Source organism: Sander lucioperca, chromosome 4 (assembly GCF_008315115.2).
Source record: "Sander lucioperca isolate FBNREF2018 chromosome 4, SLUC_FBN_1.2, whole genome shotgun sequence".
NCBI classification, from domain to species: domain Eukaryota; kingdom Metazoa; phylum Chordata; class Actinopteri; order Perciformes; family Percidae; genus Sander; species Sander lucioperca.
Window position 1 is genome coordinate 13,245,963 of NC_050176.1, and position 143,324 is coordinate 13,389,286.

Below are 143,324 nucleotides of genomic sequence, written 5' to 3' on the forward strand. Positions count from 1 at the left end.
AGCCTGAAGACTGGAAATAGGGCGAAACAACTAGCTTGGCTCTGTCCAAAAGTATTTTTTTTTTTCAATAAGCCTACCAGCATCTATTTTTGTTTATACTACAAAAACTGAAGTGAAAAGTCTCACCTACTTAGTTTTGTACTGATTAAGGCAAAACATTTTGTGCATGTAAAGCATGGCTCACACATGATATTGATTGGAATAAGTGTACATCAGTGATGTGACCACAAAAACCACACATGGCCCTTGTTAGCCAGGAGGTTGAAATCACAAAGGAAAGTCAATTACACCAAATTGAGCATCTGCGTACTTGACTACTCTTATTCCCACACACACTTTCTGGCCAAACCTACACATGAGATTGCCATAAGTGCACACTTATGGCAATCTAGAGCAATCATAAAGCTAAGTCACTACACTGACACATCCCAGCAAGCATAACGCTGTCCAACACAAACAAATCAACTAATAGAGATAGTGCACAGTGTGGCTGGTAGAGTAAGTACAGAGTGGCAACAATAGGATTAGAAAGCCTAAAACTGAGCAGTTATAAAACTGAGAATCTATTTGAGCAGTACCCATGGGGATGGTATGGATTGTCACCAATTGCTCATTTTTTTATTATATCCCACCATTTGGAGGAGTGTGAGGAATTTTAAAACCAGGACGGTGATCTCACCACAGAGTGGACTGATGGTGATGATGCATGAGGGACATTACGTTCAGCTCCAAAACTCCAGCTCCTCTTTCTTATTTTTCAGAAGCTGAGGCTGAAATACATTATGCTAGAGATGAGAAATTTGACCATTAGTCTTTGTTTCATGCTGCCTTTAATGTGCAAAGCCCAAAACCTGAGTCATTATTGTATCAGTGCTGCTGCACAAATATAATTGGTTGTGTTTTATACTGAGATGAAATTTTAAATGGATTCATAAAACAATAAGACAATTAATACAATGTATATTACGGATATGCATTTGGATGCTAATTATTTAAAAAAACGTGAATGCTTTGTCAATGGTGCAGCAGAGGGAGAAAAAAATCGGAAGCTACATATCGGTTCAATGTTTTCTTTAAAAGAGTATACCACAAATTTAGCATTGCACTATTATATCAGTGTTGGACGATGAATAGAAAATGTGTAAAAATTCGCACTCCTCTTTCTTGTCAAAAACTGGCATTGATGCGTTGTGCTAGTAGCGGCTAGCCTTAAGTTGCTAGCCTCAACCAGAAATGACGAACGGGCTACAGAGGCCTGGTAACTTCACTTGTTTCTAACTCCACACCCACAGATTTCTTTTAGATTTCATCCCCAATGTCACTTGAGGCAATTAATCGTCTTTGTGCAGCTCCCTCTGGAGCCACAGAAGGCTATATAACTCAATAGCTAAGAACCGATCGTATCAAACAACAAACCAAGCGTTTAATGGTTGGCCACTTCGTTGAGTCTCACCGCTCTTAGCCACCATATAAAAAACAGTATGTAGTACATGGTCAAACAGGTAGGATGCAATGCAGTAAACTACAGTAGTACCTGGTGGAGAAAGTCAAGCATCTTGCTATTAGCAAGGAAGCTAAAAGGGCAGATGTTTTTTCTCAGGAGTTGATGGAGACCACGTGTTTTCAGACAGACAGGCAAAGTTTAGAGCCGGTGCGATTGCATACAAAGTCAATAGAAAGACATGAGTGAGCACAATGAGATGGAAATTTGCCCGGGGCAGCATGAACTGAGACAAAGCTGTTTCAGCATGAATTTACTTGATAAATGTACAGAGATGAGAGGGAAAGGGAAATAGGATGGAGGAAAGAAACACTGAAATAAACTGACAGTGGTGAATACAGGTCCCAAAGCAGCAAGTTTGCAAGATTTATTGTTTTTAATTGCTGAATGAGTTATAATTAAAATGTTTTCCCATTATATTTGAAGGGTAAAAATGCAGACAAGTAATGAATTCCCTTTGTTGTATGTCTTCTGAGTTAAAGCTGTACAGATGTATGTTGTATAATATGCTGCACTGATGGAGTATGATGCTGATTAATATCTCAAACTCTTTGAAATTTTACTAATAAATCTGTGAAGTGTTCAATTTGTAGATGGAAATCTTGCAGAGCCACAGTCAATCCAAACATATTAGGATGACATAAAATAGAAAATAATTAATCATGAAATAAGTAAATAGAAAGGCAAAAGGCCTACACTTTTTTTTCTTCATGTTTGTCATGTTATTATGAAACTGTAAACGTTTGATTTCATGAATTCAATCTCTCACAGTTGAGTTGAGTTGCTCCTGGCCTTTTTTCAGTCCAGGGTTGACCTGACGCCCAAGATTTCTTCCTGCATCTCAATTTGTTTTCAGGCAATTTGGCGCTTCAGTGGTGAAAGGGAGCATGGGAAATCTGTTGCAGGAGATGTGTAACAGAGATGCCAATCTAAAGCGGAGTTGTTTCAGCTTTGAAGGAGACAAGTTGTAACTGCAAGAAAACAGAAGTACAGACTGAGAAAATGTTGTGGGATAATGAGCAAGCAACAGAGAGATAAAGAAAAAGAGAGGAGGATAAAAGTAGAGAGAAAGAGGGAAGGAGAAAAAGAGCAAGAGAGAGGCATGAGGAGGTATGATTCCCAGAGGACCATTGAATTTCCTTTCTTTCTTCCCTGCGTTTTCCAGGTCTACACAGCTGTTTCAGGGCCGGGGGCTTCTTTCTCCAGAGCCCAGATGAAAGAGCCGCCCTAAGCAGCCCTGCAGGTAGGTCTGGTAAAGCTATTGCTCTGGCTGTCCACTGCCCAACGCATGAAATAAATAAAAAAAGACAGAACGAGAAAGAGAAAGAGGGGAGGGAGCAGTGTAGAAGAGGGTAAGAGGGGAAAAGAGGATGATATGAAAACATGGGTAAAGAGAAACTCAAAGAAGAGGGAGAGAAGGAACAGAGGACAGATGACAGACAAGGAGAAAAGACGGAGATGGAGAGATGGAGGAGTGAGGGGGGAGGGAGGGGAGGATACCTGCCACAGACCTCCTCCTCTTCCTCCCCCTCACCACCCCCTGATACCAGGAATGATGTCTGCTTTTATTGACTTTGTTAAACCATTTTCAATGCTACTTCCTATGTGTTTACAAGACAGTAAATCACGCTCCATTCAGGGTGTGTGTGTGTGGGGGGGGGGTTATGGGGTGAAATACGGGGGAAACATCCAAGTCGCTGGGAAGGAAGACCACTTTGAAGGGGCCAACGACAACTTTGCAGCTTTCTACCTCACTGCCAGCCCTTCACGCCACACACACACACACCTTTCCTCACAGGGAATTGAAGGGATGCCCGATGTGGGCCCCTTTGTCTTCATCACTTTCAGTTTCATCTGTTGTGACAAGAGCAAATGAGTCATTTCAAGACTTACTGAATGATACAATTGTTGTTGAGATAATTAAAAACAAGCCTACCAAGAGAAATAGCAACATAGAACTGCTACACAGTTGTTAAAAGCTTCAACAGAGAGCTTTTTTTAATACCACCAGGAACACCGCTCAAAGTCGTTACGCAAACACATTTAGGTTATGGCAAAATTGGGTCCCCTTAATCACTTCTACACACCGGGGTCATTCCCAGACAGACGTTTCATCCAGTTAAAAAGCAATTCAAGCTCTCTGCTCCGCTCAAACCCATGTAAGTACTTCAGACGTCATTCGGTGGCGAGAACTTTGACTTGATTTTCCAAATTTTCTCACCGTAACAATTTTCTCAGGCGCTGGCACTGTGATACCACCACATACACACTCACTTAGACACACGGCACACTCACCAAATCATCATCACTGTGTGACTGAGTGACTAAAAGGTAGACAGCCCTCCCACCCCACCCTGCTTACCTCATTTTAGTGTCCATCTCATGCTGGTTTTCCATCACTCCAAATTCATTTCATAGATGACAACAAAAAATAAGAACCTAGAAGGTATAGGATGGGCAACGTCTTCTTGTCTACCTTCATTTGAATGAAAACAAAATGGGTACTTATGGGCATCCTAGAAATATGTTGCCTCATATGCAAGTTCTAATTCGCTGAGTCAAGAACATGTCTACATAACTTGTTACTTCAGAAAGAAACTTTATCGTCACCACATTCTAATAAGTCACCCTTTATAAGGGGTTTATATGTTTTAAATAATGCTATTTAATCATTTATTTATACTTTACAGAATTATAACACATTAATGACATTAACTTTTGGGTTGCCAGATAGTAAGAAATGTCTCTGGCTACTGAATCATTAATATAGTCAAGTGATTAATAAAGTCGTTAATAAAGGGTCAAGAGTTTCTTACTTTTTAATAAACCATCATGTCTGCTGTTATAAATGTTAGTATGTCAGTCAGTATGTAGGGTTAATATGTAGTATGTAGGGTTAATAAGCCATTAATAACAGGTACATTTTGTAAAAAGCCTACAGCCAAAGTGAATAGGTCATCTATAAGTTGAAATGGTAATACATCTTTAACAAAGGGGTTTCTGCAATAAACCAAGTCAGCAGTTGTAAATTCTAATAAGTTGTTAATAAGTAAATGTTGGTCCAGGTGCAGCACTATTTTCCAGAAGGTCAGAGGTCAAATGGTCAGTTGGAAGATTGTTTATGATAAGATCCCATGCAAAGAAGACAATGCAAGTAATGGAGCAGGACAATCCCCTGCCAACCCAAAAGTTGTTCTTATTATACAGCGTTAGTTAATCCTTGATTATCATTAATAAATCCATTAGTGCTGTCAAACGATTAAAATATTTAATCGCGATTAATCACATTAATGTCTTAGTTAACTCGCAATTAATCGCAATTAATCACACATTTTTATCTATTCTAAATGTCCCTAGATTTCTTTTTGTCCAATTCTTTTTTTCTTATTTTAATGCTCTTATCAACATGGAAAAGTGGATCGGCTTGCTTTGTGCTTTTGTTGCCTGGCTTTGACGAGGGGGCGGAGAATTCGCATCAGCTGTGTGCTTGGCCATCAGCTGTGTGCTTGGCCATCAAGTGGTATTTCAGACTGGACATGCTGCGATGATAGCTCAGTTCATAACGACAAAACACACAGATCACTGTGGTCTTGTCAATGGAACCATTTGGCAACTTTTTAAAAGTAAACTTTCCATTCAGAATCTTATTGGCATCCATTTTGGCGTCTCACGCTCGCCATCCACTCAAAACGTAACGTTAGCCTACTACTCTTTGGCCGGCTCGTAAGCCCAAACAGGCTCGTGCCTGTTGTTTTGTTTCCGGTCTAGCTAGATCCGGTGTGGTGTTGTAGTTTTTCTAACGTTACTAGTTGTTGCAACAGCATGTGAAAAAAACTACAAAGTTTGCTATGCCAAAAAGAACGTTAATCTCACGATAAAAAAAATGACTCCGTTAAAATGGGTTTGCGTTAACGCCATTAATAACGCGTTTAACTGACGGCACTAGTTATCACTTATAAGGCTTATTAAGGGGTGGTCCATTTTCCTATCAACTGTCATTGTCAGTAACATTTTCAAAATGTCATCAAAGAATTTAAGTGTTTTGAATCCATTAGCACAACGTATGCCGTTAATCCTCCATGTCATCCTGCAGCCGTACCAGGAACAAACTGTCAGCACACTCTCAAAGTCAGTTCAAGGTAAGTGTGGGGAAGTGGTTACCGCCACATTATGCGGTTCACGTTGTTGCAACAAAGCAGCAGTGCATAATTACAACAGGTGTTTGAAGAGTTTTTTTTCTTCTAAAAAGCCGCTGAGGTTTAGGCGGTGAGAGACACTGCTACCAGATGACACTGGGAATCACAACATCCCACATTTTCTTTCCACACTCGTACACACTCTCTCTCATATTCTGTCCGTCTTCCTCTCTGGCTCTGTTTTTTTCTCTTCCTCTATGGTGTCTACCTTTCCACTGGCTCTGCCTTATGCAAGAGTGTGTATTTTTATGTCTCACATTAGCTAGGGGGAATAATACCTCTCAGTGAATGGTAGTCTGCTCTTGGGCCTTTTCAGACATTCAGTCACTCTTCTTCTAAGAATAACCAATGTGCATCTTTGCCAAAATGTTCCTCTTTTTTTCACAGCGTTCTGTGATTGCTGTTTTTGTGCCTCATTCGCTGATACCAGGGCTTTGTACTAGTTAGCAAACTGTGATCCAAATGAGAAAAGCAGCATTGGGAGACTAGGGAGAGAAAAGGCAAAAGGAGTCGGGATCTGGGGCAAAACTTGGACCTGCGTCAACTCTTCTCAATCTCATTAAGAGGCCAGAAAAGCTGGTCACTAGAGAATCTCAGGAGTGAGGCAGCAGCCAGTTAGGTATGTAAAAAAAACTAGAATAAAAAATGATAGCTTTAGATCATGTTTCAGAGAAACTTTTCATGTGCAGTCTGGATAATTTTAGCCAAACCTGTCTGACAGGTCACCTTAACCAAATGCCATTTACGTTTGCAGAGACGGAATTGTTTCTAAATTGTAAGTGGCTGTTGTAGACTGTAGTGAAGTCAAAGCGGCGAATCGACTGCACAGTACTGAACCAAATGTTCTCACTCAAGTTTTTCTTAAAAGCAATAGACTGTGGGGAAGATACTGCATGTAAGAATAACTAAAGATGTTGTGTGTAATTAAAAGAAACAGTTTGGGGAAATACACTTGTTTGCTTTCTTGCCGAGAATTAGACGAGAAGATTGCTACACTCTTGTTACTGAACACTAAACACGAAGCTACATGCCAGCAGTCGGTTTGCTTAGCTTAGCATAAAGACTGGAAACAGCTAGCCTGGCTCTGTCCGAAGGTAGGCCTATTATTGGCCTTTATAATTGGCATTGCAACTAGTGTAGACTTATGTTGAGTGTAGAGATATTGGGATCAATCTTCTCAACTACAGTAACTCTCAGCAAGAAAGCAAATAAGTGTTTGGCCTAAATATCGAAAAATGGGTCAGGTAAGAATCAGTAAAGGTACCAATGTGGATTTTCTGTTGCAGTACAGGTGACAGACAATAGACAGCTTTCCTAGCGATCAGAACAAAGGACTGTCATTGTCTGGTCTTGGCTGAACCAAGGCCAACGCGAGAGTAGACAAGGAAGCAAGCTGGCAAGTATCTTGGAGAGAGTAAACGCTGTTTTGCAATGAAATAGTGTCATGCTTTCCGGCATATGAGGCTCAGCTGCCTGTTGGAAGAGGGAATGTCGACAGATATGAATATCTGCATATTTTGATTGAAACCAGTCGCTCGAATTTGCTTCAGAGAAAAAAAAGAAAGGGTTCTGCTTTATAATAAAGTGTTTGACTTTCCCCTTAAATAATAAAGTTAAGTTTGAGTTATGTACAGTAGACTGTTACAGTGGGTTTTACTTATACAGAGTCCCACCATCTCCTCAGGATTCCTCTTCCTAATCAAATTTCCTTTAAATGACTCGTAACAGAGCTAATCTGTGGGTTCAGACAGTCAAACATGCACTTTTGATGAGCCATTGTGTGGTCTTCATAAAACTCAATCTCTTTAATTATCAAGCATGTGGATTTCAGATTTAGGATGTGCGATCATTGCTTCATAGGGGTCAAAATATGGAAGAACAAAGAGCTGAATTGTTCCAGGTGGCAAAATCACTTGTTACAGTGTCCCGCTGGAACTAATAAGGCAGGTCCATTTTCACCCTCTAAATCCCCTGCATTGGCTGAAATGACTGATTTACAGCTAAGACATTGACCAAACTCACACAATTATATATATATATATATATATATATAATATGTGTTATACTTTACTTTACTCTTGTACAGCTGCGCTGTGTGAAAAGTTTCCCATACTGTTCATACAAAGAAAATGGGCCTGCTTTTGTGAACAATCACAGGTAAGAGTCGATGTCCAAAATTTGTCTTTGGCTCATTCGGACAGTAATAGCTTTGAGGCTTGAAGATTAGCACTTCTATTTGGATTTAAAGCGTGCAGACAGTATAGATGCTGATGTCACCTAAAGTTCATCTTTGGCTTATACAGTCACAGTTTTTCACAATTTGTGATTGACATGCTAAATGTTTATTTCATAAGTAGACAGGGGGGAGTGGGGTTCAATGTAACATTTATTTAACATTTCCATCCATATCTCCTCACAAGGTAAATTAACTTTTAAAATTTGGTGCAAATATCATATAGTTATTTTATCTCAAGGTCAGGAAAGAAATGTAACACTTGAACACAGGTGGAGTAGCATGTTACATCTTTGGGTTAAGCATAATCTGGATTAAAGTTATACTACCTGTATTTCAAAGTGTCTGGCCGTTTTTTTTAACTTAATTTCGAGAGAAAAAAACTACTTCAAAATCTTTATTCACAGCCATTCTTATCTTGTGTCTGATATAAAAAAAAAAAAAAAAGAGTCTACACAATTGATCAAGTTTAAAGTTTGTTCCTGACAGTTCAGTTCAAAGTATCCCACGTTACAACCGCCCACTTTCTATCTCCCTTTTAATCAGAAAAGTGTGTAACAGACAGTCATGTTCCCTGGAAGGAAACCCTTCCGCTTTGTTGTCACAAAGAATAATTACAATATAATTGCATGATGTAGTGCATGGACATGAAGCCATGCTGTGAAAGTAGCAGACCAGGCCCGGGACACACTTTTGGAAATCAAACCAGGTTTTTGAAAAGTTATGGAAGAATGACTGTGAGCGAGAGAGCATTTGTATCCAAGGCAAAAGCATCAGATGTTATGTGAAAACCATTCTGTGTCATGTGTTCACATGGAATACATATTACTTACATATGTAGGATGAAAAAGTACATCAAGGTGTGCCCTGAGGGACCACCAAACAACCTCTAACCTGCCGTCAGGGAATAAGTTAATGTAACTGTAGATTTTCTTAAGTATATGCCAGAGAATTTTCTGTGTGGACATTTCTGCTTATAGAAAACCAAGTTCACTGTGATTTTACATGGATGAAGATAGTGATATCATGACGTGTGCATGAATAGGATTAATGTGTATGGTTGTGAAAACATGCTTAGATAAAAGCATTTTGGAAGACATGCTGATATTAGATTTCTTTGTGGATCTAACTCACAAATAAGAATCATGATAGACTTTAGCAGTGGTGGAAGAAGTATTCAGATCCCTTACTTAAGTAAAAGTACTATTACCACACTGTAGCTCTGTTACAAGTAAAAGTCCTGCATGGAAAATGTCACTTAAGTAAAAGCATGTATCATCAGGAAAATGTACTTACAGTTCTGTCAATCAACTAAGTGTTTAATGGTCTAATCATTTCAGCTGTACTTGTAGGACTATATATTGTTGGGTAGTTTAATTCATAATAAAACATTGTATTTGATAAAGTATGTGTGTTTTGTGTGCAAAAATCCTAATTTGTAAAATAACTAGTAACTAAAGCTGTCAGATTAATGTAGTGGAGTAAAAAGTACAATCTTTCTCTCTGAAATGTAGTAGGAGTAGAAGTAGAAAGTGGCATGCAAAGAAAAGACTCAAGTAAAATATAAGTACCTCAAATTTGTACTTGTACAGTACTTGAGTACATGTACATTCCACCACTGGACTGTACTTTATATTTTGATCTTGTTTAATTATATACACTAACTTATTGATGGATTCTGTGCTTGTGGATTTGTGAGCAAAATAAGTGCAGGCAAAGTGTTTGAATAAGTATTCAGTTTCAAATTGGCTCCAGCTCGAACGCTCCGCCTGCTTTCGCCGAGGATATTGACTTTCCCGCAAGTTAAAGTATTTAAATGTAGAGGGAGACAGATGCTATATGTGGACTGGAGGCGACCACAAGAAATACACGTGTGGGAGGAAGGTTGACGTTGGAGTTTTACTATCGTTGCATCTTATAGAGGGACAGCTGTAGCATCACTGCTTAAACTGCACATCAGCAGATCAATATAGCCGTGTTGATACTTGTGGAATTCATTCAACATTTCTTTTCTTTAATCACTTTTTTGTTTTGTTTTTTTAGTTTTTAGGAAATTCACAGCGCGCATCTGCCCGCTGATGCGTAAAGATCCGTGCGTAAATAATCGCCACTGCTCTGTCATAGAATGTCAGAGAGGATTTATTTCGACTTGAAACCTCAATCAAGAGCTTCATTACATGACCGAGTGATTGACACGGAGAGGATTTGATGGAGGTGGTTTGGTGACAAGGGCTTTTTTCTTTTTTTTCTTCCGGACTTTCAGTTTGGATTGGCACCGCAGCGCCTTTAAACCTTCTGGACTTTTTAATATTTCAGTAGAGAGGAGAGTGGATTCTGTATCTGCATGGGACCCTGACAGTTTGGGATCTCTTGATTGTCACGGCTATCACCTTCTATGTGTCACAAGAGGGGGATTAAACTGAGCTGAAATCCCCATCAGGAAGAACTTTATTTCCGAGAGCTTCCAGCAGTGAATCAGTGGAGTATTCATGAAGCAATATTTGAACTATTACAAGATGAGGCTGAGAACATCGAGGTTAGGTTATCTGTAAGTAAAGAGCTGTCAAGATAATATAGTTGCTTATGTAACTCGTTGAATTCGAACAACATGTTTAATTTCGTCTCTGTTTTCCCTTAGGTTACTTCAGTTCACGGCGCTTTGCTTTTACGCACAGGTAACTCACATTTTCACTTCAATAATAAAAAAAAACATTAATGTTGCGTTAAGTTCTATAATTAAGTAGGTAAAACTTAACAGCGGCTTAAAGTTCAGCGTCTCTACGTCTGCAATAGGCTGCAATAACAATGAAAACATTTTATTATGAGTGCTATGGCAATTGGCTACAATTCAAACATCTTGAAAAGAGGTAAGCTCCAGCCTCAAAAGTAACTGTTTAAACACATGTCGATGGAGATGGCTGAAATGAGAAAAGAAGAAGAAGTCAAGAAGGGGTGAAAGATCATCGGTGGTAAAAACAATATCAGAGGGAAATGTCACCCCCGAGGGTTGAAAGCATCTCCAAAAATACAGTACTGTAGGCTACATGTACACATAAATGAAAGAAGAAAAAGCAGGACGTATTTAAATGTGATGAAAGACATGATGAACTGTGGGCCTGGGCCTCGGCTGTTTGACTGGCAAGTTTTAGTCTCCTCACTCACGGTTGGCGTTTTTTTTTTTTTTTTTTTTTAAAAGACTTTCCTGAGTTGCAAAGTAAAAAACCTGCAAAATGTATTTCATATTTGGTGACATGTGTTTTATATTGTCCGACAGAACACTGTGCAGTCCCCTCCTAACTTCAAGCACCATGTCACCGAGCAGAGCCGGCTGTCGGACCGGATGAGCCGCAGGTTGACACGAACCTACCAGCTGTACAGCCGCACCAGCGGCAAACACGTCCAGGTCCTGGCCAACAAGAGGGTCAACGCCAACGGAGACGACGGAGCGGTTCACGGTAAGACAAAAACAGAAAGGGACGCATATTAGAAATTATTTAAAGAGCTAATAACACCACTTAAAATTACAAAAACACACACAATTCAGTGTCTATTTCACTACTATATCTTAGTAAGCGACAGGACGTGGACAGTTGAATTTATGAGAAATATTCAAAATATTCAAAATGTCACGATAATACGCTATGCAATTAGCTTTTGAACGTTATGCTATAAACTCTTAGGCCTACCTGAGGTGCCGTATAATCACATATTTAAACGTAGTTATATTATAAATAGCTGAACAAATGTCCACATATGTTAATGTATTCAGGGAGGGCACTTTTTATTGTCTCTGAAATGATGGAGAGACTTCACTTGAAGCCCGGTGTGTTATAGCCAGATCAACCTCAGGAAAACACTAAAATAGGAAACATGTTCACGTTACAAACACGGGAACTGTTTAAATGCAATAGCCGAAAAGCAGTAGCCTACAAATTATTTCTTTTTTGGCAGCCTGTAGGAAAAAATGTTTGAGCCAGGAGAAACAATTGTAAACATCATTAGTGGCATCAGTGTTGCCATCTTTTATGGCCTTATGAAGATGATTTATTTCTTTAGTGTGTTGGTAGTCTAGAAAGTCTTTGACACCTGTTATGATGGACTTCAGGGAGAGAATCTTTGCTTCTACCAGGAAAAAAAACTTAGACAAGCCTTAAACTTAAAGGGAGCAAAACTCCTGTCACCAAATGATTTTGGTGTGTCTCGCCATCTTTCCACCACAGCCACCACCATCTATCCCCTTCTCAATGCCTGCTGCATGCTTTATGGAGGCTCATTTTATGAGGAATTTTCATTGCTTTACAACTCAATGTATGACTCAATTTATAAGGAGCGGTGAAGTCAGCATCTTCACTTTATACCTTTTCCTCTCCTTGCCTCTCCTGTGTGCTCTTTTGTCTTTTAAATTTCTCGGCCTACACACACACACACACACGCAGAGGGAGAGAGTCAGCCATGCACACATTGGCTACACATCCTAAGTGGGTGTCACTCTTGTAACAGGCCCAAACCCAAATCTGACCGCTGCTCTGTGCTTGTGGCTGTGAATCTGACCGCAGTATTCTCACTCTCCTTCATCCCCAGTCTGAGCTGCATCACAGCACAACATTTACAGACATTCAACAACAATCGCACCATGCAAAATCACTATCATTTGGTGCTATTTTGGAAGGCTTGCAGGCTTTGTTAAAGGCAGCTACTGGACCATAAAAGGGTTAAGAAGGAATTTATTTGTCATCTTTATGATTCTGGTTCGCTGCTCATGATCGTTTCAAAACCATTTAGTGACATTTAATAATGACATGATGTAATTCCAGTTTATTACACAGTCTCCACCATACATGAAGAATTCATTTGTCTCACACACTGTAACATCATAATCTGCATGCCTGCATCGTGTCAAAACTGTGTCATCTCATTATGTATGATCTGTTTTGTCTGCGCAGCTAAACTGGAGGTGGAGACGGACTCTTTTGGAAGTCGTATTCGCATTAAAGGGGTGAAGACAGGATACTACATATGTATGAACAAGAGGGGGAAGCTGATCGGCAAGGTAATCTGGAATTCATAGTTTTGTGGCTGCATGACTACAGCAACATCTTAAAGTTTGTTTGTTTCTTGGAAATGTTATTCCATATTTGCAGCTTATGGCGACACATTGTTGAGACACATTCGAAGCCAGAACAAATTTGATTTTGAGTTTGTCTGAGCAAGCCCTCTCAAGGTTTCAAAGGGTATTTGATTGTCTGGAAATAAAGACGATGTTTCTGCTTCCTGGAAATTGGCCAACATACCTCAACTCCCCCCTCCCCCCCCTTTTTTTTTTCCTTTCCCAGCGGAAAGGACGAGGCAAAGACTGCATCTTCACCGAGATTGTTCTGGAAAACAACTACACGGCGCTGCAGAACGCCAAGTACGAGGGCTGGTACATGGCTTTCACACGCAAGGGCCGTCCGAGGAAGGCCTCCAAGACCAAGCAGCACCAGAGGGAGGCCCACTTCATGAAGCGTCTACCCAGGGGGCACTTGCTGGGCGAAAGGAGACCGTTTGATGTCCTTCCTCTCCGTGTCCCCGCGCACCCTTTGAGCAAGCGGACTAAACATTCCCATCACCAGCGCTCAGGGGGCCGCTGAGGACTGAAACCACTGAGGGAGAACTGTGGACGAACCAGCACAGAGAAACCACTACAAGGAGAAACAAGTGCTCTCAGAGAAATTAACTTTTACAGTCAAGTGCCCATACACTTTTTGCCTCATTTTGTGGACTTTGTGTAATTCTTTGTAACCATTGACTATCTAATCTGCTAGTTATTTCCAATTCAGACAGACTTTAGGACAGATTTTTACTTGCGTGCAGAAGAGTACAGAAGAGCTCAACAATATTGTCATGAATGAAAACCTCTGGTTAGAACAAGCTCAGCAACATAGACTGTATAATATTAATGGACAGAGCATGTGTGACGTCACCCATTGGTTTGGGGAGATCTGCTATGAGTCGCCGAGTTTGCCGTTACAGGCACAGCCATCCTGGTTGCGGATGTGACGAGTTTAGACGAGAGGGAGGAATGAGGGAGGAGCCATAGACTGCTGCTTACACTCTACGTTACGTTACACACTTTCACTGGCAATCACATCATAGCCACGCCCTAAAACACCCCCTGCTTTATCGACGATTTTAAAATCAACGAGACCATAATTCAAAAAATGAACATCATTCTGTGTTGCAGAAGACTTAAAACTAGCGATTGAGACCATAAACTCATTATGAAAATGTTTACAGAGGTAATAAATCAAGTGAGAAGTTGGTCACTTTCTCATAGACTTCTACAGAAACCGACCTCCTTTTGCAACAGCATGTGTCGCCCCCTGCTGGAATTCAGACAGAATGCAGGTTTACGGCACTTCCGCATTTGCAGCACCGGACGCTTTGTCCGTTAATATTTTACAGTCTATGCTCAGCAACAAAGAATGCTTAAAAGGGAAATAAGTTCAATGAAGCTAGACACGGCAGCTATCTGTGGATTTTCTTGTGGTTACAGCATCTGAGTCTCAGTTGATATGCTATCCTGCCTTTAGGAGGCCATTCTGGAGAATTTTTAACCTGTTTTTTTTCTACATATATGAATATATTTTTACTGTAAAAATGTAAATGACGTCAAATGATGGAAATATTTATTGTAGAGTGTATATTAAAACCACTAAAGAATCAGTTCACAAGCTGCTCGGCTTTTCTCTCGTGTGGTTGTTTTGGGATGGAAAGCTAGCATACTTTGTTGGTTGCCCCCAACTTCTTCTTCTTCAAGCTGGAGACCCAGATAACTGAGGGGCAATATCTGTGACAGGCTACTGAATTCAATGTGCTCAGCAAGTGAGACTTGGGCCTGAATGGCCCGAGCTATGCATTAAAAGCGATGAGGTCAGCCCACCATTTTGGCCCAAACAAAGGTTACCACCATGTAGTTGCATTTCTCACGATCGCACACCGTAACCCTCTGATCAAATGGGCCCTTTGTGAAACCTCATATAAAAGGGCATGTTATACAATAGTGGGTTCGAATAATAACACGAGGAGGGGTCAGTTATCAAAAAGAAGCCAGTCACACAGGGAGGGGTAAGGGGTTGGAGGGGGTTTGCAGAGAGGGAGTTGAAGGGTTGCAGAAAAAGCATCGGGGCCTGTGTGGCAAAATGTGGCATCGGCTGAAAGAGGGGGAATGGCTGGGAAGAGGCATTCGGGAATGAAAGGGAGGCAGAAAAGAAACCCTCTTCCCAGAAGCAGTTGAGCATGACCATCAGAGGCCAAACGACAGGGGAGGAAGAAGACCCTGAACAGAGGGACTCGGCTGCTCTCACAGTGCATGAGCTGGATGTCCAATTTGTTAGTTGGTGTTTGCTGCTGCGGGAGTTTGTTTTGACAGCGGCCGGAGCTCTGAAGATTGTAAAGCTCTAAACTAACTAATGGAAATTAAGACCTCAGAACGAATGCTTGGTTATTTAGGAAATCTGGTCAACAGCATATACTTCTTACAATATATATTTAAGTAGTATTAACACAGCACCTCTTTAGAACCACACAGGCAAACTCTACCTAATCAAGTATGTATGAATGCATTTTTTTGTCACAAAAAGTCCCTCGCAACAACAGGACAGACTGGGTTCAAAATGTTTTCTTGTATTCCTGTTCTTTCCATCTGGAAGAAGACAAAGTACAATAGTGAGAGAGACCTGTGGTTTTGTCTCTGCTTTTTGCACTTGCTCTCTGGGTTTGGACAAGTGGTAAAAAATGCAAGGAATCACAAGGTTGAAAAACACGCTATATTTAAATGCCATTGTCTCTTTTAAACAGCACTGTTATTTTTTTTTATCCACTGTCTAAGTATTTCTGACAGGACAGTTTCTTGGTGAAAAAGTAGACAAATATCCCATTTTAAAGCATGGATCTGTACTATTATGTTTTCTTCTGTACATGTCATATATACACAGAATTAAAAAAACTCACAAAGCACAGAAATACCGTTTTTATATTTGTCCTTGTTAGACAATAATATCCAATCCGTTTGGAACAAAGCCTGGCACCAGCTGCACCTATTTCTAACTTGTGTGCATGTAGTTTGAGCTGGAGACCACAGAGTCATAGTGACCCTCTGTTGTAAAGGGGAAGCGTAACACTAGCTTGCTCGGTGACCAGAGTTTCAGTAATGGCTTTCAGGGTGGCCCACTACATGCAAGGAACATGAGGGTATTCAGTTAACACAAATGGGATGTGCTCGTAACAGTGTCCCCGGAACGGACAGGGATGAGGCATTGTGTGTTTTGAGTGTTTTACAAGGACATCAATGAAAGGAGGGTGGTAGGTTATGTGACCCCCATCAAAATTGCTCCCTAGTAGGTTTGGTAACAAGAAGCAAAAAGACATTTTTTTTTTTTAAATGCAAATATTTAAATGATATTTCTGTAAATGAAATAATTTGGAAAAACGCTCATGGTTCAGCTACAAAGTTAATACATCTGATTGTGAGACTTCAAAAAAATGTAATATAGTTCACTGAATGTCTGTATCAAATATAAATGGTAGGACAAATTTCAACACTAACAATTCTAATAAACCTACCCCAATTAGTAAACACAATTAGAAGCTTTACACCATTGAGAAGGCACTGTGCAAAGGTCTTCTTAATAAAGGGATCCACGAAAGAAAAATAAATGAGGGCTCACATGTGACTGGAAAATGACGCAGTGAGGTTCTGCTTTAAATGCAACGCAGAAGTATCCTCTTCCTCCCACAGCCCGAATTCACTGAGTTTTGCAGTCAACATCCCCTTCGCCGGACCCCTTCAGTTTCTTCAGCTCCTTCAGTAGCTCCTGTTCAAGGGTTAAGGTCTCCTTGGGTTTCTTGTACTGGACAAGAGAGAGAAAAAAATAATTACTCTAACATTCTCCCCGTCTCCCTCCTGCAAATCATTCACCGTTATTGTGTGGAAAGAGCATGCAAACTTTAAAGCAAATATCACAAAAAGAGCAATTGTTGGAGGCAAAACGTATTTTTGTAATCTCAAACATTTAGGAGTAAGTGAAAGGTGCACAGAGGGAAATGTGTACTACAAAATCTAAGCAAAAAACACCTGTATCTAATCCTCATGATTTGCATAAAATGCTTTAATAAACAAAATCAAAATTTTTTTTGCAGATACTTTTGCGATTATTCAGATTGCTGAGATTATGCTGTTTGGGTCCCTGCACTCAACAGTTTACGTTAGAACACATATCTAGAATCAACCTTTAATGCTTATATCTTTATATTTAAAGCATTGGGTATAATATTAGCGGTAAAGATTTATTTATTTTTCAGTGTTGTGTAGGACTTACGCTGACAATTAAAGTGTTGTTGGCGTGAGTGAAGCTGAGGGCGGAGTTGTCCAATGGCAACTGACTGCGATCTAAATCAGTAATACTGAACTTCTTATAATACCTGGGAAGACATGGAGAGGATGTTATAGGCACCACTGTACTGTATAGACAAATGTATTGTAAACAGTGCCATCTATAGGAAGGACACAAGGATTACATGCAACAAGTGTATAACACAGAAATGAAAAGATGGCCAGGGAAAACCAGTGTTCTCATGCATATTTACTTTTTGTTTGAGGTTTTTATGATGATGCATCTGTCAGATGGCTCTACAGAAACACTGAAGACATCTTTGGGGTAGGGAAGGTTGCGGATTCTCCACTGAAAGCTGGTCTTTGTGTCTTTACGCATGAACACAGGCTGTGGTAACGGAAACATTCAAATCCATTATAAAAGGCATGACATTTACTCATTTTTTTTGTAAAAGGAATCAAAGTGAGCTTAAACAAACAAAAATGCCCATTAGAAAATGAAGTGTTTCAACTTAAATTGTAAAGTCATAGAGACCATAAATGAAAACCCACATTGGAGCAGTTCTCCTTGATCACCTCCGAATCCGAAGAATTGACAGGGCCTGCAAGTGGCTCCCCCACCTCTACCTCCCACTGGCCATGAGCTCCAAGTGTGCTTTTATGACGCCACTTCCGTACTGAAAAGTACCAAACGTTTTCATAAGATATATAAACGTATGCCATTGAAATTCAGAACACCAGCAGCTAAACACTATTGTGTGGAACTGGAGACCTGTTGCTTACCTATGAGCTCATCGGTTTTCAAGTCATACTCTTCTGACATTTCTTTTCCATCTGTAAAGAGGTAGTGGATCTTCCTTTTCCCTGGAGGTGGAAATTGAAAATATTTTTCATACAAACTAGGAAAAAAAAACAGCAAAAAACAAAAAACGTGAACGTAAAACGTAATAGTAAACGTTTCCAGTTTGGCACAAACAAACCAACTAGTGTCAGTATTAACACAGCACATCATTCTTAGGATAGTTAGCTTCATATTAAACATGTCTTTCATTTTGAAAACTGCAATAGGCTACCAATGCATTTGTGGTCAAATAAAAGCAGATGTAATTGCTGTAAACAGAAACCAGCATGGACGGATAAAGGGTAACGTTACTGTTTCAGTGTTTAGTGTAAAGTAAGCAGCGATGCAAACAGGAAGGTAGACAATGATTAGAGATCTCACAATTAGCTAGATGCTTAAATGAGATGCTTAACTAGTCTGTAAAGACACCCAGAGAGCCGCAAGTCACATTCTTGTACATCTTTTTTAGGGCACAACTTTTTCAGAAATAGTGCAATACTGACGACGGACTGTTGATAAATTATTAATACGTCTTTTATGTGTTTTACCGTCTATTAAAGTTAAAACAAATGTGCTAGCGTTACAGGTCCAGTTGTGCCACCTGATTGTTGCCTAGTGACATCATGTTAGCTGGAAAGCTAGCTAGCTAGCTAACAGTCTGAGTTAACTTAATTAAAAAATGACGTCAGGCAAAAGGCTAGTAATGCTAAAGCAAATCTTTCTATTTTAATAACTTGTTTTTGTTCTTTTTAAGGTACTTACCGTCATGTATCAACGCTGTTTTCTTTGAAGATTTTAGGATATCAATCCAGTTTTGCACAGCCATGTTTCTAAAGATGTTTCTGTAACACAGGGCCACTTCCGGAATCAACCCGTAACCAAAGCAACCGAGGTCAACAGTCTATGGTCAATACACAGACTAAACAGGAAAATATGTATAGAATTAATAAACAGGTATCATCGTGAAAGTTATTACATACAAACACGATGTAATTTGTAGATTTTACGTATAGTTTAGATATCATTTTAAACAAAACTAAACCAATTTTTTTTTGTTTTGTTTTCTAGCTTGTAATTGACCCGGAAGGGAAATATTTAAACAAAATGTTGTCCGGTTGTCTGTAACGTTACGTATGGTTCCATCTGAACAGGGGTAAGAGCCAAAATATTACAGTTTATGAATGTTCTGCTTCAAATGTGGATTCATATTTAGATATGTTAAGATGAATTAAATCGTAATTTAAACATTGAGTAAAAACGATAATTGAAATAGTTTATGATAAAGACTGTTTGCTGTTTCTAACGTTAGCACAAGCTAAAGGGAGGTAGCTAACACTGTATTGCGATATCATAGATTGATTTCTTCAGTCTGTTTTACGAAGCAGGATAAACTGCTGTGTCAGATAGCTGGATATTTGTGTACAAGCCGAAACAGGTCCCACTGTTTCCTGTGTTCAAATTTAATTCTAACGTTATATAAGTTACCGATACTATGAAGTATAAATTGACTAACGTTACAGTATACACAACAATGTTTTTGTAACGTTAACGTTAACTGTAGCTAACAGTTACGATGAATGTAGCTAGTCCTACTTTTAACTAACGTTAACGTTAACTGTAAGTTATGCTGATACCAGGCGTCAATCAAATTGCAGTGGTGGGATGGCCCAACATACATTTACTTCAGTACTCAAAGGTTAATACTAAAATGCAGTCAATCATTCAGTGTGAACCCATTACATACTAGGGCTGGGCGATAGGGAGAAAATCAGATATCACGATATTCTTGACCAAATACCTCAATATCGATATTGCGGCGATATTCTAGGGTTGACAATTGTTGCTTTAACAAAATATCTTCACACTTAGATTTTAGATAAGTAATCATCAGAATTGTGGACATAATGTCTAAGTGGGGGAAAGGCAAATAATAGAACAGCTAGAACAGTCTGGTAAGTTCAGAAAAGTACAATACTTTACTGTAACGCAGCCTTTAAAACCAGGAAAAGACGACACTTATGTCATATCACGATATTACGATATCCAAAATCTAAGACGATATCTAGTCTCATATCACGATATTGATATAATATTGATATATTGCCCAGCCCTATTACATACTCCAACACTGTATTGGTGCACGATTAGTAGTACACCGCTTATGTTCCAGAGTTGTGGGTGGGTTTTACTTTACAAAGTTACATATCTTGATATTTCTGCTTCATGTCACAGGCCACTGGTGCCCCCCCTTCAAGACACAAGATGGAGCCTCGTCATGGGATTATGAAAGCCTTTCCCAAAGTTAAAAGAGCCAAAGTGTTACCGGGAAAGGATGCACCTCCAGTAAAGAAGAAACTTGAAGAATGTGATGTCTCAGGTTGTGTGTGTGTGTGTGTGTGTGTGTGTGTGTTGTGTGTGTGAATTAAGAGAAAAAACATAAAAAAAGAAACCAGAAAATGCAACATAGTCACTCATTGTAACATGTTCCTCTCTTCTTCTGTCCCAGGAAGCATTTTTAATGGTGTTACAGTGTACATCCTGCCTGCTGGAATAGGAACTGCCAGATGCCAGATCTTTCAAAGACAAATTCAGCAGAATGGAGGACAGACGGAGAGTTCACTGTGTCCCAGTGTCACTCATGTTGTTGTGGATGACAACATGAACAGGGACAGGGCTCTGCGCTTACTGAAAGTGGATTGTATGCCCTCTGGAGTCCAACTGGTGAAATGCATTTGGTTGAGCTTATGTATCAGTGAGAAACAACTGCTGGATGTTGACAGCTACAGCCTTATTTCACCCAAGAGGTTAATCACCTAATAGTACTTTTTTTTGAATGCTAACTTGTATCTGTATCTCATGATGTTTCCAGTTTATCACATACATAGTATTGCGCTTGTCGATACACTACAGTGAAGCAAGCCATGGTGAATGTGTATCTACTTTTCACTTGTATGTCACATTTACTGCTTAAAATTGAAGCATTTACAATACTGTGTTGACATGGAGACAGCAGATAGTCGTCAGTCAGTTGTCAGTCTTATAACTTAAGTCTTTTATTGTTCTCCCCACACAGGGAATCTGAAACCAAACATGACAATATTAAAGAAGAGTTATCGAATGTAAAGCCTGCTGAAGAAGCTATTGCAGAACCAGTGTCTGATCAGACCAGGCAAGAGGAGACTATAGACATGGTAGGTTTCCAAGTGATGTGTACAGGTTTTTGCAGTCTTTCAGTCAGTTACCGGTTGGTTAGTCCCCCTTTGCCAGATCTATCTCCAAAGTGCTGTGGAGTGAGGTCTGGCTACACCACAGATACCTTCTAGTATAGGAGAAAAAAACCTTGGGGTTGTTTGCTAGCTCGAAGTTTGTTGTTGTTTCCCTTAGCGAAAGGATTTTGAGAACGGCAACACACAGAGAGCGGAAGGTGAGGGGCAAAGCTTTATCTTGGAAATGTACTTAGTTTGATCTAGACTACGATTTGGTACGATAGGGAACAAAAGGTAAACCTTGAACACATATTAACAACAAGTCTGTGTGTGTTATAGTTTAAAATTACATTTTACTCTCAGACAGTCTCAGACACTAAAGAGGAAGTGCGAGGAGACAAAGACGGGGTCTCACAGAGTGACCTGGAAGCTCTCATCACTGGCCAGCACCCCAAAGAGGAGACTCCTGGCCCCAGCCTAGACACTGGTTCAGACTCTGCTGCTCAGAAGATGGTCTCAGGGAAGTGGGTCTGTGCCCAGTCCTCTCAGTCCAAAAGTAATAACTTCAACAAACACATCACAGACAAACTAGAAGTGCTGGCCAAGGCCTACACACACCAGGGGGACAGGTGGAGGGCGCTGGGCTACTCCAAGGCTGTCAACGCGCTGAAGAGTTACCACAAGCCTATTACATCATATCAGGTAACCTAATGCAGTTGCTTTTGTTGTTGCTAGTGTCCGTAATGTGTATAGTTGTTAAATATACTGTAGCAAGTACTTTTTATCGGATGACAGGAAAGCACACCGATTATTTTTATTGCACAATAAAGGGATTATTTTGCGTTTATTCCTTCTTGAATCAAAATCTTTTTTCCATTTGTTTTAGGAAGCTTGTCAGATCCCAGGAATTGGAAAACGCATGGCTGACAAAATTGATGAGATCATGGAGAGCGGTCACCTGCGGAAGCTAGACCACCTCGGGGAGGCTGTGCCAGTGTTGGAGCTTTTCACTAACATCTGGGGTGCAGGAGCTAAAACTGCACAGCTGTGGTACCAACAGGTAGAGACACACATCGAATCAAAATATTAAAGGCATATCTGCATTGAATTTGACTTGCACTTCAACACTGTGACAAGATATCTTTTTATACTATCAGATATGTCACATAATGTAATTACAATCCAGAGTGAAACTCTGGATTATAGCCTTCTATCATTATCTGATTTTGTCTGTGGATCCCAATTAATTAGGAGCTTCTTCATCGGAGGCTTTTATGAATAATAGTTCAGCTGCGGGCTATAGAATCTAATTTTAATAAAGTTGATACCTAAGGCAAGAAGGACACAGGAGGGACATATCTAATATGTAACATACAGTCAAGTTTTTATAGAAATTATATTTGTCTTTTAGGGATTTCGCACATTGGAGGACATCCGCACAAAAGCCCACCTGAGCAACACTCAGAAAATAGGACTCAAGCACTACGATGACTTTCTAGACCGAATGCCCAGAGAAGAAGCAGCAGCCATCGAGAAAGTGGTAATGCATCTTCATTTGTCTCAATATCTACATGTATCATTCTGTGATGATGACTGAAATATGTTTGCATCTTTCACCACATGAATGTGTTTATTCAAGTGCATAGAGGTGAGACATCTCTGAAAAAGTTCCTCGCTCTAACCCTCAGTAATTTGGAAGCAGAAGGCTTGGAAGTAGGAAACGGTTTGTGTCAGCTTTCCTTGACTGCTTGATAATGGGAAAACCAGACTGTGTGGAGCATCCCAAAGGGAAAAACTAACTCTTGAAACTTGTGGCATCTTAAGTTAGCCAGATACCTGTTCACTCCAGAGCGTTGAGTACAACGCTTGTTGTTTTCATATTGTATTACTTGGATTTTATTTTTCCTCCAAAGCTGCCAGATATAAAGTACACATTAGATAGATGACAAAAGCATGTGTACTCCCTCAGACTTGTCAAAATAATATGTGATGCTTCAGCAAGCCTACCTCCCAGCATTTGGCTGGAAACAGAAAAGCACACTGGAAAATAAGTACACTTTTACTTATTATTGAGAAGCCAAAGATCCCAAAAAATAAAATAAAAAAAGATCCCTCACTCTAGGATGGATAATAGCCTATGTTTTGACTCTTCTTTTTTGGGTGTATGTACAGGTGAGGGATGCTGTCCAGGCCATAGACCCAGGCCTGGTGGCGATGGCATGTGGCTCCTACCGTCGGGGAAAGGCCACATGTGGAGATGTGGACATACTTATATCTCATCCTGATGGCAAGTCCCACAAGGGGGTTTTCAGCAAAGTTTTACAGAGCCTTCATGACAGTGGTAAGCTCCATCTTCGTTTATGTTTAAGGATTGTCTCATGTCATATTCATTTGTTTTCCGTCAGAGAAAGCTTAAAAACCGACTGTTTATTTCGAAGGGTTTTTGACAGACGACCTGGTGAGTCACGAGGAAAACGGAGAGCAGAAGAAATACATGGGTGTGTGCCATTTGCCAGGACCCGGCCACCGCCACCGCAGGCTTGACATCATCGTAGTGCCCTACAATGAGTTTGCCTGTGCTCTCATGTATTTCACCGGGTCGGCACACTTTAACCGCTCAATGAGAGCCCTGGCAAAGACAAAAAAAATGAGCTTATCGGAGCACTCGCTAAACAAAGATGTGGTGCGTCAGGGTAGCTTGAAGGTGTATAGTGGCACTTCATTTGCTACACCGACAGAGAAGGATGTCTTTAGTTTTTTAGGCATACCATACAGACAACCTCATGAAAGGGACTGGTGAAGATTTGCCAATCACCAAGCCAGTCACAATGCCTTGTTAGGTTTTATATAAAAATCATGATAATGAATGATGAATGATAACAATGGTAACTGCAATTGTGCTCAATCAATTTTAAGGATGTTTTACTGCTCTACAGATCATTCAAGAGCCCTGTGTGACTTGAATGCTAATTTAATTCTACAGATTAAAGGGTTGAGTTCACTCAAATCTCCAAAACAACATATTTTTTTAAATTAAGTGGTATGTGCTGAGGTTTTGAGATGTCCACCTCTGAAACTCCTGCTGCCACCCCAATACAACACAATGAATGGGATTTTGTTATAGGGTCCAGAGCCTTTGAGAGTTACAATGTTTATTTTGAAGGGATAGTTTCCGTTTCTTCAACAGACGGCAGTTGGATTAAGATTAGTAATGAAGAACATTGTTAAAAGATAAATTGCTCGTTATACAAGGCTGGCAGCAAAAAGTTTCAAGGGAGAATATTTTAACACCGTAACAGGTTAATCCAAAACTATGTACAGGGCTGGATGCCACTAGAGGTAAATGGAAATATATGTGATTTTGAAAGTTGAGTGAACTGGCCCTTTAAAGAAATTTTAAGATGGGTGATGATGCTTGATGCTGTATATTTTATGAAAGATGAGTAAATAGTAATAAAACATATCAAAGGGTAATAGCAGATCTCTTTCTAGTTCTTCATTTTTTCAGAACTGCACAATAGTTTACCTAGGACTGTATTAGGTTTACAAGCCTCAGTCTGAAATAGGGAAGACCGTTCTAGTTTCAGTATAAACTGGCCCGTACACATAATGGGTATTAATTTGATATTTGCCTTGTGTACAATTTAAATCTTCTTTCCAATCACTTGTATCACTTTTTACATTTAATACGGTATAATACGGGGGAGGGGGATAACATGGTTAAAGGGTCACGAGGAAAGAGATGATTTTAAACGTGTGCTCCCATAAACTCGAGAAGAGATGAGTGTTTTGTACATGTGTCCCCATAAACTTCAGAAGGGGAACCCAGGAAGATAACAAGGCCATGCACTAGAGACGCACCGATCAGTGATTGGTCAGTCCTTTCCCAGCTGGCCCGAGCTGTCCAATCACGGGTCAGTCCGCAAAACTAGTGGCGATCCACGCAACTGAACGCCCATCACGTTGCGCACATGGATCGGGTAGAGGTGACCACGCCACACCCAGCAGACCAAGGCAGAGTGCTTTTGCTGGAGGAACGGCTTGTGTAACAGCTGTATCAGTGGCACCGACAGCAACCAGTTGCGCCAGCACCGTGCCTAGTTGAAATGTCGAGTACGCAGAGGAGGCGGCGCATGCAGCGGCCTCTCAGAGCGATAGGGCCCGCGAAATAGTTGAGGATATTCGGACACAGTTTGTGAACAACAGTGTTTGCATGCGTATGTTTTTGCCGAAGCTGTAACGTTATCTGCTTTTTGGAGGAATGAGAGGCGTATGTTCGGCTATTAAAATGGGATTGTTTTTGCACGCTGTTGGCTCTGTCAACCCCACCGAGTCCGCAGCAGACAGGGTAAGGCTGAGCAGTCAAAAACAAGGCTCTCTCTCACAGGACTGTTAGCTAGCTAGTTACCCGGCTAAGTTAGCAAACTTATTGCATTATTGCAGCACAGCATATATGTTGTAATTAGTGGCTTGCTTTAACTTACTATGCTGTCAAGAAAGATGTTAGCATGCTGACTGAGTTCAGTTGCTAACTGCGATAGCTAACGTACCTAGCATTGTTGAAGTAAAGGGACACTTATGAGCCAGGGCCTTGCTCTGTTGTGTTTATGGTAAAGGATTGACATTTTAGCCAGAAGTGAGTTGCATAAACAATGAAAGCAGTTATTCAGGTATGAATGCTGCCACACAGGTAGACATAACAGCTAGCACTTATTGGTATTAATCTTTGCCAGCAAAACTGAAAATGGTTATATTAGTTAATGAACCTAATAGCTATTCTGTCAAGATAATGTTCGATTTTATTGTCAGTGTGTTGACAATGACATTGTTATAATCGCAGCAGTCTTACCCTTTTGACGCTACATGTTTTCGAGACATGCTGTGGTGGCAATATTATATATTGTTGTGCTTCTTATGGGTACACTAATGATGCATAATTTGAATGATGTATTGATTAGTCAGCATCCAGTACTGGTCCTTCTCCACAATTAACATAGGGTATAGCCTAGGCTATATTTAGTCAGTAATCATTCTTGGTCATATGACTGTTCAGTGAAAACTTCTAAGTGTGCACAACATGAGTATGAAACCACAAAATTGCAAACTACTAAGTAAGACTAATTTATAAATGTGTGTGGAAACGCAGCAGATTTCGCATTATGTTGTTGCAAGCATGTTCGACTTACAGTAGCATGAGTAAATAGATGCAGTAACAACATTCTGCATTCATGGTTCTGCATTTTTGCTGATAAGAGACTCAAGGATACATCACAACTACTTCATAAGCGAGACTAAATCAATTTTAATGATAATCTAGATTAAGGCCGTAATAGGCATCCCTGTCACATAATTCCCTAATAATTTGCAGTTACTGTAAATGTGAGCTATTTGTCAATCCATTTGTTGTAAAAAAAAAAAAAAAAAGGTTGGAGAGAACCTCTCAGTAATTACCCATACCAGGACGTAATCAGTCCTTTCATACAAGATAGCCCTGTCTTTGTTTTATCAGTAGCTATTGTGCTCAAATATCTCTGAACTGGGCATCCTTTCTAAATCTTATCTACAGCCTGATTATATGCATTTCTTCTAGTTTAACCAGTTTATCCACAAGACCTGTATTGTTTCAGTTTCCCGATTTGTCAAAAATCACTTCCTGGTGATATGAGCTTTCTCATCGTGATGTATTCAGTGGCTGTTGTTTATCAATCCAAATACTTTATTGATCTCTGGATTGGGAGGGGATTGGGTTTGTTACATATGCTCCATTCTCGATAGGGCTACACGATATGAGGAAAATATGCAAAATGCGATAACGTTGAATGGCGATAACGATATTGCTTGCGATAAACAGATATTGAAGTATACTCAGTTCTGCATTTCACACAACAAATTGCATGTTGAATTTAAAACAAATGAAAGGAAATCATTTCAAACTTTCTTTTATTGAACAAATTAAACATTGAATAAAAAGAGTGACATTTACCCTACCTAACATTATAAAGTGCAGTTTTCAACTAACAGAACAAATCTCTGAGTGTCTTTCGCAATGTGTCGCAGCCTTTGGCGATGTGTATATTGCACCAGTTAATGTCGCAATGACAATAAAAAAAACATATATTGTGCAGCCCTAATTCTCAAGTAGAAATATATAAATAAATAAAGAACAAATAGAAATAAGAAAGAAAATAGAATAGGAAATATTGAAACAAATTAAAAGTAAGAAATATTTATGTGAAAATAAAAATATGTGCATTATATATATATTATATTTTATATATTATAAAAATGTGCATTATTTAGGTAGCTCACCTGGTTGAGCTTGCGCTCCATGCAATAAGGCTCAGTCCTTACAGCAGCGGCCTGGGTTGGATTCCGACCCGTGGCCCTTTGCTGCACGTCATCCCCCTCTCTCTGCCCTCTTTCCTGTCCTCAGCTGTCCTATCCAATGAGGGCCAAAAGCCCAAAAAATGATCTTTAAAAAAAATAGAGATATGAGTACTACAATATATACAACAGTGTAAATAATATTAGTGCTGAAAATTGGGTCTATTGTGGAACCAACAGTTCTATGTCTAAGCTTTATTGTAGTCATTTAAAGGTCCCATATTGTAAAAATTAAGATTTACATGTCATTTTTTCATTTTAAAGTTGAGGTGCTATATAAATACTGTGCCTTTAAATGAGCCGTCAGGACTTTGTGTGGTCGTGATGTCACAACTATACCATATACTATATATACTGTAGGTAGCATTCCCGGCAGCAATGACAAGATCTGGAAACGCTGGACCAACCAGAGTAGAATGGGTTTTTTTGGGAGGGGGGCTTAAAGAGACAGGTGCTAAAATTAAGCATCTAAAACAGAGGGTAAATACAGGTATATTCAGACAGACAGAGTATGAGTTAGTGTATTTCGATCATTTAAGTGTGTAAACATGTTAGAAACCCAAAATACAAGTAGGAATGAAACTTTAGAAATAACAGCTAGAGTTTGTCTAAATCTTATATCTAAAAGTGCTGGCAAACATACCATATGTTCTAACTTTTAGATATGAGGCAACTTGTGCTTGTTGAACTGACCTCCTCAGCTGTTAAAGTTTGTTCTTTGGGGGGAGTGTATGGCATTAACGGTTGCTAGTAACGCATCAGTGGTGTTTTATTATGCATAACCTTGATGACTATGAAAGAGCACCTTTCTTTGTTGCAGGACGGAATGATAAATAAGGGGTCAGCGAGGTCTTGCATCAGCTAACTTGCCAAGTCCTACAGGCCGGTGCTAAGTGGATCAACTCTGACTGTGCAGTCAGAATGAACTAAGAACTGTAGCCACTTATCTCCAGGAACAGTATTTGATAGTCACCAGGGAATTTGTGAACTGTTCTCATTGTCTGCTCATTTCATCAGCTGCTCATTACTAAGGTTTATTATTTTCAAACGCAGCAATCATTTCTGGAATGGTAACCAAATCTGCCTTTAATCTGGTAGAGTATTGCATGAGAGAGGTGGATAGTTTCATTGTTGCCTGTTTGGATCGGAGACAGGTAGAATCTAGTCTGTCCGTATTCTTTGCTGTCTGTCTTTTAAGGTAAAAGTTATTTAGGAATGCTCTCCTTACATGACTTACATGTTTTTTAGGTTCAGCTATATGATCAGACTGATCTCAATAAGTGCCGTATGTATGACACGCCAATTCGTATGCCATTTGGGCGTGTTGTCAAGACGCATAATCGCTTTTTAGTGTGTTTATCAACGCCGTTTGGCCTCCATTGACTTACATTACCTTGCAATTGTGTGTCAATTTACGCCGTAGCGAGTAGTATGAAAGCCCGAAAATCCGCATAGGGAGGTTGGTTGGGGTGTTGGATGGGTCAAACAACACAGGACTTTCACCCAGGAGACCGGGGATCGTGTCCCACGTGTCACGTTTCCTAAACCCAACCCTGTTATGGTTTTCCTAAACCCAACCGTCCGAAAAGCGATTATGCGTCTTGATAACATGCCAAAATGGCATACGAATTGGCGTGTCATACATACGCCGCTTATTGAGATCAGTCTGCAACCCGTCCGCTATATACGGCGTAGACATACACGCGGATAGCTCAAAATGTGTACAGATAAAACAAACAAACAAAAAAGAAAAGAAAAAAAGGGTATGAAGGGTAAGGGGTTATTGGGATTATAATGGGGCAGGAGTACCTTATTGCAAATCTTGGGCTAGATTGAGATAATATTTTATTTTACAGATTCTATCTTATTCCATTTGCATATGTGATCTCTGATTGTAAAATAATTTTTTTTTTCCATTTACAAAATGTGTTCTATTGTTAATAGCCACGCATTTAGTTTTGGTGGATTTGGCTGTTTCCATGTCCTTGTCACCTGCTTTCTGGCCGTCACACGCAATGTGTTTAAAAGATGCATGTCCACCAATTTTATCTTTCCTAGTAGCAAATAACAAAAATATTTTCTAGCTCCATCAGAGGTTCTTTTAAGTCAATAATATACTTTGGGGTTTTCTCAATCTCTTTCTGAAAGGACATAAATGTGGACATAAGAATTGTGTAAGAAATGTGTGTGTATAGTTTGCTACATGTTCCCCACATCCTCTCCAGCAACTATTTCCTGCTAAGGGGTGACATTTCCCATGCTTATAAGGTGTAATCAAATATATTTCATTCTTATTTTCCAAGCAAATTTCATCCAGTATTTATTAATTTATTAATTAATGTCTTAAAGGCGCATGAACTGATAAAATCTAAAAAGATTGCTGGGCTAGGAAAGGGCTAGTAATATCTCTCTCAAAAACATTTGTTTAAGTATTTACAGGTGAGAAGTTATATTATGAAACATCTTGAAGAGGATAAATCAAAAAATGCCTTAATACATGACATGATTGAAAGAAAAGTTTTCAAATATCTACAAAATATTGCAAAAGCTCACCATTGTAGATAATATAATGTCAAGTAGAAATGGGAAAAAGAATTAAATAAAAATAAAAACATCAGCAGAAGATTGGAAAGAGTCCATAACTGGAAACTGTCACCTAATTTTTTAAAGATTACATGGAGCACTATTTCTTCACGAAGGCCTATTTATGAAACCCTGAGCCCCTTCAGTACTCGGCTGTCTTTATGCAGCGCAGGCTAAAGACCCAAACAATCTAGATGGTTATCTGTATCGAATTGCAAGAAGGACTCAGCCTGCCAAGTATGGTACTCCACATGGTGGAGGGTAGTAAGTGAGTCAGTGAAAACAGCTGAAGTAATCAGAGACAAAGTGGAGAAACAGAGCATCATGTGTTTAAACATGTTAAATCCTGTTGTTAAATGTTGGGGCTGTTCTTTTTTGTAAATGACATGTTAATAAGGTTGAAACAGCTGTTGAGAAATGACTAATCTTTCGGGTTTGAGGTTGTGGACACATTTGTAAGCAGCTCAGCAGCTTGGTTTCTGCTGATCTGGTGTGTGACGAATCATTCCTGTGTTACTGCTCTGTGTCTGGCTTTTTCAGTGCTTTTCTTGCCATTCTCTCCAGGCCTCACACACCTCTCACCACCCTGTATGCCTTACAGTATCATCATGCAGCGGCCCAGCTAGGAGCTCGCTCTCTGCTGCTGCTTGGAAATTTCCGTAGAGCAATCTCTCTCTCTCTGTGTGTGTGTGTGTGTGTGTGTGTGGGGACATAGAAAAAAAAGGGAGGGAGAGAGGGAGGCAGGGAGAGGGAGTGAGAGTATGTTTGAGAGCTGTTTGACTTCTTTTGTGGGATAATGACCGAGGAGGTTGGAGGGACTTGTCTGGGATTTTTTTGGACCCTGGATCATCATGCCTCACAATCTGGGACCTGTGCTGGTAATCTTTAGAGAGCAAAACTATCTTTCTATAAGGACTTTGTCTAGCTAATCATTAAGCTAATCTAGAAGAAAACGTGAGGGATCTTCCTGGAAAAATCCACAGACTTTTCTCATGAGAGGATTTTGATTACAGTGCTCCTTGTCTTTTGGCACTATGCAGATCTATCTGATCTAATTATGGTCTTGCCTGTGTCCCTGTCCATGAATATGGCAGGTATTATAAGTCAGGTTTACTTTTTAATCAGGCATGGTTGCTATTTTGCTATATTGACGGTTAAAACAGACTTTTGTAGTGGAGTCAAATGCCTAATTGATTTTTGATGAAAGAGGACTGTCGAGTCAAACACATTCTGAAATTTTGAAGCTCTGATTAGGCCTCAGCTAAACCTTTGAGTTGAAATTGTGTATTAGAGCTGCGGCAACATACTGAGTTGTTTTGCTGGTTGCCGTTCAGAAATTTGCACTTGATATGGGGCTTAAACACCTTTCCACCACAAGTGGCTAAGTTGTTTACTTCAGAGCTAAGTATAAATGTTGGCTACAACTTAGATATCTGCAGTGTTATTATTATTATTCTAAATCAAAGATCAGGGCTAGGCATGTAAAAATTGCTCAGTTCCAATCCTATACTACATACTAACTGTGCAAAGGATGCACTATATACTAATCTTTATAGTATACAGTTTTTTTTTTTTTTGGTAAGTATATCAACTTTTACTGTATAATAATGTTTTTGCAGCTTTGAGTATTCCTCCCTTTTATTTTGTGAATTGCATTGTGGGACAGTAATGTACATCAACAGCACTCTCAAAAAACTCTAAGTATGCATACTGACTTTCTTTGAGAATACTGTTTTGTCATTTTTTCAGTGTGTAAAAACTACACACCATACATAGAGGATGGTACCTGTATACTACTTAAAACCTGTTTAGAAATATGTATTTAATGTATGGAACTAGGACACTGTGAAGAAAAAGCCCCTGGAAAAATAAGAAATGTGTCAGGAGAAGTCACGAAGCCACAGGCTTATATAACGGACCTCCTCTCAACTTAAGGAGAAAAAAAAAGAATAAAGAAAAAAAAACTTCTAAACTGAAGAAAAGGAGGACACAATTAACTAGCTCAATAACAATTAATATCAGAAATAGGCATTTTTTACAGTAGACATGTCACAGTAGGAAAAGCAAAGGTGTAAATAGTAAGATTAGAGCTGGTTCAGTGTCAGGGTCCTGGTATTGCGCATGCCGGCTCACTAGGACACTTGAATAGAACAGAGATATTGTCAGTGTTACCTGTCAGGTCACCTGTGCTCTTTGTACTATGTAACAAAATGCAGGCAAAAGAGGGGACACTCTAAAAATGACTCAAGAAACTACCATCAGTTGTAAGATTTTTTTTGGGACAAAAAGTAGTAGCAGTTTTTGCCCTGCTAGTAAGAACTAGAGGATGGAGACCCGACCCGGGACCCAAAGGGCCGGGTTCGGACAGATATTTAGAAATGATGTTCGGGTTCGGGTCGGGCTCGGTCACATCAGCGCGATAAGGCATTTGTTGTAAAATGGTGCTTCGGCTCCTTTAAGAGAGCTCTGTGTGTGTGTGTGTGTGTGTGTGTGTGTGTGTGTGTGTGTGTGTGGAAAGTGGGCAGAAGAGAGATAGAGGAAGCAGACGTGTAGATGCGACCGGAGCCGAGTTGGTGGAAGAAGTTTAAGTAAAACATTTCCGAATGCCTTCCTACAGTTGCTTAATAAAAGCGGGCTTTCCATACAAACAAACGTACATGCCTCATTAGTATGAGAAAAAAACAAGATTTTAACTGTGTCGGGCTCAGACATAAATATCTTAATGCCTGTCGGGCTCGGATCGGGTTCGGTTACTGCTGTGTTGGACGCGGGCAGGGCTCGGACAGAAAAATGCGGCCCGATCCGCACTCTAGTAAGAACATAGTGCTCTCACGATGACAGTTAGTTGGTCAGGTCAAACCACTTTGGTTGTCTGGGCTAAGAAGCAACAAGGATTTTAGTACTTAACCATGAAATTAAAATTGAAAGACCTAAAATGAGAAGGTTCCACCAGGAAAAGAACTGAAACCAAATAAAATTGAATTAAACATAAAAATTCAGAACAATAGGACAAATTGCCAATGTTCATAATTCTGATTAGCTTCTGGAGTGACATCCAATGCAAGACAGGTGCTCTGCCTCAGAGTCCTCTGCTAAAGTGACAATAGCTCATGAACAGGATCAGCAGCACTCCCAAAAACACAAAAATGTTATGGCCTTGGTTAACCAATTTATTTTTCATCATTACCCAGCTGGGTAAACACTCGACTGGGCTGTGTAGTTAGAGGGTAGAAGTACATAATGTAATAATAATGTGCTGTATTTAACCCCAAATCCCTTGCCAGTACTTTATTACGCTCTGGTAATCTCAATTGAACTTGTTCTACAGCTCCTAAAAGCAGTTGACATTGGCAAATATTTCCCAAACCATTTTTGTTCTACTTTTTAGTTGGACTTAATGGAGATCAATTTAGAGATTTCTTTTTACTTTGGCAATGAACCGTGTTTTGTTGATCAGTGTAAAACACAGAACAAACGTAATTTCACCCTGAGTCAAAAAATAAAATCAGGGTGAGAGGCATATTTTATAGGGATGTCCAGATCTGATCACGTGATCGGAAATCGGGCCCGATCACGTGGTTTCAGACTCGATCGGAATCGGACGTTACCTCCCGATCAGGACTCGGATATATATGTATATATATTCTCATTATTTTTTTAACACATCTATAGTTATGCAGTGGCACAGAGTTAGACCCTTTTGACTCCAATAGAAACAGCAACGCGTGCGGCATGACATCACTTTGTTGCAGAGACGCTATTGGTTAAATGCCGGCAAAGTAGAACACGGAAGCAGCTTGAAGCGGAAAGCGCGAGTATGTCTGCGGTCTGGAGGTATTATAAAGTTGAATTATTATAGAAGTATCGGATCGGGACTCTGTATCGGTAGATACTCAAAATCAAATGACTCAGACTCAAGGGCAAAAAAACCTGATCGGGACATCCCTAATATTTTATTGGCACTGCAAACCGTAACCGGATGCCTTGAGATGGCGTTGCATTTTTTTTTTTTAAGTTGAGGTGTTGATCATACTTTCCTTTTTTTAAAGTGACACTGCTTCTCTCTTTCAGAGCCTACTGTACTGTGAAGGCATTAACAACCAGAGCTACGTCTGTGAGTCCGGACACTGCTGTGGGAAGTCTCAGTGCTGCAGCTACTACTATGAGCTCTGGTGTAAGTATCTTGTTTTCCTTTTTGTTCTTCTTCTAACCCCTATTTTCCACCGGGCGTGTCTGCACTGTGTTCTGGACCCCCGCGAGCGATCACGGGCATTCAAATCAATGCTTGATAATCCACCAGCCGCGCCGCGTCCCAGAAGCGTGCGTGAAGCGGCGCTCCTCTCCGCTAAAGATACGCGCCAGGTCTTTTTTCACCCGAGTCCGTCTGAATAGACCTGTATTCATCCTCTGTCTGAAACGCTCTGATTTAGCACCTATCTCTTTAAGCCCCTCTCCCTAAAAAGCCCAGTCTGCTCTGATTGGTTAGTGCTACCAGGTCTTCCACAATCCGCATCTGCAATCACGGCCTCTCTACACCATCGTTGCAGCCGGGGAACTGTAACGGAACTGTAGTGGCATTTTCTACCTATATGTAGTATAGTTCTGACATCACAACCGTACTGAAGTCCTGACGGCTCGTTTAAAGGCACCGTTTCGAAATACCGGGTGCGTGCATTTCTCTGTGGATTGAGTGTTTTGTGTTTTTCATACTTTCACAGTATTTATATAGCACCTTGACCTACTTTATAATCCAAAAAGACAGTCTCACTTTTTACAATATGGGACCTTTAAATACTACTTCAGAGGCTTTTTTACTACATTTCTACAGTAAATTATCTACAGCTCTTTACTTGTTGTTAAATATTGTATTGTAAATGTATGTATCAGCTGTATTTCATTCCAGTTTTTCAAAATGTTAAAACATTTGCAATGAACTATATATTCAGGTATGTTGTGTATTAGTTGTAACATGATGAACTGTGGGAACATGTGTAAGTGCAGTATTAAATGTCTTACTTTACTTACTTTACGTGTTTGGAAAGTGTTCTTTAAAAGTCTGTGACAACGTAGGCTAAATTTCTTCACAAGGCAGCAATGAAATAAGATCTTTGGCATGCTCTTTGACATTATGTCTATCCATGCTCCAGCAGTGTTGCTGAACTGACCCCTTAAGCTTTTGAAATCGCCTTGTCCAAATCTACCATGACATAGTTCTTCCTCAGTTTCATTAAGGTCATTAGGATTTGGTCAACAACAGGCATTGGTTTTGGGGTCGGGGCAGGATTCATGGTTTTAAACTCAAGTAATGGAATCCTTGTATACAAGAGGGAGTATGTTTCCAAAATGCTCTCCGCGACAGGGTGTGAGAATGGTGCAGTAATCGTGCTACACGTGCTGACGGGCTCTTAGGCCAGCGACAGACTGGATGCGTGGCGTGAGCGTGTCAGCTGCGTGGCGTGTCTGTTTTTATTTTGGCTCCCATGTTAACAGGTTAGAGCTTGCAAACTGCCTGCGTGACACGCACGTCTCACGCGCCGATAACGCGTGCCTGTTAGAAATAGAACCAACACCTATTTTTCGCGCGACACGCAAGCGTGTTGGAAGCGTTTCCAGGCAAAATAGAATACGAAAAGATGTTTATAGTCATTTTGACACAAATACATATTAATAAATGACATGTTGATGTTTGAAAGTATCTAGGTTTTGATATAAATGTAATTTAAAAAAAAAAAAAAATCGATTTTCTAATATTGCACCTGTCAATACAGAATGAAATATTCTGTAGCCTATTTTGCCGTCAATACTGCTGACGTTGTCTTTGCTGTAATCAAATCAGTATATATTTATGTTTAACATGGTATTTCATTTTATCAATGGGAAACATACATGTGTACAGACAAGGCTAGCAGCAGCAGCACCGCGTCAGACACGTTTCTGGTGTGTAAAGACATAGAAAAATCCACGCAGCTGACACGCAACAAAAATGCCACGCTCAGGCCACACATCCAGTCTGTTGCCGGCCTAAGGAGTAGCTGTGGTCCTCGCTTCCAGGCTCCAACCATGATGTTTTAGCAGCACCAGGTTGTGATGTGGAGCAGAACTACTCGCTTATATTAATAGCATCAAGCTCACCAGATGGCAACACATACAGTTAATATTACAGCATAAATTATATTATCACAGCTTTGATCTTGAATTCTTGGACTGCAACATTATGTAGTTTTAATGACATATTTTTCTTTATTTTTTCTACATGCAGACCTTACACTATATGTTACCCTAAGTTATTAGGTAACACTTTATAATAAGGGTACAAAACGCAGGTGTAAGAAATGCATAACTTGTGATGATTTAATGCAGGAAGTAATGCAGGATGTATCATGAATTCCTGTTGCTCAAAAATAGTCATTATGAGTTGATGTGATTAGTTATGTTAGCCCACATTTACTGCATACATGTATTTACATGCCACCAAACGAGTTTGAACCCAGTTACATAGAAAAGGACATTTCAGTCTCATGCATTTCATTGTTGCCTGTTCTCAGAGAAAAATGAACATTTATATGTTACTGCATGATTTAAAAAAAAGCCTCATATTTCTTTGGAACCAGGTATTCTACTTTTAGAGTCTGATCAAATGCAGGGGTCTAAAATGTCCGTTTCTATGTACAGTAACTGGATTTCAGCTCATTTGGTGGCATATATATTCATGTATATGTTTTTATATGTGCCCTTTGAGGCAAGTTATGTTCTATTGTGCGCTATTAAGATATCTAAAACCATACTCATACTTTGTCACAATTTAGGCCTCTTTAAGTTATGTAGTTTTATTATGCCTCCATGCTGGCAACAGTCGTGGCTTGCATAATGTTTTTGGGTTGTCCGTCTGTCCCATTCATGAAAACGCATACCTCAGGAAGCCATGGAGGGAATTTCTTCACATTTGGCACAAACATCCACTTGGCCTCAAGGATGAACGGATTAGATTTTGGTGGCCGAAGGTCAAGGTCTCTGTGACCTTACGTCTGTCCCTTTCTGGTGAACGCGATATCTCAGGAACTCCTTGAGTGAATGTCTTCACATTTGGCACTAGCATCCTTCTGGACTGTTCACAATGGTCACAAAACAAGTTTTTGGCCATTACTTAAGAATTCCTACGCTAATTCTGACAACATTTCACACAAATGTCTTAATAGGATAAAATTATGAAGCGATGGCATTTTATATCCAAAAGGTCAAAGGTTAACTTCACTGTGACATCATAATATTCTGCAAACACACTTCTCTGGCCATTATTCAACACCATAACTCAGGAACAGAAGGGCAGATTGTGACAATATTTCTCATTTCGTCAGATACTGAATTGGTGACACTAATCTTAAACTGTGGTGATTGCATAGATCTTCTCTGCTGCCAGGTTGAAGGTGTGTGTGTGAAGCATTCATGTTTTGCCAATTTACTACATATGAGTCTAGACATACATGGATGTAAACTGCAACTTGGTTGGCAGAGACATAAACATGTTTTTGAAGCCAAGTTTTTGCTTTCTACTGCTGTTTAGACTGGATTCTAGATAGTACAGTTCCACAAATAATGCCTTTGTAGAAAATTAGGACTTCATATCATACAGAAAAAGCACAGATTGTTCTTAAACAATCACATTATGCTGGTGTAATAATATGGTTTTACATATTGGGTTGCTTCATAGAGGAACCTCTCAGCCCCTTGTTCTAGAAATAAAAACTGTACTTGGACCTCTCAGTGATGATTGAAGTTATGTCATCAAATTTGAAATGCAATACATATAGTGTACAAGCATGTGAATGTTTCACTAGAACCAGATGTTGGCATTATTTGATCTGCAGTGTTATGTTTGTGTTAGCAGCATGCCCTTTATGTACAGTAGAGTTCTACATTTCCATTATCGTATAGCACAATCTTTCCTGTTTGGACCTATTCATCACCCTGTGAGTTTATTTTATCGATCACATTTACTTTTGATCTATTTTGCTGGAGTTCCATTTTAAACATAACATGACAGTGTTGATCTTCCTCTCCCCTCAGGGTTTTGGTTGGTATGGGCGATCATCTTCATTTTGAGCTGCTGCTGTGTGTGTCACCATCGGCGCACCAAACACCGGCTGCAGCAGCAACAACGGCAGCATGAGATTAACCTCATCGCTTACCGCGAAGCACACAACTACCCCTCTGTGCCCTTCTACTTCAGTAAGAGCTACCACTCCAACACACACAACATGATGATATGTAACTATTTTATTTTTTTGATTATTTTTTGGGCATTTTTAGGCCTTTATTTACAGGACAGCTGAAGAAATGAAAGGGGAGAGAGAGGGGGGAATGACATGCAGCAAAGGGCCTGCTCATCAAAAAAACAACACACACAAAGTTTGCCACTAGTGAACATAGTGGAGCGTTTAGCAGCTAAAGAGACAGACATTTTTTCTCCAGAGTTGGCGGAGAGCAAAACGGAGCCAAAAGTAGAGAGAAAATTGGACTTAATTTTGCCAGGTGGACAGAAACGCGACTCCAAATGAATGCTAATGTTGCTCTGTGTCTGCAATATGAGTAAGGAGTCAACTGTTTGCTAACAAGTTTGCTACAGCAACTTTATACGGTGATATCAATGTTGTTTACAGCTGGGTGGCGCTCCCCTCCCAAAAAAAAACAACACACAACTTTAGCTACTTAAAGGGGAACACCACGTTAAATGAAGAATTCCACTAGTTTTTTTCCATGGCCGAGGAACGTTCAATCAATATTTGTGAACATGAGCTACTCTCTCTCAAAGCCAGAAACCAGAGATGTAAGTCTAAAACTTGTGATGCCATCAAGTATAAAGTCTGGAGCTGGAGCTCCTGAAACAGAAAATGTACAGATATTCTCAGAACATTCCCCTGGGTGCTCTCAGTGACATCTATAACATCTTTCCCAATTCATTGCCCATAGAGCAGTTCAATGGCATCACACATTCTAGTTTTAGCACTGTAGTTTTTGGATTTGAAAATATTTTTGGACTGTCTTAGACCATAGAATTTAGTTCCCCTTTAAAATACATGAATACTACTCCGTGAACGTCAACTAGTGTGAACTTTGTTATCACAGAAACAATTTTGTTTTATAAACTTAAAGTAATGTGTAGTTACCACCAGTCAAACAAAATAAAATTGATAATGATAAGGAACTAGAAACTGAGCAGAGCTGAGAGTGTCATTTTTGTCGACATTGACATCGTTGACATATTTTTTTAATGTTGGTTTGCTTATCATTGTCAAGTCAGCTTGAGGGACTAAATAAGGCTTCCTGGTCAGAATACCAGGTTTACACCTAAAGGCTGTTTTATGCTTCTACGTCAATTCCACGCCGTAGCTACGCCGTCGCTCCTACGCCATCGCTCCTACGCCGTCGTGACCCTTTCGGAGTTCTGCGTCGGGGTTGAACGTGTTTCTTTGCATCACGGTGCATTTCACCGCCAGAATGCTAGGGGGTGTGTGGTCTTTACAAACGGATAACCCCGTCATTGTAACCACAATATGTCTGAGTTTATTTGCGAAGCTTATGTCAATGAACTAGCATGTTGCTACTCCCCACAGTAGGCACAGGACGAGTTGACCAATCACAGTCCTTGCGGTCTGCGTCGCCTCGACGTGAGGTTACAAGTTTTGGAGGTGTGCGTCAAGCTACGGCGGAGGGCTCGGAGAGGGGTTCGCATCGACGCAGAGGGGTCTGCGGGGTTATGCCGTCGATTCGACGCAGAAGCATAAAACAGCCTTAAGTTGATGACAAGTATTTATGGTTGGTTGAGGCAGGTCCTAAACCTCTCTCCCCCAAACATCTTAGCTTGGAAGAGCTGTCAGTTCTTTTCAATGGGACAAAGAATCGCCACACTGAACTCATTAATCTTCCCTTTGTAAAAAATAAAATAAAAAGTTCTGTTGTACAGAAGCACTTTTTGGTACCCAGAAGTGCACACAGTATATACATTGTTTGATCATTAAATCTGTTTGTATACATTTGTATTACTTGACCCCATTACTAAGCCTACCAGCTGTGTATGACTCACAGTACATCTGTGTCAGGTCTGCTGAGGTGACGATGTCATGTAGTCCACCCACTTCCTTCATTGTTTCTTGGAAAGAAAAACTTGGGGCTGAACTGAATAACTTTTTTCAAGAATATTAATTTCTAATCAGTAGTCTCCTCGTTACATCAAACTAAGGAATTTAAAACTAGTGACAAACAAAGCAGTGGTCCCTGGCTCAAATGTAATGTTTGCACTGACATGTATCCCTGGTTTCACACAGCGTCAGAACCTTCCCTGTTTGCATGCCCCAGTTTTCAGGAAACGGTCAGCATTGCTGTTTTGGTACCTCGCCAGTGTTACGACACCATCTCGCACAGTGCTGCAACAATCTTCAGCACAGAATTGACCCAGAAATTAGCTTGTTTTGTCACATTTTTCCCTCTATTGCTCTATGAATGTTTGAATAGTGGTCCAGAAAGTTCAGTGAGGTCATACTGAAATATTTAGGAATCAGGCAGTGGTGTTTACATAAAATAAAACATTAGTTTCAGGGCATATTCAAATGTATGCTTTTTCTCTTCAGGGTTTCTGCCAAACTACCTCCTGCCTGACTACGAAGAGGTGGTCAACCGGCCACCGACTCCTCCCCCTCCCTACAGTGCCTTACACACAGGCCCATCATCAGTGGCTTCTAGCCCACTGGGTCCTGAGCAGCAGGAGAGACACTGTCCAACCATCCAGCCCACTCCGGTGCCCCCGGTCTCTGACAGTCTGTGTTGCAGACCCAGCATAGAGGAACCACAAACCCCCACCTTAGACTTGAGGCCAAAGCCTGACAACAAGCCCATGCAGACAGCACAAGATTCAGGCATGATACTGCTGTCAGATGGGCTCAATAGGGAGGGACTAACCAGCCAGGAGAAAAGAAGTGAAAGTGGGGACGACTCCTGCAAGGACCATCTGCTAAAGGACCCGTCAGAGGGTTCTGCTGAGGACAAAGACCGACTCCCCAATGGTAGGAGGAGGCGATTCACAGGTGACTCTGGGATTGAGGTGTGTGTGTGCGGCACACGTGGGAGCAGCGGTTTTAGTGGAGCTGTAGGGACAGGCCAGGAAGGCAAGGAGTTGAGGGAGCTAGAGAGCCTGCTGGGGCACGAGGGAGATGACAAAGAGGAGGAAGAAGAGGAGGGGGAGGAGGCGGGCGACTTCTGCGACAGCTGTGGCCATCGAGCCTCCTTCAGTGGGGAGGAGGAGCAGGCGCTGGGCGGGCTGGAGAGGCGGGTCGCACGTGGGCCGTCAGGATCTCCTCAACCGGCTCACCAGATAGGCAGCGCCTCGCTCCACCCTCCAGTGTGCCTCCTCCTCCACACCATCAACGAGCAGGAGGGACCGCACCACAGCACCAGCACTGAGCCGCAGGGCTGAAACACAGTCAGCACACCTTTGTTTCATTGAGGGAAGGAGAGAGCACTTGAGACAGAGCATGGAGGCATATGCTTTTGTATTTGAGCAAATGTTTTATGACTAAATACTTTCTGAGCGAGTATTTTTATGAATGTGTGCATCTTAGATAAAACAGGGGTGGGAGCAGGCGGGGGAATGTCAACTAAATATGATTAAAATGCAAAGGTTGAGAAAGCCTTCTCCTCCCCACACTGGAACAGTGGCCTTAACCTGTGTATTATGAGTTATGTTTGGGCAGTTGAAGCCCTTTAACAGCCTGTGTCAATTGAGACTACACACACACACACACACACACACACACACACACAGTGTCTTTCAGTTGTCCTTCTCATGCAACGGAAGCTACTGACACACTGTCTGAAGCTGTGACGTCAGGACAGGACGTTAGGTGCCCAGGATGAATGCAGCCTTCCTCACCGCCAGGTGCTTGCAACAGTTCTGCAAAGCAGTTCTCTGCAGGCAGGAAACTACAGTACGTAGTGACAAAAAAACACAGCAGGAACATTTTGGATGAGTGCAATGTGGATTTACCACAGTGTGTGCGTATGCAAACTGATCCTGTACAGGGACACTATAACAAGACTGTGTGGGACGTCCCGTACATACTTCTAAAGTGCTTTTCAGCGTTTAGAAAACGCTCTGCCTTGTCTGTTTTTGTTGCGCTCTATCTGCCCTGCTAGTGATAGAGAAGTGTAAGTGCATTTACAAATCTTGATGTGAGCAGTTCCTATTTTGCACAAAGTGTATTTATCTTTATGAATGAGCTTTTAGCTAAACAAATCAAAACAGAAAATGCTTTCATTACTTCAGTCTTAAATCGCAGTACATGATTTAGTGTCTTAGGGTTTTGTTACATCTGTAAGAAATGGACCTCTGTGGATTGTTATGGAATGCAACCGATTCACTTTGTACACAATCATTTTTAAATTAATGAATCTTTGTAGTATGACTACCCAGAAAAATGCAGAACTTTGATGAACAATGATACTTTTCTTAGAGATTACAACTGAGATGGGCAACGTCAGACCTCAAACTTTGGTGTGAGTCACTTAAATAGTTTACCGCCTAAACCCACTATACAGTATAAAATGCTCCTCCTCCAGTTGAGTGGAAAAATACGCGTTTGGGGACTTAAGTTTTAGTTAATTCAGTTTGGATTAAAAAAAACAAAAAAAAAACAGAAAAAAGCATAGATTCAGATAAGGTAATAAAATAATAGTTTGATAGTTGTCCTTGGCTTTTCTTAATATCCAAATATCTATAAATAAGAGTTTTGCACAAGAGGATTTTTTTTTTATGGACAAACAATACAATAAGTTAACAAGCAATATTTATAATGATATATACCAAATAGTTCTGTTAATGTATCTTCTTTGGAAGACTTAGTTTGAAACGCCTTTAAGAGCTTAAATGTTTTAAATCCAACCTTAATCCAAATCTTACAGCGGCTGTTATAGATTAGATGTTGATTCATGATGAATGGGCCATGGAAAATGCTATGAGCGTGCTGTGTGAAACTTACAAATTAAGTGAAATTTTAGTTTTCCCACTCTCTGAAATTAATTGGAACTTGGTGATGCTACATTTCATCATCATCCACGTGTTCTTTTTTTTTTCCAATTTCCTCGTAGCACCCTAAAAATTCAAAGCACAAATGTTTCAGTCATTGGTCTCACAGATTTCTATATATACCCTAAAACAATCTAACTGAAGAGGTCTCTCAAAACTTCTAGCACAAGTTGAAAATGTAACGTGTACTTTATGTATTAGCAGTAAGATGATTGAATCTTACACATCAATGTCTGAACACACTCTAAAATTCTTTATATGTTAATTCTTTATGTGAGCTAGAAAGTGATATTGTGTGATTGTGGTACATGTAACCAAGACAAGCTATTTTCATATCAGCTGAATCCTTTAAAAAATTGGATTCTGTATAACTGTATAAAATTTTAGAACCACTTTATATTTGAAAATGTGTTCTGTCACGTTTGTGAACCAAATAGTTGCTTTCATATTTTTTATGAAATCATTAGCTTTATTGTTACGGTCGGATTTTTTTCTCATTATGGGTATTATTTTTCCTGTTAGAATAAGATTTAACTTTTTTTTTTTTTTTTTTTTTAAATAACTTATCCTTAAGTTGTGTGAAGGGTACGTCTGACTAGTAGATAACTTGTTAAGAAGATCAGGGGCATCTTGCCAAAGACACGTTTTCTTTCTTCACCAGTGTGTGTAAGGTGGTTTTGCACATATCCTTTGAATGTTCTGACCATTAACATAAGCCATTTATTACAGCAACCAATATGGATGTATTTTCAATAAACATGCCCTTTTAAATTCATTAATTTGTATGGATTAAAAATGTATCTTTGAACTTTGACTGTAACGTTATGTTACCAGGGTCCAGCAGTGATTTAATTAAGTGAAAGACAGGGTGTGCTATTAAGCAAGAAGTCAACTGTACACTGTTCATTTTGTTCAGAGAGCAAACCACTGCTGAAAGCTTTCATCTAACGTTAACAGGTACAAATTGTGGACTTTTTAAAACTCAATGCAATGGCTGAAGAAAATCGGTAAGAACAATCTCAAAACATGCCTCGTAACTTTATTTATCGTATAGTATGTTTATGGAACTTAGCATTGGAGCGAGTGGCGTGTGTCAGATTTGAACCTTAACGTGAGACCCTAACTGTTTTTATAGCAACGTTAGTTAGCTACATTAATGACGTACTAGCTACATAATAACTTGTAACTGTGAACTTGTGGAATGAAGTTAAGTTGTTACTTTTTTGCTGTAACTAGCCAGCAGTGTGGGTTAGCAGTTAGCGTTACAGCTAACAGTAACTAACTAACGTTACATGCCATTTTACTTTCTTTTTTTAAGTGCGTGTGCAAAAGGCTTCGTTGATAGCGCCGTTCACGTGGACGTCAAGGTAATAACGTGCATCACTTACTGTACACGTTAGTTGGTCGCTAGCCTAGCTCAAGTGCTTTACTTAGCTAAAACACAGGCAATATTATTTTAAACAATGTTACTTAGTTCAGCACTGTTCTTCAGTAATGCTTGTCTCGAGGTGAATTCACCGACCAAAGTACAGATTTGAAGTAGCCTATGATGAGTCAACGGTCAAATTAACATTAACTGATAAGAACCTTTTGTATGACGAGGAGCAACTATATAACTAGCTAGCCTTTCTGCACTCAAACAGGAGTATTATGGCAAGGTGCTGAAGAACACCGCAGACCTGAAGAGTAATGCCTGTGTAGCGCCAGCCAAGCCCATCCCTGCCTTCATCCGCCACGCTCTGAAGAAAGTACACCCTGACGTCACTGCCAGGTCACTGGACTGTTACACTGTTGCTTCCGAGTTGTTTACACTGCAACAATCGCTGATCCACAGGTGGTTACAGTGGGTGTCCTCCTCCCTCAGGTACTATGGCTGTGGGCTGGTGGTGCCAGAGTGCTTGGAGGGCTGCAGGATACTGGACTTGGGAAGTGGAAGTGGGAGGGACTGCTACATGCTAAGTCAGCTTGTGGGCGGGAAGGGCCATGTCACTGGGATTGACATGACTGAGGACCAGGTACTCTACATCAGCATCACAGTATGGCTATGGTGCACAGTGAACTGTCATTGATGTATACAAAAAAGTAAAATAAAATGTGTGAAGGCTAACTGTCTTGTGAACAATAGCTTTCCTATTCTGGATTTAAAAAGACAAAATTCTGCTCCCCGGTATGTATGTACTTTGGAATTATGTATGCAATTCAAATTCAGATTCAAATGCAACAGCTTGTTCTCTTCTAGCTTGACATTGCCAGGACATATGTGGACTATCACATGAAAGAGTTTGGCTACAAAAAGCCCAATGTCAGTTTTGTCCAGGGCTACATTGAGGCCCTAACAGAAGCGGGTCTGGAAAAGAGCTCATTTGATATCATTATGTACGTATTTCTTGTCTCTTTTTCTCTGTTTCTTTTTTGTATTTTAATGCTGTGTAATTCTAGAATTGTGTTGAAATGTTGATTTTCTGCCATAGTTCCAACTGTGTGGTGAATCTCTCTCCAGACAAGAAGCGAGTACTGGCGGAAGCCTACAGTGTGCTCAAGGTACACTGCTTTAGAGTTGAGCTTTGGCCTCATTAATTAAATTAAATCTCACAAAACACAACAAGAATGCTTTGAAAAAAGGCACACAAAAAAGTAGGAATCATGAACCATTGAACCTATTAGTCTATTTAGTTTGCATATTAACTACATACACTGTTTGACTGTTGATCTTTAGGATGGTGGTGAGCTGTACTTCAGTGACGTCTACAGCAGTGGAAGACTAACAGAGGAAATTAAAAACCACAAAGTGCTGTGGGGTGCGTCAAATTAATATCCTTCTGCCATAAAATCTCACAGACACGTGCCAGAATTTTACAATGAAATTTATCTTGGCAGGTGAGTGTCTTGGTGGAGCACTCTGGTGGAAGGATCTGCTGCAATTGGCTGAAGAAGTGGGCTTCAGCCCACCACGGCTGGTTACAGCCAGCATCATCACTGTCGACAACAAAGAGCTACAGGAAGCTCTGGGTTTGATACTATTTTGTTCTTTATATGTTACTTATTCACTTATTTTTGTGTATTACATTGTTTGCTTGTTTCTAAAAAAAATATCTCAGGCTGGGTTACATAAAAAAACATTCATTTTCAAACTAAGTTAAATTGTCGTTGCACCAACATTACAATTTATTTTAAGACGTAACCTGAATTTAAACTCTCTTTAGGACCCTCTCGAAAATGAGATGACACATCTCAAGAGGTATTCCTCGTACAGTAAATAAATATCAATAAACAACAATTGCTTTTTTACTTATGTATTTATGCTTTTTTTAAGCCAAGATTTATCCAAAACTACATTTATTTGGAAGGCCTTGCACACCCATACAGGTGTTTCCACTTATTCTTGCTAATTAGACTTCTGCTCCCTGACGGGTGCAATAAAGCTTACAGAAGAGTTATGGAGATGTCACACGCCCACACAGAGGTCTAATTAGTTTTAATGAGTGAAAACACCTGTGTGGGTGGACCTTGGGTGTATAGGGCCTTTACGGTTTATGCAGGTGTTAATTGACAGGTCATATTTAACTTTATAAGTTACTACACATCTACTCTTAAGTCCTGTGGACCCAGTAAAATGTTTGAAAGCAGTGTTTTCTGGTCACCAAATATCTACGGGCCCACAAGTTGTACTGCAGTTCAGTTTCAGAGGTTTACCTGGAGCCCACATTTGCAATTCTTAAAGATCACAAGCCTGTGACCAGCTCCAACATTTCCATTGTTTGTTGCATCGTAGAAAGTGTTGTACGTGAACACCGGATGCAATTTTAATATCCATTCTATTTGTTTTTTTAAATATATATTTATATATAAATATATTTCATATTGTGATTTTTCCAGTGAGTTATGTAAATGCTAAGATCATGCTAGTCTTGTTGCTATCTTTCTCTTTTTTTATAATCTCGGTTTAGATAGTCAGGTTTTCATAATTTACGTTTACAAAACTAGGGTGTACTTGGGTTTAATTTGTGCTGCACAGCTCTGGTTAATGTTTAACGCCTGTTAATCTGAGTTATACTTAACTGTTATCACTAACTTCTAATTGTGTTGGTGCAACTTCAAGAGAAAGTTCACCCCAAAATCAAAAATACATCTTTTTTTTTTTTTTCTCTTACCTGTAGTGCTATTTATCAGTCTAGGTTGTTTTGGTGTGAGCTGCCTAGTGTTGGAGACTTTCTTTCGGCTAAACCCCACCTGCCAACCGCATCACCGCCCAGAAGGAAGCCTCCTCATGGACTCATGGGTAGAAGGAAAATAGTTCCTACATTAAAACTGGTCTGTGTATTATTTTGAGTAAGAGGTAAGATATTGCTGTTGAGTTTTTAAAATGTATTTCTTGGCGCTTTGAGCACCACAAGCCAAGTGCCATCTAATGTCATTATATTCAAGAGAAGACAGACATCTTTACGACTGATACACCAGCACTGGGCAACTCACTAACAAAAAAATCTAGATTGGTAATAGCACTACAGGCAAGAGGAAATTTGCATTTCGGGGTGAACTGGCCCTTTTTTGTCAGTTAATTGTTCAACAAATATATCACAGAAAACATTATAGATTTTTGTTGAGGTTGATTAGTGCATATATTGACTCTCTCTTACCCATTCTGGCAATACAGGCGACTATAAGTTTGTCTCTGCCACATACCGCCTGTTCAAGGTCCCTAAAGGCAACATTAAGCCCTGTCAGGTCATATATAACGGGGGCATTACAGGAGTAGAGGACAACTTCCAGTTTGACAGTCAGAACACATTCAAGGTCTGTACATGCAGTACAAGAACATCTCGATGTCTTCTGCTCATGCAAGAATGTGCAAATGATATCAGATGTGGGTGTATTTCACAGGTGGATGAAGTGGTGGAAGTTGATGGAGAGGTGGCCACCATCTTGACCCATTCCAGATTTACGGAGGACTTCACTTTCCAGCCACCGGGAGGTCCCCGTGAGTCCTGTGGAGTCAAACCTAAGGTCAGTGTTCCAACTAAATTCCTGGATGTGGAAATGTCTTTGTGTGATTTGTCTTTGAGCACTAGAGGTCAGTGTGTTTGTCGTATCAGTTCCAAGTGTGTGACACACCCAGAGAGCCCCACGGTCTACACTGTGCACATAGTCACACGCGCATGTGTGCACCAGAAATGCATGCTGCAAGTTCTTAAACACACACATACACACACACACACACACACACATACCCACTCAAACATACATACGCACACATCCACACGCACAAGGTCAAGCAGCTGTCTTGGAGTCATAACCAGACTGTGGAGTCATGCTGGGGAACCTTGAACAGGAAGGAATGTTCTCTTCTCAGCTAATGGAATACCATCTTATCAGCGCTCATGGTGATTCTCTGCAGACACACACACATCTACAAACACCACTATATATACTGTATACTACCCTCATCTTTTAATCACTCATGACATTTTATTCTGCTATTAAGGGATTTCCATTTTGTTTTTTGTGTTGCAAAGAAGTCAATTGAAAAAAGTGATTTATCTAAATTTGTCACTGGGTTTAACCTTTGGACTCTGAAGTGAAATCAGGTCTGCAATACTTGTCTCAGAAACACGTCCAGTTGGTGATTATAGTAATAAAAAGCCTTTGGTCTTGTTATTGAAAGTACAGCTACTGTGAAATGCTGATTTAATGAACAACCAGTGTTTCATAAAAGAGACACTGGTACCAGGTGTAAAGATGCACCGGAGTGCTCCGTGTGCAACAACTTTTTATTCTGTTGTTATATAGAATGTTCAGTATATTACATGGTTTTTAATGCTAAAAAAAATCAGAAAAAGTGAGAATTCACTTTTTAAACTTTTCTACATTCCTTACAATTGTCTTGGGCGAAACACACTTATTATGTATGTAATACTTACATAGAACTTTATGTAGGTAAGGTTATGTAAACTCCCTCTGATTTCTACCTTGTTGAACTGTTGATACAGGCAGGCATTATGGATCCTTTCGAGCTGGTCCATCAGCTGGAGAAACAAAGTCCAGGTTCAGCCACAGGGGGATGCTGCAGCACACAGTCTGCTGCCTGCTGCAAATGATGGTGGGAAGAGCACTGAGAAATACCGGCCCAGCATCATACTGTGTATGCATAATAACAGTAGTTTAAATCTACTGACTTAATTATGCATTAGGCAATGTCATCATACATTTGAAATGAGATTTGAGCAATTGAAATGAATCACACATAAACATGTCTTATTGATGTTCTGTGCACACTTCCCTGTCAATCTTCTTCAACTTGAAAAACTGAAAAGATGAACTTAATTTATTAATAATAATGTTGCATAAATAAAATTACTTTGGCTCCGTACTAAGGCAAGATCCAAATACCCACAAATTCAAAACCTGTACATAATCTTGAACAGTTTTGGTGACTTCTTCTTATGAGGCTATTTTTTCACATTTGTCTACAATCTTAGACATCTGAATTTCTTATTCTTCACATTCACACCATCAGGACTTTTTCCCCATTTGCCTTAATTAATTACACTACTTCTGATGTAATACCTCTATTAATTTAATTGATTTGTTAGGCAGTAGGTAGGACAGGTTTTGCATTAGTGTTAGCTTCGCAGGCATTCTAACTAAAATCAGCATTGTTGTGTTCATTATTGTGTGTAATTTCTGTTATAAGACAATAAATATTGTCAGTCAATTAACTAGTACTGGTCACTGATTAATACACACTTACTATGAAACTATATACTGTAGGCAATGGTTCCCAACCTGGATGCCACGACACCCCATGGAGTCTGAAGATAAATCTGAGGGATCAAAGGAGAAAGAAGAAGAAGAAAAAAAATTATATATATATATATATATATATTTCTGCTTCACAAAAAATCACATTATTTTTTACAACTTTTCTCTTGTATGTATATACAGTAATGCAATGCAAATATATAAGTAGGCATACCTTAAACATTACCATGTAGGGATAGTTGAATGAACACCTCTGACAGTCGCAATATAAATGTAACATTATAAAGTAGTATTTATTTATCATAATGTATTGCGTTATATTGGTAATCATGTTACTGTGTCCATCTTTATTGATGTCTTTTTTTTAACAAATACATTTTAATCATTTACATTTGTTATCTCCTGTAGTAGGATACATGTTAAACAAGTCACGAGTAGAGTCCTGCTTGTCTCTTAACATGAGGTGCACTTGTTTTGGAATTTGATTCGCCAAACAGGCTGCGGACGCCCCGCCCCGTGGCCAACGGCCCCTCCTTATTGGTCGCCTCTGTCGCCTGTCTCGGGGACATCAGGGGAGGCACGAGTTGGCCCATAAGCCTGCGTTCGCGAGTCATCAGTGTCGGACACGTAGTGGGAACGAGCAGGTCCCGATGCACAAGTCACGGCAACCCTCGGCGGAGATGAAGGCGGACTCCGACTGGCTCTGATTTTTAAAAGCCCTTTTCATTCAGGAGGTTGGTTGCCAGTGGTTGTCAATATGGCAGAGCCGTCATCCCAAGCACCCACCGCTGCAAAAATGGCGTCACTTAACCGGGTCCGAGCTTTGGCGATGATTTTCTTAACTGTCACTGGCTGTTGTGTCACCCCGACAAGTGGCAAGGAAGGGTCCGAGGAGACCGTCATCATAGGGCTCCGACTGGAGGACACGGACGACATTTCCTTCATGGATAGGGGCTACCTGCGGGTGAGTGAGCGGTCTCGGGTAAAATTAAGGGTGTACGGGCAGAACATCAACAACGAGACCTGGTCCAAAATTTCTTTCACGGAACATGAGCGCAGCCGGACGGTAGGGAGCTTTGACAGCTCCTCGGGGGATAACCAGAGCCAAGAGGACTGGTCCGGCTTGCATCCCTGCGGTATTAGGACTTCGGATATAATTATATTGCCCAACATCATTCTGAATCGAAAGACGTCCGGAATAGTTGAAATTGAGGTCAAACCTCTGCGAAAGACAGAGAGGAGTAAAGCCTATTACCTTTGCATCGCTACCGCAACACCGGCCGTAGCCGGGATGCACGACCTGTGGACGGAGAACACCTGGATCTACCACGATGGGGATGACACCAAAGTGATAGTGGTGGAGGAAAAAAAGTTTCTGCTGCCTTTCTGGCTCCAGGTCATCTTCATCTCCATGTTGCTTTGCCTCTCGGGTATGTTCAGCGGGTTGAACCTAGGGCTCATGGCTCTGGACCCCATGGAGCTCCAGATAGTCCAGAACTGTGGCACGGAAAAGGAAAAGAATTACGCCAAAAAAATAGAGCCGGTCAGGAGCCAAGGGAATTACTTGCTTTGCTCGCTTCTGCTTGGGAACGTGTTGGTGAACACCACGCTGACCATCCTGCTGGATGATATCGCCGGTTCGGGGTTGATTGCGGTGGTCATGTCCACCATTGGAATAGTCATTTTTGGAGAAATCGTGCCCCAGGCCATCTGCTCCAGACACGGCCTCGCTGTCGGGGCCAACACCATATTCCTCACTAAGTTCTTCATGCTGCTCACCTTCCCTGCTTCTTACCCGGTGAGCAAGCTGCTTGACTACCTTCTGGGACAGGAGATAGGAACCGTGTACAACCGGGAGAAGCTTCTGGAGATGCTGCGCGTCACGGACCCTTACAACGACCTGGTCAAGGAGGAGCTGAACATCATCCAGGGCGCGCTGGAGCTCAGGACTAAGACCGTGGAGGACGTGATGACGCCGCTGAGAGATTGCTTCATGATCCCCGGGGATGGCACCCTCGACTTTAACACCATGTCCGACCTCATGAAGAGCGGCTACACGCGCATCCCAGTCTATGAGGGCGAGAGGTCAAACATAGTGGATCTGCTCTTTGTCAAGGACCTGGCGTTTGTGGACCCGGATGATTGCACCCCTCTCAAAACCATCACAAAGTTTTACAGCCACCCGTTACATTTTGTGTTCAATGACACCAAGTTGGATGCAATGCTGGAGGAGTTTAAAAAAGGTGAGACAACTAGATAGAGTGCACATATTCTCTCGTTTATGAACTTTATTATTTATTATTTTGATGCCAAATGAAAAGCCCACTAGATAAAGGTGTCAGAGAGCCTCCACATTTTCAGTTTATTCTCTCTTGACCCTCAAGTGACCCTGGATGATGGGTAGACCGGTGAATTACTTCAGGTAGTATAATACAAGAAGTCACAGCTTAACCCTTAAATCTGCACTGAATGCCTGTGCTTCACTGTCCATCAAAAGGTCATGATGTGTGAGTGAATCCTAAATGTTTAAAACCTAATCTTCAGGAATAAAAGGCGGAGGAGAATATGTGCCCCCTTAACGATTTCACAAAAAAAATTCCCAGGTAGTGAAGGGAAACAGAGTTGTTTTGGCATTTCTTATCCGGCCTGCCTCAGAAATCACTGAAGCAGCCACATCAGAAGTGAGGTGCACTTGCCACAGCCTCACTGGTCACTTCCTGTAAAGGGGAGGAGGAGGTGTTGTTATCTTTCTCCATCGCTTCCATTCAGTGTTAATGTTCACACAGTTTCTTTCTTTCTCCCTCTCCTCTTGCTTTCCTCCTCTTACATTGCCTTCTCATTCAGTCTTTTTTTTTCTTCTTCTCCCTCTTCCCCCTCTCTCTCTTTCTCTGATTTGTGAATACATTAGGACATGTGGGAATGGTGCAACGGCAGTGCTAAGGTTATCAGGTGGGGGCATCTTGATTGAGAACCTGCTTAAATCCCACTCTACCTCTCTTGTGCTCACATCTGAATGATGGTGGCGATAACTCCTCTTGTCCAGCCCTGGAATGCAGTCGTGTGGATAATGAATAACAGCCTTTATCACTCTCAGCCCCCCCATGTGTTGTGTGTACGCGCATGGTGTTTGAGAAACATGTTTACCTCACCAACGGTTTACCTAATAGTTTTGCATAGCCACCCTCCCTCTCTGTTGTTGCCTAGCTGTTCCTGGCAGTGTGTGTAGATTTGGAGCTAGTCTGTTCTTTATTTATGACCAGATACACAGCTATAGAGGTACCAAGGGTTGGAAATTAGCACCAGCCACGAGCCAAATGTTGGTAAAATAGGCAAGGGGCTACTAGATTTGATTCACTCACCAGCCAAAAACACAATGGTAAGCTGTGAAGTGGTTGGGAGATTTTGGAAAAAAAAGTTGTGTGTGTGTGAGTAACCCAGTGATACGTGGGCACACCTGTTCAGCAACTTTTTATTTATCAATACTTAAAATGTGAAGAAAAAAGCATGATTGATGCATTGCATGCTCATTAGAATATTCACTTTACTTTAAGAGGATTAATTGGGAGGAAAATAGAGCAAATCATTGAGCTCCATTACCAGAAATTAGGTGTAGTTCTCCTTGCCAAATTAGCATTAATGATTATGTAATAATCTAGTTAGGGGGGTTTGTTTGTTTTCATCACAGTTGACTATTTACAGACATGCACTAGCAGCAAGAAAACATCAATTCCATTGACCTTGTTGATCATGTGTTACAGAACAGCATTGTGCCATGTTCCGCTACATTATTACAATAACATTATTACCAAATGTGAGCCTTGCTCTCGCCTCACTTATTACTCTAATCCAACATCTGTTAACATCTGATGGCCGACATGTTCTTTTTTAAGCATTATGACACATTAAGTGTTTTTGACCTGTGAGTCATACACACAGACACACAGAACGCAACATCATATTGAATTCAGTGACACATACAAATACAATTACATACGTTTTAGTTCTCACATAAACCTGTGATAGGTGATTGGTAGCAGTGAGATCTCTGATTGTGGATGCTAAAGCTGCTGCGCTGATGCAGGATGAGTGACTAATCACAGTTGACTACATGTTTGTCGTTTGTTTTGAACACATTCTGATTCTAGTATCATGTTCAGAAAAACGGCAGTATGAAGTATGAAATATCAATATTAAAGTTCCACTTCATTACTCTTAAAGTAGGTTCCACGATACACGGTTCTGTTATCTAAATTAATAATGCTAAGCTTTTACTAAATTAACTATGAAACTAATTGGAGCAAGGAAGGTAGTGTGAAATAATATTTAAAAATAGTCTTATAGCCTGTATGGTAGACGTGTAGCCTAGAAATCTAGACGCACCCTAGCGGCAGCAAATGTAATTTGCTGCCAGGGTCAGTCTAGCAACTCTCCGTTGGCTTGCGAGCTGGAAAAACCAAACTTTAGTCAGGCCAATCACATCGTCTATAGAGTCGGTGGGCGGGCTTAACATAATGACGGCAGAGTTGCGACGGTTCCGCGTGAATTCCCTGCTACTTGAAAACAAAGAAGATGGCTGCTGCTGCTGGCGAACAGCGGTCTTTCGAATCGGCTTTGGCCGCAACTCTGGAAGACTTGGAGTTAAGCTTTTCTTTGAGAAAAGAACAAAGAACGGCGCTGAAGTCATTCTTAAAAAAAGAAGATGTGTTCAGAGTTTTGCCGACCGGATACGGCAAGAGTTTAATCTATCAAATAACGTTGCTCTGGTTGGTTGTAGCGTTATCCTATTGCAGAGGGAATTTGAAAGACAACCGTTTATCCCGCCCCTCGGATTGAGCCCTGCCAATGGTGAGTTCCCAGACCCAACATCTTGATGTGGGTCTGGCTTGTCACGCTGGTAGACTTGAGCTTCATTCACAAAATCAGTTTTTAGACACTCATCAGTTTGCATCCAGGTTGTTTTGGTTTGGAACATGTGTGTGCCCCTTCTGCCCTCACCACGGGCCCTGGTTATCAGGTCCCATCCCCTCTTGCTAGAGCTACAGTACATATCCCACATTAATATTTACTTTTGTTGGGTCCAGGCACAGAACTTAATTCTAATGTAGACATGTGTTACATGTTTACATTGGAGTTAATGTTGTCAGTCTTCCAGCTTTGTGCACACTTGTGTTTGAAATCCTTTACAGTGAACTTGGGCATAAATGTGGGGTTCTGTAGCTATGTGTATAATGCAATCAAGGTGTTTACCTGTACCAGATATACAGCATATTGTTATATAATGATATCAAAACTTTTAGTCATGATTTTCATCATACCAGTTTAGTCAGTTTTCGGTCATTTGGCTCTAATGCTATTCTGACACTTGTTGAATAATAGCCTGAATTGTTAATCTGCATAGTTATAGTTCATATAAAACCCATACAGAGTGTAAAACTGTCTTTAAGTTCAAATCAACTGACACCTGAAATACTTAAAATGTTGGCAACAGCTTCCATTGTGGGCTCAGGTGTATCTGTTTACTAAAAAAAGACAAAACACAGCATGTTCACATTATGTTGCCAACAGAGTTCATCATATAGGTCCAGTCCAGGTGTGTAGTGGCTGAGGCAGAGTGTTTCTGCAGCTGGCCCTGCGCCAGAGGGAATTCGCCTCCAGCCTCTCATGGAAGTCATAAGCAACTGTTGTAGGGAGGGCTGCGGGATCAAAGTTTCCCGTCAATCTGGCTCTGTTCGCAGCGCACACTCAGTTCAAAGTGCTTTGTATTGTAAGTCATTGTTAATTAATTTGATGCCGCTTGCGGAGCTGCATAGTCGTCTGTTACAAAAAAGAAGAAAAAAAAAAAAACCGCAAGACGCTCATATTAGAGACCTTGTTGCAGCATTGCATAGAAACTTTCTGGCGGGGTGTTTTCTCTTTTGCAGCAACAATACATAATTCACTGTATTACCATTTTTTTCCCTACTCATTAAGGTGTTCATACATTCTGCTCAGAAATCACATTGAATTTATATTTCCCTAAAACAAAAAGGAAAATATGAATTGGTCAACAGTAAGGATGGTAAAGCGAGAGCTTTAAATATTGAATTTGCTTAACATTTTCTATGTCGTGAAAAGAAAGTGCTGATCCCAACTGTGCGCACAGGTTTAGGTCCTAGGTTAGGGGTTACAGTCAGATTCATGCACGAGCTTTTTAATTCAGGCAGACACCCCTGTGGAAACTTCTGACCCTTTCATTAATTGCTCTCCGTCTGCGATTGCAACAATTACTGTCATCCAGGAGCTGCTTGTCAAGCTGCAGGTTTACCGGTTAATGAGTGGGTCAGTGTGTGCCGTTTTGGGACCAAACCAAGCAGTTGAGTCAGAAACAGGAATTCAGCTGCCCTTCTGACTTTGAGTTATATTCCTGAAAGTGAAAGTTATTCACTCACTCACTCACTCACATGCAGTGTAACCAGCCTTGTGAGATTAGGAAGAATCTGCTGTATGGATGATTGGAGAGATCAAATCAGGTTATGTGTGCTTTTTCCCCCTGGGGAAGCAAGGCCACTTGCGTACCTTGAATATGGGAGTCTTGATGAGGGACTGTCTTGTACTTAACAACAGAGGCAAGGAAAACCTTTCCCCCCCAATTGTCTCCCTGCTTTGCTTATAACGGACACACAGACACAAACTCTAAGATCTTCTTGTCTCTAACTTGTAAACTTGGTGTCTAAATTGACGTAGTTACACTGCTTATTCCATTTAAAGCTACCAATTTAAGTTATGTTTTTATGTATGTTAACAATACTCCCGCCTCATAGTAAATGACCAAAATGTTAGCCTACTGTCTGTTTTGTTATCCGATCAGCTAGTGTCTCATAGCCCAGGGTATACATGCTCCACTGTTTGAGAGTAAAGTCCCCAGTGTAAAAGAGCCTACATGAGGCCTCGCACGTCTTAAACTAGTTCTCCGATCGCTGCAATATAGGCCAATCTATGCTTAATTCAGATTCAACAGCCTTCGCGGTCTCTTTGCTCAGTACTTTGTCTTAAAGTGAAACTCTTTACTCTGTTGGGCTTGTTGAAATACTGACAGGAGTTTTGTGGTTTGCTTCAAATGCTGTTCTTCTTTCTGGGTGTTTGTGCGGAGCGTATCATAGCAAATGTCTAGAAATTGTGTGTGTGTGCCTGGTAACCCTTGGTGCTAATGCTGCAACAAGTGTTGGGAGTAAATGGCATCATGTTGGTAAGAACACTTAATGTTTCCTGATGAGGGACACCCCTTTGAACTCAGCAAGACTTCTCCTGCCAGCCGCTCACTTTATCAGAACTAATTACCTCGAATGAAAAATTGTCTGCATTTCACTATAATTTGTGTTACAGGAGATGGCTTTAGTAGTATTTTCTTGTATGGAATGTAATTTAAGTTTGTGTTACAAGCAGCATAATTAACACATTAACACGTGCTGTCAAAACGCATATATTTTTTTCATCTAAATACTGTACTTTTTAAAATCACTTCTGCTTCCTGCTCATTTGTCCATTCACCTGTTCTGTCTTTTGTTCATGAAAACTTTGTTGTTGTTGAGCTTTTTTTCTTCTCTATAATAAGCACGTGCGTATCATTTAAGTAAGTGTTTGAGTTTTCATGTAAGCCCTTAACACTTTTTGAGAGAAGGCAAAAACAGGTTTCTACAACAGAGAAACCTGTTGCATGGTAACTTTTCCTCTATTGGACTCTTGACTTACAATTTAAAGGACCACAAGCTGTTTCGCATGTTTTAGCCCATTATACCACAACTCATGAATACTTTATATTACTGCCAACAGTTTTTTTCAAAGCATAGTTTTGCGAGACTTGAAACCTTCTGGAAGCAGAGTAGGTGATCCATCACAGTTACATTTCATTGTCTTTTTGTCACAGTTAGGCTAATGTTATAACGTATTTTGTCACTTAGCAGTAGCAGAACCAGCTGAAAACAACATGGACATAGTATCACTCTATAAAGTTGTTATGGTAAACAATTTTCTATTTACACATCCAGCAGCCATGTGGTGACGTTATAATTCAGTTGGAGTAATTTGTGTAAATCAATATTCAATCTCTTTTTATCACCCAGAGTTGGATGATAATCTCTTCTCCACGTTACTCATAGTTATTTGATTGGACATTTATATATTACCATAATATAATAAGTGCAGTTTTCTGGGGTTTTCAGGACTTATTTGCGTCACTCCAGTTGAAATACAACCAACCTAACTGACATGATCTATTCACAACATGTTTGGCTATTGTTTTCCTTCTTGGTTTGTTTTTCGTTTTGCAACTTGAAATATGAATGAATACACATTTGACTTTTGGTGATTTAGATGCTGTCTGGATTGAACTTTTGCGTTTGTTGTGTTAGAAGACTGGCTTTTGAATTGGCCTACATTCTTCAGATTCTGGTACATGCGATAGGCTTTTAAGACCCGATTAGTACAACAGTTGAGGAGTGTGAATCTAGGCGCAGTGCATTCACAAAGCCTGTCTGATCTGGCATTATGACTTTTACTTTACATGTATTTTCTCCTGGGCACCCCATACTACGTATATCTAACACAAAAACACCATGGATTTGCTGTTTGGTGATGTGTATGCTCAAGAGAAAATGTTTGCTGGGTGTGTAGTCAAGTCTTCAGATAGGCTATGCCATTATGTGGTGCTACCATAGGCTGTATAAAATAGGGTGCTGCTACCCTACAACTCCTGCGTTTGTTGTTCACCATACAAACAACTGTGTCAGTGTCAGCTTCCTACGTTTGACATTAGTTGGAAAATGCTTCAGCCTCCCAATTCGCCCCACTCGGCAAACCTGTGTGAAGCCAACAAAAGGTACAATATAAAATACAACTTGCTACTGTCTAAAAATAAATCACAACAAGGTCCCTGTTGCCTTGAAGATGACATTTTATGAAACCTCCCTTTGAAGAGCAAATTGTGTGAATTTCTTTCATGGAAGACTTTTGATCTAAACTTCTGTGATCTGGCCTCCCTTACTCTGTACAGCAATAGTGATGTATCAAAAGACTGCTTATAGTAGAGGTACAATGGGTTGCTACTATGAATGTCTACTGAGATGGAGCCAGTTCAGAGTAGCCCCATACTGTACCCAGGACATGAATAGGATAAATGTGAAGCCCTTCTTGTTACAGGTATACAGGTCTTTCCGTATTACTACGGTCTCTTTTGGTCCACGAAAATCATCAACAGTGTAATGTATTGTCTATATTGGGCAAATTTCAAAGGCTGTTTTTGTTTTTTTTCCAACACAGTTGTACATGTCGGTCCACATCTTTTCTTCTTAATAACTTGACCGTAGACTCATTAGCGACTCACTTCATTTCGGGTAGCCTCTAATGATGCCTATTCCTGAAGAAAGGCTTTGGTATGTTTTGTGTTGTGGATGTAGTTAAGGAGCCGAGTCTGCTTCCAGCACATGTTGCCAAGGATCTGTAGCCATGCAATACTGAGGAAAAATTGTTATTACGCAATCTAGAATGCAACCACCCCCATGTTCCTTTTAATAAGCTGTTTCCCAAAACAGAGATCACACTGGACCTGTTTGGGTTTTCTTTTATTTTTTAAGGGGCCAAGGCGTTAACAGATCATTTAGACTTTATAGTTGACATGATAAGAGAGCTATAACCAAACAGCAGACTAAGACTGAGAAATATTGTTCATGCCAACTCACACATTTTTAATGTTTTTAATCACACCTATTTAATTAAATGCCAAATGAGCTTCTCTGAGTTGTCCATATTGATCACGTAACAGGTTCAGTTCTTGGTTTTGTTGTCGCAAGCGTTGTGAGTCCCTTGTTGATGTCAACAGTGTTGATTGAATGGTCCAAGGCAATCGAGGATTAAATGACAGATCTCATTACTCTAAAGGGAAACACAATTAAGTATGCAATGAAAGGTAATTCAAGACCACTTAATCGGTGTTGCGAACATCAAAAACTCTCTCCCAGAGCTGTCATCAAAACAAGACAACTCAGACATGCTCATTTTGCATTCAGTGGCAGATCTTGTCTCGCTAAAGGACATAAAATAAAGATGAATTCAGATTTTACCTTTGTAAATCTTTGACACTGTCCTTCGTAAAAAGCCATTTTCAAATCTAAGTTTTTTTGGACTGCACATATGTCTTTGAGATATTATCGTGGTAATGGCGGTGTTGTGCGCTATGTCATTCTCATGAAATGAAGGGAAATTGCTGCTATTAGTGGCACTGTGTGATGATTAGGAGGAGGGAGAAGAATGATGATAATGATGATGATGATGTTTACTGTGTTGCAGTGTAGTAACAGTCTGTCACATTGATTATGTGACTGAGCTGCAGAGGTACAGTGCAGTAGTGAAACAAGGAGGTAGTGATATTGTATGAAAATCATCCATTTTGATTTACTGGCTTCTCTTTGACACCTTCAGAGTCTCGGATATACACTAAAGCTGTTTCTACAGTAGCTGCAATCAATCAAACACTGGATGTTTATTCCTTAAACCCAAGCACTCCTTTCCTCCCACAGTTAGTTTTCTCCGCATTTGCACTTATATGTATGTACCCACGACTATATTTTTTTATATAGTTTCTGTCTAACTTGAGTTGAGGAAAAGGAAAACTGAGGCCCTTTCAGGCTGTGCCTCAGAGAGGGACAGAGAGCCCTCCAGCTTGGTCAGCCTAGTAACCAGGCTCTGTGCAGCACACTCAGGGAAGCAGAGCCACTTGCTTGTGCAGCAAGCAGTCCCATCCCCCTCCTCCCGCATTCCCTCTCTCCCTCTTCTCTCCATATTGTCCTCTTGCCCATTTCCCTCAGTGTTATAAATTACAAACGACACAAACCTCCAGGCCTAATGCCCTACCATGGACGCCTTCCAAGCTGCACTTTTTGGAGAGCCAAGAGGCTGGCTTCATTGATAACACCGGGCACACTGTCCGTCTCTCCATTTACTGGCAGGAGGAAAAGCCCAAGACAGGCCCTTCACAGGCCCGAAAGACACCAGCGCTTTTTACAATCAGCTGATGGAGCCTACTTTTGTGAGACTTCAGCAGTGCTAGTGTTTAATTTCAGCTGGCCATGCAAAACACGTCAATAATAAATAAAACAACAAAAAAGAACTGGCCATCAACACTTTAGACTTTTTCTCTTACATGAATCCTAATGATTTCATTACTATTTAAACGTTTATGGATTTTAGATGACGGTTGGAATCTAAACATTTTTTGGGACATATGGAAAATCCTCACACCACTGGGTTGGTTTGTGAGAAATTGGCACCAGCCACTCGTAAGCATTTATTAGCAAAAGCCAATGGGTCATACAAGTGCATGTGTCCATTTCATGCCCTCACACTGCCAAGGAACTAATAAAGGTGGAATCCACCTAAGAACCCAATTGATAATAAGTTTAGTGTCCTATCCTACTTCTACATAAAGCCCGTTTGAAAGCAAACGGCTGACATGAAAACTAAGGCTCAGTCATCGATTAAAATTTAAAATGAAACAACCTTGACTTTTATGACCCAATTAAGATTTCTTTCTTAGATGTGACACAGATAGGACATGTATTATGTAAGTGTAAACAGGGAAACAGCAAACATCCATATGCAGAAATAAACCAGATAGAAACCAGCTATCTGCCTATGCAGCTTTGTTGTTAAATGCACAGATGCATTTTTAGGTCATTCAGTTCTCTTCGTATGCCTGAACTTTTTCCCTCTCTGGTGTCTCCCGGCTAACAGCAAGGGGGGAAACTGCTAGTAGAGCCCCACTATGGTCTGCAGGCCCCTGCCACTGCTCCAGCTGACCCTAAAGATCCAGGCTCCAAGCCTTAGCCCCATCCACAGCTGACCCTCCAGCTTCAATTATTATTCCTGTCCTGTTTGCATCCATTGCAGATGGGGATTTTGCTGTGCACATATAGTATTTTAGTGAGTTGTGTTTAGTGAGTATATGTAAGTCTTGTTGTCCTGATTTCTTGCTTCAGATGACAGCTGTCAGTGTATTGACTTCATGGTTCAAAAAACGTTGGAATAGCTGTTCTATTTTTCTACGTTTGAAGCAACATGTTATTTTTATGAGTAATAGTTAATTAGTAATCAGCTGGGACTTCATGTTGAGATAAACTATGAGTATGGCCATTTGAGTCACAGGGTCAATATTTTAATAGTTTGAGCAGAGTTATTGCAGATAAGGAGTATGGTGTTGATTGACTCCCTTGGTTTAAAGCTGTGCACATGCCTTAGATTTTGATAAACCTTTACAGCTCTTTTACACTGAAATTTAATTACTAACTGATCCGTAAAAGTGTTAATATATTACTAACATGGCTTTAAGCTACAGTTTTTGAAGGTGAGAACTAAAATCAGTGTCACATCAGTAAGTCTGCAGCCAGCCATGCACCATGCAATGCCATAACAAAGTCATCATTTGAACAGGGAGTGCATGAGCTTTAACCACGGTACTGTTTTTTTTTTTTTTTTTAACTCATGCAGCCCCAAGTGCTTCACATAGCAACATTTAAACAACACAAATACAAATAAAAAACAAAAAACAAAGATGAACATCATTTTAGATTTAACCAAAAGTGATATTTCCACTGGAGTGCATATTCATATTGACTTGGTAAATATGGATGATGCTCAAAGACTGAGATGGCTGTTCACATATGAAACATATAAATTAGCCAATTACCTAGATAAAGCTTGGGAGAAGAGGAAAAAAGCTCTTTATCGAGATGAATTGTAGATGAGAATTTGTTGTTTGTGTGTGTGTGTGTGTGTGTGTGTGTGTGTGTGTGTGTGTGTGTATGTGTATGTGTATGTGTGTACGTGTATATACATATATGTATGTGTATATGTGTGTATATGTATATATTTGTATTCATGTATTTCTCCGAATGATTTGTATATGCGACAGGAAGATGTTTGTTAAATAAGTAAATTTGTGGTGTCTTGTAATCCCATGTGGGATGGGCCAAAATGTTTGGCATGACACAGAAATAAAACATAACTAACTATATAAAAACAGGATCATATTTTTTTCTCATCCTGATGATTTGTGTAGCCAGTATTGTAATAAAAACAACACAAGATGCAGGACGATCGTGCAGGTTGTACGTTTTCCTCAACAACCCACATTCTCAAAGCTTATTGCACAAAGCATGGGAGCCTTTTTATAGAGTACTTAGCTCATTCTAGCTTTAAGGATTTCGCCCCGGCTAATTGTTTTTATTGAGGTATTAATTATGAGTTTTAAAGCTGCAAGTACTTGGTGCCAAAAAATGCTGGTTTCAGGTGTTTAATTAGCTTGCTCTTTCTGTGTCACAAGTGAAGAGTGTGTCAAATGATTCAGCTGCAGTAGTGACAGTGCTTTGCGACGTATTGCTGCTGATGTTGTTGATATTCACTCCTACAGTTTATTGTTAGAAGAAGGCCGTTTGTGCTACTGCGTGGGTTGTTTCTTAGCTCTATTGTAACATGTACAAGTAATTTCTTCATGAAATAGCCATCTAAATAAAGGCTTTTTAACTTTTTTTTTTTTTCTTTTTTGAACTTATTGTTAGAAGTGTTGTAAAACCAAACATGCCATTTTAAACATTTCAGCCATTTATTACACCTTCATGCAGTATCACACTTTACTGTATGGGCTTGTAAAGGATTAAGCACAATAAGAGGTGACTTATCAAGTTATTTGATTACATTTATATAGCGCTTTTATCCAAAGAAATTTAAATGTGCCTCTTATTCAGCTATTCACACACACACACACACACACATCATAGCTGAGGATCGAACCGCCAACCCTGTGATTAGTGGACGATCCGCTCAAATGATCAACAGCTTACTGCACACACAATTTGCAGCAGTTATTTCTTCTTTCAAAAGTTACTTAGTCGTTTTAAGTAGCCTTGGTGTCAAGATGTGTTTAGCATAGCTTAGCATAAATACCAGAAAAAGAGAGAAACAGCTGTTTCTGTCCAAAGTAAAGAAAGAAAAAGAAAATGTGACTATCAACACCATTTTAAGATCACAAATTTAACATCTCATTTGAAACTATAAATGTAATAAAAAATGCAATCTGTGATGTATGGCTTTGCTGTTACTATTTTGCGCTTGCTACTTTTTTCATCCATCTGCTCAGTAATTCTTTGCGGCTTCTTCAGCCGTGGGTTGCCCGACATTAGGTTTCGTCTTTTTAAAGGCCTAATGGCACCAAACCTATCAACCTCACTGGAAATGTGACTTTAGGATGCGTGCACAGCCACTGCACCCAGCTGTTGTGTGTCAAGATAGAATTCCAGCATTTAACGCCCCAACAAATGTGTGTTTGTCTACAAATTGAACAAATGAGAAACAAGATACCTTATTTTTTTTTATTTTTGTTTTGGGCTTTTCCACCTTTTTACATTTTTGACAGGACAGCTAGGTGAGAAAGGGGAGATAGAGGGGGAAGACATACAGGGAATTGTCACAGGTCGGATTCAAACCCTTGACATTGTGCGTCGAGGCATAAGCCTCTCAGTGTATGTGCGCCTGCTCTACCACCAACCAACCCGGCCACAACAAGATACCTTTTAGTACAGTAAGCTTAAGAGGTGTTGATATGCTTTTTTAACTTTGGACTGAGCAGGAAAACTGTTTTCCCTTGCTTCTAGTCTAAATGCTAAGCTAGGCTAAACACCTCTCGATTCCAGCTCCGTGTTGCATATGGTAACTTAGCCTTCTTTGGATGTATCGTGAGCTAAACCGGGTATCACTGTCACTGAGTCACGAGCCAAAGCATTAAGAGTTTGTTGTAGCAACCAACGTAATAGGGGTGTAAGAAAAAATCAATATACTTGAGTATCGCGATATTTTATTTTGCAATACTGTATTGATTTTCAAAAAGGAAACATGTTTTTTTTTTGTTTTTTTTTTGTAAACTTTCAAAAATATTCATGTAAGACAGTGGTTCACGTTTATGTTGTGTTTAAACCCCCTACCACTAGATGGCTAGATGGCTATGCTGAGACACACCACTAGTGTCCTCGCCTAGCAGTGCCTGACTTTTTGCTAGAAGCTAACAATGTAGCTATGGCTGAACTTTGGCCTACTTTAGCATATCAAAATGTGCTCACTAAGAACCTGTGAACCACAGTCCCAAACTGGCAGTTTGATTTTCTGTGCACTGAATTGTTTACCTAAAGTAAACTTCTCTGACTTTTATGCACATCATGTCTTTTTTTAAATATTAGTTTTTCTAAAATTATACTTTAAAAAAAATCCCAATATATCGCCTTACGCACAGTATCGAAATATATTGCAATATATTGAATCGTGACCCATGTATCGTGATACATATCGTATCGCCAGATTCTTGCCAATACACAGCCCTACAACGTAATAATAACTTTGACTTATATGGCGTATTTCACGAAACCCACGGACGCTTTACTCAAGTAACGTTACAGGGGGACAAGGGGAAAGAAAAGAGTAAACACAGAGTAAAAGGAATAAAACATCTGTGCTAAATGGAAGGGGGATGTGGTTTAATGTTGGCTGATGACGTACAACCACATCACTGATCCACATTTTTCACCATTTTCTGACATTTTACAGACCAAACAACTAATCGAAATAATCGAGAAAATAATCAACAGATTAATCGACTATGAAAATAATCGTTAGTTGCAGCCCTACGTAATTGTCTCCATCTGTTAAAAGCCCGACCGAGTGTGACTCGCTTTATCGCCTGTTGTCTTTCACTTTCACTTTCCCTTTTAGCTTTTAGTTGTTCTTCGTTTAATTTCCTTCTTTACTGTGATGGTCCTGCCCCAGTATCAGCCATAACTACAATATATAACTTGTAAAATAACATTAAAATACAATTAGGCCTATATAAAGAAATCTCTTCCTTTTACCTGGCTCAACTGGCTGGATACCTAACACAGCCTTTCCGGTGTAACGAAGAAATCTGTGACCCATCAGAATGTGTTACTGTAGTGCCGTCTACCTGCCGCAAATCATTCTGTGACTGCGCAGGAAAAATCGAACCCGGGCAGAGGCTTTACTAAAAACTATATAAAAATAGCGTTTTTTTCACTGTTAGTCTCGTTTGCTGTTACAGGTCATTTAAGACCATTGTATGAAAAATGACAGAGCTTCAGAAACATTAAAAAGTTACATATAGTCACTTTAAAAACACCCCCAGTTCTTGTCATTGTTGTGTGATGTGCTCACCATTCAGCAGTTGCAACACTCACAGAGCAGCACCTGACCACAGGCCCATTCATTTATCCCCACTGGTTTCCCATTGATGCCTCTCCTTATGACTGAGGCCCAAAGGAATCTCCACCCAGGGGACCTTTCAACAACAAACGCAGCCAGCTACGACAGCAAGCTGCTTCTCTGAATGAACAACAATGTCATTCCAGCAGTGTGTGTGTGTGTGTGTGTGTGTGTGTGTGTGTGTGTGTGTGTGTGTGTGTGTGTGTGTGTGTGTGGCTGTACTGTATGTGTAGTGAAACACCACTGGCTAGTAGCAGCAGAGTGATCTTGTGACCAAGGCCCCTTAATGATGGTTAGGAGCTGTGAGCAGACTTAACTTCTTAACGTTACCCTGATTAGTCCATATCTGTATTGTTTGACCCAAGGCCAAGGGACTGAAGCATCAGTGACTGAACACAAACCCCCTGCTGTTTTAGGTCACACAGAAAGAAGTCTTCTTGATAGTGCAGCTGAGTTAATATATATAAAATAAGTGAGCAGGTAGACATCTGCTACTTGTTCATTTCTGTTGTCACTGAGTGTATAAAGCTTATGACTTTCTGAGCACTCTGTCTAATTATTTTTGGGAGACTGCATTTCCCATAACCCGCTTTATAATAAGAGTGCTTACTTTTGTGCCATCCATCACTGCTGCAGAAAAGAAACCTGACGGCCTCATATCAGTGTAGAGGTAGGAGCTGCCATTTCTCTTTTATCCTTGTTCATGGTATTACACTATTATAATTATTTGATGTGCTAATGATTTGTTGTTACAGTACTGTACTTCAGGAATATACCATCTGTCAATCCATGTTTGACATTTGCTTGGATACTGAATTGGTGACTAATCTTGGGTGCCCACCTTGAAACTGTGGTTAATAGTTTCTGTGCAGCCGGGTTGAAGATGTGTGTGAAGAATCTACGTTTCGCCAAAAAATACAATTAATACATTTTATTAAATTTATTCCAAGTCTTCACTACAGAAACTGGACAAACTGGATGTAAAATGCAACTTGACTGGCTGGCGGAGGAATTCAACCACAAGGCGGTAATTTTAGTTTGTCTATCGAGATAATATTAAAATTAAAAATTCAATAGTGGTAGTATGAGATATGAATGTGGTGACATAAATAGACCTGCAGTTTGTCATCTGTAATTTCTTGTGTTTGCTTGTCAAGGTTTAGATTGGTCTTTGTCTGAACTGTCTGAACTGTGTACTCGAGCGACCGTGTGTGTGTGTGTGTGTGTGTGTGTGTGTGTGTATTTCCTCCACTTGGGAGAAGTAGGAGGTTCAAGCTTTTTTTTGGTCCTGTTGTCATGATGAATCACGTTATCTGCATTCCATTGATGAGGGCTTTTTAAATGCTCGCGCACACCCTTTGATTTGAGTTGATTGACCTAATTCCTATTACCTGTTTTGAAACCATACAACTCTGAGTTTGACAGTTCAGAGTTAGTCAACTTAGAGTTCAGGTTGGAACTCTAGGAGTTTGTTAAACCTGCTTTCTGAACTACCCCTCTGTTCATCCAGCTAAACAGCTGGAAAACAGACAAAAGATTAATTTACACACACACACACACACACACACACACACGCACACAGTTCAGACAAAGACCAATCTAAACAGTTCTTGACAAGCAAAGACAAGGACTTACAAACTGTAGGTCTATTTATGTCACCATATTCATATCTCATACTACCATTTTTAATTTTAATATTATTTCGATAGCAAAATTAGAATTACCGCCTTGCGGTTGAATGCCTCCACCAGCCAGGGGCCATCCAATTCCACAGCCCAACTTGGCTCTGTAAAATGTTCAACATAGGCCCATGGCTTACAATGAAATTAAGAAGGCCTGGCACTGTGAAATTCTTTGTAATTTTGTTTCTATAGCTCCCTGTGAAACAGCTGTACAAGGTGTACTTAGAGAAAAAGATTTTAAAAAGCAGATCTTGAAATGGACCACAGATGAAAAAGAATTTGAAATACAACTGCTAGAACATCAGTTAAGAGTGGGTTGAGGTGGATGCTTTTACTTCATGACAAATATTAAGTACTGTACTGCATTTGTACTTGTAGGATATCTCTTCATAAAAAGAAAGTCAAATAGTTTTTTAACACATGGGGAGGTAAAGAATTATAACACATTGAGTTATAAGGGAAAAGAAACTCAGGGTTAGTTGAAGAAAACCTGCTAGCGAGCAGGTTAGGTTCACAGAGTATGTTGCCATCCATTAGAGTTAATCTGAACTGGCTTTGTGAAATCCAAAATCCAGAGTTTCTGTCAACTGTCAGTGTACATGCAGTTTTAAAAAATTATTATAAGGCAATAAAATCTGAGTTCTCATAACCCGGTTAACAGAGGTAGAGAACTCCTTCAGTAACCGGGTTATTCCTCCATGTATACACCTTGACCGGGCTATAGTCTTGCTTTGCCAGACCCTCCTCCAAAGCGCGCTGTGATCGGTTTAAGCGCCTGCGCATGCATCAACTGCCCTCCCTACTTTCGACCTGGGGTGGTTTTATGAACCGGACACAATCCGTCAGCGCGCCTTGAGTTGTAGTCATTGCTATGACAACATACAACAAAACAGTGTTACCCGAATCAGCGGACCATCGGCAGCAAAGAGTCTGCGGCCCATCTGTTCTACTCCCTGCCTCGGCAGCAGCGGACATCGGGAGATGGCTAGACAGATTGTCCATCTCCGGGGCTGTCAACGCTGTGTCTCTGCAAAAAAGTGGAGGGACCGAGCAGCCCCCGCTGCAGCCGTTGGCTAACGTGAAAGTGCTCATATTATGATCATTTTCAGGTTCATAATTGTATGTAGAGGTTGTACCAGACTAGGTTTATGTGGTTTAATTTTCAAAAAACACCATATTTTTGTTGTACTGCACATTGCTGCAGCTCCTCTTTTCACCCTGTGTGTTGAGCTCTCTGTTTTAGCTACAGAGTGAGGCATCTCACTTCTGTTCAATCTTTGTTGGGGGGACTGTGGGGAAGCTATAATAATAATAATAACTTTTATTTATATAGCGCCTTTCATGAAACCCAAGGACACTTTACAGAATGACTGTGACTAAGCTAAAGGAGGTTGTAGGCTGTGGTAAACAGGTGGTGTTTCAGGAGTTTTTAAATGTCCAGGGATGTAGCATTTCGGATATCTGCAGGGAGGGTGTTCCAGAGGGATGGGGCTGCAACACTAAAGGCTCTGTCTCCGAAGGTACAGAGTCTGGTGTGGGGAATGGAGAGCAGGCCAGCGTCTGAGGACCGCAGGTTTCGGGGTGGGGTGTATGGATGAAGGAGGTCGGAGAGGTACTGTGGGGCCAGGTCATGGAGGGATTTGTAGGTGAGAAGGAGGATTTTATATGCGATGCAGGACTTAATTGGGAGCCAGTGAGGGTGGATGAGGGTTGGGGTGATGTGCTGCCAGGTCTTGGTGTGGGTGAGCACCCTGGCGGCAGAGTTTTGGACATATTGGAGCCTGTCTAGGGTTTTGCTGGGGACCCCAGACAGGACTCCATTGCAGTAGTCCAAATGGGAGGTTATGAAAGCATGAATGAGGGTTTCTGCCATGGAGTCAGAGAGTGATTTAACTAACATTTTGGGAATAAAAGCACAATATTTGACCCCAGTTTGACAAATGTGAGACTTAAAAAAAGAGATCCATCGGGGGTTAAACAACTAAAGTCAAAAAAAGCATTTATCCTCCAGTGCTGCCCATCGTGTTGGAAAGCTGTAATGTCATTATAGGTAGAGTGATGGCCAAAGTCTGGAGATGTTTTTGAGATGAAAAAAGGCTGATTTGGTGATGGATTTGATGTGAGTATGAAAGAGAGGGTGGAGTCCAGGATTACAAACAAGGTTGCGGACCTCAGAGGATGGGCAGATGGCGCACCCATCAACATCCAGGATGAGATCTCCAACCTTCTGGAGCAGTGCCTTGGGGGCCACAACCAAGAGCTCTGTTTTATTGCTCTTCAGTTTGAGTAGGTTGGTTGACATCCAGCTTTGATGTCATGCAGACAGTTGATCAGGGAAAGAGGGGAGCTGAGTGCATGGTTTGGTGCTGATATATAGCTGTGTATCATCGATGTAGGACTGGAAACTGAGACCATGTTGCCGGATAATATGACCAAGGGGGAGCATGTAGATGGTGAAGAGCATGGGTCCAAGCACAGAGCCTTGAGGCACGCCTTGGTTGACCGGAGCTGGATCGGAGTGGGAGTTGCTAATGGTGATAAATTGCACAGGTAACAATAGGAACTTTACTGTATCTGTTGCTTTTGGCATTACGGACCAAAGTTGTTGTTGTAAAACAAGTGAACAAAGGCTATATTGTGAACATGTCTGACAATAACAAACCCAGTAACCCTTCTTGTCTTTTTCTTCCTTGTTTTATTGTTGCAAATCAGTGCACCAACAACTTGGGGCGCTTGTTTCTGGCGGACATCCATTTACTAGACATACTTGTACTTGATCTTGTAGTGTGTGTGCCTTGTCGTCGGTCCCTCATGTAGCGTGAAAATCACAACCTTATCCTGTCTATCCACTATCACTATCTAATGAAGTAAATGCCCAAAAAATAATCTTAAAAGAAAAAGTATTGTTAGCTAGTACTGGAATTAGCTTGTTAAAATATTAGCTTCCTGTGTCTTAACAAGTACTTGGAGAAGTTGGCCAGGTAAACACAAGCCTCTCCTAAGCTCTGCACTCCAGGCGAAATTTGGGCTTTTCCTTTCAAGCTTTTTAGTCTCTACAGGTAACAATTTCAACACACTTCTCACACAGCATGAAGTTTTATTGACAGGTACAAGAGGGAACCAAAGAATCTCTGGTGTAGTCCAATTCTTTGAGTGACGTCACTCATAGTTTTTCCTCCGAATTTTAAAGAGCCTCTCAAGAGCAGCTGTACTTCCCCTTTAAGTGACTGAATATTGTTAATTTGTTTCCTTATTTATATCATTTCATTTCTCTGTTTTATAATACTTGCAGACAAGGAAATACAGACACTTATTAACACAAATATACAGACAGACAGACACACACACACATTCCACTTATGTCTCCAGATAATACAGGCCAAGACACAGAATATTGTTATTTTATTGCATATGTATTCAGACTTGATGTTTATGAAAATGAAGAAGCTTTAAAGAGTCGACATGTCACCAGCATCCGGGTAAAGTTTCTGTACATGTCAGTGGAAAAATGGGTCAGAATGGCTGGAAACTGGCTGGAGGTAGATTTAGAAGAAATATGTCTAATGGGTTCCCATCACCCTAACATTGCACTATATTTGTCAGTGCTCAAATATTTGGAAAAATAGGGATAGAGCAAGACAGGGAGGGGGGCAATGATGAGTGTCCACAACTGATACTGACCCCTCATACTCCCGTCCCATCTCTCCGAGCCTTACGTGCCTATTTATAGGGGGAAATTGCGCTATGGAAAAATATGACAAAGCTGCATTCCATAAATAAGCTGGGAATGGTGGAAAAGAGCACACGGCTTGGTCTCTGTAGGCCTGAGTGAAGGTTCTCAGGCTTAGCTTTGTATTATGATAGTGTCATGGCAATTTTGCAATCCCACTCGGTCAATGGAATGAGACAAAAATCTCTTACAGTATCGTCACACTTGTATTGCTCAGAGCATGGTACACAAGACAAAGTTTAGTTTTTAATATGCACACTGATGGAAAGGTGCTCTCTCTCTTTATACCTTGGCTTGGTCCTCCCCCTCTGGTCAGGGTGGTTTCTTTCAGTGTGTGTATTGCATGCCTTTGTTCTCAAGACCAAAGGTCTAACCAGCCAGAGGTGAGAACCATCTGATGACATCCAGGTGGGAAACACCTTAGCATATACAGTACAATCAGGTCAAGATTCACTCAGTCAAAGGTTACATTGATAAATCATTCAGTATGATCAAATTAAGTTAACCTAATTACATGTGTCTGGTCAAATGTGATTTCATTACAGCATGATCAAAGACAATTTCCCTCACAATAGATGGATGGATGGATGGATGGATGGATGGATGGATTGATAGATAGATAGATAGATAGATAGATAGATAGATAGATAGATAGATAGATAGATAGATAGATAGATAGATAGATAGATTGATTGATTGTTAGATTGATTGCAGCTATCAAGAGTTTTTAATTTGGGCCTTTGTCAATCTACAGCGTAAAATGAGCCCACTGCAAATATTGCTGCTTGAACTGTTGTACCCTCAGTTGAGTATTTTCCACAGTATTTATTACTGTGGTGACAGACACTTTGGTACACTGGTCTTTAAAAGTTATGTTGATTTATACTTTAAACAAATCATTTGTGATGCCCTGGTTATTCCTTTTGGAACAATTATGTGACATATAATGAATCAACCTGTATCTTCAGAGAGTATGCCTCCAACACTGGAGTAGCAGAGCTGTGCAGTTTACATTTTATAATTTAAAACAGATGGAGGTTTTTTTTAAAGGCTTATACCAATATTTTTAGCTATGCTAGCAGCATGTCTCCAGACTCAAATATCTCAACAAAAAGAACATGGATTTCAAACACATTTTGTAGACATTCATGGTCCCCAGAGGATGATGCCTATTTAATTTGGTGATCCCCTTTCTTCCGTAGCGCCACCAGCAGGTTTACAATTTTACAACTATTTCTAACTGAAGGCTGACCTCAGTAATTTCTAAAATCCTGGCTATGGCCCTGTGGAGTAGATATTTTGCTGTGCATCTTCATCCTCAGAGCCAGGATGTTAATGCACAGATCTTGCGTTGCGACCCCTGACTCTCCTCAGTGAGATAAAGCATTTACTGGTACCTGAGTCATCTGCTGCTTGGTTGTTAGGGGAAACAAAATAATCCTCTCTGTGTGTGTGTGTGTGTGTGTGTGTGTGTGTGTGTGTGTGTGTGTGTGTGTGTGTGTGTGTGTGTTTTACTTCACCCAATCACAAATGTAAACTGAAAATGCTATTTACAGGTCTAATTACACAAACATTATTCTCAGAACTGTTTTAGAAATCACAAACGTGAGCCTTTTAATGACTAAAGCATTTCTGTTTTTGACCAAAGAAAACATGCTTCCCTAATGGATGAAATTGAAAGTGAATTGACCCCCTACCCTATGTGTGCAGTGTGACTATGTGCTGGACTACCCAGCATGTATCTATCCTCAGCCTAGACAGCCCCAGATGTCAGGCAGCAGTGGTGGCTTATAGGACCCCAGATGACTGGTCCTAGCAAGGACACGCTCTCCCTGTGGCCTGCTGCCAACTTTCAGGCTCTAGAGGGTCCAGAGGGTCAGCCTCCCCACTCTACCTCCAGTCCCCCCTCACAAAACTCACTGCTATAACAGCAGCTAAGGAGCTATGAATAAACAGGCTGTCATTGTCTTGTAATATATATTTATGGAAGATAGAAGCTGCATTTTTGCTGTCGCTTGTGTGGTATTTTGTCTTTGTGGGAAACTGGAAAGTATGCATTGATCTTGTGGGACTTTGAGACAAAACGATTTGGAGTGAAGGCTACTGTGCAAAATATGTGTGCAGAAGTGTGTGTGTGTGTGTGTGTGTGTGTAAAATTGACAGAGACAAAAGTAGACTTTAGATAGACTTTAGAGAACACCAGAAGATGAGTTTACATGTGTACAGGTCTTGTAAATTGGCAACTTTTAGATCATTATTTACATAAAACAGTTTTAGAGGCTTGTGGTGCTCATACAGGTCAGCTGATTAAGCTGATTTGAATTTTAAATGCACTTTTTGTATGTTGCTACAGACAAAAGCATCTGCAAATAAATGTAATATATTTAGAGCAATAAAGAATCCTAACCTATATATCCATCTACCTTGAAAAGTGTGTGAGTTGGACCAAATGTCCAATTCTGCTGTATGATTCTCAACTCTAAAAACACTATAAAGACTAATATTCATGATATACACTTTAGTCTGATATGCATCAGTCCCTAGTTGTTATATTGCTCAGCAACCACTGTATGTTACATGAGACCAATGACCAGCATCCTAAAATACATGAAAGAGACAAACAAGAGAAATAAATTACAAAATGGAAGTTGTAAACAAGCTGTCTTCTTGAATTTACCCATGCTTGCAGCATGGTTCTAGGGATGGCTATGTCTGTCGGTCAGTCCACAACTTTGGTCCAAACTGAAATATCTCAACAACTGTTATAAATGGATTGCCATGAAATTTTGTACAGCCATTCATGTTCCCCAGAGGATGAATTCTACTGACTCTTAGACTTTTAGTCAGGGTAAAGACCGTTTGATGTCCGATCTTATTGATTCGGACATTTGCATTCTCAGATACAGCTCTGCCGAGTAATGTCTAGATAATTTTAGGTTTGCAGGGCATGTGTGAAAGAGGCTTAAAAGTCTACAGCCATGCTAGCGGGTCTGTGAGACTGTACTTAAGCTCAGTGGTGCTTTGAGCTAAATGCTACACAGTAACATCCACTTGCTAGCATGCTCACAATGACAATGTTAACATGCTGATGTTTAGCAGGTAATACATTTACCATGGTCACATGTTAGTTTAGCATGTTAGCAACACAACATAAAGTACAGCTGAGGCTGATGGGAATGTCATTAGTTCTGCAGGTATTTGGTCATAAACCAAAGTAAAATGGCACCAGCGTGGCAAAATATGTGCTCAATACATAGCACTAGTTAAATATCTAGCCTAATGATTTCCGTAGAAAATATATAGAATAGTATAAAGGCGACGGTGTCTGTATGTTTTTCCATTTGCTGTCTCATCCATGGAATTTATGAAATTTCTTTCTATTTACATTATAGCCCATTGGACAGACTCCAGAAAAAACACTCTTAAACTTTGCATAAACATGCTTTTCTCTGTCATGTCTACTGAATAGCTTCCCATTCATTTTTATCCTGTGTGTCATTCTTTTCTTTTCTTGTAACTAGGGACCAATGCGTCCTCTGTTGAAGCTCTTAACAACGGGCCATCTCTAATAGTTGACCCCCTGTAAGTAAACTCCGCTGTTGAAGGAGGTAATGAAAAGTGTTTCTGATCTGAATTTGAAGTTTTGCATTGTAGCTCACATAGATTCTCCCATTCCTCTTTCGTTATACTTCGGTTTCCTTTCTTTTCTCATTTTTGTTTTACATCCAATGAGTTACATTTTGTTTGTTGTAGACTACTATAAAGTTTTGAGATGTTTTTTTTGGATTGAGTTTAAAACATAAGCCTCTATGAAGACGTTTAGTAAAATACTATCCAAGTACTTTTGTTTATATTTACCTTCATTAATTGCTCAATGTAGTGCCGAAGTTGAAGATTCCAGGACTCCCAAGAAGTTACTGGTCCTGGACCAAGAAATACGCCCTCCCCCATGTAACCACAACATGTTCTTTTTACACTTGGTTTATTTCACAGAATAAACAAACAAGATATAATATGTTAATTAGTGAGCTTTAAGCCCCTGACACACCAACCCGATAATCGGCCGTCGGACAGTCTGGCGAGGTCAGTGACTCGAGTCTGTTTGGTGTGTTCCGTGCCGTCGTCCGTCATTTTGGCCGACCTGACTTGCTGGGTCGGAGGGCGGGCAGTCGGACTCAATGACCAATCTGATTGGTGGAGTGCTAACCCGGAAATGGCGAGCGGGATGAGTGATGAGCTCCTCTCCAAATCTGACGAAAATCTTTTAAACTGACCTTTGTCGATCTGAAATGAAGCCAGATTCAGCAACTGTATGGCCTATTTCTTAAAATGTTTTCAGAAACACGTTTCGGTGAACTATTTTCGTACAATACGAGATCGTATTTCGAACAAGCTGCCATTATCGGTCAGCTGGACAAGCCAGACCCACGTGACGCGTTCGTCATTTCCAGTTTTCATTTTTTGTATTACGTCTCGCACACGTGCAGAACGTACGCTCAAGTTGGCGTCGCTTGTGTGGTGTGTTCCAAGGCACTTTTTGGACCTCGGGGAGCCGATCAGATCACGGTCAGCCGTCGGGTTGGTGTGTCAGGGCCATTGGAGGTGCCTCTAGCCAGGCTAGCTGTTTCCCCGTTTCCAGTATTTGTACTAAGCTAAGCTACGACGATAGCCTTATATTTACCGTACAGACATGAAAGTGGTGTAGAACTTCTCATCTAACTAAGAAAGATAATTAATGTATTTCCCAACATTTTAAACTATTCCTTTAAATAACAAGAAACAAATACAACAGACTGCGATGTTACTTTGTACAAAACAAATCTTAAAACAAGTTGATTTGCACTGAAATAAATAATTTTAGGGCTTCAGGGCTTTTTCCTTTATTAGAACAGCTTAAAAGAAACAGGAAATGGGGGAGAGAGAGGGGACATGACACGCAGCAAAGGGCCTCAGGTCGGAATCGAACTCCGGCTGCTGGCAAGGACTGAGTCTACATGGGGCGCACGCTCTACCAAGTGACCTAGAGGCTGCCCCGAAACGAATAATTTAAAATTAAATTGTTTCACATCACTGGCATATTTCCTGAATCTTCATGTGCAGTTCACATGTTTATGATTAAAGTGACATTAAAGTTGACATTCTTTGCCTGGAAACCTTAATCTGGAAGCTTTGTTTATAAACCTGACATGGGTGGAGTGGGTGCCATTAAAGAGAAGGAAGTGAGTATTGATCTGTTTGACTGTACTGTGCTTTGCTGGCCATTTCCATTTGCCTTTCCCTCTCTGGGCAGTTTAGAGTAATTGCTTGCTCAAGGACTTCTGAGACCTGATTACTTTAACCCACTGAGGCTCCATTTGTGTCTGTCCTAGTTCAACCCAACCCTCAGTGATAAAGCAACATGCTCAAGTTTTCAGTGACATCTTAACAGAAAGACTCTACTGTTATTGGACACTTTGATAATAAGAGCTTAAATATTGCCTGCCATTTGCAGACTCTTTGTTATTATGGATTTCTGTTTTTTACATTATTAATACCACTCTTTGGGGATCTTACCCTGCCAGCCTATTAGGTGTAACCTGAGTATATTTCTTTATGCATCAATGCTGCATCTAATGCTCACATTGGGATTCTCAGGCTCTGTATACTGCACATCAGTGTGCTGTCACAAGGAAAACAGAGAGCTGCAGTGCTATAAAACTCTTGGTGATCAGTCCTCTCAGTCTGTGCTTGCCTGCACCAAAGCAGCCAACATAGGCTGAAACAGCATGTGAGCACTGACTCAGTAATGTACCTGTGTTCTCCAGAAATAAACACACACACTTGTGCACCCATACACTCATGAACTCAAACACACGTGCATGCACACGTACACGTAAGCACACTGACGTCCTCAATTATTTATGCCAAGGTGTAACTGCATGCAAACGGCCCATTTTGAGACAATCTGATCACACAGCGGAGGCTTCGCCTGGTCTGTTCCTTCGCTCGGTGAGAATATCGCCGGGGCGGAATGGAAACTTCATTTTGCAGGGGCTAATATTAGCCTGGGCCTCTGGAAAATTCCTTTTAAATGATCACAAGCTGAGAAAAGGCAAAGAATTTGTTTAGCGTTTTGCTTGACAGTATTCTCTGCATACACGGCAGTTTGTTTCTTTTCTATTTTTTTCAGTTGGTACAGCTCACGGGAGGGTCCTGGGAACACAGCTGTGGAGGGAGGGAGGGCTAAGGAGACCCATGATGAAATGTAGGACTGTCTTTCTGTCTGTTTGAGTTTCTGCTGGCACTGTTAACACTTGAACTACCATTGACCTGCATCCTTGGTCATTTAACTGATACGGAGAACAGTTAGTCCTTCAGATCACTTGGTGTCACCTGCCCTGTCACTGATCTGGACTGTCAGACTGCTGCAATACTGCAGCCTCAGTGTTATGACATTCACACCACAATCTGACTGACTGAGTGACTTATTGTTCCTATTTCAAAGTATAAAATACCATGTATAACATATGTATCTATTATACATGTGAAATTGCTAGATGATAAAATGAATCAAAGTGGAAATAGCAATGTGTGTCACTGCCTGTTTGCTCCCTTGTACCTCCATCACTGCCTGACCTATATTTAACTCCCTTTTTCATTACATGGCCCTAACTTTATAACCTTTTTGTGTATATGTGTGTGTGTGTGTGTGTGTGTGTGTGTGTGTGTGTGTGTGTGTGTGTGTGTGTGTGTGTGTGTGTGTGTGTGCTAGGAAAATCCCACCTGGCCATAGTTCAGAGGGTGAACAATGAGGGTGAGGGAGACCCTTTCTATGAAGTTCTGGGTATTGTCACCCTGGAGGACGTTATTGAAGAAATCATCAAGTCAGAGATCCTGGACGAGACTGACTTGTACAGTAGGTTCCCCTTCTCGAAGCTCATACCTCCTTAGACTGTAAGAACTCAAGGAATCTCCAGCCTGTCACAGTAAGAGCATCAGTCTAAAATCCATGACCTGCTATAAACTGAGCTAAGCCCAGCGGTTGGCTATTAAACTGTGTCCATTTAAACCAACTTAATGTGGGTCTAACTCATGCAGCAAATATATCTAAATATGCTTTTTTTTATTTGCAGGGGCTTTCAAATAAACACTAGCATTGCTAGGCTTTGACAAATGTTGTATGGCCATGGCACAATATATCATAATACAAAAATGGGACAAAAGGATTAAAAAAAAATTGATTTCAATTTTAACTAAATCTGATCAGTTGTTAATTCTGAATTGTGCTAATTGTTGTTTGCATACATTAAACACCAAATCAAGTGCATAATAAAGCTGCACTAGTCATTATTTTATTATTAACTAAGGCTCAAATGACTGTTGTGGCTCGTAGTGATGAACCCAGAGAGAATTTTCACCTGATCCTGTAGTTTCTCTCTGCTTTATGGAGTGTTTTAGCTTCTTTCAGGGCATTATTTTGGTTTTCATAGACACAGTTTCCATACTACACTACCTGCTCAGCACCAAACAGCAGTCTAGCGACTAGCTGGTGAACGTAATGGAGCATTTAGCAAATGAATGTTGGTGTTGCTCCATGTCTGCTGGAGGTGTAAACAGAAACTGATTGCTAACACATTAGCCATAACAACTAACAATATGTGATTTACGTCAACTTTGACTTTACAACAGTTGCCCAAAGTAGACAAAAAAACAAATAATGTTACTTTAAAGCTGTAGTGCGTAGTCTCTGTCCCCCCCATGAGGAATTCTAAGTAATGACAAGAAAACTGTCTGTGCATCCACATGATAAAAGCCTTCTGTGATCGCGCACCACCCCCACCCCTCCTCCTCGCAGTTGCTAGTAGCCAAGGAGGACACAATCTTCTGAACATAGCCACAATGAGAAATACAGAGAGAGTTGTGTGGAGCTGATACTCTTAATTAGCTTTGTAGCATCTCATTTGGCAATGGCTTGAATGTAACAGACGTTCATTAATATCAAAAAGTTACGCACTAAAGCTTTAAATTGTCCTCAGTTAACATTGAACTGTCAGACATTAGCATTGATTTGGAGTTGTGTTTGTGTCCACCTGACAAATGTAATCCAAGATTATCTCTCTTTGTAGCTCTGGTCTGCCCTCCACCAACTTTTGAGAAAATATCTGGCTCTTTAGCTAATAAAAGTTCACCAGCTAGCAACTTTGACTCTCTGCCATTTGGGGCTGAGCAGGTAGTGTACTGTTGGTTTTTATAGATTTGTTGCTGAAAACAGCTGCCTGCTGCATCTGGAAACAACGATGATGAGATTGCAGAGAGTGAACCAAAACAATACAGTTGCAACAGGAAAACCAAAACAATGAGCTGAAAGATGCTAAAACGAGGAAGAACCTTTCCCATCACACCAAAAAATAATGATCATATCAGCTTTAAAAATGCTTTCATCCTAATCCAGAAATGGAAAATCAGTTTGTGTGACAATGTTTAAATTAAGGTTTGTGGCCATCCGAGGTGTTTTAGAGAATATTACTCTTCAATTCTATGTAGATAAAGAATTGCTTTATATTTGTAATTTAAGATTAGATTAGATTATCTTATTTGTGTGGGCACCTAAACCTAAACAAGTAACAATGCTGAAAGTTTTTTATCATAATTTCCCAGGGAGGAATTCATTTTGTACAGTCACAATTTATTTGACTAATTTATTAACTTATAGGGCACATAGTGTACCATACCAAACCATGAGCTGACTATACTGCTATACCTCTGATGGTAAAGGCCTGCAGACATGGAGTACGTGCCAGTCTATTTGTTGCCCTAATACATATGGCTTTAAGTAATTCTAAGAATGTGGTAAGCTAACAATGTAGCCCCCTATAGCTCTCTTTTAGTTCTGAGAAGAACACCACAGCTACATTTCCGGAAAAAGCAATAAGCTTTGGGTAACTCAAGTTTAGTCACCCTATGACCCTGGAGGACGAGCTCACTATCTGTGGAGTGGCGTGGATCGACCTTTTACTGTTGCACTGTGTCTTACACTCGACATTTCATTTTCCCTCCTCAGCTGACAACAAGACGAAGAAGAAAATCACCCATCGGGAAAGGAAGCAGGATTTCTCGGCCTTCAAGCCTACCGACAATGAAATGAAGGTTAAAATATCACCTCAGCTTCTGCTGGCTACCCTGCGTTTCCTAGCAACAGGCAAGTGGGCTGCATTGCTGCTTGACTTCCCCCAGTGTGCCCTCAACCCCTCACTGTGGGGAAAGTGTGTGTGTATGTGTGAGTTGTTTGTGTGTGCATGTGCCCGTATGGGCTTTGAGTTTTGGGGCAAGTGGGTGTAGGGAGGAGTGAGTATGTGTGTAGAATGAGTATCTGTTGTTGGTGTGTGTGAGGGAATGAGTTGTGAGAGGACTCACAACAAGTGTGTTGGTTTGCGGTGTGTGTGTGTGTGTGTGTGTGTGTGTGTGTGTGTGTGTGTGTGAAGAGGTGGAAGGCCTCTCGGGAGCGCAGCACGGGATGTCTGTGCAGACCGTGCAGATCCCCAAAAAAACGCAGGCGTCTATTTGCTTGCGTTTCATGCACAGGAGGTTACATGTTGGGATCTTAGCTCACAGCTTTAAAAACACCACCCTGTTTGCTTACACGCGTTCCTCAGTGACATCACATCCAGCATTTTTGGCCTATGATCGGGGTTCTCACACAAGTCGACATACTTAGTGTAAAATGTGAAATATTTCACCCGCTTTCTCTTGGGAAATGGATTTCTGAACAAGGCTGCAGAATATCCAAGCACTACTACTACAGCAGCAGCAGCAGCAGCAGTAGTTGAATATGCTTCATTGCAGTTGGATTTGCTTCAGAACTTTGACCTAGCAGCTAAGCGTTGATTAAGTTCCTCTAAAGGCTATTAGGGAGTTTAGTTCCTGGTGGTGGAGCCAGCAGCCAGCTGACACATATCACCGCCGTTCAGTAGTTGAAGGAGCTGATTGGCCCATTAGGTGGTTGAAGCAGATCAGTCACAATGTGGATACAGTGTTATAAATGAGTGTTATAAGTTATAAATGAGTTTTTGGTTTGTATGTTAAAAAAAAAAAAAAAAAGAGAGGAGGGGTCCCTCTACCACGATGGACAGACATGCACTAGGTATCATATATACAGAGTAGAATAGAATAACAATTGTGAAATTCCAATATGTAGAAACTAATTTCTCATTTCTCAACTTTTCATGCTTTTTTGTGTGATGGTTTCAAATCAGATTCACCAAACTATCGCAACTGCACAATCTTGTCATAAATTGCCAGTTCATGAGGAAGTGCGCATTCATGAGATTTTTATCATTAGCGCAATCAACATCCCTGAAATTGCTATATAAGGCTACTTGTTTGGCTCTGCTCGTGACACAGAAGACTAAAAAGAAGTCATTTTTATTGAGACAGTGACAGAGAGGAAAGGGGAAAGAAAAGGGGAGGCCCGCAGCACCTGGTGAGCTACCGGGGCACGCCTGAAGGCATTGTTAAAGTCAAATGAGTTTGTTTTCCTCCTGTCGAGAGAGTCAGACTGTCTGTACGTGACTTGTACGAGAGCTCTGTTCAACTTGTGAATTTTGTTCATACGAAGAGAAAAGTCTTAAGCACAGAGAAAAGAGAAGAGAAAAGAGAAAAGTCTTAAGCACAAGAAAATTGGTGAATGCCACAAAATCACCTAAATGGCTCAAAAGTGCCACTTAAGAACAAATGAGTTTGTAAGAGTGATTTTTGCACAAGGCCAATTTTTGTCGATTTGGATGTTCATGTAAATAAAATTAAAATCACAATGATTGGGAAAGGTGACATTATCAAATTTCTTGTATCGTCCAACTGGCACTACAACACTTGAAAATGTAATTTCTGATTATAAAAAAATAAATAAAAAATCAATTTTTTTTTTTAAACTTTTAAATGTTGATATTGATATCAGCCCCATGTCTATGTGTGCTGGGCAATAATATTTGCTTCAAAAATTCTTATTAAAAAGTAAGACAGCATGGGAATGGTAATTGCGGATTGCGGGTGGATTACGTTTATAGAGCAACGGCTTACACATTGTCCCATACTAACTAAATCTTGTATTTTATCTGTTTTAAATTTTGTATTGCTCTTTAATGTTTTATGTAAAGCACTTTGAACGGCCTGCTGCTGAAATGTGCTATACAAAAAAAATCTGCGTTGACTTGCCTTCAAATTCCTCACAGTCTCCCGCCCTGTCTCTCATTGGTTCTTCAGAGGTCGAGCCGTTCGCACCGGTGCAAATGTCAGAAAAGATTCTGCTGCGCTTGCTGAAGCACCCCAACGTCATCCAGGAGCTGAAATATGATGAGAAGAACAAGCGGGCACCGGAGCACTACCTCTTCCACAGGAACAAGCCCGTTGATTATTTCATCCTCATAATGCAGGTATGTGGACACAATGAGGTGCAAAGTGAAGGACTTAAGGCTGTTCTATGCTTCTGCGTTGAATCGACGGTGTACCCCTGCAGACCCCTCTGCCTCTACGCCGGACCCTACGCCGTAGCCTGACGTGCACCTCTCGAAAAATGTAACTACACATCGCAGCGACGCTCGGCTGTGGCTGGGTAGCGTTGCATTCCCCCCCGGCTCATTTCCTGGTTCTCCTTCTCCATAAACAACATGAAATCAAGGAGAGGGTTAACTTTTCCTGCTCCAGATTTCCCACCGTGGTCAGAAAGAACAGGGGAGACACTTTGTTTCTCTCACTATGACTCTAGAGTCTGTACTCGCTCCGAAGCTTATCGCCGTCACTCTCTCACTTCTCCCTCGCTCTATCACCCACTCCCCACACACACACACACACACACACACACACGCACACATGCCGGCTCGACGCACACACCAGCGAACAAGTATAAACATCAGGCCACTTACGTAGGCTACGGCGAAAGCTCTGCGTGGAGCCTCTGCAGAACCATAAAACAGGCTTTACTGCCAATGACCCACAAGTTACAGCACAACATGAATTTATGTCACTAAAGAACAATATTTCATTCGTTAAGAAAGTATTCGTACCCTAACCAAACTACACTATACATTACACTAAACACATTGAAGACAGGGACATGCTGCTGTTAGTACTACAAGCTATTGTCTTCCTTGTTCCCACAGTTTTTCACAGTATAACCATTCATCTAAGAGCTTTACTGCAAGTTTGTCCCCCACAGGGGTCACACGTCCTAAAAAGGTATGCATGGTATGACTGTGCTGCAGGGCAGTTTCTATTGAAGAATGCAACAATACCAGATAAACAGCTCATTAATAATACAAATGTCTGGCTAAAGACACTCGCTATAACACAAGAACATTTTGTACTGTACTGATTGATTGCACTAGTGTCAGTTCTAATTAGAAACACCACAAATAGAAAGTGAAATATATGTAATTCTGTGTTTTTATGTTATAAATGAACTAAATTTCAGACAGTAGAGCTGTTGGTCCCAACACGGAGTCTTCCTCTTTGGTCCTAAGGCGCTGACACACCAACCCGATTATCAGCCGTCGGACAGTCTGGCGAGGTCGGTGACCCGAGTCTGTTCGGTGTGTTCCGTGCCATCGTCAGTCGGAGGAGCCGTTGGCGTTCATTTGGGCCAATTTGACTTGTTGAATCGGCCAGTGGGCAGTCGGACTCAATGACCAATTACCGGAAATGACGAGCGGGATGAGTGTGACTAGAGTCTCTCAAAATCTGACGAAAATCTTTTAAACTGACCTTTGTGGATCTGAAATGAAGACAGATTCAGCAACCGCATGGCCTATTTCTCGCTTAAAATGTTTTCAGAAACACGTTTCGGTGAACTATTTTCGTAAAATATGAGATCGTATTCTGAATAAGCCGCCATTATGGTCTGGCTTTGAAATTCGGGAGAAGCCAGACCCACGTGATGTGTTCGTCCAATCAGCTGCCGGTTTTCATTTTTTGGGCAACAATACAGATTGGCGCCGTCTGCTGTTATGGAGACGTATTACGTATTACATCTCACGCACACGCAGAACGTACGCTCAAGTTGGTGTCGCTTCGGTGTGTTCCGAGGCACTTTTTTGACCAACTCTGGGAGACTGATCAGTCCGACTGCCTTTTCTGCCAAGGGTCGGTCATCGGGTTGGTGTGTCAGAGCCTTTAGGAGAGTATCAAGTCTTTAAAAAGGCTCAAGATCAGGGGAAGTCTAACATCACTGGCGCTAAAGTGGAGTTGAAAGTCATTTTCCTACCATGAAAATACAACATAGAATAACAAATATAGTACTGACATTCACATACTTTGTATATTTCCCCTATCAGTCCACTAAACCCTGGGTCAAATGAGGTGTGGGGTCACTATCATTGAGGATTGAGATTTGGAGCTATTAAAGGTGCTCTAAAGCGATGTCACGCGTTTTTTAGCTACAACATTTTTTGTCACATACAGAAAACATCTCCTCACTATCCGCTAGCTGCCTGTCCCCTGAACACACTGCAAAAAAAACGCTGTCTCTGTAGACAGCCCAGGCTCCACAAACGGCAACAAAAACAAACTGTGCCAACCTGCACCACGAACCATAACAAACAGTGTTCCAGCCAATAACCGACAAGAAGGATTTGGGGGTGGGGGTTGGGGGTTGGGGGTTGGGGGTTAGTGCGCGGAAGGGAGGGGGAGGGGACGGGATGAGGAGGAGGAGGAGGGAGGGGCGAGCTAGCCGGTAGTGTTTTTACCACACCTGCTATGCACCTGTTATCCTCATAAAGATCTTTTCTTTATGGTGCTGCATTGCCCACTGTAGATTACTGAGTTAGCGTTACCCGGGAGGTCATATCATTGCGATGAATATATTGCTCAGACAGAAAGTCATTCATTCACAATAAGATAATACGTTACAGGTACATCTTTGCATTATAAGTGTTGCATACGGTAACTTAGCCTACTTTGGATGTAGCCTATCGTGAGCTAAACGGGGTATCACTGTCACTGTGTCACGAGCCAAAGCATTAAGAGTTTGCTGTAGCAACCAACGTAATAATAACTTTGACTTATATGGCGCATTTTATGAAACCCACGGGCACTTTACACAAGTATAGGGGGACAAGTGAAAAGAAATAAAAACCAGTCGCTAAATGGAAGGGGCACGTAATTTAATGTAGGCCACTGACGTACAACCACATCGCGCATTGTAAAGTTATTTTATGAATGAAATAGACATATTACATACCCTAGGGGCAATTATGGGTCGGTTTTGAATCATTTACAATCCCGTAATTGTCTCCATTTGTTGAAAGCCTGACTGAGTGTGACTCGGGTTTCGCCGTTGTCTTTCACTTTCACTTTTAGCTTTTAGTTGTTCTTCGTTTAATTTCCTTCTTTTCTGTAATGGCTCTGCCCCAGTATCAGCCATAACTACAACAGATAACTATTAAAATAAAATTACAAATACAATTAGGCCTATATAAAGATATCTCCTGCTACCTTTTACCTGGCTGGATACTCACTAACACAGGCTTTTCCGGAGTTACGCCGAAATCTGTGACCCAGCAGAATGTGTGACTGTAGAGCCGTTCTAGCTGCCGTAAATCATTTTGTGACTTTGCGGGAAAAATCGGACCTAGGCAAAGGCATTAATAAAAACGATATAAAAATAGCATTCTTCTCACGGTTAGTCTCTTGAGCTGTTACAGGTCATTTATGATCACCAGATGAGAAATTACACAGTTTCAGAAACATTTAATTACATGTAGTTATATACATACACAAGCAGTAAAAAGGAAAGGCAAGAGGGAGTGGGGGGGCAGGGAGAATAAATATATCTGAGCTGGAAAAGTGGCAGATTTTGAATAGGGTGAAAGTGTAACTCTAAAGCTGTAGCGGAAATCCTAGATAGAAAGGGTAATTAACACAACAAGGCACTAATGCTCCAAACTGAAAATGTGCAATTGAGAGTTAATTAGAAACAAAAGAAGTGTAATAATCATTATTATTATTCTTGGTTTAACATGTGGACAAAGTTAAAGAGCATAGTTTTCACCTCTGGATCTTTCCGTCACAGGGGAAAGTGGAGGTGGAGGCAGGAAAAGAGGGGATGAAGTTTGAAGCGGGGCCGTTCTCCTTCTATGGGATGCTGGCTCTGACAGCCTCGCCAGGTAAGATCTCTAACCAGCCCCCCTGGGTTTGGTCTAAAGTGAAGTCATGTTTCTCATGTTCCCCCCCCCCCCACCCCCCCCCCGTTGTATTATAACGTTATTTATTTTTGAGTAAACTACAAGAATGCAGCTTTGCATGCAGGTCTTCTTTTTTTTTTTTATGAAGATCTAGGCCATTCATATTGGACTCTACTGTAGCGCCAATAAAAATAAGTCACAAATAGAGCTGGGCACCAAACCGTACTGCTTTTTTTGGTATTGACTGAAATGTATTCATAGCACCAAGTATCAAAAACCATCAAGTACCAAAATACTACTTTTTATTTATTCTTTGCTCAGACAATTTCTTTTGCCAAGTTTTGCCAATTTTAGACTGTATTATGTTTCAGCAAAGTTATTGTACAGCTGCTTCTGTTTGTACTTGTGATAACATTTAACATTTGAGAACTTGGCTCCTTGTGTCAAATAAAAAAAATGGTTTTGTAGAGAAACACGTTTACATTCCTTAAAGTATAATTAAAAAAAAAAAAAGGACTGTTTTGGTATCGGGAACTCTGGTATTTTATCAACACTAGTATTGAGACACTCACATAGTATACCTATTTCTTTGTTCAAACTTCAAGATCAGTACACATTGCTTGATGTGAAGATGTTAGAAATAATTTTAGCAGCAATAAACGTAAAATTTGCCTTCACCACTGTCTGCATTCACGTTGTCCTTTGTGTCACCAAGCCGGCAAAGTACAGATCAGTTCAGGACCTTCTGTGATTAAAAGCCTACATTCCCTTCGATTAATGTTTATGAATACTGCAGTGACATCATGAGAAAGCGTCACCTAGTGATCCTCTGTTCATTCATAAACTACAGTACTATTCTCAGCCCTTTTCAACTTTTCTGATTGACATTGGTGGTGAGATCTGAGAGACACCTACTGGTGAAATAGTAGAATGACCTTCCTGTCATGTGTGCAGGCGCTCTGAAATCAAATACTTTATGAAAAGGCAAGTGTTGCTGATGCTTCTCTACCAGATTTAATCCAAGTTTACTATGTGTGTGTGTATGTGCACTGATTATGTCTATACTTTGACAGACTCTCCTCTTTCTTTTCTTCTTCTTTTTTTCCATATCTGGTATCTTCCTTCTGTCCCACCCACCCAGTGCCTCTGTCCCTGTCTCGTACATTTGTGGTCAGTAGGGCTGAATCATTAGCAGGATCTCCAGGTACTGTTGCCTTTTCCTTTTATGACACCATACTAATACCATCCCGTCGACTAATAAGATGTGAGAGTTTGAAAAATAATAATCATGTTTGTGCTAAAAACTGAGAATGTTTTCAAAGTTTAACCCCGCATGCTTTGTGTAAACCTACACGAGTGTATGGTCATTTTGATCCTCATCGTCGAGTAGTTTTTTGTGACCAAAAAAAGGGGTTGATGCCTGAAAGTCTGTTTGTACCTGAATGCAACATGCACTGTATATTCATGCGTGTATAAGTGAAAGAGAAAGCAGGAGAGAGGAAAACCAATTCAGATTGAGACTTAACACCCTCATCCCCTGAGCCATTAGTCAAGTGGCTGAATGGTGTTAGAGACTGGAGGCCCCAGAGCGGACCCAGGCTCCGCCCTGCTCGCCCCTAACCTTTAACCCTCTGACTACATAAACAAGACCTACAGTTACAGCCCCCTGCCGGACACCGCTGAGAGCACATACAAAGACATGCACATACACATATGTTCACATGCACAGGCACATGTACGCGAAGCGCACACACTCCGCACATAACTACGGACATGCTGCCACAAACACAAACACACCCACATGTATCCGGAAATGCAGTTGAACAAATACACTCTCTTCCTCTCTTTAGCAGTGACCTGCAGTGCACCTCTAAAAATGTTTTTATTTCCACCCAGTTTGGCGCCCCGCTGCGTTTGAGTGTGTGTCTGCATGTACGTAAATGCATTATGTGTGTCTCCTTAACACACCTTTGTCTTTTTGTTTTGACCTGGCCCCTGCAGCCCCTAGAAAGTGGAGTACTAATCCGCAAGAGTTCACATGCCAGGTCTTTGGCCCACTGCGCTCGGTCCACACACACACACACACACACACACACACACATACTCCAACATGGGCTTACATACATTCCAGTCGCGTAGTAGCATTAGCGTTGGCCAAGCCGTTTCCACTTTGTTGTGTGTGATTTTCACTAGGCTTCTTTAAGAAGTGGAAAACATAATCTGGCTTTAATTAAAAAAAACAAGAAAAAAAAAAAAAAAAACTGAACAAGTCTTCTATGTGGTAGCACATTGATGGAAGCAGCATCACTGGAGACCACTGACTCAATACCTGCTGTATTAAAAACTCCCCTCACCTAAAGCTTTACGTAGAAATTAGATTTCCATACATCACAGCAAGCATCTGTGCTTATGTCTAACACTTAAACACTGAAAAATGTCACTAATACACAGGTGCTGCTGAAGCTGTTGAGCAGCTCAAGTAGTTTTCGAGAAAATTGTGAGTTAGAGCAGGTAGTGCATCACAAGAGTTTTATTATCTGTAGGTATCAAAATCTGCACAATATGTCCAAATAGATGATGTACTGTACTTACTACTGTGATGATTAAAGCTGTAGTGCGTAGTTTCTGTCTCCCCCATGAGGAATTCTAAGCAATGACAACAAAACTGTCGGCGCATCCACATGATACAAGTCTTCCGTGATCGCGCACCACCCCCACCCCTCCTCCACGCAGTTCCTAGTAGCCAAGGAGGACACGGAGGATTAAAAAAACATGATGGACTCTTCAGAAGAGGTCATTATCTTCACTTGAGCTTCTGCGTAGGAAAGTCAGGGGAGGGCACAATCTTCTGAACATAGCCATACTGAGAAATATAGAGAGAGTTGTGTGGAACTGATAGTCATAATTAGCTTTGTAGCAACTCATTCTGCAATGGCTTGAATGTAACGGACGGACGTTCAATAATAACACCTAACCAGACAAAACCATTGATGAATAGCATCAGAGCAGTAGGGATGTGAAAGACTAACAAGTGATTGATGACCGGCACCTCTGTTTATTAACAAGAGAATCTACAGCCATGCTAACATGCTCACAGCTAGCACTAAACAAAGAACAGCTGTGGTTGATGGGAAAACATCAAGCATAAAGCAAAGTATTGGACAAATTGACATTTTTTTACCTGATGATTTTGACCTGGTGATCTTGAAGAAAAGTCAGAGCAGTGAGGGAATGGTGATGGAATGCAATCCATGTAATAGTTGTGAAGAAATGTAATTGCAAAGCTACAAAAGTGAACCTCATGGTGGCGCTAGATCAAAAAATAAGAGGATCACCAAAGTCATTAGGCCTCATCGTCGGGGCACCACAGCTATCTGTACCATATTCCATGGCAATTCATCCGATAGTGAATGAGATATTTCTGTCTGGACCAGAGTGGTGGACTGGCTGACCAACAGACCAACATAGCCATCCAGAGCCATCCTGCTGGTGTGGCTAAAAATGAGTGTAAAATGAGAGCTGCAAATTCTTACAGCCAAACAAGGTCACGTTAACCCTGCACAGTCTTCACCTTGTTCTCAAATTCTGCTCTCTGATATGACAGCACCAGAGACACAAACAACAACAGGAATACAGAGTAGATGACAGCCCAGCATGTCAAGTGTGTATAGATTCCCTTATAATGAGTCCCAGCAGAGAGAAGACTGCGACGGACGGTCTTTGTTGCTGTATGAATGTAGTTTTGGATGTCGTTTTGTTTCTGCATGTCTTAATAAGTTCTGGTTGTGAAGGAAACACACAGTCAATGAAACAAGAAGAAAACAATCTCTAATAAGCTAAAAGGTTGGACATATTTTTCTGAGATAATTTTGGATTACTACTGGTTAGGAGTCTAACTGTATTCTCCTCTTCTATCACCTCCTTACAGAAAATAAATCTCCTCCACGGCCGTTTGGACTCAACCACTCAGACTCCCTGAACAGGAGTGACCGTATAGATGCCATCACCCCGACTCTCGGCAGCAGCAACAACCAGCTCAACTCCTTCCTGCAGATCTACGTACCTGACTACTCAGTCAGAGCGCGCACAGACTTGCAGTTTATAAAGGTGAGAACCAGTGGGGGAATGTAACTAAGTACATTTACTCAAGTACTGTATTGAAGGTGCTGTAGGTAGGTTTGTGAAGATCCAGGACTCAGCCAAAAAATTTGAACATCGACAACTTCTCAGTCCCTCCCCCCTCCTTTCTGCTAAAGCCCAAAACAGTCTCCTAAGCCCCTCCCCCCACAAGGGAGAATGAATGCATGTGCATGAGCAGTGATTGACACGCAGTTAGACACCCCCCCCCCCTGGCCCTGATTGGTGCATCTGAACAGGGAGCTGTGGATTTTTGCAAATCACATTACAGGCTGTAGATGGTGCCAGAGGAGCCAGATTTTTTTTTTTTAATTACCTGCTTGATGTAGTTCTACTGGAACATAGGGTCAGTTTCAGCAAATATGACAGAAAGTTAGTTTTATAAGTCTTACCTACTGCACCTTTAAAGTACAAGTTTGAGGTACTTGTACTTTACTTGAGTCTTTTCTTTACATGCCACTTTCTACTTCTACTCCTACTACATTTCAGAGAGAAAAATAGTACTTTTTACTCCACTACTGTACATTAATCTGACAGCAGACTTTTGCACACAAAACACATGTAGTTTATAAAATACAATGTTGTATTTTAAATTAAACTACCCAACAATATACAGGCCTACAAGTACAGCCGAACTGATTAGCTGATTAAACACTTAGTTGATTGACAGAACTGTTTTGATCATTTCCAGTTTCTAAAATGTGAGGATTTTTCTGCATTGAGTACTTTTACTTTTAATACGTTAAGTACATTTTCCTGACAATACTCATGTACTTTAACTTAAGTAACATTTTCAATGCAGGACTTTTACTTGTAACAGAGTGGCAATAGTACATTTACTTAAGTAAAGGACCTGAATACTTCTCCCACCACTGAAAAGAACACACAGATGAGCAAGAAAGGCACACTGATGCTGATGTGTATACATAGATGCTGGTATAGAAGATTCTCGCACATGGCTACTTGGTAAATCATTAATTAGACAGTTAGAAAGGGATTCATGAAAATGTCTAATAAGAGATCTGACACGTGAAGACTGACAAATCAACAAATCAATTCATAAATCATAGACCACATTTCAAAGCAGTTTAATAGTTGGTATTTACTTGGACAATCAAACAAATGATTGATAAAATTCTGTACAAATGAAAAGCTTTGTATCAATAATTTGATCAAATTAAGAATCATTCATTATGGAAAGAATAAAGTTTCCATAATGTATCAATTCATTTTATATCCATTTTTTAATCCCCTAAATTCCCAAATAAATATTACAATTTGTTTATCAATTTGGCAACAAAGTTTTTATTAAAAGAAATAAAATAGAATTACCAGGTAAGTTTAAAGCTGCACTTAAAAAAAATAATAATTAAAGCAACATTGCGTAACATTTTTTTTTTGCGATTTAGTGCTGCTACAGTTTTCAGAGTGCAATTCATTTATACACCGTTGTCGTAAATATAGACAGCTGTGAACGTGCATTTCTTGATGATTACATTACTTATGGTCAAAAACTAGCGATTCGACAACTTTGCTAACACAGCCAAATATAAAGTATGTGCAACAACACAAGACTAAACAAACCAGCTAATATTACTTACTGGTTCGACAGCAAGATGGTCAGCTCGCCGCCTGTCTTGCAGCCTTTTATTTGGCAAAGCTCTCGCCAACGACTAAAAGCCCGTCCGAAATTTACACTTGTCCCGAAGACCTCTTGCTTGGTCACTCTCTCCTTTTCTCTTCTTAGCTTCCTCCGTCAACGTCCTCTTCGGTCTCTTCGACTCTGCCATGATGTCTGTAGCGGCTGCTGAACCCGGTTCCGTTGCCCGCTTGCCCGGCTCTGGTTCTGGCACTACACTGGCGCCGCCAGCATTCCCCCCCGCCCCGGGCCTGAAAGCCTCCTCCTCCCAGCGGTCCAAAGCTACTGTGCTAGCGGTGTAAACATCAACACTCCCCCGGTGCTCTGACCTCCCAGTCCTGACAGCACGGCTAACTGAGCGAACAGATAGCAGCAGTTAGCGGTTAGCCTGAGTAAAGCTTTCTGTCCATCAGGAAACTCCCTAAATCCCTGAGAGTCGAGGCAGAGCAGCCGGAGGATATCAAAGAAAACCAGAAAACAATTTTCTCCATAAAAATATGATCCAGTTTCACCAAAATCAGTGGTAGTGCCGTAAAGCGTTACGCACTTCGCGGGAGATCGTACCCGCTCGCCAAAGTTACATAGTGCGAGAACAGGCAATCAGGGCGCAAAAGTGGGAATGACAGAGGCATCATTCTCCCTACTACAAGTCAGTGTAGCATAAACAATGATTTTGAAGCCCACTCTGCAGGTCCCTGCAGCTCTACGGATCGTTTCAGTGTCTTTCAGCTCCCAGTTTTGGTTTTATGGCCATACGTTAATGTTTTGCTTCACTTTATCATCTCATCAGTGTTAGTATGCAAAACAACTGCATACTACCTGCTCCGCATAAAACAGCGAGCACAGTTAGCATCTAGCTGGTAAACATAGAGGAAGATTTAGCAGCTAAAGAGACAGATTTTTACCTCCAGAGTTAGTGGAGCCTGAAATCTGAGCTAACAGAGAGTGAATATTGGACTTACATTCATCAGGTGGCCCAAAATACGACTCCAAATGAATGCTAGTCTTGCTGCTGGATGTGTAAATAGGTGATGATAACATGTCAATATTGTCTTTTGTTCTGCTGCCCCCAAATGGCCAAACAACTCAATTAATGATTTTTTTTTTTCAAGATTTTAAAGTTAAAGAGAAATTTGAAGGATATCTGTTTTATCAGTTTGTATCTTGTTGTAATCAGATGTTTCCTCATGTACACATCCATTAACCTAAGTAACATATTTTGTGTCACTCTGGGGCATTTGTTGTAGCAAAACTATAGCGCTCATTGGCTGACACCTGACATGGTTGTCTTTGTGCCACCTCTGAAACTTTCGAGTCAATTTAGCACTTTTCAAAACCAGAGATTACAAATTGCTTTCCAAGGACAAAATGAAGAAACGGAAAAAAGAAACGCATATAACATACATGTTACATATGTATTTCGCACATACACCAACCAGCATACACACATAAATACACACATGCGAACAAATGAAACAAAGGCTTAGGATAAAAATACATTTTCAGAAGCGATATATAGATTTGATATAGATACTGATTTTGCAAGTCTAGGGTTGTCGGGCAGGTCACTCTGGGATGACCTGCAGGTACCTACCAGCCCTACCAGCCCAATCAATCTTGACCTCATCATGCCTCCATCCTCTGTTTCCTAGGTAACACGCCAACAGTACCAGAACGCGGTAATGGCGTCACGGATGGACAAAACTCCCCAATCGACAGACAGTGAGTTCACTAAGATCGAGCTCACGCTGACGGAGCTGCATGATGGAGTGGAGACCCCCGCTGTCGTCACCACCACAGCCAGCACCACTAGCACCACCCCTGCCGTGTCCGTATCCGTGGCCAACGAGACTTCCTACCTGCTCAACCAGCAGCAGAACTGTGTGGGCCTCAGCAGGAGCAACCACAGCGCCCACAACGAGGGACCCATCTAGCCCCCGCCGAGCACGGTGGAGACCCTGACCCTCCACCCTGTCTCGTGGACACACGGAGCGGTGGCGTAGATGGAGATGAGGGAAAATGGGGAAGCGGAGGCGGGTGGAGTGAGGGTTCTGCTCCAACCAGTAGCCCCCGGTCAGTCAGTCAGTCAGTCAGTCAGTGGAACCCTTTCATGGAGGGGCATTGGGGAAGACGGGTGCTGCGTCACCCTGAACGCCCTAACCTGAACGCTGTCAGAATCCCTGCTGTACTACACCCTCTTACAGAGGGTGCACTCGGACAGTACCTGTGACTGAGCTTCTATTTTGGGACAATCTGACACTTTCATAGCGGTGACTTGGACTAGAGGATGACAGAGTGCATGCAAACCCTGTCCATTTCCCCTAAACACAACCACACACACACACACAACATAACACAACACTCGCTGTATTTTCTCCTCAGGCCAAAGACTTTGGTCCCCCCTTCTAACACTGGACACAGACTGTTTTTGCTCACACACACACACACACACACACACACACACACACACACACACACACACAGCTTCCCCACCCGTGAGTCTTTCAGGGAGGCTCAGTCGTTGATCCCATCAGCGAGGACTCAAACCCAAACAAGCAGAGAGAACAGTTGACTGTTGAACGGAAGACTGCACCAAAAACCGCTTTGAAAGAATCCGTTAAACCATGAACCAAGAATGTTTTCCTGTATTTATTTATTTTATAATATTGTATGTATATATGTATGCGTGGAGACATGATATGACATAAACTGGCATACAAGTATGCACAAGCATGTACACAAAGGTGTACGTGGGGCAAACATGTCATATCAAAAAGGACATGCTACATATATGGAGACAAACATCCATTCATGTATATGAGGAGGTGAGGGTCTTTTACAGATACAGTATGTATATTACAGATCTTGTTATTTTTACTATTATCCTAAATCAGGCTTATGGTACACTATCTTTTTCACCTTTTAAACAATCACACTATTGCCTTTAAGATAAATCATATAATTAATTATTTTAACAAAGTGCAATGAACAGAAATTTATTTAAGAGATGATTATGAAAAAAAAAATCACTGTATTATAAATTGACAGATATATTTGTATGTATGTACTGTATGTATATGTATATTTGTTTTTTGAAAAATGCTAAACTGCAGCCATCCACAAGCAAAATTGTCCTTAGTCAGTCTCTCTTTCTCCTTGTCTCTTTCATATTTTTGCATCCTTTGACCTCAAACACAACGTCTACTATACGTTCATGTGGAGTAATGATGCCTGGACTATTCACCACAGTGTAGTGGGGGGGGAGGGTCGTCTACTAGGTGGTGGAAGTGTCAACAAAGCACCTATGCATGTGGAGGCTATGTGTCTTATTTTTTATTTGCCAATTTTAAGCATAATCAAACTTGATAATTGCACAGTATTAATGACCTCATCTAACATGTTGAGCATCATCAACGTCACAAAAAGTAACCTCGACATTAAACATGTCCATGAATGATACACAGCTATGCTTTTCCACTGTTTATGTGTGTGAACGTGTTTTTTATTTTATTTTTATTTTGCATGTGTGTGTGTCTACAAAACATAGGCCGGCAGTTCAATTCATATAAAGGCTATTTTTTGATAGCAGTGAATGTGAAAGAAACTAGACTTTACTTGTTTTGGCTCCCCACACAATGCAGATAATCCATGTTTAATAATTCTTGAGTTAATTCAGATCAAAATCTAAAATATTCCTCACAAATGTTATGTTATTAAACAGATATTTATATTGATTTTATCTTAGAAACACTGTAGCCATATATGATTATTTTTCTCACAATTTCAAGATCACACAATTAAAGAATAGTTTGACATCACTGGAAATAAGCTAAATTGCGTTCTTGCTGACAGTTAAGACAAGAAGATTGATACCACTCTCATTTCTCTGCATGACATTAGGAAGCTACAGTCAGCAGCCGGTTAGCTTAGCCTAGCATAAAAACTGGAAACCGGGGAGGGGGGGGGAACAGCTCTCTGTCCACAGGTTTAAATAAATCCACCTACCACCATCTCTAAAGCTCATTAATTATTCCAGGAAGTCACTGCTCCGGGCCAAGAAATAGTCTGGCACATAACCCCCGAAAAACCACAACTTGTCGTTTTTAAACTTACTGTTCAATAATTAGCAAGTTATATCTTGTTTGTTAAATTCATTAAAAAAAAATCAGGATAAAAAGACACTGCACACAAAAAGTTGTGATTTTTCCAGTGTTATACGACTATTTCTTGGACTTCTGGAGAGACTGGAGTTTGGAGTCTGTATATGCTAAGCTAAGCTAACATCTCCTGGCTCCTGCTTCATATTTAACATACAGACATGGGAGTGGTCTCAATCTTTGTATCTAACTCTCGACAAGAAAGCAAATGAGTGTAAATGTTAAACTACTCTTTGAACGCTTTTTTATTTGTATTTTATTTTTTTGCTTTAGTACCTTCTTGCCCTTATTGTTTTACCTCATAAAGACAGGAATGATTTTGAAGATACTGTATGTGTGCTTGAAATTTTTCCTAAAGCTACACACACTTCTGTAGGGGTGTAGAATGTTAACTCTTTCGCTAAACAATTACTTTGATTGCACTTCCAGGCCTGTTCATTAACATTCTATGTACTGTATGCTGGCAGTTTTCTGGCCACCTTACAGGCAGCAGTGTCCTATAGCTGAATTCTTTTAATATTCAGTTGCAGTTTGTAACCACTGGTGGTCGCTGTTTCAACATGTAATCCAATGTGTGTGTGTGTGTGTGTGTGTGTGTGTGTGTGTGTGTGTGTGTGTGTGTGTGTGTGTGTGTGTGTGTGTAAAGGCCCCTGAAAACAGCACACACGGACAAACAGCCTTTCCATCTGCTCAGCCATGAGGGGCGTCTCGGTTGTATAACCAGACAGAGAGTACTTCTGCATTGTTTGCAGCTGTGTTCATTGTTGTTAACTGTTCACTTGAAAGTGCTCCTATGCAGCAGGCAGGGACAATCACTCCAGAGGTACAGCAATGAATGAGGATCAGATTGTAAGATTGTGCTTGGGACATTCGTACTCTGCTTCACAGACTTCAGTGCCTGACAGAAAACAAGAGGCATGATGACTAATACAAAAGTCCAGGAACAGGAAACACTGGTGAACACATCCGCTAGCTGTGACTGGGTTATTTCAATATTCTGTTATACACACATTATTTTTTTCTCTCACACACTCCATCCTCTGCTGAACACAAGATTATCATCCTTCCTATGTGAATGCTTTGCAGGCCTGTGTTTAACTGGTCTTTTTGTCCATCCCAATGCTGCTACTGTACCCATGTGCTGTCCATAATGCTTCTTCTACCTTACGACAACATTCCCATTGCCTCCTCCAGCTGGTGGTTTAATAAAAAAGTGAATGATTAACAGACAGACAGTTGATGTCAAGTCAATGTACTCAATCTAAAGCTTTAGCCTACTAAATGTTTCTAAAGCCTCTTTTTTTTGGTATGCTTTAGCAATAAAACAGCCAGTTCCTAAATATATGGGTTTCTTCTGACTAATATTCACACACTTGGTATTGATACTCATACAAGAGAAGTTCAAATATAGGAATTACAAATTCAAAGTTGAGTTCCTAAGCAATGAAATGCACTATTATTCAATACAACACACACTGGGGTTTTGCTGCTACAGCCCTATTTGGTCTGGTATAGTCTGGATAAACAGAAGTACACATCCAGGATAAAGCCTGACATTTGCCCCTCACCTTCCGCTCTCTGTGTTGCTGTTCCTTAAAATCCCTTTAATACGGGAAACAACAAACTTCGAGCTAGCAAGCTAAAAGCTGAAAAATGGCAATTTTTAGTGAATGATTGTAAAGATTTACAAGGAATATGTTTATGGCATTTACAATCTAACTGGGACGTTTTGGTAATGATTGGGGGGGATTGCTAAGGACGATTTACACAGCAATTAACAATTCATTAAAATGCCACAAGGTGAACCTGGAGCCTAGTAATTGCCAACTGTGCCCGGTTGGTAATCCAGCCTATCACAGTAGTAAGATATAAACAACAAAACAACAAGAAATTATGAAAAACTATCTTTATTCTACATTTTTATGTAATTAACCTCAATGTACAGTCTGTAGGATAATTTCTGAAAACAAACAAAACACTGTTCGGGAGAACTTGAATGGATATGCATAAAACAAGGATTACTATAGTTTAGAAAAGAAAAGGTGACTTTTTTGGCACCTGTGGTTAATGTGGATGTATTTGGGGCATCACAACAATGGATACAAATCTTCTAAAGCACTGTAACCTGTTCGCCAGGCTTTAGTTAGTTCAAAGTCTGAGCGACAGACTTCTACGGTACTGTATAAAAGTTAACGAAAAAAAAAAAAAGGTTATTTGGAAAAGAAATAATATGACAAGGAAAATGGAAATGTCTATTTACAGTTCTGTAAACCAAGACCATTTAAAAACACTAGCTTAGAAAAATAAAAATAACCCAAGGTATTGATTACAAGTAACATATCTGTTGTGGTACTTAACATGCTATTCACATTTCTCGTCATTGTACGGTTTTTTTTTTTTTTACTACAGGTTTGCAGTTTTTTGTTTTGTTTGTCCCTGTTTAAACTACAATGACAAATGATGCAGTACACATAGAAGTAGAACCAATGCTACCATAAACACCTTAGCAGAGTGGATATGCTTGTTATTTTCACATGCATATACAAAATATGCAAAGAAAAAAACATTTCCTATTAGCAATGCAGCTGCCTCACGTAGCATATCCAGTTTTTCTATGTTCAAGAAACAAAATCAAATTGAGAATACAAATATTTCACTTGTAAAGAAAAAAAGAAAATAATAAAAGAGAACAAACAGCTGTAATGTGTTTCTTAATGTGCTACAAGCTTTTATCCAATCGCCCACATAGAGTTAAACACATTCACCTTTCTCCACATCAAGCCAAACCAAAAATGATGCAAAAAGTAGACGGCATGTTTCTTCCCTTTTGTGGCCTCAATGAGCAGGCCGATCCAACGCTCACAGTACAGGACTGACACAGCATGTCAAGACTAAATATCAAAAAGGTGAGGAAAGTTAACTTACAGGATAAACTGGATGTTAAAAAAAGGAAAAAGAAAAAAAAAAGTCACCATGTTTGAAATTCTTGGTGTTCTGCAAACTAACACTGATGCATTTGGACACATGTATTAAACTGACACAAAAATGGACATGCCAGGGATCCCTGGGTTAAAGGCCCTGAAAACATTTTCTCCATCAGCTTTATCACTATGGGGTCTTACATGAACACACTGTTTCCTGGCAGAATTTGAACAGTTTTGTTATTTCACATGAGAGACATCTGTTTTTCTTTGTGCTCTTCGCACTAGTTTGAAGTAGGCGGGGCTCCTCCGGAAAAATGTGAAGTCACAAACTTCTGTTTATCAGGATTTAGCAACATTTAAAGGGGCGCTATGCAGTTTTGGCCATTTCCTTCGCCATTTTCTGGCTTTTTGCTCGCAGGTTTCTCTATAGAGCTCCCCCTACAGCTTCGGAATAGATATTTGGCAGCTTCTATGTTTACTTGTGTCTGACTCCTCGCTCGGTCAGTCTGCCGTTTCCTCTTTCTCTGCTCCTCCGACAATGCTTTCCTAGCTTTCTGCTTCTTTTTTGCCGGCTCAGCCATGAAAAAATTAAAATTTCCAATCGCTGCCGGTTCCTGAATGGGCGTATGTGTGCAGTGCCGTGAAGCAATTCGTTACATTGCAAGACCTGATATAACGCTATACTTCCTGACGCTGAAGCCGGTGGCTCAGCGGCCGAAAGTTGCAAGGGTGGTTTTTCCGCTCACAGGCGCTAGGGGGGAGCAAGACGACCACCAATCAACTTGAAAAAAGTCATATAACCATTCCAATGACTCCGAAGCTGTTCAGTTAAGGTAAATTAAGCTAAAAAAAACTGCATAGTTCCCCTTTAAATCTAAAATCGGAAGATAAATTTGCATCCAAATTGAGTGAAAATGTTTAAACTTAAAGAACATTTTAAAGCACGTTTCCACTCACTACTGTTTTGCAAATATTACGAGTTGGTTCGAACAGTTGGTGGCGCTAATTCTCCAGCCCGGTGCCATTAAAAGCTTTGCAGAAGAAAAGCGTGCAGCGAGAGAACGTAATTAAAAGAACCTCAAAGGAGTTAAAAAAAAAAAAAAAAAAAAAAACATGGAAATGTATGTTTGAGGAAGGTTAGGGTCTCCTCATCTTGTGATGTTTTTTTCTGTCAAAATCTCTTCAGTGGTCACATGCTTCTTATCACATGTCGTGATGTGTTGGCAATGTGTGTTTCCATTGCACTTTGTCCCATTTTGCTGGTGCTTTCCACCTCAGGCAAGCATAACACTTATGGAAAGGCAGGCACTGTCAATCAAATCATACCACACCCATACCGTCCCGATGAAGCCGATTAGCTGAGCGTGTTGATAGTTTAACTCTTAATAAATAATACGTAAGTAAGATGGGTTTTTTTTGTTTTTTTAACTATCATGTTGCTTATTTAGTCATGAAAATGAAAAGTCAAGTGCTTAAACTCAGAGATCTCCATCCAGTTCTGAACTGTTAACAGAGCTGGAACCGACACTATAATGTAATGGTCACTTCACAGTGTTCAGAGGCCCAACAGAAGAATACTGTACACTCAACAATTCGGGGTCAGCAGATAAAACCAGAAAAACACCCAACAAAGCCCCGAAACCAAAGAGATAAACAAAACAAGCGAATCATAGTCTGAAGCTATTGATTACACTGAACCTACTGAACTCAGCCTTTTACGGTCCATCCTAAAACGGCCTAATTTCCTTGCATACTGAGGCAACTTTAACGCTCCTGTTACACATAGTCATAGAGTCTATTGGCATAACATACGGTTACAGTACTCCGTCCTCATTGTTGCTTGGTAACTAAATATCAGTTCAAGAGCCACTCGTGTCCCACAAGGTGTTCTCTAAAGCAAACTTCAAACAAAAAAATGCATCGGTTTAATGCCGGCTTGTGCTTAAGTGCTCCTGTGCTTTAGTTTAGTACAATGGATTCTTAGCTTACCGTTACTCAGGATGCTGCAGTCTGAGTCAGAAACACACACAGAAACACACACTCTTACATACAAGTTAGAACAAAGTACTAGTAAAAGACACAAAACGAAACTACACAGATGAAAAACTGAATGTTGTTCCCATGTTGCCTCAAAGTTTTAATACACTTTGTGCTTTTTTTTTTTTTGACACCGTAACTGAACAGTGCTTTTTGTTTGTTATAATGTGCATACAGTTTAAACAGATTAAAACTAAAAATGTGACTGCGTCTGTTTAATCCACCAGCAGGTCTTTCAGGTCAGCTTAATAAAACATAATGAAGTGTGTCTGACGGAGAAAATAATACAGAAATCAAATTCAATTAAATTAATTAAAAATCATAAAGTGTTTCTTTTTTTTTCTTCTATTTTTTTTTTTTACACAATGAAGCTAGGAATAGTTGGGTTTCAGAGGACCGAGCATGCATACAGTCTTCTGACAGTCATATGATCTGTCTCGCTACTGGTCCTTTCCTCAGAAATCTTCAGTATGTGTGTGTGTGTGTGTGTGTGTGTCTTTGTGTGCATACTGTATTGATATATATATATACACACACACACACACACACACACACACACACACACACACACACACACTGGAGATGTTTTTCCTCCCTGCCTCACTTTGAGAGAGATAACTAACCGACTCTAGTTGGAAACATGAGAAGGCAGGATCAGGAACCTGGCTTTCTTCTGCATGTCCAGCTTATTCCTCCTCTTCCTCCTCATCATCATCCTCATCGTGGCAGTGGGTGATCTCCTGGGGAGTCTGGGGGAACAGGTTGGGAGGTTTGATCTCGCTGAAGGAGCGGGTCAGCTGGGTGCGTTTGCACTCCAGGTCCTTGCAGTCGCTGCAGTGGGTGCGGTTGCGCGTGGCCAGTGGCGACTCCGTGTCGATATCCACGTGGGCGTGTTCCACCGTCGACTCGTGGGGCATCTGGGGAGGAGGAGGCAGGACAAAATGTGAGAAAACAAGTTGCAACACGAGCCGATTTACTGGAAGAGTCTGCTGTTTATTCAAGCAGCTGGTTGAGGCACAGGGCTCCGTCAGGGCATTTTACACAACGGGTGCATGCTAAAATCTTCTTTCACTCCCCTTTAGATGTAAATTTTAGAGATTATAAATCCAGAAAGCCTTTCTCTGTCTTATAAAGGAAGATAAGATCACTCCCCCCCCCTCAGTCAATAACAGAATTATCCACCAATGACTGCTAAGCCTCCAAAAAAGTCTTCTGTCTTTTATATCTCCACTTTTAAAAGAGCACTGCACCGATTTAGCATTGCACTCCCTAAATATTGTTGGACTCACTATGGACAGTTGAACAAAAGACAATCTAAATCGAAGCGGGGAAACTAAAAAGGTTGTCTTATTTTATTCTAAGCAATTTTCTTCCTTGTCAAAATCTGGTGCCTACATTACCCACAATGAAACGCGACAGACGATAGTTAGGTCAGAGATTCAGGTGCGTTATTATAGTAGCAACTGATGTAGCCTTGAGCCGCTGGCCTAACACAGAGATGAGGAGCGGGCTAACAGAGGTCTTTTCCATTTTCAAACTTGTAGTCTTTAGCCACAGCCGAGTCTGTGTCTTAAATGACATCACTTGGCAGTGTTTCCTCTATGTTGATTTGAAAATGGCGGCCCGCCATGGCAAAATTTCTGCCGCCATGGTATCAGAAGTAGGGCAGATGCACAATGTACAGTAGTCACCGTTGCCTTTTAAATTATCCTGCCTGTTGGAAAGCCTGTCCACGCCCCCCACAGGTGGACAGTGATACTGCAGTCTGATGTTGGTTTAGTGAGCGGCACTGCGCTTTGATGTCTGTTTTAGAGAGGCAGCGGACTTTTATTTATTCCTTTTCTTCATTCTGTCTGGTTTGTGTGTTCGTGAGGAAAATGAGAGTATTTTACATGTGGAGTTTGTTGTGTGACACCATGCAGGACAAATATATCTGTATAGTTTAACTATTTAGATTGAAGTTACGGCAGGAGTTGTCATGAAAGCATTATTTTCTTTTCTCCACGGCACACTTGTTAGAGTCTACTTAGCTAATCATCGCCGTTAATATGTGATAACGCCGGTTTATATCACATTCTGTGTGTGCTCTGAGTGTTTATGTTGTTCGGACAGACCTGCCCCCACTGCTAAAAAAAAATCCTAAAGGAAACACTGCTTGGGGAAAGTTTTCAGGTTTTGCACAGCTCCTGGAGTCACAAAAGGCTTTATACTTTTTGTCACATATGGAGCAGTATTACCAAGGCCAGTATACACATTTTGATCTGTAAAATCAGTGGAGTTCCCCTTAAATGGAGGTCTGATGCTCTATGATCTGAGAAGGAAGGACAAGAAGGGTGGATGACAGACGTGAAGGAGGACGGCCTCGAGCAGGGGGGACCAATAAAGAATCTGAGAGTTTAATTCTGCGGAGCTAGGGTAGTTGAAGTAGGGTATTGAAGTATCTACAATGCAAACAGGTCTTTATAGCCTAGAAATCTAGACACACCCTAGCCTGCTACTTGAAAACAAAGAAGATGGCTGCTGCTGCTGGCGAACAGCGGTCTTTCGAATCGGCGCTGGCCACGACTCTGGAAGACTTGGAGTTAAGCTTTTCTTTGAGAAAAGAACAAAGAACGGCGCTCAAGTTATTCTAAAAAAAAGAAGATGTGTTCGGAGTTTTGCCGACCGGATACAGCAAAAGTTTAATCTATCAAATAACGTTGCTCTGGTTGGTTGTAGCGTTATCCTATTGCAGAGGGAATTTGAAAGACAACCGTTTATCCCGCCCCTCGGATTGAGCCCTGCCAATGGTGAGTTCCCAGACCCAACATCTTGATGTGGGTCTGGCTTGTCAGGCTAAGGTCTTTACACAGTAGGGGGAAAAAATAATGAGACTAATGTTAGACCTTGAAAGACCTGGGAGAAATGTCTACAGATGAGGTTTTTTAGTCTGTTATGAGACGAGACTTTCATCATCTCTATTAGCAAAATAAAGAATTGGCATTGGCCCTAACCCTCTGAGGCCGTAACGTGTAATTCATGCTCCCCCCCATTTACATTCAGTGACTCACCAGCACGTGTGCAGCTCTGAAGAGGTAGCTGAAGGGATAGTACAGCAGGTTGATGAAGGAGGCTGCGTACAAGTCGGCGTAACGCATCACTTGAGAGGCAAACAAGGTCTGTCTGGAGCCACTGCGGAAAAGGCTACCCATCATGCCATAGCACATGTCCATGTCATGTGTCACTTTCTAAAAAAAGGAGAAGAGAAGACATTTGTGAGAAGACACAAGGATTTACTATCCTAACCATAGAAGGTATAGTATCTTTATCAGGGATGTTGGTGTGGATTACCTCACCAGGGACTCAGAGAGGTGATTCTTTGATGGGGAAGTGGATTATTGTTAATGATTAGACTATAGTAGACACAAACCGTATCAAACGCGTGGGCATTGATAACTGGCCGTCTCTAGGCAGCCAGTGTTAAAAGCATGTGGACAGGTATCTTGTTGTCATAGAAACAGAGGTGATTAATGCCGTACCTTGACTCTTCTCTGAAGAGTGCTGATGTCTGGCCTCTCGTTACTGCTGCTGTCCAGATGTCTGGGGAAGAACAGGGAAAGGCGATGAGGACAGTGAAAGGGTGAGGGAGGAGAGGATATTGATATCAATCTGCTGAAAGGTAATATGTCAAAGAGGTGGTGCAACAGGTCGTGCCCCGCTATAAATAACCTCGGTGAACCTGGTTATCAGGTGGCCTGCGAGAACCAGCCCTTTCGACTTTACCCTATTGACCCCGTTGTTCTCTCTCAAACGCACCCTGTTACTGCAAAGAGCAGCAAAACTGGTGTAAGAGACGTAAATGGGGGGGGGGGGGGAGAGAGAGAGAGGAGGGGAGGGTAGAGAAGGGGAGGCTAAAGCTCAAAGTTCTTACTTGTAGAGTTCTGCCAAGAAAATGTCCAGGCCCTGCAGTTCCTCGAATAATGCTGTAAAACACGAGCAGAGAGTGAATCTCATGTAGATGTACAGTGGATATACAGTGTTTGAGCATTAGTTATCTCGATAATAAATGCTCATGATTCTGTGAATGAGCACTTTGTGAGTGAGAATGTGACTGTCCAGTGTTTTGACTTTGTACCTACTGATTACATGAACTTTATCACGTTTAGTTTATGAACTACTAATGTCTTATGTGTAATGTGCAGGTCGGACATTGCAGCTGCTGTTCTAGGTCAGGTCCCTGTTGAGATTGTTTTCTAATGCCAGTGGGCCTGCAGTACTTGGAAAGCCTGCAGTACTTGGAAAGCCCGAAAGCAGCTAGATATAGTCAGTGTCATTTCTACATGTCACTGTGTGCGTGTTACACACACTACTGTGTACTGTGTTTGTCTACAGGCTCACAGCTTTTGTCGGTCCACACGTGCAGCTCCTGGGCCAGCTCTGGTATAACCAGGAACGTCCTCCAGCCTTGGCGTTTCTTGGACTTGAGGATGTCTCCAAAGATGTGGTCGCCGATGTACACTATGTCCTTCCCCTTGGCCCCCAGCAGGTCGCACACAATGTCTGAGGAACCTAAAGGGGAATGACGTGATATTTAAAATACCTGAAATATCTTATCAGTCACAAATGCTGAACACAACCAAACACTTGGTCAAAGAATGAATAACAAAAGGAAAATAGAAACCATCCAGAGTCTTACCTCCAGAGTAGACTATGCCATGCTGCAGAGGTCCTGTGTAGGTTCCTATCTTTAATCGTCCTGTTGTCTGAAATGAAGAACACAGAGAAATTGGCAATCTGGTTTCTAGGAACCTTGGTGCAATCACAGAGGTAAACCGCAAACATGGACATAAATGGAGCCAAATGCTAGAACACATTTTTACATGCAGAGTGTAGTGCCTGTCTACTTTTGTCAGACTATGCAGCTGTTATATATATATTTGAACTATATGTTTAAGACAAACAAATGTGAAATCCAGTCATTAATTCGGGATTTTCAAACAGTGTCAGGTGTGTGTTGCCAAGATAAAAGGGTCCCATGAATATGAATGTTTAACTCATGCCGACGATAATCCAATGATACAACATTCACCTTTTTGCCACATTAGCTTAAAAAAGCTGACATGCAAACTGGGCTGCAACATGTCCGGATACGTCAGCGTTCACATGCAGTGCGGCATTTAATAACATCTTCTGTCTCGCCTGTGTGTTCTGTGTCTGCTCACCGTGTCAACTTGTCTGAGCACCGTACCCTCGCCAAAGAACTGGGGCTTCCTGGCGTCCACCAGGATCAGGTCAAAGTAGGACTGCCAGGGCCGGTGGGAGGTACCAGGCTGGATACAAACAAACAAACAACAAACAAACACACAAACACACACACACACACACACACACAAGCAATAACACATATATCAGTATAAAATGTGTCTTTCACCTTTAAAGTGTGATCAAAGGGAAGGGGGGAGAGCTATACTTTACCTTCGGTCCATGTGGGAAGTCAAACAGGTAGGTCATGATTTTCTGTAAAAACACAACACACAGACAGACTGGTAGTCAGATCACACGCAGCTGTGTTTAGAGTTAATACAGCCGCCAAGAGACTAGTAGAAATTCCAAGAAATGGATCGCAAAGTTAATCGCAAAGTTAATTCATCATCTCTGTCAATTTTTTTATGAATGTTTTCCCCTAAAAAGAAAATGTTTCTACCATGACTGCACACCTATACTCACATCAGTGTATTTGTAGTCACTGTTGGTAGCCAAGAAAACCTTGGCTACTTCATTCATTCTGCTGAGGAGAAGAGGCAGCTTTCCCTGGTGGGAACAGAGAAGAAGAAAAGAAAGAAAAAGACTGAAGCTTTACAAACCAGCCCCTCTCAAGAATGTGTTACACTGTGTGTGTGTGTGTGTGTGTGTGTTCTCTAACACAGTACGCACGTAGCGTCCAATGTGAACACAAATACTTACATCTTTCACTACATATTTCTCCAAGTTCTCAACCGTCTTCACCTTCAATGTACCCTGCAATGTGAGACACAGGAGTCAGACTAAACGCTGAACGTCTAGATTTAAATGTATTACACACAGCCTGCGCAAACACTACCCTCTTCAGTTAGAAGTCATTTCATGCTGTAACAGTTGAGTAACAATAATCAGTGACAACTCGCACAGAACCCGTGTGGACTTGTGGTATTTAGCTGAGGGTTTTTTATTTTTTATTTTATTTATCTTTTATTTAACAAGAAAGGTCCCATTGAGACACAAAGGGCCTCACAACAACTTCCTGTACACCCACCACAGATGTTTTAGATTACATAAAGATGGATATTAATAGCCCCAGAGCTTTCCCCTTTCCAAGTTGTCTCGATATTGGCGGCATTTTTTACCATATATGATGCCGCCATTCACACCTCACCTCTCTGGTTTGGTTCAATAGGAGGGTCTCAGACTGCTGTCAACAGAATGTTGTGACAGTAGATACTGTTCATGGTTTTAGGAAGAATACAAAAGCTAAACAATTAAATCCATCCCTGTAATATTACGGTACTAAATGCATTTTCTCTTGTTCCATTTCTAGCTGTTCATCACTATTTAAAGGTCCGTCTGTCTGTCTGAATAGACCTGTATTCAACATCTGTCTGAAATGGTCCATTTTAGTGCCTGTCTCTTTAAGTCCCCCTCCCGAAAAAGCATCTGCTCTGATTGGTTAGCGTCTCCAGGTCATCGGCATCTACGCTCTTGGAGTCTCTGCACCGTCATTGCAGCCGGGGAATCACTGTAGCAGCACTGTAGCGGCACTTTCTACCTATATGAAATATAGTTGTGACATCACAACCATACATATGTCCTGCTGGCTTCGTTTTCTGAATACGGGCTGTGTGCATTAGCACAAATGTGCAACACACGTCCACCGTGTCAGTTAAATAACATACTGACATACTGAGGTTAAAACCACAAACATCACCGGTGTCGTACCTTGAAGTGGACCCAGTCGACGGCGTCGCGGACGTCCTGGAACATGCTCTTATAGGACATGAAGAGGTCGCCATTTTTGAAGCCAGTTTCACAGCTGGGGGAGAGGAGCACAGACACACACGTACACAGCCGTCGGACAGGCCACAGGTCTTTACACAAGGTTTTTTAAAAACATGACATTTGTTTTTTGTTTGCTTTTAAATGGGATAGCCTTCCCTTGTTGGAGGGGTCCCCAGCCAAACAGGAAAGCATTCTCCCCCTAAAAGACCAACAACCAGGTTTCAGAGGACAAAGGACATGCAGCCATTCCAGATTACATCCTCAACTAATTTACAGGCCATTATATTTACTTACAGTAACATTTAAAATTGTATCTCCTAGCTATATCAAGATGTCATTCTCTTTAAATAGTTAGTGAGAACATTTGTCATTCCTATCTCGTTCTGATAAGAATCCATGCTTTTCTACAATTAGTAGATAGGTTAGAAATTCATTGTTATATAAAAAATATGGGTTCTTTGACTGAACTCCCATTTGATTTCCATTACAAAACAATTAGCTTAGATTAGCAGTTGAGACGCCTGGACCCTCCCATGCTGTAGGGCTTGATCTTTGACCCAGTTTGGCTTGCAACTGTCTTTGTGTCACCATGCGGGGCCCAGAAACTTGTTGCATGATGGATAGTGTTACTAAGGGTATCCTTACCTTGTGTATCTGTCACAGTTGGAGAAGAAATCAACAAGGCAAGCAAAGAGGTAGGTCTCTGTGAAGTAAACAGAAAAGCAGCGAGAAGTCATCAGTAACAAAGCAGCTCGATCAAACTTTTCTTTAACCTGCGGGGAAAGGTTTCTGCTTGGACCTCCCATAACGTAATATTCAGCTTTTAATCAGGATAAAAGCTCTTTCTTTCTCTTTCACAGTCCCATGGTATTCTCCTCTGTGCTCAGCGACCTTACCTGGCAGGTTGAAGAGAGTGTTAAGGATATAAAAGCGCTCTGTATCATCTCTCTGGATGAACTTGTTTGGGTACCGTTCACGGATCTCAGGGCTGGGGGAAAAAGAGAAGACAACAGTAAATTTTGTCTTCTTTCTTGTGCTCATAAATATGTAGAAAATATCAGCTAAAAATACAAAATTGACATACAATGTGTGAGGATTGTGTTTGTGTGTGTGTTTGTGTGTGTGTGTGTGTGTGTGTGTGTGTGTGTGTGTGTGTGTGTGTGTGTGTGAGGGGGGGGGGACTCACTCACCCTCGGAGGAAGTTGAATCCATGGACACAGACCAGGATATTACCGTAGGCGTCAACCTTCAACAGGTTTCCATACATGGTATCAAACACAAGGCCCCTGAAGGCAGGAGGGAACACATGCTCTTATAAGTCTACAATACAGAATTAAACTAACCTGTATCTCTTGATTATAGCATTTGGCATTTTAACTGCTATCATTTGTGATACAATTGCAGTTATTATCAGGATAGACTGAACTTTGAACAGGTGATGGCTTTTTTTCCACCCGGTCTGTTAGCCCTGCTTAATGTCCTCGATATATCCACAGAGGTAAGTTAAATCGTTAAAGGGACTAACACGATGAGAGATGAGGCAATAAAAGCAGCAGTCGGCCATTAACCTGACGGCCGTCGTCATCATCATGATGTCTGTGTGGTGGGGTGTAATTGGTCTGACCTGGTGGGGAAGGATGGGTCGTAGACGAAGCTGAGCAGCTCCTGGGGGTAACCGATGGAAACCAGCCGCTCCACTGTGAGCTCAAAACCTAGTGACTCGTACTCTGGTGACTTGTACACTAGAAATGAAACATACACACAGTTTAGTAAAAATGACCCCAATAGAAGATCACAACGCATGTGGTGCCACAGTGCAGTTTGGTGTCTAATTTCCTATACAAAAAAAAGCCACAGATGTTGGTGTTGACATTTAAAACTAGTATGCAAATGCTATGTACAAGTTTTTGAATTGTTTTAGTCCTGGCTTAATAAGCTGATAATTCTGATAACTGCTTTATCGTTAGTCGCCATTGTAAGTCACTGTAAACTGAATTAGAACAGAAACAATTAGTCGATTAATCAATTAGTCGATCATCAGACAATGAAATCGCCAGCAAATTGGATAATCAAATAATTATGTAAGTCATTCATCAAGCAAAAATGCCAAACATTCTCTGATTTCAGCCTTTCAAAAGTGAGTGGGTTTTCTGCTTTTCTCAGTTTTTTTTTTTTGTAATTTCAACAGCTTTGGGTTTTAGGCTGTTAGTCAAAACAAACTAGTTGAAGACTTCACCTTGTGCTCTGGGAACATGTGACAGGCTTTTTTTTCTATTTTCTGACATTTTAAGCACAAAACACAATGAAATAATAAATCTAATATATATATATATATATATATATATATATATATATATATATATATATAAATCGATAATGGAAATAATGGTTAGTTGAAGCCCTAAACTGAACATCTTTGGTTGTTTTGGATGCTGGTAAAAAAAAAACATTAAGCAGTTTTAAAACATGACTTATGATTATCATTTTTATATACATAAAAACGTATAAAACAAATCAATATATGGCAACATGACAAACTACATATGTCCAGATTCCATCCAGAAAGTTGAACATTTTTTGTAAAAGGTGAAATCAATGAGTCCCCAGTGACACATTGTCTTGCTCTAACTCTACCTGCTTAACACAACAATGATCAGCTATTAAACTGCTGACAGGAGAGCTTGTGGAACATGTGGAGTACATGAAAAATTTACATAAATATACATATATACATATGTATACAGTTGAGTAACATGACCTTTGGGTGAAACTCTGATTACACAGCCAACATTTCATTAGAGGTGACATACAGTCAGTGGAGCTCACTTACATTACACAACGCGTACATGAGACTTTTCTAAGGCTACCTCATCCACTAGAGAGTCCGTGGTGTTGTCTCAGTATTATGACATGTTCCCACTCTCCAGTGAACCCCCCGCCCCCCGCCTCCCGCCTCATACACACCCATTGCCCTTCTCTCTCCTCGCTATCAACAAGGGCCTCGATGTTCTGCACGCAAATCCACAAGGAAACAGGATCAGGCGTGAAAATGAACTCAACTTTCAGCAGCAGCTCTAATGAGCCCTGCAGAGACCGACAAGCCCCCACCCTGTCACCGCCAGAGCAATATATTTACCAAAACCGAGGCAGGGGAGGGCTCTGAAAATAAAAACGCAGATTGACGCTGGGCTCAGAATAGGCTGACAGATGATTAAAATGCTATGTGACACTGGGAAAAGAATATGTCCGATGTTATAAATACGAAAGGAGAATGCGCTTGTGTTGTTGCCAGCTTTCTACACTCCCAGTGGAGGGTGGAGGCCCCTGGAGGAGGAGAAGAAATATTGGCTGATGATGCTTGGATAGAGGACAGTTAGTGGGGGAACAGCACTGCAGGACAAACAGGAAAACATCTGTGTCCTACTCTGCAAAATGTGCGAGTGTGCACTTGTGTCCAATGCTGGGTTACACACAGAAAGCATAATGAGTATGCACGGAGTTACAGGAAAATCTTGAGTTAAGTAAAGCTTTGTCCTTTTGTTGACACCCCTACTCTGTAAGCCTGAGCCTGTTTCTGCATTATAATCACGTAACCTCTCGCAGTTCAACCCCCCTTCCTCACCCCTCGCTGTGGTCTCCCAGCAAACTGAGGGTTTGGGCCCTGTGCCCAGAGCAGTAGCCTACACCAACTAAATTGCCCTTCCTCCTCCTCCTCCTCCTGGTCTCTTCACGTCAAAATCTTCTTGAAGCTCTGAGGCTCTACAAAGAAACCTATTTTAAGAGTTGTTTCCCCTCTGTCACTTTTGCTATCATCACTCTCTCACTCTCATCACTGGGTGGATCTTTCCACGTGTTGACCTTTGTACACCGGTGTGGTACTCCCACTTACACAACACAAAATAAAATCACATCATCATACTAGGTTATGTAAAAGTGAGTCCAGCTAGTCATTTAGGATCAGGAAGGTCTTTTGTTAAATAATAATTAGACAAGACTATTGTCTCGTTTTATTAAAACCAAAAGTTAAGACAACTAACTACTGTAACTACTGTACTAAAACTACTCAACTGAATAAAACCTATTAAAGTATTTCTCTATAACATGAAAGGGAAACTACGCATTACTACTACATTTTCAAAATTCATACATTGCATTTCTATGGTCTAAGACAGTCCAAAAACAGAACTGAGGACACACAAAATAAAGCTCATTTGGCTATAAAAAAAAGAAAAGAAAACAAACAATTCTGTGGTTCAATAAAGTCTCCCATTCATTGTCTACTGAGCAGCATCCAGACTATATAATTGATGGCATCACAAGTTTGAGACGTACTTCTCTAGTTTCTGGCTTTGAGAGAGAGTAGCTCATGTTCACAATTATTGACTGAACTTTCTTAGGCCACGGAAATAACCGGTGGTGTTCCCCTTTAAATATTGCTAAATATTACTAAATGTGCAACAGTCACAATAAAGGAAAGCATTGTTAGGTATTGCTTATTATGAGTTTAACTAACAAAAACTAAACTTATCTTATTAACATGACCGTAAATCCCCTCAAAACTTGGTTTCAAACCTTAGGTATTTTTCTATTACATAAAATGTTCATATTTAAATAAGAAAATATGCTTGCTTTCGATTCAAATGTTGCTAAATCTGATTGGTGCACAGAAATACATGACATCACCTTTTCCCATCTGTACCCTGCTCACTTCAGACCAGTGAGAAGAGCACAGACAAAAACACAAACACAGAAAATCACTCATGTGACATAACCAAAACTGTTCTAACTGTGACCGGCCTTAAAAAACACCGACCACAATCCCAAACTACTGTAGCTGCTTTTGTGACTTTAATGACACTGGAACCATTTTACTTCTCAACAACTTGAAAAACAACCCCCCTTCAAAAACTCCACACAGACACATGAAACCCATGACCTACAGTGTATCCCTTTCAAACGTAATTCTAGACAGCCCTCAGAATTTCAGGATTGAAGGCTTGAGCAGTAGTCTGGAGTGATTTGTAGATCTGTTTTTTTACAGTGATGGAAAGTTACATATTTTAGTAAACTAGTGCAGTGCTCGTTCAAAACGTGCATGTTTGGAAACAAACCGATTGCTTGGCCTCTGGTATTGCTGCTTGCAGCTTTCTCCAAAACCATTTTACCCAGAAATAACTTAAAGAATGACCCCAAAGCACTTAATATGCAACCCAACTATATACTACTGACATACTGTGTGCTTCCACTTCAGAGAAAACATTGCACTACTACAATTATCTGACAGAGAAAAGTGACTGGTTGCGTTGCAGATTTGGATTTTACTCACAAATGATCACAATTATAATATATTTATAATGTATGATGCATTATTATTCAATAAACTATCCAGCATTATATTAGATTTGAAAACGTTACCTTGAACAGACGTGAAGTAGCGTTAAGTACATTGTGCTGATAATGCCTCTCTTTTTACTTGAGGTAAATATTTAAATACAAAACTGTGCACTATCAATAGTTTTACTATTAATAGTTTTACTTCAGAAAAAAACTTTTGAGTACTTCTTCCACCACTGCCAATACCAACAGTCCCAGTTAGAGAAAGGATGAAAAGTAAAGCAAGACGCCGTTTGCCTAGGGCATAAAATCATTATATTATATGAAATAACCAAACAATAATATACAGTGGCATCCATGCGTACGTCAGCATGCTGTGTGTGATGTCTCTCGCGGATTCGCGAGTCAGCCGAACGGACAGGGCAAAACGCATGCGCGAGACAGCCGGACAGACATATTACTGGATTTAGTAGTGGGATGAGACATCTGAGACAGTATAATCAACAGATGTTAGTGAAAAGGGTTAGGGTTACAGCATTTGTGTGCAGAGCGGAAGTTGTGTTATTGTTTGCCGTGCCCTTGACTCTCTTGCATTTCTGTTTCATACAGATCTTTGATCCCTTGCTGTAAGCCCCTTCTCACATTTCTGACGCTGTCAGTATGCACATGCACATACATAGACACACACACCCATGCAAACACCTAGTTAGAGCTGGGGCGAGAAGCAGTCTTAGCTTTAGGGCTCTGTTACCTTGAATCTCTGATGAGATTGTTGCCAGTTAATTATACTCCCGCTGCTCCAATTGCTGAAGTGTGGGGTGTCTCTCCAGAGTTTACAGGCCAGGTCACCTCAGGCCTAAATGTAATGTACACCCCCCCCTCACACACAAGACCACTAAATCCAACTCTTATAAAATGTCACGCACAGAGACTTTATCTGAACCATGTCACATAGCAATTTATATTAGCAGCCAACACCTCTTAATTTATCTGTGGCCACTAATATGAAAATGTAGGCCTTTATCACAGATTTATGACACGATCAAACATATTGTGGAAAAAGGAGAAAACTTTAAAAAGGACAGCCTCGGGGACCTAAATTCCAGCCAACAGTCTCTTGAATAACTAGGACGGCACTATGTGTATCTCTCAATGCAAACTGGGTTTAATTGTGTGTTTGAGCAACATTGTCTGCAGGCTACTATGTGCTCTCTTTTGGAGCACAAAGAACAGATGAGGCAATGTTGTCTCATACAATGTTGATTTAGTTTACAATCCTGTAAAATATTACAAAATGTGTGATGTGCATGCACGCACAGTAATAGTTGTAAATATATCAGCAACCTTTGATCTTTATATGTTTGGGGGTTGAATTAATCATTTTATCAGAAGTGCATCACAGCACCATGAAACAACAGGAGAAACTAACAGCGTCTTGGGCCATGTTCTACCTACCTTCATGCCAAAAGATCAAGCTTCACATCTTGCACTTTATAAGGTGGCAAATAAACATATTGCTGAAAATGGCAATGTATAATAAGATTTATGCTTGTGCTTTTATATTTTACAACACCATCATAATATGCAAAATAACAAAACGTGTAAAACTGCATGAACTGTGTAACATGACTGAACAACAGGAGCGGGCAGTAGAGATAAAATCCTCTATCGCGGCATGTGTGATACTGATAGATATATATATATATATATATATATATATATATATATATATATATTAGAGCTGGGCAATATATCAATATTATATTGATATCGTGATATGAGACTAGACTAGATAGCGTCTTAGATTTTGGATATCGTAATATGGCATAAATGTTGTCTTTTCCTGGTTTTAAAGGCTGCTTTACAGTAAAGTGATGTCATTTTCTGAACTTACCAGACTGTTGTAACTGTTCTGTTATTTTCCTTTACCCCACTTAGTCATTATATCCACATACTGATGATTATTTATCAAAAATCTCATTGCGTAAATATTTTGTGAAAGCACCAATATACAATATTGTTGCGGTATTGATATCAAGGTATTTGGTCAAAAATATCGTGATATTTGATTTTCCCCATATCGCCCAGCCCTAATATATATGTAGTTATATAGTAATCGGTTATTAGTTAAAATATCTGAATGTCTGCAGTTACTTATGCAAATTAAATATCCGACAAATTAAGGTATATCATTATACTGATGCAAGATTTGAAGTGCCCCGACTTAAATGGACTCCTGCCAGCCAATCAAAAAATTATTTATTAGCCTCACAGAACTTTTCAAGACATACTAAATCATGAAATTGGTTTTCTGCCATACTTCGTAGAAACTCTGTCAACATGTAATAAGGGCAGTTTCATCCAGAAAGTAAGTCCTCATGTTTTAAAGCACATAATTTAAGCAGCAGAGTGCTGTGGTTAAGTAGCAGCCATTCTGTGACACTACCAGCTCCGTGGGGTTGATGGAGTACCTCTGTGGTCAAAACCTGAACACCCTCCAAAAGATACATGATAGCCACGCTTCCAGCAAAACATTAACACTTGGTTATGAGCACCCATAAAGAGAGTCATGTCAACAGCAGCTGAGTGTCCATAAAATCTCCTGCAATCTGAACAGGGATAGAGGGATAGGGGTACAGAGCCAGAGAGGGACTACGAGTGATTCCCGTTCTCAAGGGAGCTATCACTGGTGAACTCAACAAACAAACGTGACCTGCTTTTCAAAGTCGGGGAGGATTTATTTATAGACGGCAAGTCCAAAGACTGGAGCTGAGTCACAGAACAGGAATGAAAAATCAGGATATTTTCGACCAAGTTACAGGTCAGTAGGAAAAAGAACATACAACTGACTTTGTGCACCAGTTAGCTGTGCTTAACATTCTGTTATCTAAGTGTTATGGTGTGCTCGATGTGTCAGCGGCATTGACCTAAATAATAATATTTTGCGGACAAGCTGCCGTTCTGGGGGATGGTAACCAAATATAGAGTTGAAAAGAAGGGATAGTGTAGACTTTAACATCTACACAAAACACAAGAGGTGAAATGAGATTCAATAACTAGATTTGTTTTTTACGGATTCCAAAAGGTGACAAATCCCTCAAAATCCAAATGTACCCTGGCATTGACAGATGTTTTTTCATCTCTTTTTGATCAATGGATCTTTTTTTTGATTGACTTTCATCTCTGAACCTTTTCATCAGTCTGGATGTATCAAGTGACACTTGCTAATTTGGACTAGTTTGCAATAATTAATATGGCAAAAGGAAGGACAATCCATGTAAACACAGGATCTGCTATGCTACCCTCTGGCCAACTTGGACGGCATACTGCGCACTTAAAGTAGCAATAGTAGTGCATAGGCCTGGAACTACTGATTACTGTCTTTTTCAGTTTCAAACATATTTATATTGGTTACTAAATGTTAGAAATAAGGCCAAATGTCTGTCAAAGTGTTGACAGAGCCTAAAGTATAAAGTTGTAAGTCAGAAAACCCAAATACATTCAGTTAACAACAACAACAAAAGTTACACAAGCATTTAAATCCTCACATTTAAGAGACTGTAACCAGCTAATTATTTGTATTTTTCCTACATCAAAATGTTCATAAACATATAAAAAAGGATTGTTTCAGCACTAGTGGTGGCTAGTTAGATGAATGTGTATTTAACTTACCTGCTAAAGTGTAGTCCATGTCAAAGCCAAAGCACTTAATCTTCTCCATTGCCAAACTTCTGTTGACAAACACTCTGGAGGAAACAAGTTGATGTAAATGTTTTAGTTGCAATAAAATATTCAAAAATAAGATTAGCATTTATTCTGGCAGAATAAAAAAAAGCAGTGTCACTAAGTGAACCCACTATAACCCAGATTGTGGGTTAAAATAATAGGTCTATTCAGGATCCAGAAAAAGCTGGTGATGTGAAAATGTACCAAACATACTACTACAACTCAATAGGTCAATGACACACACAATTACACAAGTTCAAGCTATGTATCATTTGCATTCATAACTTTGTATTGATGCTGACAATAACTGCTTTCATCAAAAATGGATTCAAGTTGGCCTGTCACTTTTAGGCTAACGCATGAAACAACAGGATTCAATGACTGGCTTGACTGCACAGTGTTTCCTCTATGTTGCAGCCCGCCACGGCAAAATGTCTGCCGCCACGGTATCAGAAATAGGACAGACGCACAACAGGGTTTCCGCTATGTACATGTACTTCAGCTGTTTATGAAAAGTCATAAAGTCGTATTACACGACTCTGCTGAGCCGTTTGCTCTACTGAACTCAAGTGAACTGTCATTCGACTCTATCTCCCCTTTAAGGGTGAGCAACTGGAACAGTGACAGGACGTCATCACTTGCGAAGTCATGGCAACCAAATGAACAACAGGGCGAGTACACTTGTCACTCAATCTTAGGCAAAGTGACAAACAGCGATGAAAGCCGCGACATGAAATCCGCACTCACGCGGGTCCCGTGAAATATGACAGCTACAGTTTATTGGAAAATAGGATTGTGGACGCTGAAGTTGATGAATTTACTGTTTATCAGACCCCAGATGAGACAAGAAGCTAACGTTAGTGAATGCCGCGGTCCCTCTGCCTTTGACTCCCCGCTGCAGGAGACGCTGTATTCTTCCGACACGCTGTATTAACGTTACTGTTTTAAAACCGTTTTCCAGGTTAGTGGGGGTGCATACCGCTCAAAACCAACATGAAAAACGTAGCTAGTAATGTTCACTCAGCGTTTAGTTTTGTTGCTAAACTGTGTGTAAAATGAGCGGTGACGTTAAATCACCAGTTTCAGTAACGGCACCCTACGGTACCGTCTATTTGCTGGATGGTTTCAAGGTAACGGTCAGTACATAACAAGACAAAAATAATCTCTTTTTGTTGCTGCTTAAGCACAAAGGAGGGTAGTTTTGTAGTTGCAAGAATTCTAAAATGACCAGCAACTATTTAAGTATGAACTATTAAAGAATGATAGCCCATATAACTTTGGTCTTACTGTTAAAGAGAGGACAACTGCACAAAGCACCAAAAGGCAGGTGACTAGCAAACCTAGCTAGAAAAAGCTAAATGATGGCGGTAAAGATCATCAGTCGTGACAATATCTGTAACAATATCTAACAAAAGTACATTGAAACATCCCAGAGGACACAACTGTACTTAATAATTTATGGTATTAATTTGAGAGAAAAAATATATTTACAATTTCAAATAAAATGTTTCCATTAATCATTCATCAGAAACTACAAATTCTAACTAAAGTTGCACCATATAATGACATAATTGCGCAGCACTTGAATGAACCTGAGTAACACAAGAACTTAAAATTGTTGAGTAATCTAAAACCATTTATTTAGTCCAGTGTCTAGCCGGCTGCTAAAACCAAAGGAAGTTTACAAAACTCTAAACGAGGAGATGGTGAAACCCTACAGCTTTAGCTCAGAGCATGTCAATGTTCCAGGAAACAGCTCTACTGTGCTGACTCATAAATCAATCAGGAGACTGAGGGTCCACAGCGGCCACAGTGATACGCTATGGTCTGGTTGACAGGGCTTCAAACCGAAAAGACACATGCTGACTGATGGCACAGACCCACATATCTCAGCATCTTTGACTGAACTGAACATGTAGCCGTGTACCGAGATATTTCCACACAAGTCAATATTTAGTCATAGAAATAGAAATAAGATGTAAATCAGCTAAAGGGAAATCAAAAAAGTCACACTGAAATAATAACAAGGTTAGATCACTCTTAACTAGCACATTAATCTGATACTAAACTGATTGACCCTGCAAGGCAATTGTCGTAATCTATGACAATGACCTTCTCATCTTTGCCAATCTCTAAATCAGTTGTGAAATACCTGGCAGCAGATCCATAGTGAACAAGTTCCCATTTAGATGTTAGTCCAGCAGACGACTGGCGATGCATTCTGCACAAAATTAAACCTCAGTTTGACTCTCCGTTGGTGTGCTACACAGGGCAGCTCTGGCCCACAAACAATGCCCCCCCTGCCTTCTCTCTCGCTTTGCTTCCTTGCCATTCAGACATTTTCTGACTTGTTGCAAAAATGATTGTGGGCATTCTGCGTCATTCTCTGTTGTTGTGTGCTGTCAGTCAGTGTTGTTGTTGTGCAGCGTGATGTTTGTGAGCCCTCAAAGACATCTAGAACAATCACAAGTCAGGTAGAATCAAGCAAGCCCCGGCCCCCGAGCGACAGGTGCTTACCATGCTGAGATTTGGTTTAATGTAAACATTTGGTAATCAAGTTCTCCCACAGGGGCACCAGTTGTTTCTCATTTTTATCTTTTATTAGACATGGATGCATGTTATGTAATTGAAATACGGTAACTGAATACCTGATTGTGAAATTTAAACACTCACTTCACAGCAACATTTTTTTCACAAATTTAGTGTCAGATATCCATAAAAAAGTATGTTCACGTTGCTCAAATTTTTTTACATTTGAACATTCAAGCTAGCAAGGAAGGAACGTTATGGTCTGTCAGTCATTTGATCCAAGAAAAAAAGTTCAGATGAGCGACTTTAAACCGAAAACACTTGAAATCGGAAACAAAATTTAAAAATTTTAAAATAGCAACACTTGAATATTGACATATTTCTATGCTATCAATTCAGTGGCATCTATATTCCAACATTAAGTATCCCTTACTGATAATTTATGTAGTTATTCAGTTACTTATAAAATTCAAATTATTTTGGCCATAGCCTGCTTCCATAGAATATAGTCTGTCTAAAGCAGAGGTACGCCTCAATATAAACTAATGTACTACTACAGTCAGTATTTCTCAGCATTGAGCGAGCATATGCCTTTTCCAGAGAGGGATTTAAATCTAAATCTTTTCTATTCTGTTAAGCTGTTGTCATTTCACATAGGACCTCTTGCTCAATGCACGTGGGAGGTGTAGTATGGACAGCCATAAATCATAACTTATGTGAGATCACACCTCTCCTAAGCTCGCCTATATTGACAATGGGTGGGGGTAGGATGGTTGGGGGTGACTTGATTTTCAGAGTCAGCCTCGACTTTGGTCCTGCTGACAACACTATTGCCTTAAATATCCCCCCATGGGCCACACTACAGTTACAATAGAATCCTATAAAAAAATATACTCCATCTAAACGCAGCTGTGTGACAATCAGACAGATTTTTTCCACTGCTCTCTAATCTCACTAGTGAACAGTGATTCGACTCCCTGAGATAGAAAGTTTATCATTGCTGCTGGGCAGAGTCGTCAGCCCTCTGTTATGTGATACACAGCTCACTGCCAGGCCGCATTGTTTCAGCTGAGCGCTTACTTTGAAGTAATGGTCTTTGTCTGTCTGTGAGATAAACAAAAAGGTTACCTTCTGTGGTCTCTTACATTTTACAAGAATGACTAAGCTCAATCAAGATCAAGCAGCCTTGGTTAATTTAATTAAACAGAACCACCGTCAAAAGTATATTGTTTAGCAAGCTCAACACACCACCTTTGTACCTTTGTTATCTTTGCACGTGTGATTGTGTGTCTTGACGGGGTGAGGGGTGGGGGGACTTATGTCAGCACACACAGAGCTAACAGATGAATGACAGTTTCATAAACCCTGTGAGCATTGCGTATTTATATAATGGTGTGAAAGAACAGCAGTGGGCATGCATGTCTAAGGCTGAGTTAAACATTGAACAGCAACACACATTTTATTCCTCCTACAAGGACTAAATGGCTCTTAACATTAGCCTTTCAGCCAGGGTGACTACAGGGCGTTTCCAGTTAACAGGTACAGGAACAAGTTAGTCAAAGTCTATCTATGGTAAGACTCTCCTATTGTGCAAGTAAGTGTCAAAACAATTGTATTCAATATACAGTGGAGGGTATTGTTTTCCCTTTAAGCCAACTACAAGCTTTGGATTCATGCACTCACTCCCAGGACCTCAACAGTTCAGTGACATTTTGAAATGAGACAGAGAGGAATTTTGCATAATAGTCTAAAAACCACCCCCAAATCACAAACGACTGTATGTCCATATTCAAGCTCACATACCTAACTGGTTCATGACCTAGTAAGGCTTCTGCTGCTCCACTTAATGACAGGCAATACTGCAAATAAATGGATACACATACTAACTGCACCATAATATGAATTCAATGATCATCAAGTGCTTTTTATCAAGAATAGTATAAGAAGAGAAACTTTCCATAATGATGGGTCGCTGTTGTCCAAGTAAAAGCTAGGAAATGCCAGGAATAGTAAATACTATATTCAAGTTATCTGGCTGGTCAGTGACATTTCAATCTGTTGTAATGTCAATAAAGAAGTGACACAATGTAGAGAATGTAAAGATAGGGTTCATCTAAACAATAATCTGGTCTTAATGGCAGTTTCAGGTTCTGTTTTAAGTTTCTATTTGTATGTGATGATTCATTCAGTCTCAGTGAAATGAACAGTGAATGCCTCTGTTTGGCCATCCATAGTATATCTGATCCAAGTCTAGTATGGATTACATATTCTAAGAAAGCAGTGATGGTTAATATGGTCAGATCGAATTTGACCTACTGATTGAAAAATAACGTGGCATACCTTTTGGTCAGTTCTACGTAGGGGAAATGGAGAAAAGACAATCCTCTTTACTGACTGCTCAGTGATGGTTAGAACGGTGATTAGGAAAGCCATTGAGCGCAGTGGACCTGACTCCATCCAGGCATAAATGATTATAATAATTTGTTTACCAATGTATGTGCACAGAGTGGCCTGTTTTTCCTCGATGGTTACTGATCATTCATTAAACCCCTATCACATGGGTATTACAGATGCAAAACTTTCCTAAATGGATGGAAACAAAGACTCTATGGATTTATGGCCTATGTATATTTTTGGAGTTTTATGAGCCTGCATAACCATGTAAGTAAAGTTCTGATGCAGTTTGCCCACATTTGGTATTTGTTGTATGGGTTTTGAGATTGTTGTTACTGTAAATATGTTTGTTTCCTGTAATGACAAACTCACCTTTTCTAAATATAACAAACTTCTGTGAACTGACTTTCTAATTCCTTCAAAGTTAAAGCTGTTATTTTGCCCATCTCAGTAGTTGTGTTTCCCTGTAATGTATATGTATGGCACAAAAGAAGGGTGAATTATTTTGTCTGGCTGCACAAATTATGTAATAAAAACTCAGGTATCTCATCTGAATGTAGTCTAGTTTCAGATCATCAGAAATGCACCTTGTACCTCCACACTTGTTTCTTACCTGTGGTATGGCTCTCTTCTGTATTTCTTCATTGACACGCCGTCCATGTTGGCAGGCAAGTCTGCATAGTTCTGCAGTCTGTCACTCCATGAAGTGGTCATCTTTAAAACCTTTCAGTGTCTGGGAAAAGAAAGGAAAGCAACACATAGGGAGGGGCTCAATTTGACAATATATGGTCAAACACAACCCAATGCTGTCCCTTCAGAAGACATTTACTCAATATACGCAACTTCAGCATTCTTTGCTACACAAAAAATACAACAGTAAAAATTAGTCAAAATATATTTCATTCCAGTCACTATTAATTTCAGTAGTGATATCTTGGACTGGAGGAACAAGATTTACTCTATTCACGGAAATAACATGATGGAGTCTGGTTGTTTGGTTAATGAATTAGATCACACACAAACAGGCTTAGACCAAAGAGGACAAGCCAAAGTAGAAATACAAAAATCTGTGGGAAAGTCTCAGGAATTCCTGCCTGTCTAAGTGGAATGTAAGCCTAGTCTAGTCTTTATGGCTTGAGTTGTACGTTTCTTTTGACATTATCACTCTCCTGTCACTGGAAAGTCTGGGCCACAGGAAGGAAAAACAGAGGATGTCAGCTTTCTTGTTCTGTGTGCCAGCACAAGCACAAATGCAAATGAGACTTGCATATTGAGGCAGAGGTAAAATTGTCAACAAACACTGCATTGATAATGCAGTGTTTGTTGACATGTGTTTGTTCATAATCAATGTTGACTTTACAGGAGAGTAAACAAAAGCTTCAACATGTTTGTTTTTTACATTCTGAACTCTACTATTCTATGAGAATATGAACATTTTCGTTAGAAATAACACATCTAGCACCGTGTAAAACTGTGTTCAGTCATTCCAATGCATGTTTTATTATGTTTTAGCTAATGCCTTTCTAATGCCACCTTAACCCATGGCATGCCCTGGGTCCAATGGGGTCTGAAGGGAGCTCTGGCTTGGAAAGATTCACAGCCTAGCAATAAAAAAAAACGACTGCACTGCAAACAGCACCTGAAAAAAGGATGAACATAACTTGTAAACAGTTAGGTCAATCTTGAGAGTGAGACAGTACGTCAGCGTTTATTTCAAACAATACTAACGTACACGTAACGTTAACTGTCACTAAATGTAAGCTGTCATTTATGTTAAGCATTATCTTTGGCTGTATAAATATAAAGGGCTATTCAGCTAGACCGACGGTGAACGCTGGGAGATTAGCTAAAGCTACTGTAAAAGTATCTACACAAGCTAACAGCAAAGAAACCCCTTGTTCGCGGGGTTAACGTTATCACCCCAAACAACGTCCCGATATTTACTCAACGGCAGAAGCGAGCTAACTTAGCTAACAGTCCGCTCAAACAGCCTCTTTCCTGCTCTCTTTTATCCAACATTGCTGAGAAGGACGGCAAAAAGTGATCCGGGCAAGCTAACGCGTTAGCTGGCTTTGATGCAAAAACAAAAACCACAAAGCGTCGGGGCAGATTTTACTGCGTTTAGCCGTGACTGGCATTACTGTACTCACCTCTGAGTTCCTGAATAAAACAACTGCACCGTCAGTTAGTCTGAGCATGCGCCTTGAGCTGTGTAAAAGTCGGAGAAAAATCGCTAATGTGTGTTTTCTTCTTTCTGTCTTCACTGTGAAGCCAGGCAGCAGATGAGTGTTTCTCTCAATCTGTTTTTTTTTTCTCTCTCTCTCTCTCTCTCTCTCTCTCTCTCTCTCTCTCTCTCTCTCTCTCTCTCTCTCTCTCTCTCTCTCTCTCTCTCTCTCTCTCTCTCTCTCTCTCTCTCTCTCTCTCTCTCTCTCTCTCTCTCTCTCTCTCTCTCTGCTACCAGCTGTTGTTATGAGACGTTCAGGGGGAGGTGTTTATCTCCTGTCTATCAAAAGTAGGCGGGACTATCTGTGGTCGTGGCCCAAACACGTCACACCACGGCCTTGCATCTGTTATGTTAATCAGTTTGACCACAACCAGGTACAGAGAGGAGACCTACAAGATGGATTGCATCCATTTAGCTTGTTCCAAGAATGTTTATTTGTTTTAAATGTTAATGTTTACCTTGTTCAGCTTTGTTCTTCTTTACAAAGTAAAGATAAGTTCTCTCATTATGGCTGATTGCATTAACAGCTCGTCAGGTGGAGATACTGTATATCTGACATTTGAAGAAGTACTCAGATCCTTGCAATACAACAGTGTAAAAATACTCAAGTAAAAGTAAAAAAAAAAGTAAAAAAGTAAAAAAAAATTATGTAAAAGTACCCGTACCTTATATACCGTATACCTGTAACTGAAATATTATTATGACATTATTAGATTGTTAATACTGATGCAATAGGTAACATTTTACTGCTGTAACTGCTCGAGGTGGAGCTATCTTCTTTAGATACAGTTAATTAGTTAATTCCTGTGGTTACCAACCTACGGTGGGGCCCGCTCCAAAGCGTCCCCAGATAAATCTGAGGGGTCATGATAAATCTGGGAAGAAAGAATAAAAAGTATATGCTACACAAATTTGTATTCATTTGTCTATTCTTTGCTTTTTGGTGAAATATTAGAGGTTTACCTCTTTGGGCCTCAGACAAACGATGAAACCATCTGAGAAGTTTCGAGGGTAGGAAAGTACAAGCACCTCAAAATTGTAGTTACTTAAGTAAATGTACTTGGTTACTTTCCACCACTGGATATTGAACAGTGGCAGTAAGCGTTGAGTCCCATGAGTATTTGGACAATGGCACATTTTTTGCCGTGGGTCTGAAATGAAACAATGACTTAGAGGTTAAAGTGGTGACTTTCAGCTTTCATTTACAAGTGTTCACACCAATAGTATATTGTCATTGTCTTGCCACACTGTTCTAAAATTAATTAATAAGTCTGTTTACCCTATTGATACGAACAACCTCAAACACCCTGAAAGTTAAAGGTCAGTAACCTCAGTCATTGTTTCATTTCAGATACATTCTGCCTGCGTGCAGAGGCAAAGCTACTTGGCTGCAAAAATGTTTAATATATGGCTTCCAAACTTCCACATCGCAAAGTCAAAAATGCATTTTTGCAGATAACCTGGGGAATAAAAGGTCTTCTATTGACTTTGTCATTACGACTACGTGCCTCCCCTGCCACAAGCTGATTTACTTTGGCTTGCAGGGTAACATTCTATTGTTTCTTTGCAACATTGTTTGATATCAGCATAGATTTTAAGTGAAAGGCATAAAAGATCTCCAGGGCACTTATGGGGCATCTCAGTGGCTCATGTTTGAATATTCTGCATCAAATGTGTGTCTCTCAGGTGAATGGTATCATCATGTCAGCCTGAAAATGACACCAATCAGGGTTGACCTGTCTGAATCTGACTGTTGGCTCTTTGCTTCATTTTTGGGAAAATCGCTATCAACTATCTGTCAGTTCACCAGTTCATCTATCATCAATTCACATGACCATCCTGTAGCCAGTTAGGTTGCATTCACTATTATAGTTTATGTACTTACATAGCTTTGTACCAAGTGGTCCTACATTCATGTTTGCTTGCAGTGTGCTACAATTTGACAACAGAGGGCAGCAAAGGCCTGTCAGTAGGGATGTTGTTTGGAGTCCAGCAAAACTAAATATACACCACACAAAACAATTATTATCTTAACTTTATTTTGTCTTTAAATATAAACTTTAAGTTTAAGTTTTATGAATAAAGATCTTAAACGTTTTCTTCTTGGAGAGTTAGCTCTAAACTCTTAAAGAGCCACCTCAAGGCCAACAACAACATTAGATGCAAGTTGTTGCTTATACCTGAATGAACAATTTAATCTTCAGATGATGAGTCCTCATTTAATAGCTATTCCTGTTGATGTCGGTCAGCAGGTCAACAAATCTAAAAGTTTCAAGTGAAACTCACCTCTCGTATGTTCTGCCGCTCACAAAGCTCAGCGCATTTATTATAAATGTATTATTTTGGCCTCATTCAAACCTGCATGCTCTTTCATTTTAAACCTTTAAACCCCTATAGATTTGTGCAGAATTGAGCTTTGTGGACACTGCAATGTTTTAGACAACAGTAATATATAGGACTGGTTAGTTAGTGGTGCCCAGAGTTCAATCCAAGTGTGTTGAAATGGCTTTTAGCCATTTTATTGCCCACTGCTGGAATCAGCTTCCATCAGATCTAAGACATGCGCCAAATGTGTTTTTTTTTTTTTTTTTAAACTAAGTTAGACTGTTCTCTTTTCCAGAACTTTTAATTAGTCTTCTTTTATGGTACTTTTAATTACTTTATTAATTTAGGTTTTAAACTTTTTTGAACCTTTATAAAATGTGTCTGTCCTTTCATGTATCTTATTGTATATTTTGTGTTGTTGTTTTGCCTGTAAAGCACTTTGAATGACCTCTGTGTATATGAAGGTGCTCTATAAATAAACTTGCCTTACCTTACATTTTCATGCCTAGTTGTCAGCTACTAGTTAAGACAAGAATAACATTTTAAAGTAAAGTGCACTGTTATTGTTCTGTCTCAAAATCACTTGCAGACCTGACGTGAATTTGGATTTGGAGTGGGTAAGGGTTCTTTAAGAACTTTTACAGGTATCTCCTTTTTCAATATTTTTTTTCTCAGCTACAAAAACACTGAGATACCAAAAGCTAAAGATTTGCTTCTGGAAGAATATTTCGATATGATGTCTCTCTATTAAGTGTATAGGCTAAATGCGCAACAAAAGCTGATGCACCACTGCGTCAAAAAGGACAGTTCCATCTGCTCCACACAATGAACAGTTTCAACTGCGCACATCTGGACCAATGTCGGGATAATTGTAGACTACTTATAATTATAAGCATATTCAGCACAATATTCAGCATCGATTCGCATATTTAGGCTACTGGGCTCCCTGACTCACGGGGAACGATTGAGCCCGGATATTACCACCGGGCATTAATGAGTGATTGGGTGGGTCTCCCTATATAAAGGAGACGCGCCCACTGCTCTGCTCTGTCTCCATTCAAGCCAAGATGAGTTACGGATCTGAAGTCTTTTCCTCCTCCTCCTACAGGAAGATTTTCGGGGATTCTCCCCGTTATGCGTCCTCTCCATCGCGGACAATGAACGTGTCCCGGGGAGGTTACCGTTCCTCTGCAACCCGGAGCAACGTTTTATCTCTGGGCTCGTACAACAGAAAGTCCGGGCGCTCCATGCCACTGGAGACCTTCGACCTGACACAGAGCAACGTCCTCAACAATGAGTTCAAAATCGTCCGCACCAATGAGAAGGAACAAATGCAGGGTCTTAATGACCGCTTTGCGATGTTCATCGACAAAGTGCGCAACTTGGAGCAGCACAACAAAGTGCTGGAGACGGAGTTGACTGCTCTGCGCCAACGGCAGACCGAGCCGTCCCGCCTGGCCGAGCTTTACCAACAAGAGATCCGCGAACTGCGCTCCCAGCTCGAAGAGCTGAACGGAGAGAAGTCCCAACTCATCATCGAGAGGGATTGTATTGAAGACGACCTGCAGAAGCTCAGGGGTAAATACGAAGAGGAGTACCGCGCCCGGGAGGACGCGGAGGCCACCCTCAAGGGTTTTAGGAAAGATGTGGATGATGCCACCATGGTGCGCCTGGACCTGGAGAAGAAGGTGGAATCTCTGCTGGACGAGATCAACTTCCTCAGGAAAGTACACGAAGAGGAGGTGGCCGAGCTGACGGACATGATCCACGCTGCCCAGGTGTCTGTGGAGATGGAGGTGTCCAAGCCGGACCTCACCTCCGCTCTCAAAGAGATTCGCGGCCAGTACGAGTCCATGGCGTCCAAGAACATGCAGTCAGCCGAGGAGTGGTATAAGACCAAGTTCGCCGACTTGTCCGAGCAGGCCACCCGGAGTAACGAGGCCATTCGCGCTAGCAGGGAGGAACTGAACGAGTTCAGGAGGCAGCTGCAGTCCAAGACCATCGAGATAGAGAGTCTGAGGGGAACCAACGAGTCTATGGAAAAGCAACTCAGGGAGATGGAGGAGAGGCACAATTTGGAGATTGGAAACTACCAGGTAACCACCTTTGTTATTACTTGTTAACCGCTTACCAAAAAGGGTTAAAAATCAGCCATTTTATTTTTCATTCTCATAAATGTTTATTTACATTAAAATGAAGACACTGTATAGCGTTTTTTCCTCTTAAGAAGTGAATGTCAGAGCAATAATAAGCAGCTGAGCTCTGTCCGTGGTGCTGAAACTCATTCCCCTGGGACAGACGCTCAGCAGCTGCATCTGACAACGCCCACTGAGTGTATGTGCTCTAAAGGAGTCATTTCAGTGTTGTTGTTGGATTCAGTCATCCCAACTGAGAGGATGTTTTCAGGACAAACATTTCAACCGATTTTGCTCATAAACGGCTCGAATTCCTAGCAACACAATGTTCAGGTTAACAATAGGATTGACATAGGTCTTTGTCTGGGCACTGCATATTTCTTTTCTTCTTTTTTTTTTTTGAAATCTTGAACCCTGTCCTATATTTCTTGTATTGTTTGATTGTCCTTAGGACAACATGGTAGAGCTAGAGAATGAGCTGAGGGCCACTAAAAGCGAGATGGCTCGTCACCTGAGGGAGTACCAGGATCTGCTGAACGTCAAGATGGCACTGGATATTGAAATTGCAGCTTACAGGTAGGTTCTTCTCTCTAAGGTACAGACATTGAGTGTGTGTGTGTGTGTGTGTGTGTGTGTGTGTGTGTGTATGTGTGTGTGTGTGTGTGTTATGTTATCTCTATTCTTTCTGAACCCTTCCCTCCATCGTCCTCTTTGCAGGAAACTACTGGAAGGGGAGGAGACCCGCATCGGGACAGGGATCAGCTATCCCGGCTCCTCCATGAGCTCAAGTGTTGGGCAAGGCTACAACTACCAGAGCCGTATTTACACCAGCTCCAGCAAGGGCTCCAAGAGGGAGGACGAGGACCAGCAGCAGCAGCAGAGCAAGCCTGCAGGCAAGGTGACCCAGCGTGAAATTTATGAGGAGACAGTGGTAACCACCAAGAAGATGGAGAAGCCGCAAGACCCCAGCGACATTCCCACCAATCAGAAAAACTAAGCTAGTTTTTGACCCCTCAAGTTTCCCTTTTACCGTGCAAACCTATACCTCTCTCTTGATTTCCCATGCTAAAACAAACCCTGGGCCACTTAAGCACTTGTGGGGATCTAAAATGATAGCAAAACCACCTTATTATAATCATAGTAAAATCATCATGGTTTCTTTCTGCACGATTGTGCATTGGATGTCCACAAGTGTGTTGAGTGTGAGCGCTAGATGTTTGTTTTTATGTGGGGTTATCCTTCCCTGTCCCCTTTGTCCCTCACATGTGTTACTAATCCATTATAACTCTACTGTAACCATCACTCAATACAAAACCACAGTACTCTCTTCTCTCCTTCTCACACTCAACATCAAACAATGACAAGCACATAGGTAGCATCTCATACAGAAGTATGGTCTTTCAAAATATAATATTCAGTCTTTCACACTTTGGGCTGATGTTACATAATACAACACAATATGTGATACTGAAACACGGTAGATGTTAACTCTAAACTGGTTATTCACTAATACCACAAGCTGTGAGATCCTCTCAACACATTCCTATGGAAGCATGTGTGTGCATCCACTTACATACATACAATACACAAAAAATAATCTTATGACAGTTTAGTTAGTTAGTTAGCGGAAACCAGCCAAAATAAACAATAATATTTGATAGTGCATTGCTGAGCCATTATTTTCAGTCTCTTTACTAAAAATGGAGTTCATAAGCAAAATGTGCTCTTGCACACTTTGTTTGATCCCAGTTGGTGCATCAGTGACTTGACTGCGGTTTAATCAGCTCTGCATGACAACAGTATGGAAGAGACAGTCTCTTCCAACTCCTTTTTACCTTCCCGGTGAAGTTTCATTCTCAAAATTGAATTCATGTAGCTATTTAAATGAGATTTGAAGCAAAACAAGAAAACAAATGTATTAATAGAGCATCATTTTGCATGGTGTATGTAGATGTCATGCTTGCATGGAATCCATCGCTCATCGGACACAATTTCATCATTTGGAGTTAAAAGGCCGGTTCATGCTTTCCTTTCCGGCATCTACAATACTGAGCATCACCATGCACAAGCCTTATTAATAACTGAAATAGACATGTGCTATGAAAATGTAAGAATCCTCATTAAGCCACTTACCAAATTTGGTAAAAAGTTTGCACAATGGGCTACGAAGGATACAGGGAAAAGGGTTAAGCAAAGATGCTGTAAAGGAAGCAAAATGCAGCTAATATAATAAGCAAGAGGTAGTGATTTTTATCTTGAAATCGTCCAGTTATATTAGAGACTGAATTGCAGATTTCGCTTTAGCATAAAAGTACAAGATTCTCCATGATCCATCAGGGTGTGCATATTCATCACCATTTCCCATCGATGATGCTTTAAGCACATTTAAGTCCCAGGATCCATACCATATCACTCAGCCAGAAAAACCAAGAAAACCATGCCATCATCACTCAAAATACGCCAAGTCAGAAGCCGCCAGACCGCAACGTGTTTGAAACAACTTGACCTCTCTCTCTTTACAACTGTGGCCATGGCTGGAGAAAATGTCTGTTGTAGTACAACCTCACCACTTAAAACCCCTCAGTATGAGAGACGTGTAGCTTGTTCTTTTCTGCTTGCGCACTGCCGACTTTTACAAAGCTTCTTATTCTCCTGCTGCTGGTCATGGCGACCCACGCCCTGACAAACTGCACTTACAATTAAAACAAAAAAACGACTGATTGTACGGAAGACTGTTCTGGATTGGGTTCCTGCTGTTTTACTTGAGGCTTGGGATAAGTATCTTAGTACTGTAGTGAGTGTGTCTGTATCTCTACACAGTGGCCTATCATAACTGGAATAATTTAGGGGGTGGCAAATCTGAAAATTGGGCATTTTGTTTTATGGATAACAGAATCCCAATGTAAAGCAGTAGAAAAATCTCAGATGTACAAGAACTTAAAAATGTAAGCAGCATTTTATAGTACACAGCTATAACAACGGATGAATGGTTCATGGTTGCAAATGTCAAGCCTTTATCTTTACACTGTAAAACCAAAGGAGTTTTCAATGGTGTCACTACTAGCCTGCAACTACTGCACTGCCAAACTTTTCTAAGTGCACATGCAACACCACTTCATGGGGGGAAATAACATCAAGCTGAAAACACAGTGCGTCATCAATACAAAAATCAACATCAGCTAAATCAAGATTTAGCCATAGAACAAATAACTGTAGGATGTGAAATGCCTTAAAACACCAGCAGCTTTGTTTCTGGCCATGTGTATGACATGTATGATTCTGTTCAGTGGAGTGTTTAATCATTATTATCTCTTTATTAGTGTTTATTAGAGCTACCATGACTACAAAAGCATGGGGATTGAATGTAGTTGACATGCTATTCTCTTTACTGTTATTACTATGTATTGCTGTAAGACACCATATATATCAATAAAGACTTGACATTATTGAGGCTGCACATGTTTTCATTGTGTTTATTTTATATGCAACACCCACTTTTTAGTGGTCTGAAAGAGATCATATTTTTTACTTGTACATAGCCTATGTAACAGCATTAATAACACTGGTGGAAAGTAACTAAGTACATTTACTCAAGTACTGCACTTAAATACAATTCTGAGGTACTTGTACTGTTCTTTATGTGAGTATTTCTATTTTATGCTACCTAATACTTTTACTCCACTACCTTTCAGAGAGAAATATTGTACTTTTTATTTCACTTAATTGATTTCATATCTATAGTTACTATTGACTTTGCAGATTCAAATGAATAATAAAAATATATAATCAACAAATAAACTATAATGTAATCTTATAGGTTAAGGAAAGATATGAATGTATTGATCCCTGGGGTGAAATTCACCAGCCACCCAGAATTATATAGTAAAGCAAATAAAATTAGCCTCACCTTTACCAGCTGCAACAATTAAGTGATGTACACATTAATGCATCATAATTATTATAATTATAATAATACAATAATATAATGTACAAAATTCTGAAATGGGCCATTCTGCATTATGAGTACTTTTACTATTGGTATTTTAAGTATATTGTATAGAATATAGCATATTTCTATTGGTACTTTTACTTCCTCCACCACTGATAATGAAGATGAGATTTAATAATAATAGGAATAGGACGGAGAGAATATTCAAAGAATTATGTAGTAGTATATGATTATAACATGCCATTCTTCTGTAGCATTGGTCAACAGATCAACTCAATCTAAGTGGGGAGTTTTATTTCTTTTGCACATTTAGATTGATGCAGCAAATAGCAAAGCTAAAGAAAAGCCATTTTATCTACTAACCTGTAAAGTTCAATGTTGAGTGCCAATATTGTAATGTAATATTCTGCATGTTTTCAGGCCTGAGGAAAATAAATGTGTCGCTCTGATTTATCTGTTAAAATAAATATTTCTTTGGAGCAATACAGGCCGGAAAGCAATGCCACCTTGACCTCTTTCTTGGAGATATGTTCTTCTTCTGCTTCTCAGGGCCACAGTGCAGATGTGTATTAAAGACATATGATGGATTACAAGCTGCTGTACGTTGATCTTTGTAGCCCCGCCACTGCACAGACACACACACACACACACACACACACACACACACACACACACACACACACACACACACAGTCCTAAACCTTAAGACCTTAGGCCTTGTGGATTGTCCCTGATTAGCCCATCTCTCCCCGCCCACCAACTGGGTGGGACAGCTTTGACGCTGTATGTGCATGCATGACGCAGGTTGCAGTTCTTCAAAGATTTATACCCCTGCAATGCTGCTGAGTAGAAGGTGTGGTGGGAGCCTTTCCGTGAGATGCCACTGTAGAAGTCTTGTTATGAAACAGCCCTCCCTCCTCATGCTTCAAACTTGAAGAGTGCTTCAACTTTCTATTTTAAGTCTCACCTTAGTCACCCCTGGCTGAGAATTACGAGATTATAAAAGCATATGAACACCATTTAGAAAATATTGCCTCCTACAGGAAACTCTGGGATGAATTTGAAATGTATAGCCGCTGAAAGCTATCAGAGGGTGTTTGGTCCTTCGGTCCCAATGCAATCAGCATACGTTGCAGTTAGCTAATTTCTCAAGTGTGTCACTATATAATTATTGCACACATGCTTATCTTAAAATGCTTGGAGTGTTGTGTAAAAATGTTGTTTTATGCTGTAATAGAAAGGGCTTCTCTATTGATTTCTCACAACATCCAGTTAACATCCAGTTTCCCCTGTTTAATTTCCCCTGAAGTTACTTTAGGGTTGGGGAAATCATCTATAATTCCAAACTGTCTGACAGTATTACATTTATATTATATACCATTCATTGAAGCTCTAATATGGTTACTCTAAATGAAATATTGGCTACTGGAAATATTCTAGATGACATATATAGACATATTCTGACATTTTGGGATCTCACCTAATATAAAATCAATTAATTAATTAATTTAAGTAACAATGTTTAGATTAACCGTTTGTAATGACAAGTCGGTCAGTGGGGTTTGAGAAGTTAATAAATATTATCTGTACATGCATACTCCTCACCGACTGTGGCAATCGTTCCTTTGCATGTCTTCGCCTTTGCTATCTTGAGAGATCAAAAAAGACTGTGTTGAGGGAGAAGCATGTTTTATGTCTTGTCTGGTAATAAGTGTCTGTGTGGGGCTGTGATGGTGGTGGAAATGAGAATCAGGATGTAGAGCGAGGGGGCCACGGCCGTAAATATGACCAGTTTGTCAGCGTCTCCGGATCGAAGCCATCCCTCTTCACTGGACTGAGGCGTTGGCTCTGCAGACAAAATGTGAATGTGTGTGACACACACACACACACACACACACACACACAGGATATTCCCAATAATTAAAGCGTCAATTCCGAGTTACATCGCTGATGCTACAATGTTACAAGTCTCTCTTTCTTCATCTGTTCTTAAATGTATTGTAGCGAGTGACGAAGAGCAAGCTGTACCCAGCATGCCGTTCGGCAGTGTAACAGTTAATAGGGGTCCTCTCTCAATAGTGTTTGCATAACGCACTACTAATAAATTTGACCCATAGACCTCAAGAGCCTTGGTTCCTCAGCAATACACTAGCCAAGTGTGAAGTCAATCAGATAAATGGTTGTCAAGAAAATCGAAGGACAGACATACAGACACTTCTTCCATTTTAGTTAAATACACAATCATTTGGGTGCGTTTGTTTGTGGACTTAGCAGGAATTAAATGAGAAGATCTCATCCCTCTCTGTGCCGGATGTGTTCAACCTAGCTTAGCACAAACATTGCTATCAGGAGGAAAGAGTTAGCCCCCTCCAAAAAAAGGAAGAAACACACCTTCCAGCAACACCAGAATTGTCTTTTTGCATGTTGTAAGTTGCTAGTTTGAAAACTTGCCAATAATACCCAACAATCAACTGGGTTTTGGTAAAGTGTGCAAAGCCAACAACTTCAGCGTGACTTCTGGGATGCTATACATCATCATGAGTTCCTGGTAGTCAGTAAAAAATGTGTAAGCTAACCCCTCATTAAACCAGTGTCTTGCTTTCTGTTCTACACATTACAAAGGACACTTGTAATACTAATGTAATTAAACTAGCTAGCTGTTACTCCCTGCTTCCACTGCTTTGCACTATGCTTTGCTAATGTAAGATGAGATTTATTGAAATGGGGACATTTCATCTGAAGAAAGGGAAGAATGTAAGATGAGATTTATTTTGTGAATATTTAGTTAACAGATGACCTTTTTAGGGTTACTGAAATAAGTCACATATTTCCATTAATTGTAGCTTCAGTCACATATTTCCATTAATTGTAGCTTCATAGTGTATTCTGTTCCTTGAGTTAACAAGGGAGCTATCTAACATGTTGTACCCTGCCTGTAATTTAGTAACAGTTAGGTTGGTGGAAGGATATGATGTTGAGATGATGAAGCACGTTTTGTTATGAGTCTTGAGTTGTCCTACGCTTGAAGAGTGTCATTAAAAGTGAACCAAGTTACACAGTCGAAGCTGTCTCCGTGCTCTTACACTATCCACGTCCCTAAAGTACTTGTATGTAATAACGACAAGTTAATAGTTAACGCTAACAATAACTACCGTTACACTAGGCTAAACACATCACAGATAAAAGTGCTGTTGAACACGCTAGTTTCCCAAAATAGTACCCCTTCAAATACACACAGACAGGCAAACACATTTTCAATGCATTATTGGCATGAATCAGTCCACCATTTGACTCAGCAACAGATGGTAATGCATGTTTAACCTTCATTTTTGCCTGTAAACAAAGTGTTAATTTGTGATTTGCTGATGCTGTTGCCTTGGAATCTGTTGCTAGCATCCTGCTGTGCTTCAGCAGCCTGGGAATTACAGCTCTCAGAGAGAGACGAGTTCGCTCTCATCCGAAGGTCTGAAGAGAGGCATATAAACGAATACAGAAGCCAGATAGCACACATTAAGGAGAGCAGATTTGTCACATTTAAGACAATGGCACACTGAGAAAATTGGATGAGCCTAAAACATGTCGAAGCAACAACTAAAAATGTTTTGTTTTGACAAGCAACTTACTATTATTTTGGAGAAAATGCACTCAAGGAGGGTTTAGCATTACGTCACCTATTCATTCTGTTTCCTTGCCTGGCAGAAAGTACTGAGTCATTTTGAGGTAGGCCCTGTGTGTGACGTGGCGTTCTCTCTGTTAACCAAGCCATTGCTGTTTTTTTCCCCCCTTGGTGCTAATAATAGCAGAGACAGAGCCAGACACCCAGACATGCAGACAGACAGACAAGCATGCAGGCAGACTGACCGAAGGCAAATGTTTCTCCCTGAACAAAGGGGAAGGTCGCAGCCCTATTAATGGCCTCCGTCTAAGCTTCTGTAAGATGGATGAAGTGATATTGGAGGTATTTAACCTGAGAAATACAATTACATTAGCTGGAAAGTGCATCTCACTAATTAGAAAATGGAGAGTGCATGATCACTGTTCTTGTTCAAATAATTCCAATATTGTAGAGAATTTGATTAAGGTGTAAAGATTTCATTTAAAGAGTGAAGGTTAAGTGACTTAATAGCTCCATGTTTTTCTTTTTCTTTGTTCTTTAGTCACATACACCAGATGTGACACATGATCAACATTTAATTTTACATTTCACATTAATATTTTGACAGATTTCTGAGATGTTGTGTAATGTAATATAATGTATTAGCAAATGCAAACTTGTTAATACAAATATTCCATCAGTAGGCTATATAGTTTGCACAATTGTACGCATGTACAAACATACACATGCATTATGCAAGAATTATACAACAAAACACAAGAGCCGCCCCATAACTACCACATGTGATGCATGTCATAGTGATCTCATAGCAGTTTACAACATTCAAACCTCTCTCTCATGTAGACTATACCTTAAAACGCATCACACCAGAACTATCTGGAGTGAAATCTTATTCTTTTCTCTGGTGTGTGTGATTAATCACTTCCTGCCGTGATTAAACAGAGGGAACGTTCCCACGGAAACGTTGGATGTGATGTTAAAAGGAAGGTATTTTTAGGTTTCAGCTGGCTGCATCAAAAGCTGGAGAGGGAGGAAGGTACTGCAATGAAGGTACAAAGAGTCACTGTGGAGAGAAATCTGGTTAAAAAAAATAGATAATATTTTGGCAAAACCTAGGATTTTTTTAAGTCTGCAGTCCTTTTTCAATACAGGTCTAACGTTTTCATGAGGACTCCTTAGGAAACATCAACAGTCATGATCACTTCCTCTACTAATTAGCAAAAAAGCATTCCTGAACATTTTTGTTATGTGATGACCTTCAGTTAATAAATACTGTAAATGCCAATTCCCTTACATGTATCCATGCTTCCTTCATGTAACAGCTACTTTCTGCCAAACTTTTTCAGAGATACAGTCAGTGACTTGAAGAAGAATAAATGCTGCTTGGTCCCTATTCAGTCGGGACTCGTTATTTTGGAGGACAGGGAGGGTGCAGGAGTGCAACAAAACAAGTTCAACCTACAGGGAGGTGTCCTTAGAGTAACCTGGTGCCGCAGCGTCCAACCACTGACAGTATCAACAGATGTAATCTGGAATGAAACTCACATTAAGACATTTGGGGTTTATTACCAGGCAATGTCCTCATGAAGCTCCAACCAATTTCAAAAATCTATTTTATATGAGCAATGTCAGTTCAAGGTTGTGTTTTTAGTATAGGAAAAAAAAACATGGTATCTGTTATTTCCATCTTTATAATCTCCTGTTATGTTTAAAGCATAAGTGGATAACACTGAAGTGCATACCCAATTTGAATTTTTTTAGATAAATGGTGAATCTAAAGATCACAGTGTACCGTTGTGTTCTAAAATGTTCCTTTAGCTCTTTGGGGGCAAGAGGTGTGTGCTGCCGCTGCCTAATCCATAATGGAGCAGCTGAGCCCATCCAGGGCTTTGTATTCAACATCCAGCCTGCAGACTATGACACAGCGTTTTGAGAGAGAGGAGAGAGAGAACAAAGAGAAATTGAAAGTATAAAAATGTCACAATGCTGAGCTCCAGCTGAGATTTAGGTAACATGAGGGAATTAAAACAGAACAGTAAAAACAGTGAGTGCGACAAATGGAATAATAAATGATAAGGATCTCAAAGCTTTAAAAAAAAAGAAGTCATTCCTCTGATCAGTTTTAGATGATTCTGTTTTAATGACCTGCGTTAAGAATTCCCCTTTTCACTCATGAGCTCCAATGACAGATGTAGCCTGATCAGTCAAGATTACATGAAAGATAAGCTTTTTGTCATGATTTTATTCAGGGCTCTTTTTTTCTCTGTTCTTGTTCCTAAACAGTAAAATATTAAAATTACTTGACTTGCTGTTTCACACTTGCTGCTGGAGAGTTGGTGCAGTAATGTCGTTGCGCAGTATCTACATCATGTGCCAAAATTCTTTATCATCGTTAGGCCACATCATTTTATTAAGGCCAATCATAACAAAGTAACATTAATTTCTCAATAACAAGCACTCCTTTCTGCTCTCTGTTTAGCTTTGTTATGGTCTTAAACGACTCACAGAAAAATATCCAGTTCTTTAGCTGCTAAATGCTCCACTCTGTTCACCAGCTAGTCGCTAACTGTGTCTGTCTGTTTGGTGCTAGGCAGGTAGTGTTCATTGGGTTTTAGGGCTTTTCCCCTGAAAACAGTTGCATGCTTTATGGCACGAAATGACAATGACAGCAGTGAGACCGTTCCATAACAGTAAAGCTGTGAGACATTAAACCAAGGACCTAGAAGATGCTGAAACGCTCAGTTGCTGAGGGGAACTGCAGTCAGGTGATAATTCTCTGTGGGTTCATAAAAGCAACCCCTTTTACATTATATGTTATCATTTGACCCATCATTACTATAAAATATTGAATAGCCGGTTAGCTTGTTTTACATTATCTAAAGTTGTCATTCGTGGGGTTGATTTCATCTTTATCTTCCAGGGGATTAGTGTCTAACCTTGAAAAGCCCCTCATTAGATTGTGTTTGTTTTGTGTGTGGTAATATTGAGCACAATGCAATTTTCTCACAGAATTGTTGGTTTAACAATTTCTCATCTCCAAAAATGAAACACTTACAGTAATGTGTCGTGACTGGACTGATGAGGTTTTGCTTCTCAAGTTCCTATGATTTTTTTTAACTCCACTAAAACAGTCAGCGGGTATTTCTTTCTCATTATCGAACATGGATACATTTTGCATTACAGACAATATCACTTTTGAAGTTGTCATCTTACCCAGTTTCACACTGAGAGTGAGATTACTGTATGATTTGTACCGTGCATTAAACTGCCTCAGTAGCTACCAATGTGCAGCAGATGATGTAAGAACTGGAAAAGGACACAGGAGGGGCACTCCCTTCCCCACACAAAGGGATGCAGGCTGTCAGGCTGGAGGAATAAAGATTACCTGCCTCCAGAGGCCGACTTATTGACAAAGCCCTCATGCTCCACACGGTATAGTCTTCAAACATCCAGACGCGCACAGGGCAGCTCGGAGGGGATGGGGGGAGGGCTGTTTGCAGGTGGGGGATGTGCTGTCCATACTCCTCTGCCCCCTCTCTGTGAAGTGCAGAAAAAAGTGCAGCCTTCAACAATTTAGCACTGATCAATCAGTGGCATGGATTCATTAAAACAAGCTTACATGTTCACAGATTTGTGGGACATCTTCACCTTTATATTGTCACTTTACCTTCATATACTTTTACTTAGTGTTTTACTTCCCATTTACATCTCTGTATATATATTTATTACTTCTGATTACACATATACATTTAGCTTCTATTCATTTTGCAAGTGGTGTACACATGTATTTCGTATTATTTTATTTTAATTTATATGATCTATGTGCCCCATGTACGAAGGCTCAGTCCTTACCGCAGAGGCCGCAGGTTCGGTTCCGACCTGCGGCCCTTTGCTGCATGTCATTTCCCATCTCTCCCCTGTTTCATTTCTCAAGCTGTCCTGTCTAATAAAGGCCTAAAATGCCAAAAGATATATGATATATTTTATCCCTACATCTGCACAATTTTATGTCTTAGATTGTCATTTTTACTTGGATGATTTTCTTTTTCTACATATTTGTATAAGCATTGTTGGAGGCAGCCTGAGAGCAAACATTTTCATTGCCAACGGCCTTGTAATTGTGGGGCATATGGCAAAAAAAAGTGATTTTTACCTATACTTTAAGTGCTTTCTTTTGTATATCATCCTAATTCCCATGAATCATTTCTTACTCCTTCCTCATTTGCTGACATGCAGTCAACGACTAATGGGGAAATCCTGCATCAGGTCTGAGTTAGAAATGACATGTGCAGTGCATGTGGCAGTCCATCATAATGCAAAGCACACTCGCTGCTGTTAAAGGCAAGAAGGTCATGCATGTTTGAACTTGTCCTCTTCATGAAGAAACTCGCTTTAGAAGAAGTTGAAACATGATACATGCCACTGCTGTCAATATTGAGTATAGGTTCAAGAAAACAAATCATCTTATATCATCAAAGGGCCCTTAGAAAGGAATTAATCATTGTGCATATGGGGTTGTCAAAGAAAATGGAAGTCACACAAAATAAAAAATGCATCAAAAGCATTTCACACAAGATAGTGCACACTAGTTTAAACTCCCACTAAATAATTAAGTTGCCTATGGACATATGTAGTGTATTCACATAGAAGTGACAGTTTTACCTAAATGTTTGCAGATATTTTCAAAATGTAAAATAACCAGCAACCATTACCTCTGGTGTCGGATGACAGTGTTATAATGGGATGGACAATATTGGAGCATTTTAAAAAAGTTGTTAAAAGAGCAACTTTTGCATTGCAATGTTATGAAAAATCCCTTTCGTGATATTATAGTGATGCATTTGAAAATTACTGTATGTATTAACCATTAAGAAAGCCATTTGTTGCAAGTTATAAATGCTTAAGTGTACCATGTAAGCCTACTATTTTTTTGTCGGTTGAATTATTTCTTTTGGTGGTTTCGCTGTGAAGAGTCCCAGGTTATATTGCCCCTTTAACTGCTGCATGCAGCCTTCACCCACTGAAGGTTATAATGTCTTTGTATGTGATGTGTGGTGTGTGGGTAGGTGGTTAGGTGGGTGGCGCTAAAGTATTGAAGAGTACCGTCATCACCTTACTCCCCTGTGCCTGTTTGAGCGACAATATCTATTTCAACCTTGAAGCTTTAAGAAGATACATTAAGATTAGCAAAGGACTGCTGCTGAGTGTTTCCCTGGACGTGAGTCATTCAATCTAACGTGCTAGTCATGGGTGAGTGCAGGGTAATTACAAGGCATCATTCCAGATCAGCAAAGAATGACTTTATGGCATTATGATTTTCTTAAGATTGCTGTTCCATGGTAAATAAATGGCCGGCTGAAGTTAACAGAGCGATTGTTCTTTACATAAAAGCAGAGACAGTTATGCGAGCATATCACACTAATGGCTGCTTTCACTGATCAAATGTCACCATTGACCAAAGGTATTGCCTTATTGAGTGAGTGAAACTGTCAAACAGATGTTAGCTCATTGATTTTTATTTGTTTTTGCAGTGCCAGGTGTGGTGTTACAGGCCATGGATGACGACAAACAAAAATATTAATGGTCAGCACATGCCATTTATTTCACTTAGCTCATGTGCAGTGTCACAAGCTATGTGTGAGGGAAGGTTTGAACATCCATCACTGAAGAACCATGACCGTCGTTATCTACAGCTGGGCTGTGCAGACAAAGCCACACACACACACACACACACACACACACACACACACACACACACACACACACACACACACATACACACACACACACACACATACACACACACACACACACACACACACACTGACTGACACATTTTTCTGTGCATTTCTAAACAGAAGGAGGAGCATGTCTTTCCTCCTCCTTTTGTCTGTCTTCTTCTCTTGTCCATCTCACGTCCACACTGCAGTGCTGCAAAACCCATCAGAGACAGCTTCTTAAATCCATGATGAGAGAAACTTCAGCACTCTTGGCTCCACCCTCTTTGCTGCACTACACCAACACAGCAAATACATGCAATGTCGAGGCATCACCAGGCCTACAGTATGCATGTGTGTGTGTGTGTGTGTGTGTGTGTGTGTGTGTGTTACCCCCCCCCCCCCCCCCTCTTCTCCTTCCCTCCCCTTTTCTCCCATCTCCCAAAGTGCTGACTGGAGTCATTC

The 143,324-nt window shown here is 40.5% G+C and overlaps 8 protein-coding genes and 1 long non-coding RNA gene across 17 annotated transcripts; 6 read left to right on the forward strand and 3 right to left on the reverse strand.

Moving 5' to 3' along the window:
• Positions 1-9,776: 9,776 nt before the first annotated feature.
• fgf8b (fibroblast growth factor 8 b) lies at positions 9,777-20,644 on the forward strand. 2 transcript variants are annotated; one of them, XR_004103363.2, is made up of 7 exons: positions 9,777-10,478; positions 10,569-10,605; positions 11,205-11,385; positions 12,874-12,980; positions 13,264-13,777; positions 16,991-16,993; positions 20,522-20,644. XR_004103363.2 is itself a non-coding variant. In XM_031289572.2 (5 exons), the coding sequence occupies exons 1-5, from the start codon at positions 10,420-10,422 to the stop codon at positions 13,558-13,560; spliced, it is 681 nt and encodes a 226-aa protein (XP_031145432.1). In that variant the 5' UTR covers positions 9,829-10,419; the 3' UTR covers positions 13,561-13,790. The 2 variants fall into 2 exon arrangements, 1 of the variants encoding a protein (XP_031145432.1); XM_031289572.2 differs by lacking the exons at positions 16,991-16,993; positions 20,522-20,644 and having other exon boundaries at positions 9,829-10,478; positions 13,264-13,790.
• Positions 15,720-19,051, reverse strand: dpcd (deleted in primary ciliary dyskinesia homolog (mouse)). Its single transcript, XM_031289573.2, has 6 exons — positions 18,907-19,051; positions 18,087-18,167; positions 17,856-17,980; positions 17,558-17,691; positions 17,290-17,392; positions 15,720-16,821 (listed from the first exon to the last, which is right to left on the reverse strand). Exons 1-6 carry the CDS (start codon positions 18,968-18,970, stop codon positions 16,717-16,719), a joined length of 612 nt encoding a protein of 203 aa, XP_031145433.1. The 5' UTR covers positions 18,971-19,051; the 3' UTR covers positions 15,720-16,716.
• poll (polymerase (DNA directed), lambda) lies at positions 19,056-24,829 on the forward strand. Its single transcript, XM_031289567.2, has 9 exons — positions 19,056-19,297; positions 20,377-20,521; positions 20,651-20,948; positions 21,218-21,335; positions 21,714-22,052; positions 22,237-22,410; positions 22,762-22,890; positions 23,523-23,691; positions 23,789-24,829. Exons 2-9 carry the CDS (start codon positions 20,407-20,409, stop codon positions 24,148-24,150), a joined length of 1,704 nt encoding a protein of 567 aa, XP_031145427.1. The 5' UTR covers positions 19,056-19,297; positions 20,377-20,406; the 3' UTR covers positions 24,151-24,829.
• A 155-nt stretch (positions 24,830-24,984) lies between these two features.
• On the forward strand, positions 24,985-44,167 carry wbp1lb (WW domain binding protein 1-like b). 2 transcript variants are annotated; one of them, XM_031289568.2, is made up of 4 exons: positions 24,985-25,698; positions 34,389-34,491; positions 38,382-38,543; positions 40,943-44,167. In XM_031289568.2, the coding sequence occupies exons 1-4, from the start codon at positions 25,612-25,614 to the stop codon at positions 41,782-41,784; spliced, it is 1,194 nt and encodes a 397-aa protein (XP_031145428.1). In that variant the 5' UTR covers positions 24,985-25,611; the 3' UTR covers positions 41,785-44,167. The 2 variants fall into 2 exon arrangements, with proteins under 2 accessions (XP_031145428.1, XP_031145429.1); XM_031289569.2 differs by lacking the exon at positions 24,985-25,698 and adding an exon at positions 31,051-31,195.
• A 71-nt stretch (positions 44,168-44,238) lies between these two features.
• Positions 44,239-50,108, forward strand: as3mt (arsenite methyltransferase). Of its 2 annotated transcripts, XM_031289570.2 has the most exons (11): positions 44,239-44,399; positions 44,711-44,759; positions 45,036-45,163; positions 45,257-45,407; positions 45,632-45,768; positions 45,864-45,933; positions 46,109-46,190; positions 46,270-46,401; positions 48,047-48,186; positions 48,274-48,396; positions 49,380-50,108. In XM_031289570.2, exons 1-11 carry the CDS (start codon positions 44,383-44,385, stop codon positions 49,485-49,487), a joined length of 1,137 nt encoding a protein of 378 aa, XP_031145430.1. In that variant the 5' UTR covers positions 44,239-44,382; the 3' UTR covers positions 49,488-50,108. The 2 variants fall into 2 exon arrangements, with proteins under 2 accessions (XP_031145430.1, XP_031145431.1); XM_031289571.2 differs by lacking the exon at positions 45,036-45,163 and having other exon boundaries at positions 44,263-44,399.
• A 566-nt stretch (positions 50,109-50,674) lies between these two features.
• cnnm2b (cyclin and CBS domain divalent metal cation transport mediator 2b) lies at positions 50,675-96,049 on the forward strand. Of its 3 annotated transcripts, XR_004103307.2 has the most exons (9): positions 50,675-52,394; positions 78,605-78,748; positions 80,894-81,031; positions 83,092-83,261; positions 86,894-86,987; positions 88,147-88,209; positions 90,934-91,112; positions 92,890-93,430; positions 94,434-94,540. XR_004103307.2 is itself a non-coding variant. In XM_031289042.2 (8 exons), exons 1-8 carry the CDS (start codon positions 50,909-50,911, stop codon positions 94,713-94,715), a joined length of 2,556 nt encoding a protein of 851 aa, XP_031144902.1. In that variant the 5' UTR covers positions 50,678-50,908; the 3' UTR covers positions 94,716-96,049. The 3 variants fall into 3 exon arrangements, 2 of the variants coding, with proteins under 2 accessions (XP_031144903.1, XP_031144902.1); XM_031289042.2 differs by lacking the exon at positions 92,890-93,430 and having other exon boundaries at positions 50,678-52,394; positions 94,434-96,049; XM_031289043.2 differs by lacking the exons at positions 88,147-88,209; positions 92,890-93,430 and having other exon boundaries at positions 50,677-52,394; positions 94,434-96,049.
• Positions 96,050-102,015: 5,966 nt separating this feature from the next.
• On the reverse strand, positions 102,016-125,291 carry nt5c2b (5'-nucleotidase, cytosolic IIb). 4 transcript variants are annotated; one of them, XM_031288836.2, is made up of 18 exons: positions 125,044-125,291; positions 123,507-123,626; positions 117,917-117,990; positions 110,535-110,652; positions 110,101-110,196; positions 109,807-109,898; positions 109,556-109,613; positions 108,851-108,944; positions 107,843-107,896; positions 107,606-107,689; positions 107,354-107,395; positions 107,101-107,208; positions 106,575-106,641; positions 106,277-106,447; positions 105,810-105,861; positions 105,418-105,478; positions 104,950-105,126; positions 102,016-102,816 (listed from the first exon to the last, which is right to left on the reverse strand). In XM_031288836.2, exons 2-18 carry the CDS (start codon positions 123,605-123,607, stop codon positions 102,586-102,588), a joined length of 1,680 nt encoding a protein of 559 aa, XP_031144696.1. In that variant the 5' UTR covers positions 123,608-123,626; positions 125,044-125,291; the 3' UTR covers positions 102,016-102,585. The 4 variants fall into 4 exon arrangements, with proteins under 4 accessions (XP_031144696.1, XP_031144697.1, XP_035856727.1 ...); XM_031288837.2 differs by lacking the exons at positions 117,917-117,990; positions 123,507-123,626; positions 125,044-125,291 and adding an exon at positions 114,996-115,852; XM_031288838.2 differs by lacking the exon at positions 102,016-102,816 and having other exon boundaries at positions 104,950-105,701.
• On the reverse strand, positions 103,488-103,777 carry LOC118494959. Its single transcript, XR_004897174.1, has 2 exons — positions 103,725-103,777; positions 103,488-103,693 (listed from the first exon to the last, which is right to left on the reverse strand). It is a non-coding gene; the product is annotated as an uncharacterized LOC118494959 (long non-coding RNA).
• A 3,183-nt stretch (positions 125,292-128,474) lies between the features above and the next one.
• Positions 128,475-132,701, forward strand: inab (internexin neuronal intermediate filament protein, alpha b). Its single transcript, XM_031288839.2, has 3 exons — positions 128,475-129,538; positions 130,029-130,153; positions 130,295-132,701. The coding sequence occupies exons 1-3, from the start codon at positions 128,510-128,512 to the stop codon at positions 130,572-130,574; spliced, it is 1,434 nt and encodes a 477-aa protein (XP_031144699.1). The 5' UTR covers positions 128,475-128,509; the 3' UTR covers positions 130,575-132,701.
• Positions 132,702-143,324: the final 10,623 nt, after the last annotated feature.

Coding starts and splice junctions, on each gene's coding strand:
- cnnm2b (XM_031289042.2), top strand. CDS start 50,909: ATGGCAGAGCCGTCATCCCAAGCACCCACCGCTGCAAAAATGGCGTCA. Junction 83,262..86,893: donor ATTTCATCCTCATAATGCAG/GTATGTGGACAC, acceptor TTTCCGTCACAG/GGGAAAGTGGAGGTGGAGGC. Junction 86,988..88,146: donor GGCTCTGACAGCCTCGCCAG/GTAAGATCTCTA, acceptor CCACCCACCCAG/TGCCTCTGTCCCTGTCTCGT.
- wbp1lb (XM_031289568.2), top strand. CDS start 25,612: ATGAGAGGCGTATGTTCGGCTATTAAAATGGGATTGTTTTTGCACGCT. Junction 25,699..34,388: donor CCGAGTCCGCAGCAGACAGG/GTAAGGCTGAGC, acceptor TCTCTCTTTCAG/AGCCTACTGTACTGTGAAGG. Junction 38,544..40,942: donor CTCTGTGCCCTTCTACTTCA/GTAAGAGCTACC, acceptor TTTTCTCTTCAG/GGTTTCTGCCAAACTACCTC.
- dpcd (XM_031289573.2), bottom strand. CDS start 18,970: ATGGCTGTGCAAAACTGGATTGATATCCTAAAATCTTCAAAGAAAACA. Junction 18,168..18,906: donor AACAGCGTTGATACATGACG/GTAAGTACCTTA, acceptor TTCCACCTCCAG/GGAAAAGGAAGATCCACTAC. Junction 17,692..17,855: donor TCAAGGAGAACTGCTCCAAT/GTGGGTTTTCAT, acceptor CCGTTACCACAG/CCTGTGTTCATGCGTAAAGA.
- fgf8b (XM_031289572.2), top strand. CDS start 10,420: ATGAAGCAATATTTGAACTATTACAAGATGAGGCTGAGAACATCGAGG. Junction 10,606..11,204: donor CGCTTTGCTTTTACGCACAG/GTAACTCACATT, acceptor ATTGTCCGACAG/AACACTGTGCAGTCCCCTCC. Junction 12,981..13,263: donor GGGGGAAGCTGATCGGCAAG/GTAATCTGGAAT, acceptor TTCCTTTCCCAG/CGGAAAGGACGAGGCAAAGA.
- inab (XM_031288839.2), top strand. CDS start 128,510: ATGAGTTACGGATCTGAAGTCTTTTCCTCCTCCTCCTACAGGAAGATT. Junction 129,539..130,028: donor TGGAGATTGGAAACTACCAG/GTAACCACCTTT, acceptor GATTGTCCTTAG/GACAACATGGTAGAGCTAGA. Junction 130,154..130,294: donor ATTGAAATTGCAGCTTACAG/GTAGGTTCTTCT, acceptor TCCTCTTTGCAG/GAAACTACTGGAAGGGGAGG.
- as3mt (XM_031289570.2), top strand. Junction 45,769..45,863: donor AGCTCATTTGATATCATTAT/GTACGTATTTCT, acceptor TTTCTGCCATAG/TTCCAACTGTGTGGTGAATC. Junction 45,934..46,108: donor AAGCCTACAGTGTGCTCAAG/GTACACTGCTTT, acceptor GTTGATCTTTAG/GATGGTGGTGAGCTGTACTT.
- poll (XM_031289567.2), top strand. CDS start 20,407: ATGGAGCCTCGTCATGGGATTATGAAAGCCTTTCCCAAAGTTAAAAGA. Junction 20,522..20,650: donor TGAAGAATGTGATGTCTCAG/GTTGTGTGTGTG, acceptor CTTCTGTCCCAG/GAAGCATTTTTAATGGTGTT. Junction 22,891..23,522: donor CAGCAGCCATCGAGAAAGTG/GTAATGCATCTT, acceptor GTGTATGTACAG/GTGAGGGATGCTGTCCAGGC.
- nt5c2b (XM_031288836.2), bottom strand. CDS start 123,607: ATGACCACTTCATGGAGTGACAGACTGCAGAACTATGCAGACTTGCCT. Junction 109,614..109,806: donor CACTCTCTTCAACCTGCCAG/GTAAGGTCGCTG, acceptor TTTACTTCACAG/AGACCTACCTCTTTGCTTGC. Junction 105,862..106,276: donor CGTGTGGACCGACAAAAGCT/GTGAGCCTGTAG, acceptor CGTGTTTTACAG/CATTATTCGAGGAACTGCAG.